This window comes from Silurus meridionalis, chromosome 3 (assembly GCF_014805685.1).
Source record: "Silurus meridionalis isolate SWU-2019-XX chromosome 3, ASM1480568v1, whole genome shotgun sequence".
NCBI lineage: Eukaryota > Metazoa > Chordata > Actinopteri > Siluriformes > Siluridae > Silurus > Silurus meridionalis.
Window position 1 is genome coordinate 7221276 of NC_060886.1, and position 144179 is coordinate 7365454.

At 37.8% G+C, this 144179-nt stretch overlaps 8 protein-coding genes across 9 annotated transcripts in view; 4 read left to right on the forward strand and 4 right to left on the reverse strand.

Annotated features, from left to right (window-relative positions):
* Positions 1 to 6331: 6331 nt before the first annotated feature.
* On the reverse strand, positions 6332 to 10613 carry LOC124382943 (C-X-C chemokine receptor type 1). Its single transcript, XM_046845300.1, has 2 exons — positions 10290 to 10613; positions 6332 to 8090 (listed from the first exon to the last, which is right to left on the reverse strand). The coding sequence occupies exons 1-2, from the start codon at positions 10294 to 10296 to the stop codon at positions 7009 to 7011; spliced, it is 1089 nt and encodes a 362-aa protein (XP_046701256.1). The 5' UTR covers positions 10297 to 10613; the 3' UTR covers positions 6332 to 7008.
* A 9814-nt stretch (positions 10614 to 20427) lies between these two features.
* arpc2 (actin related protein 2/3 complex, subunit 2) lies at positions 20428 to 40122 on the forward strand. Its single transcript, XM_046845324.1, has 10 exons — positions 20428 to 20652; positions 24921 to 24955; positions 26741 to 26853; positions 29942 to 29987; positions 30638 to 30824; positions 30976 to 31069; positions 32793 to 32919; positions 36553 to 36653; positions 37544 to 37644; positions 39719 to 40122. The coding sequence occupies exons 1-10, from the start codon at positions 20579 to 20581 to the stop codon at positions 39738 to 39740; spliced, it is 900 nt and encodes a 299-aa protein (XP_046701280.1). The 5' UTR covers positions 20428 to 20578; the 3' UTR covers positions 39741 to 40122.
* Positions 40123 to 40962: 840 nt separating this feature from the next.
* LOC124383279 (translation initiation factor IF-2-like) lies at positions 40963 to 41950 on the reverse strand. Its single transcript, XM_046845797.1, has 2 exons — positions 41717 to 41950; positions 40963 to 41635 (listed from the first exon to the last, which is right to left on the reverse strand). The coding sequence occupies exons 1-2, from the start codon at positions 41948 to 41950 to the stop codon at positions 41123 to 41125; spliced, it is 747 nt and encodes a 248-aa protein (XP_046701753.1). The 3' UTR covers positions 40963 to 41122.
* Positions 41951 to 41955: 5 nt separating this feature from the next.
* zgc:92380 (uncharacterized protein LOC445086 homolog) lies at positions 41956 to 60700 on the reverse strand. Its single transcript, XM_046845795.1, has 8 exons — positions 60236 to 60700; positions 56860 to 56942; positions 54490 to 54646; positions 52723 to 52887; positions 49250 to 49375; positions 46886 to 47277; positions 43300 to 43334; positions 41956 to 42146 (listed from the first exon to the last, which is right to left on the reverse strand). The coding sequence occupies exons 1-8, from the start codon at positions 60536 to 60538 to the stop codon at positions 41956 to 41958; spliced, it is 1452 nt and encodes a 483-aa protein (XP_046701751.1). The 5' UTR covers positions 60539 to 60700.
* Positions 60701 to 71493: 10793 nt separating this feature from the next.
* On the reverse strand, positions 71494 to 76635 carry gpbar1 (G protein-coupled bile acid receptor 1). Its single transcript, XM_046845331.1, has 2 exons — positions 76541 to 76635; positions 71494 to 72960 (listed from the first exon to the last, which is right to left on the reverse strand). Exon 2 carries the CDS (start codon positions 72919 to 72921, stop codon positions 71914 to 71916), a length of 1008 nt encoding a protein of 335 aa, XP_046701287.1. The 5' UTR covers positions 72922 to 72960; positions 76541 to 76635; the 3' UTR covers positions 71494 to 71913.
* Positions 76636 to 90939: 14304 nt separating this feature from the next.
* Positions 90940 to 95200, forward strand: ndufb3 (NADH:ubiquinone oxidoreductase subunit B3). The gene is made up of 3 exons (XM_046838967.1): positions 90940 to 91056; positions 93605 to 93734; positions 94917 to 95200. Exons 2-3 carry the CDS (start codon positions 93607 to 93609, stop codon positions 95059 to 95061), a joined length of 273 nt encoding a protein of 90 aa, XP_046694923.1. The 5' UTR covers positions 90940 to 91056; positions 93605 to 93606; the 3' UTR covers positions 95062 to 95200.
* Positions 95201 to 101403: 6203 nt separating this feature from the next.
* LOC124383190 (CASP8 and FADD-like apoptosis regulator) lies at positions 101404 to 122659 on the forward strand. Of its 2 annotated transcripts, none has more exons than XM_046845626.1 (10): positions 101404 to 101485; positions 111834 to 112130; positions 112430 to 112535; positions 114029 to 114164; positions 115675 to 115739; positions 115861 to 115921; positions 116551 to 116597; positions 117240 to 117321; positions 117547 to 118054; positions 120064 to 122659. In XM_046845626.1, exons 2-10 carry the CDS (start codon positions 111838 to 111840, stop codon positions 120191 to 120193), a joined length of 1428 nt encoding a protein of 475 aa, XP_046701582.1. In that variant the 5' UTR covers positions 101404 to 101485; positions 111834 to 111837; the 3' UTR covers positions 120194 to 122659. The 2 variants fall into 2 exon arrangements, with proteins under 2 accessions (XP_046701582.1, XP_046701583.1); XM_046845627.1 differs by lacking the exon at positions 101404 to 101485 and adding an exon at positions 111106 to 111126.
* A 317-nt stretch (positions 122660 to 122976) lies between these two features.
* Positions 122977 to 144179, forward strand: part of dip2a (disco-interacting protein 2 homolog A) — a 142764-nt gene continuing 121561 nt past the window's right edge. Inside the window, 1 exon segment of the mRNA XM_046841650.1 lies at positions 122977 to 124435. Within this exon segment, the coding sequence (XP_046697606.1) occupies positions 124327 to 124435 (109 nt within the window). The 5' untranslated portion in view covers positions 122977 to 124326.

Here is a 144179-nt window from a genome sequence, read left to right on the forward strand (position 1 = left end):
AGTCCTGTTATACATTTCCTTTAGAATATATTATCAGAAGCATAACATTTTTTTACTCTTTAAAGGATCTGAAACTAATGAAACATATTTAACTTTTATTTTTGACAAATTGTATTTAAATATGCTTTATATATATAAATATATAAAGTTCTAATGTTATTAGACCGTTATTGTTATTACTATTATTGTTAATTAAATTTTTATTTGAAAAATCACTCATTTCTGATTGGGTGGGCCACAATTCAAAGGGCCCACCCGTAGCTTCCCCACTGGTGGGAGATTGATCACGAATGAAAATAATATTCAATCAGTAGAAGGAATACGATGGTATGAAAGTCCTAAGAGGCCATGCATTATAATTTTTTTCTTTCTTGTCTTCTCGTGATCCCAACTTAATTTTCTCGTGATCTTGACTTAAATCTCTCGCCATAACGAAAGTTGTTTTTTCATGATCAGCATTTAATTTCTTGGTGTATTCGGCATAAGAGCAGCCTCCTTCTCAAGTGTCGGCACTTATGTGTAAGTTGTCAATCACTAACAAACATGGAACTATTTCAGTTTGAGTGAGGGCACATTCTTAAACGCTTTTGAAAACACTTAACGTGGCTTAATATGATAAGGGAGCATTTTTTTAAGAGACCAAACACTGTAAGCACATTAATAATAAAGGAAACCATATACAGACAAGCACATGAGTCTAGAATACAAACGATTAACGCATTTAATTACGTGTTAAACGTTTTCCTTCCATAAAGAACTGTTAAGGGAAAAAGCTTAATGTGAACAAACCTAACCAAACTGCTTGTTTGTACATAGTATGTGTTATTATTAATGTGTTTACTGAGTTTGGTCTTTAAAAAACTCTTTCTTATACAGTGAGGAAAATAAGTATTTGAACACCCTGCTATTTTGCAAGTTCTCCCACTTAGAAATCATGGAGGGGTCTGAAATTGTCATCGTAGGTTCATGTCCACTGTGAGAGACATAATCTAAAAAAAAAATCCAGAAATCACAATATATGATTTTTAAAATATTTATTTGTATGATACAGCTGCAAATAAGTATTTGAACACCTGTCTATCAGCTAGAATTCTGACCCTCAAAGACCTGTTAGTCTGCCTTTAAAATGTCCACCTCCACTACATTTATTATCCTAAATTAGATGCACCTGTTTGAGGTCGTTAGCTGCATAAAGACACCTGTCCACCCCATACAATCAGTAAGAATCGAACTACTAACATGGCCAAGACCAAAGAGCTGTCCAAAGACACTAGAGACAAAATTGTACACCTCCACAAGGCTGGAAAGGGCTACGGGGAAATTGCCAAGCAGCTTGGTAAAAAAAAGGTCCACTGTTGGAGCAATCATTAGAAAATGGAAGAAGCTAAACATGACTGTCAATCTCCCTCGGACTGGGGCTCCATGCAAGATCTCACCTCGTGGGGTCTCAATGATCCTAAGGAAGGTGAGAAATCAGCCCAGAACTACAGGAGGAGCTGGTCAATGACCTGAAAAGAGCTGGGACCACCGCTTCCAAGGTTACTGTTGGTAATACACTAAGACGTCATGGTTTGAAATCATGCATGGCACGGAAGGTTCCCCTGCTTAAACCAGCACATGTCCAGGCACGTCTTAAGTTTGCCAGTGACCATTTGGATGATCCAGAGGAGTCATGGGAGAAAGTCATGTGGTCAGATGAGACCAAAATAGAACTTTTGGGTCATAATTCCACTAAACGTGTTTGGAGGAAGAACAATGATGAGTACCATCCCAAGAACACCATCCCTACTGTGAAGCATGGGGGTGGTAGCATCATGCTTTGGGGTGTTTTTCTGCACATGGGGCAGGGCGACTGCACTGTATTAAGGAGAGGATGACCGGGGCCATGTATTGCGAGATTTTGGAGAACAACCTCCTTCCCTCAGTTAGAGCATTGAAGATGGGTCAAGGCTGGGTCTTCCAACATGACAATGACCAAGCACACAGCCAGGATAACCAAGGAGTGGCTCTGTAAGAAGCATATCAAGGTTCTGGCATGGCCTAGCCAGTCTCCAGACCTGAACCCAATAGAGAATCTTTGGAAGGAGCTTAAAATCCGTGTTTCTCAGCGACAGGCCAGAAACCTGACTGATCTAGAGAAGATCTGTGTGGAGGAGTGGGCCAAAATCCCTCCTGCAGTGTGTGCAAACCTGGTGAAAAACTACAGGAAACGTTTGACCTCTGTAATTGCAAACAAAGGCTACTGTACCAAATATTAACATTGACTTTCTCAGGTGTTCAAATACTTATTTGCAGCTGTATCATACAAATAAATAGTAAAAAAATTATACATTGTGATTTCTGGATTTTTTTTTAGATTATGTCTCTCACAGTGGACATGCACCTACGATGACAATTTCAGACCCTTCCATGATTTCTAAGTGGGAGAACTTGCAAAATAGCAGGGTGTTCAAATACTTATTTTCCTCACTGTAGCATTAAGCCACGTTAAGTTTTTTTCATGTTAAGTGGTTTTCATGTTAAATGTTTTTTTTGTTAAGCGTCTTTCATGTTAACCATTTTTTATGTTAACCGTTTTTTTATGTTAACCGTTTTTTAAGGTTAAGCGTTTTTCATGTTAATTGTTTTTCATTGGTTTTATGAAGTATTTTAATGCTTTGATATTTGGTGGGTTTTTGTTAAATGTGATCAAAAATCATAACAATTAAAAGAAACAAAGACTTAAACTACTTCAGTATTTGATACAAGAGTTTCACAGTTTGAGTTGACTTACTGAAATGAATTAACTTTTCCATGACATTCTAATTTATTGAGATGCATGTGTGTGTGTGTGTGTGTGTGTGTGTGTGTGTGTGTGTGTGTGTGTGTGAGTTAACTCCTGATTAATCGCAAATTAATTAAAATTATTCTTTTCAAATTTTAAATATTGATGCTTTATGCAAATGTATATTTGGTTTTAATAATAATAAATATAAATTTGCATAAAGCTTCAATATTTGTGCATGCCTAAGCTGATTACAGTATTTAAAATTTAAAAAGAATAATTTTAATTAATTTGCGATTGCCGGATGTGTTAATCGTGGCGGATCTTAGAGCTTCATTTGAGACTTAAATGTTTACTAATAAAAATTATTTTTTCGGTGGAGTTTATTATATTTTTTTTTATATCTGATTAATGCAAGGATGTCATGAATAAATGTGTGTTGCATTGAAGAAAAAAAAAATTCTCTAATATGATGCACCCATCACCATGTTTTACTATATAACACTGTATATATCAGTGTTGATCTTGTGTTTCTATCTTTCCTCTACTATACTTATTATACTTATTGTAGTAAAACATGGTGATGGGTGCATCAAATTAGAGAATTTTTTTTCTTCTATCAACAAGACAATGAAGCTGCACAACAACATTTGCCTAATTTTAGAAGTCCTGTTATACATTTCCTTTAGAATATATTATCAGAAGCATAACATTTTTTTACTCTTTAAAGTACTCTTTTACTCTGACCCTCAAAGACCTGTTAGTCTGCCTTTAAAATGTCCACCTCCACTACATTTATTATCCTAAATTAGATGCACCTGTTTGAGGTCGTTAGCTGCATAAAGACACCTGTCCACCCCATACAATCAGTAAGAATCGAACTACTAACATGGCCAAGACCAAAGAGCTGTCCAAAGACACTAGAGACAAAATTGTACACCTCCACAAGGCTGGAAAGGGCTACGGGGAAATTGCCAAGCAGCTTGGTAAAAAAAAGGTCCACTGTTGGAGCAATCATTAGAAAATGGAAGAAGCTAAACATGACTGTCAATCTCCCTCGGACTGGAGCTCCATGCAAGATCTCACCTCGTGGGGTCTCAATGATCCTAAGGAAGGTGAGAAATCAGCCCAGAACTACACGGGAGGAGCTGGTCAATGACCTGAAAAGAGCTGGGACCACCGTTTCCAAGGTTACTGTTGGTAATACACTAAGGCGTCATGGTTTGAAATCATGCATGGCACGGAAGGTTCCCCTGCTTAAACCAGCACATGTCCAGGCACGTCTTAAGTTTGCCAATGACCATTTGGATGATCCAGAGGAGTCATGGGAGAAAGTCATGTGGTCAGATGAGACCAAAATAGAACTTTTGGGTCATAATTCCACTAAAGCGTGTTTGGAGGAAGAAGAATGATGAGTACCATCCAAGAACACCATCCCTACTGTGAAGCATGGGGTGGTAGCATCATCTTTGGGGTGTTTTTCTGCACATGGGGCAGGGCGACTGCACTGTATTAAGGAGAGGATGACCGGGGCCATGTATTGCGAGATTTTGGAGAACAACCTCCTTCCCTCAGTTAGAGCATTGAAGATGGGTCAAGGCTGGGTCTTCCAACATGACAATGACCCGAAGCACACAGCCAGGATAACCAAGGAGTGGCTCTGTAAGAAGCATATCAAGGTTCTGGCATGGCCTAGCCAGTCTCAGACCTAAACCCAATAGAGAATCTTTGGAGGAGCTCAAACTCCGTGTTTCTCAGCGACAGGCCAGAAACCTGACTGATCTAGAGAAGATCTGTGTGGAGGTGGGCCAAAATCCCTCCTGCAGTGTGTGCAAACCTGGTGAAAAACTACAGGAAACGTTTGACCTCTGTAATTGCAAACAAAGGCTACTGTACCAAATATTAACATTGACTTTCTCAGGTGTTCAAATACTTATTTGCAGCTGTATCATACAAATAAATAGTAAAAAAATTATACATTGTGATTTCTGGATTTTTTTTTAGATTATGTCTCTCACAGTGGACATGCACCTACGATGACAATTTCAGACCCTTCCATGATTTCTAAGTGGGAGAACTTGCAAAATAGCAGGGTGTTCAAATACTTATTTTCCTCACTGTAGCATTAAGCCACGTTAAGTTTTTTTCATGTTAAGTGGTTTTCATGTTAAATGTTTTTTTTGTTAAGCGTCTTTCATGTTAACCATTTTTTATGTTAACCGTTTTTTTATGTTAACCGTTTTTCATGTTCAGTGTCTTTCATATTAAGTGTCTTTCATGTTAAGCGTTTTTTATGTTAACCGTTTTTTTATGTTAACCGTTTTTTAAGGTTAAGCGTTTTTCATGTTAATTGTTTTTCATGTGAACCATTTTTCATGTTTTTCATTTTACCCGTTTTTTATGTTAAGCGTTTTTCATTTGAATCATTTTTCATGTTAAGCGTTTTTCATGTTTACCGTTTTTCATGTTAAGCGTCTTTTGAATTAGGGGCCTGATCAAAGTAAAAGTGAATGCGATCATCCCTGGTGCTGCGATGATGTTGCCTGTAGAGCGTTCTTATGCCTTATACACAGAAAAATTAATTACCGATCACGAGGAAACGATGTTTATGTGGCGATCGTGAGGAAATTACGTTGTGATAACGAGAAAACATGTTTTGTTAAAAAAATATTGTATTATATATATAATGTATTAAAATGCATGGCCTCTTAGGACTTCTGTACGATGGTGACATATGATCTCTGACAGTACCCCAAAATCCTGACAAATAAGGTGAAAACCTAAAGTAGAAAAGATAAAGCAATGTAACAGAACACAAACAAACAAGGAAATCAGAAATTGAACATGAGGACCATGAACGATGACAACAAACAGGGAAGAATAACTTGTGACAATGTGCTGTATAAGTGGAGATTTATTTACATGTACTAATTACAGGGCAATGGGATTCCGATTTAGAGAAAATGTATCATATCATGTGAGGGTGAAGTGGCTAATGGGAACAGAAGTCTAGAGTGAAAAACCAGATAACAACGAGTTATAAAAAATTCATTTCAGATAAAAAAAAAAAAACAGTACTTTTTTACATCATGTGCTTTTAAAGTGAATACTGTGTGTCCCTTATAGGCTTAGTATTGCATTGTAATTGCTCATATTTGCCTTCATTACATGCTAAGAATGTATTCAGTGAGACAACTTATCCTCTCAGATATGAGAATAATAATAAAAAAAAATCTATATTTTAGCACAACAAAAAACAAGCAATTGAACCCTGGTGAAAAAAATAAGTAGCTGATGAGCGCCACAGGGACACAGTGACATCATGCGGGGAAATCAGAGAAAACACAAGGAAAGAAAAAACAAAACAAAAACAGAAGCCTAATTACTTTCCCACCAATTACTTTTAAATTATTTGACAGATGACTTTATACACAACGCCTCCTACAGGGGCACAGGAGTGGCAGCTTGGTGTGAGTGAGATTGAAACTCATGACCTTTTGGTCTAAAGGCCAATATAATACTAGGAATAACACTGACATCATGACAGGTGAAGTGAATAACTGATTATCTCTACATCATAGCACCTGTTAGTGCGTGTGATTTATTAGGCAGCAAGTGAACATTTTGTCCTCAAAGTTGACGTGTTCAAAGCCGGAAGAATGGGCAAGCGTAATGTCTAGACGACTGGGTCAGAGCATCTCCAAAACTGCAGCTCTTGTGGGATGTTTCTGGTCTGCAGTGGACAGTATCAAAAGTGCTCCAAGGAAGGAACAGCGGTGAACCGGTGACAGGGTCATGGACGGTCGAGGCTCATTGACGGCCCGTGTGGACGATACAACAGAAGAGCTCCTAAAGCTCAAACTGCTGAAGAAGTTCATGCTGTTAATGCTTGACAGGTCAGAACACAATATTAGGCAGGTGGTCATAATGTAATACCTGATTTGTGTATATAATATTTATAACTTCCATATTATGGTTACTCAAATTCATGGTTACTTAATTAATTTCAAATTTCACAACTAATGCCCACTTTGGAGTAACCAACAGTAAAAAAATTATTTAACACATTATCACAATCTGATTTGTTCACTTTTTGGAGATGTGCGTTTGCAGGGCTGTGATACCAAACTAGTCTTGAGACTTTATGATACGCACTTGTATACAGTACATTGGCATCCCTTTCCTAATAAATATCATTTTTAGGCATTCATGTCCATGCTGTGACATTCTACAAAACCTGTTACTCAAAGTAAGTGAGATGCACCCTCTGAAGTCTGCGAGGTGGACCTTGTGGACCTCGATGGCGTGCTACGCTCTATTGGCCGTGTCTTTTTTATCATGTGAAAGAACCTTTTCCTGAACTTCTCTCCCACGAAGGCGTACAACAAGGGGTTGATACAGCAGTGCAGCAGCGCCAGGCTCTGTGTGACAAACATGGCCAAGCTTACAGCGTGTTGAGCCTGACAGCCATTTTCCATCAGATTGGCTCTCAAAAGTGTATCAACCATGGTGGCCAAGTTGAAGGGCATCCAGCACAATAAGAACGCCACCATCACAGCTGCAATCACTTTCATGGCTCTCTGGCGCTGAAAACCTCGCGTACGCAGCAGCCTAGCCACCGTCAGGCCGTAGCACGTCAGCATGATGCATAGAGGTAGCAGGAAGCCCAGAAGGTGCCTCATTAGACGATTCGCTATCCTCCATTCGTCTGCGATGTCTGATTCATAACTTTCGGCGCAAATCTGCAAGTCGTTGCCTTTGATGTAATGAGCGTTGTTGTACACGGCAGGGAGGGAGAGTACGATACCAACTATCCAGACCACAACGCAAACTATCCAGGTACACATGAACCTTTGGACCTTCCGGGCCTCCATGGCTCGCACAATGACCATGTAGCGATCGACGCTAATGCAAACCAAAAAGAGGATGCTGGTGTAAAAGTTAGCTTCTTTAACTAAGCTGATTAGCTTGCACATGGCATCTCCGAAGACCCATCCAACGATGAGAGAGGTGGAGAAGAAGGGGAGCGTGAGGGCCATCAGCAGGTCCGCGATTATCAGGTGAAACAGGTAAATGTCAGATGGAGAAAGGAAGCGCAAGTTCCAGAGGATCACCAGGCCGACAGTGATGTTACCAGGAATGGCAAGGAGGAAGATGTGCACAAACAGAATGCACATAGCAATGTTCATGAAGAACGATAAAGTAAATATCTGGCAGGCAAGGGTTGCCTCATCTAGAATATAACTGTTGTTCAGACCATCCGTGTAGTTGAACATCACTTCGTAAAGGTCCGAGAAGTCCAGCACAACTTCTGGTTTGTTTGGATCTTAAAGGATAACAAGAGATTGGAGTTAGGAAATGTTTTATTTTGAGAACCACACAGATTTTAATGCCAAAGTTCCTTGATCTGACGTGGTTACCACGGTTACCTTTCAAGATATACCTTTCACAGCATCTTGATAATTTTGTACTGTTTTTGTTGCTACAATTATTTCAGTTAATATAAAGTTACTATCCCGTGTCACCCAGAAGACAATAGGTTTCATTTTTGAGTCTGGTTCCTGTCAAAGTTCCTTTCTCAAGTCATCTCAAGAAGCACCACTGTTCAATTAATCTGTATAACTCAAATTCTATACCTGGATTTCTGGCCAGTATCCGGCATTTTGCTGAGAAAACGATGATGATTTACATAAGAACGAGCCCAACATGGAGATTTTATTGGACTTAATCTTTGCTCAAAAAATAGACACAATTAGATGCAGTAACTCAGATTTTACCTTTGAGTTAATTAATTCCAGTGGTGGACAGTATCAAAGTAAATGTGATTCGTTAGGGTACTTAAGTAGCTTTTTCTATGTATCTGTACAATTACTCATAAGTGTTTCCATTTGGGGAGACTTTTAGTTCAACTTTACTACATTTCAAATTCAATTTCTTACTTTTTACTACTACATTTTGCAAATTCAGTCATTCCTTTTTATTTATGAGGATAAAAACTCACAGCAATCCACCAATCAGGCTCTGTTTTGAACTTGTTCTGATTGGCTGGTAGGTGGTATCTACTTACACCAATATACATTTCAGCATCAGTTCAACAGCAAGCAGAACATTTAGTGAGTAATCAATGATGAAGAAACTCGAACTCGAACACAACACACGTGGCCTCGTTTGCGTGATTTTTTCGGGCCCATGATAATTTTATCAGATGTCAATCAGTGTTTATCATTAATATCATTCTATTAATAGATCGTTGTAGAAGAGAATGTTGTAACATTGAAGTCTTTTTACATAAACTGAGTTAAGTAAAGATTCTTGTGATAAAAATGATAATAGGAACATTATAGCTATAATAAATCATAGTATTTTGGATAGTCACATAAATTTGAAGGCACATAATTTTGTACTTTTGCTCAAGTGAAAGTTTAAAGGGACACTTGTACTTTTACTGGAGTCGAATTTTATCGAGACTTTAACTCTACATGTTTTTTTTACTTTGTCCACCACTGTTTAAATGATTAAGTCTGTAAATATTAAACTTGTAAACGGTGTTTTTAAGAAAGAAAAGTCATTGTTCCATTTTATGTTGATGAGCTTGCTAAAAAAACATGTTGAATTTTACATCGTAAATCCTCCTCGAGATTTCAACTTTGTGTAAAAGAAGACAATACAACTTTCCTGTTTAAAACATTTCACTGCAGAATAATGAAACCAGCTGAATCTTGGGGTGCAATTATTTCTACTCCTGCAATGGTTTGCTATTTAAACCATTTAAAAGCGTAATAGTTTGCATTTCTGGCTCTTGTTTTATTTGTGACAGCTTTTTTAATTGTTCTTCCAACCTAATTATTATCCAGTTGTGGTTTGAAATCGGGGACAAAAATAAAAGAATGAACTAATATTACATGTCTTTAATAGGGGTTTGGGTGCCCTAGCATATATTCAACAAGCCTTTAGAAATATACAGTACTAGAGCAATAAGCATTGTTTTGCCGAATGATTTCGCTTTAGCTGGTGTTGGGTTGAAGTTCAGTGACCTTCATAGAATACTGTATGATTTAGCTCATTCATGTGCATGCTCTCATTATCATTTAAAAATATAAACTGGTATATATTTATCCATATAAAGTGGTATGTTAGGTATATAACATTTTTTAATGATGGAAAAAATCAATGTGCAAAAATGTGCTCTTTTCAAAATATATCCAATACAATATTATATAAAACTAATATTTATATATAAAGATTTAAACAGCTTCAGACTTTTTACACATCAATGTAAATATGACACACACACACACACACACACACACACACACACACATATATATATATATATATATATATATATATATATATATATATATATATATATAGATATAGATATAGATATCTATACACACATATATATAGATAGATAGATAGATAGATAGATAGATAGATGGATAGATAGATAGATAGATAGATAGATAGATAGATAGATAGATAGATAGACAGACAGACAGACATAAAAGTAACACTCTCTTACCAGTCATTTTGTTTCCTTTCTCAACAGCTCAGCCTGTGTAAGGTGAAGTATAGACGTACATGGGTGTTAAGCATTCACACAACCACTGGGAAATTATGCTATATCCTGTTTACCCAATCCCAAAATCTGCATTTGAAAAAGTACCAAACCTTCCCAGCTGTCTAAATAAATCGTTTTGTAAACAAGTAACATTTAATCCTTTCTCTTCCTTTGTTTAAAAATAAAGTTTTGCTGACACACAGTGTAGAAGTCATCTACAGGATGAAGATGAGGATGTTGGAGGAGGTTGCCTTTATGTGAGAACAAAAAAAGAAATGCAGAAGATCGTAGCTGTGGTGATGAGCACTGACTGGGGAAGTTTTCCAAACATTCATTCAGTCACAAGACTGACACTCGTGTCGAGCTTGGGGTGTCGATATGACCATAATACTGAAGAATACAAAACATGTCACATTCACAGCATGTGATTGATAAAATGAAACTGAGATGTGCGGACTGGATCCAAACAATGAGATTTCACTCTGTGTTTTATCGCTCTGTTTGAAACTACACCGTAAGGCATTCGTAAGCAGTGCGCATATATTTAATAAAGCAATGTTGGAGGGTTGTGGTCGGGGTTACATGAAATCCTGTGACAGAAAACTCATTATAAATGATGGTCAGTTGGGTTTACAGGAAAGGGAGATGAAAGAGGAAACATGTTGATTGGTTAAAGTTGTGTTTCTCTTTTAACATTTTTTTTATTGTTTATAATGTATTCATAGTGTTCTGAAGGTCTCGAATACTTGGACTTGAAGTGTTAGTGGTGTGTAAAATTTTTAAAAAAGCACCACAGCAAGAACAAGTTTCCTATTCAACAATTCTATTTTGAGTAAAGTGGTAACATATTTGCATTTATAACACCTTTATGAATCACTGTGTACATCTTTTTTCAGTGTCTTGTCAGTAAAAAACAGTGACGATATTTATTAGAGGGACAGCACATGTAGGACGTTTTGGACAAGGTGAAGAAGGCGAGATTGGGGTGGTTTGGACATGTGCAGAGGAGGGACATGGGGTATATAAGTAGGGGAATGCTGAGGATGGAGCCACCAGGAAGAAGGAAAAGAGAAAGACCAAGGAGGAGGTTTATGAATGTGGATGGCAGATGTAGAGGACAGGGGGGTATAGAGACGGATGATCTGCTGTGGCAACCCCTAATGGGAGAAGCTGAAAGAAAATGAAGAAGTTAAAAAAAAAGCATGAAATTTTCCCTTTACTCGAACTAAGAGACCCAAACCAGTTCCATCATAACAATGTCATGTGCACAAAGCAAACTCCATGAAGATATGGTTGGTATCTTCTGCTATAGAGCTTTGACCTCAACCCAACTGAACACCTTTGGGATGAATTGGAATGCTGACTGCACCCCAGGCATCCTGACCCTACAACTGTACCTGTCTATGTGGCTGAATGAGCACAAATCTCCACACTCCAGTTGTGAGGGGGAACCCTAGTAGTTAGAAAAAAAAAAAAAAGTTATTACAACCACAAATGGAACTAAATGTGGAATGCGACGTTCAAAAAAGCACATATGAATCTTATGTCAGGTGTCTACAAACTTTTGTCTATTTAGTGTATCTTGTAATCACAGTTATTGCAGTCTTTTTTTTACTGAAATACTACAATTGTATGGTACCTTTTTTTATCATTAAAAAAGAAAATATATAAAAATAAAGAAATAATTATTAATATTATCTACATGTATCATATAATATTTTTGGCATATCTCCCTCCCATAAAATAAAAAAATAAATAACATCAAAGAAAATGCTAATATTTAATCAATTATGAGTTCAAGAACTTCAACCAACAAAAACAAACTGATAAAAGAGGAAACTGAAAGGTTGGATTTTTTGTGTGTGTCAAGAAAAATATACTCTTATGTAACCTATACCGTAAGTTAGATAAAGTGCTTTTAAACGTGACGCTGTAAAACATCTTTCATAGCTAGACATAATATACTGCATACCAGCAAAAATAACATATAGTCCATCTATACACAATCTATACACAGAGAAGTTTTCCTGAAATTGACTTCCACCAGCTGACGAATGGCGTAGAACGTTTTCCCGTAAAATGGAAACTGTGTCAAAATGTTCACGTGTACAAAAACACAGGTTAAGAAAGTTTAAGCTTAAGGTTAAAAAAAACACTGTCACAGAGTTTGTAGCAAAAGGAAATTGAGAAACGTTTCTCTGACACTTTGTAATCCCCATACAATCAGTGGCACTGTTTTTTTGAGTCGTCGTTAAAAGAAGAAGAAATGACGCACAAAAAAACATTATACTAAATGATAGATTCTGAGAAATGAAGTGCAGTTAACAGATTGAATCGAGTTGTATGTCTATTCAATGTAATTAATTGTTTTTCTGGGAACATGGTATGACATGGTTTCTTCTTACAATGAGATTTTTGTTCTCTACATGCATATATTCAATTCAATTCAATATATTTTTATTTGTATTGCACTTTTAACAATGAACATTGTCTCAAAGCAGCTTTACACAGAAAATGTGGTGATTAAAAGTGAGAATGTTTTCTTTATAATTAAGTTTGTCCATGATGAGTGAGCCGGTGGCGACTGTGGGAGGAAAATCTCCCGGATGGCATAAGGAAGAAACCTTGAGAGGAACCAGACTCAAGAGGGAACCCATCCTCATCTGGGTTGCACCGAATGTCCATTTATAGCAGATATACGATGTTGCGGGGTGCAGTGATGATGATCAGAAGCGAAATGTAGTCCTGAGTCAGTGTAGTATATAGTGGCGTTGTCACATATACATTACATCACCATGAAATTCCTCACAAATCCCAGTTAGTGAGGGTCAGCAATGTTAAAGGGTTTGAACCACTGACCTTCTAATTAGTGAAGACTGATTGCTCAGCAGATGACAGTCCAGGTGACAGACCCCAGATTAATAAACTTGAAAACTGTGTAAAGTATAATAGGAAATTGATGCTTGTTAAGAGAAGTAGCTCCTCCAGTTCTTATACTAGAACCACAAGCAGATAGAAGTAAGCTTTCCAAATACACAGTTACTCTGGATGGTCACTCTCTCTGTTACATTATGTGCCATAGTAAAAGTGCTTGGTGTAATTATTGAATCCAGTCTCTCATTCAAAGCGCATGTATTATTAATATGACTGGAAGATTGACGTATATAATGTCAATGCACGAAGCAAAAAAAGTGCCTTAAAAAAAAAAAAACGAAACAGTGAGATCTCTTACTAGAGCCATAAAATTATGACCACTTTATCCACATTGGATTGACACCCAGTAAAATGATTATAAAATGCTACTATTGACATATAAAGCAGTGAATCCTCACACCACAGTACCTGAGAACTTTTTATTATCCACCATGCCTGCTTTAATCAGAGGATGCAGGCTCTTTGTTGTTACCTAGAATAATAAAGGCTACAACAGCAAGTCATGTCAAGTAGACTTTATTGTCATTCCAACCATATACAGTTCAGAACACAGTGAAACGAAGCAACATTTCATCGGTGATACATCAGACAACATAAGTTACCAAAAAGAACATGGAACCACACAGAACTCTAAACAAACGACACAAAGTGAAAAAAAAGACAGCATCAGACAAGGAGACAGTAAATGTGAAAAATTGTAAACACAGTGACACTGTGGCACCGACCAATCCGGTGCTGACGGTTATGCATGTGCATTGTCCATATAATAATAAATTTGGTTCGATGTTACCCTGAGGCAGGGCTTTTTTTTTTTTTTTTTCACAAACCACCATAGGTATTAAACAGCTTTTAATTTAGGTTTGGGATTTTCAGACACATAGTTTTAAATATATATATATATATATATAGATAGATAGATAGATAGATAGATAGATAGATAGATAGATAGATAGATAGATAGATAGATAGATAGATAGATAGATAGACTATATTGCCAAAAGTTTGCAGACACCTGGTCATAAGTTTAGTATGGTTTTTTTTAGCATTGCATTCCACTTTTAGTCAAATTTTTTTCTAATAATAACCCTTCACTCTCGTGGGAAGATGCTCCACTAGATTTTGGAGTGTGCTTCTGGCCATTTGTGTTCATCAGACATAAGGGTTTTAGTAAAGTCATGTACTGGTGTAGGTGAGGAGGTGATGAGGTGATGAGGCCTGGGGTCCAGTCAGCGTTATAATTCATCCCAAAGGTTTCGAATAGGGTTGAGATCAGAGCTTTATAGCAGGCCACTTAAGATCTTCCTTTCCAAACGATGTAAACCAGATCTTCACAGGAGTATTGCCATGCTGGAACAGGTTTGGGTTTCCAAGTTCAAGTGAATGCTAAACTTTATTATACTGCATCCACAGACATCCTATACAATTGTGGGCCTTCAGTTTTGTGGTAACAGTTTGGAGAAAAAACACATAGGGCAGGAAAGGTCAGGTGTCCCAATACTGTTGTTTCTGGCTCGCTCATTGGGAAATTGGGATTTTTTTTCTCATATTAACAAGACGTTTTCTTAGTAACAAGACACTTTATAATTAGATTTATTTTGGTAGTAGCGAGAGTCCTCTGCCAGAATAATGAGATTAGAACAGATATTTTTGGTATAAGTTTGTCACTTCTATAGAAGAAAAGTGGTTTAAATGAAATAGTATATTTTTGGCCAGCAGGGGGTGCATTGCGCTACTCTTGTGATGTGCACTCTGGTTAGTTCTGTATAATTATAGCAGGGAGTGAAGAGATAGAGATTTACAGTTGGGCTTCATTGCATATGGGCTGGGGTTTTTGGTGTAGGTGTAGGTAGGTGTGGATTTTATACTACTAGCTACTTTTGGTCCACAATCCATTCCCTGTTGCCATACTGCCCTTTATGTTTACAAACACATATTCATTTTGAATTAGCCTGTGATATCTTAATCTGGATATTTTTTTATCCTTCTTATCAATATGCATGTTGATAAGAAACCACATGTGCAGCTGATATACAATAGAGCAAATTTACTCTCTCATGACGCTTGCAGGTTTCATGAAATACACAGGAAACAAGGTGCGGCTTTTCTCTTATCATGACAGAAAATCCTCGTTCTAGTATGTTTTTTGCATTTTGACTGTTTTTGTTTTGTTTTTTTTTTTCAAAAAATGAGTCACTGTGTTTCCAAAGCAAAAGGTTTAATCACAGATCAGTGGAACAATAATGACCAAAACAGTAGAGAGAAATCTGGTTAAAGCATTTCCCTAGTCTCCCTTTTCTAGTTGAAAGCATTGACCCAAAGTTCAGGAGCACAGTGGTAAGATACAGTGTCTGATTGGTAGCCATGACCTATAACTGAAGCTAAAATGTCCCAAAAGTTTTTCTTTAATAGTATAATATGAGCATAAAGTTATTCATAGGAAACAGAATGAAACCTGTTTTGCCTCTAAAAACTAAAAAAATAAATACAGTCCCAAATCCCCCTCTGGACAGGTAGGAACATGTCTACTCTTTAAGGGAAAGGGGTGGAAAGGAATGCTGATAAAATCAATACCAGACAAAGGACAACAATAATCTCAAAATCGTGTTGAAATTCTCGCTGACAGCCAACTCTTACAATCTCATACAGACCTAATCCAACATCTGTACATTTTTACATTCGACATTTGATTTTAAAAGGCCATTTATACAATATTTTTTGCTTCTAATGGCTCATTCAATTAGCCAAAATGACTATTCAAGCTTTATTAGGTCACTGGTGGTGAATATAAGGCTCATTATGTTATCAGGAATAAGGAGGAGCTTCTTTCCGTAGGCAATTCGGTGGCAACCAGAAGAGCACCAAAGAGTACAGCATGACTGATATGCACATGAACTAATATGCACAGCTTTTCTCAACCTACACTTTTCTTTCTTTTTTTTAGACTTAGAGACTTTATTGTCATTGTAGTGCATTATGATATGCATATTATAACACATACTTAATATTTCAGAATTACACATCTTTTACGGATTTTTTTTTTTTTTTAGGAGTGTGAACTGTGTCTGCCTCGCTGGAATGTAAACTGCTGCTACAAACACAAAGACACAAATATATACAAGCCCGTATTATCACACAAACTTACCAGGGCTTAAGCCCCAGGGTCTGTGACTGCAAGGGTCCAAGTTCCAGAAGTAAGAGGCTTTTATTTATCACATATACACTACAGCACAGTGACGTTCTTTCTTCACAGACAGACAGACGGACGGACGGACGGACGGACAGACAGACAGATCGATAGATAGATAGATAGATAGATAGATAGATAGATAGATAGATAGATAGATAGATAGATAGATAGATAGATAGATAGATAGATAGATAGATAGATAGATAGCATCTACCAGAAGTACAAAAATGTACACTGTACACACTGACAAATGCAAATAATATGTACATTTATGCTCAACAAATATATACAGTATAAACATCTATCTATCTATCTATCTATCTATCTATCTATCTATCTATCTATCTATCTATCTATCTATCTATCTATCTATCTATCTACATGTTCTATACGTGACAATAAAAATGCCAAATATGTGCAATATATATGTAAGGTACAATATATGTAGAGAAATATGATATATAACATATACATTTACATGAGATATGTACATTGTATGTATAATGATAAAAAATGATACACAGTATATATACAGGTGGTATACAGATTTATCGAAATTTACAATTGTATACAATAGAATTATACAGAAATGATACGGAATATCAGCTTGATATTCTTAAGGCTGTATATTTACTGAAAGGACTTCTGAAGTCACTCTGTATAAGGGCATCTGCCAAAATCCATAAATGTAAAAGTAAAATTACTTTTAAGACCGATTGGTTTAAAACTATGCTGGAAGCACTGCCTTTCATATACAGTACCGTCAATAAAACGTGGCAATAAAATTAATTCTTTCCTTCCTTGTAATTTGCTGTAATGCTGTAAAAACAATTTATTAAATTATTTATAGGTCTAGCTGACTAATTTCCTATTTTTACCTTCTCCAGTTGAATACAGCTAGCTTAGCAGTTTGGGCCTGACATAGCAGACACATTTCAAATGTTGATACACACTTAATATTTCAGAAGACTTTTTAGTTAAAGTTATTATACAAAGAATTTGTGGCAAAACAAGTCCTTTCAGCTTATTCTGCAGTCAAGTGTATGGTTGTGACTAGATGTATGCATCGTTAACCTTATCTACTGACAGACGGCTGTACTTCCTCTATTTTACAAAACCTCCAGCTATAAAAGTCTTTAAAAGTTCCTCTCATAATGAGCTGCATTCAGGAAACTAATTTAGATAAATGTATTTGGTTAGATGAGGAGGAACCTATGCTGTAGCTATCAGTGGCGGGCGGTGGATTTCACACTTTTGCCTTTAGTGGTGTTCTACCTCAATTCATCATTATGTTGCCACGACTATGGAAACCATCAATATTATAGAGAAACACAGTACAAGAATGAATGGCATTACTAAAGCAAGAAACCCAATGAACACAATTCATCAAGTCTCCTTTCACTGCAGCTACACTGCACCACCTGCATACATCATCTCTAGAAGAAGCATCAGTATTAACCTCGTAATGTCATGCATTACGATTTTCCTGGATATTTAAAATTATAGCAAATGGCATTGTGTGTTTTTGTGCAAATTCTACAGGAAACAAAACGCAAAATTATAAATGGGTCATTAAAAAGCTTAACAGCTTAAGCAACATAAATCAATTTTCTTCTCCTCTGTCAGCCAGTGTGGAATGAAAAAACAGCTATTCAATCCTTCTTCTTCTTCTTTCGCCACAGCAGATCATCCGTCTCCATACCCCCCTGTCCTCTACATCTGCCTCTTTCAAACCATCTACCTGTATGTCTTCCCTCACCACATCCATTAACCTACTCCTTGGTCCTCATCTTTTCCACCTTCCTGGTGACTCCATCCTCAGCATTCTCCTACCGATGTACTCCATCTCAATTGCGCCTCCCTGAATTTGTCCCCAAACATCCTACATGCACGGTCCCTCTAATAACTAGTTTCTAATCCTGTCCATCATCGTCACCCCCAATGAAAACCTTAACATCTTTAGCTCTGCTACCTACAGCTCCACCTCCTGTTTTTTAGTCAATGCCACTGTCTCGAATCCATACAACATCGCAGGTATTACCACAGTCCTATAAACTTTCCCTTTCACTCTTGAAGATACCCCTTCCACTGCCCTCCCTCTCATTCACACACATGTACTCTGTCTTACTCCTACTGACTTTAATTCCCCTTTTCTCCAGCACGTACCTCCACCTCTCCAGGCTCTTCTCAACCTACTCCCTACTCTCACCACAAATCACAATATCATCCACAAACATCATAGTCTCTGGAGTCCCTCGTCTTTCACCACTGCAAACAGAAAAGGGCTTAGAGCCGATCCCTGATGCAATTCAACCTTCACCTTAAACCATTCTGTCGTTCCTACTTCACACTTTACTGCTATACACTTAACAGCTATTTCAGCAACGTCGCTCTGCATCGCTGCCGTCTTTCTTGTCCATCTCCATCTTACTTTCTTGTGAGTTTAGTGTGTTTGTTCTCTGCTCATCAATCGATTAGTGCAGTACTTTCAGGGGCGTGATTTCTTTTCCCGCTTGCATTATTATAATTTTTTTTTCTTAGTAACGAATATGATGTGTCGTTAAGTACAGTACTTCAAAAATTCTTAAGTGAAAGCGAAAATTACAGCCTGCACTTTGACCCCAACAGCACCCCTGTAGCAGAACAGGTTAAGGTCCTTGTTCAAGTGCACAAGAGTGGCAGCTTGGTGATACTGGGGATTGAAGCCTCGACCTTCCAGTCAGAATTACCCACTGAGCTACAACCTCCCCCGAACTTTAACTCCAATTAGCAAATCAGCTCTTGGACAGACTCATTGTCATGCTGGAACAGGTTTGAGAGGTGGAGGAGCATGCTGGAGAGAAAGGGGATTGAAAGTCAGTAGGAGTAAGACAGAGTACATGTGTGAATGAGAGGGAGGGCAGTGGAGTGGTGTGGTTGCAGGGAGAAGAGGTGGTGAAGGTGGAGGAGTTCAGGTACCTGGGGTCAACAGTGCAAAGTAATGGAGAGTGTGTTAGAAGTGAAGAAAGAGTGCAGGCAGGGTGGAGTGGGTGGAGAAGAGTGACAGGAGTGATTTGTGATAGAAGAGTATCTGCAAGAATGAAAGGGAAAGTTTATAGGACTGTGGTGAGACCTGAGATGTTGTATGGATTAGAGACAGTGGCATTGAGTAAAAGACAGGAGGTGGAGCTGGAGGTAGCAGAGCTGAAGATGTTGAGGTTTTCGTTGGGAGTGACGACGATGGACAGGATTAGAAATGAGTTTATTAGAGGGACAGCGCATGTAGGACGTTTTGGAGACAAGGTGAGGGAGGTGAGATTGAGATGGTTTGGACATGTGCAGAGGAGGCACATGAGTTATATTGGTAGAAGAATGCTAAGGATGGAGCCGCCAGGAAGGAGGAAAAGAGGAAGACCAAGGAGGAGGTTCATGGATGTGGTGGAGGAAGACATGCAGGTAGTTGGGTTAAAAGAGGCAGATGTAGAGGACAGGGGGGTATGGAGACGTATGATCGTCTGTGGTGATCCCTTACGGGAGCGGCCGAAAGGAGAAGAAGAAGAAGAAGAAGAAGAAGTTCCAGTAATGATAAAAGCACATAACGACATTACAGACAATTGTGTGCTTGCAGTTTTGTGGAAACAGATTGGGGAAGAACCACGTATTTGTAACTTTTCCAAATATAGAGTAAATGAACAGGTGGAGCATGGAAATGTTTGTGATTGTGACACAAGACGGAACAACAATTACACCGTTTTAGTGAAAAATGGCCAATATAGTTCATAAGTGAAAAAAAACTGCTTTTAAGCATTTTTATTGCCCATGTTCTGTGATGACTAGTATGAAATATCTGACTTTTTTTACTGTAATGAAATACCACTATGACAAATCAAAACATATAATTTAGTAGGCAGAATAAAATCGATATAGTGTCTGTTTTAAAAAAAATATCTATTGAATTTGATTCAGGCACAGCGATGGTCACCTACAGACTCTGGGTCCTGAATCTCAATGCGGAAGTGGGGACCGGAAGCGCGGCGCAGGGATTGTTGTAGCATCAGTAGGAGGCTTGTTGTAGTATATTTTTATTACTAAATACATTTTTTTATTATTATTATTCCAACCCGCACTTTAACACTCATCACCGGTCATTATGATCCTGTTGGAAATAAATAATCGCATCATCGAGGAGACGCTTACGCTCAAATTCGACAGCGCGGCCAACGGGTGAGTTTGCACGGGAGCTAATGCTAACGAGCTAGCATGTCTGTCAACGCGACAACGCCTTAATATGAAACAAGTGGTGGGGGGAAAAATATAAATATATATATTATATATAAAAGCGTTTTATAATATAGGATAGCACGGATGAATATTTCTGGACGGGTTTTTAGACACCTTGCTAAAGGAAGTCTACAATTCAATCAATAATCAATGAATCAATTAATGAGAGAAATTGGAGGAACTGGATGAAAAAACATGGTCCTGCAGGAATAATACGATCTGATCTGTGCATTGAGATTGAAGGTGATTTGTTTCTCCATTCGAGCTGTTCCAGATGATCCAGCTGTTCTGCAGGTTCCTTCAACTCATTTCTAATGAGTGAAGAATCTCACTCTGAATTAAATTTTTCTTGTTTTAGGTCAAATGGACCTCTTTTGCTGTGTTCAGTGTGAATAATTTTTCTCTTCATGCCTTAATTCTGTTAATGGAGACTCCACCAATCAGTCTGCAAGCACAGCTTTGGCCATATAAGGTGTTTTTTTTCTGCTTTGCATTGCTGACAGCTCCCCGCCCCTGACAGCTCACTGATTTACTGCAGCTTTTCACTTCCCTTTCTGACTTCCACACTGAAACCAGTGCTTATGAGGCTCAGGCGTTACGTTTACTCAAACCAAACTAAAACTGCCCATGTTTAAACCCTTCTTTGTTTTTTGTTTTTTTGCATTGATATCCTTATGAACACAAAATCAGAATGTAAACAAATGTACTGTGTTTTGCCAAAAGTCTGGATGCACTTCATGGGTTTTGTGAGATGTTCCCCCTTTTTTTTTCCTCTATGCAACAAACTAGGTCTTCTAACAGTGATTCGATTTGAGCAAACGAATGTATAGATGCTCCACTTTATTTGAATAGAATCAAAAAACAAAACACGAATGACAGCTTTATCCGGACAGTTCGTGTCTCCAAACCTTTTCTCAAACGCTCATCTACTTTGGCGTGCCTCTAGTGAAACCTGTGACTTCTTGGTGATTTCTTCCTGACCTCCTGATCCAGTTCATCCCAGAGCAGTTTAATAGGATTTAGGTGCGCAGACCGAGATTCCGCGATTAGATAACGTTCCACACGTCTGCTCGGACGTACGCTTTCGGATCGTTCTTTTGTTGTATGGTGAAGTTGGGTCCAGTTTGTACTGACACAACTGCATGGTGTTGGAGTATGGATTAGGAGCCTTGTTGGTTCAGTTTTCCTTTTAATTTCCGGAAAAAGTTTTCCAACATTCCCTGCTCCAAAACAGCCCCCGAACCATTAAGCTTCCACCTCCATGTTTGACTGTGGGGGTGAAGCAGTCTGATAGTATCTTCTCTACTGTTCTCCATCTTACATTAGTTCTTCTGTTAAAGACAAAAAAAAGTCCAATTTGGACTCATCTGTTCACAGAACTTTCTTTTAGTCTCTCACACACCCCCATCCTCTCTCTCTCTCTCTCTCTCTCTCTCTCACCCCCTCATCCTCTCTCTCTCTCTCTCTCTCTCTCACCCCATCCCCTCTCTCTCTCTCTCTCTCTCTCTCTCTCTCTCTCTCTCTTGTTCTCACCCCCATCCCCCTCTCTTTCTCTTTTGACCCCATCCTTCTCTCTCACTCACTTTCTCTCTCTCTCTCTCTCTCTCTCTCTCTCTCTCTCTCTCTCTCTCTCTCATATAGATATATATAGATATATATAGATATATATAGATATATATAATTACATACATACATACAGTGAAACCTCGACACTCACAACCTTGATAGATTGTGGCTTTTCATGTGGAACCGGACTGCGAGTAATTCGTGAAAAAATCTGATCGTTTCAAAACAGAGTTTGTGCTAATAAATTACAGAAAAATGTTTGAAAAACTATTTTATTGTATTGTTCATTTAAAGTAGTAAATAAACCTTTTATGACAAGTAATTACATTTTTGTTGAGTTTACAGCACATGTACAAATTCCCCTTGAAAAATGAACCATCAATAGGAGAGAGTCAAAACCTCACGATTTTTAGTTACTCGCGAGGGGTCGTAGAGCGTAACTGTACTGTATTAACAGTTTACTTCATTTAATAATTATATTTTTATTAATACTTTTGTTTATTTCTACATAAAACTCCACAAAAACAATTCCCTATACGTTTTTTGGTTTATGGTGCACTCCACAAGAGACCGTGAAAATTAGCCAAACTAATTAGTTATCTGGCAAATACAATTCCATGATAAACATCCTTCCTTCCTTCCTTCCTTCCTTCCTTCCTTCCTTCCTTCCTTCCTTCCTTCCTTCCTTCCTTCTTGTTTTAATAATTAATTCTGGAGCAACACATTCAAGAGTTCTGTTTGGCAGATGCTCCCAAAAAACCTACTGCAATTTTTGGTCGTTTTTTGTAAGGAGATTGATTTTTGTAATTTTTTTGTTTCACATTTATCAAAGGAGGTTCAGCTCTACATGCTTTGGGGTGCATTTCTATGCTCTTTCACTCTCTCTGGTTTCTCTGTAGCTGTATTTTTGGCCTTATTAACTTCAAAAGAAAAAAAAAAAAAGAGAAGTTAGTGAGGTTTTGACAGAAGTGTCAACCGGAACTAGAATTTGTTCTTGTCGATGAAACTATAAATAGTTAAAAGCAGTGGTGAGTCGTTTGTGGACCACCACACTACCCTAAGGAGGATTGTTCACAGTGAAACACAACCTGATCCTCTTAAATACCATCATCTGCCTCACTCAGGAGGTGACGATCATGGAAACCAAGACTGAGGCTGCAGAATCATTGGGAGATTGCATGTCTGAAGACATGTGCCTCACTAGGAAGACCTTGCTGAGGTCTAATGCTGGAAAGACTGGAAAAAAAACAACGCAGGAATGTCTGGAACTCCGTGAAGATGTTGCAACTTCAAACAAATAAGCCTCCAAGCACATACAGGGTGCAATCTAGTGTTGAAGGTTTCACACCTGTATTTGTGTGGCCTTCATTCCCCATTCTATAAATAATATGTAGGTTGAATTAACAGAGCATATAGGACAGCCGTTTATTAAATATCGCAATCCACACCACATCATGTTACAGTTGAAAAGAGGCCTGTTGCACTTGTGACCAGGACAGCAAGGTTTTGTGGTGTATCATGAGTCATGGTATCCAGGGTAACGTCTGCTTACCACAATGAAGGACGAACCTCCTGAGAAGAGAATAACTGTTGCTGAAAAAGCAAGTGGTTTGCATAGGGGATGTCCGGGGAGGTGGTAGTTTATTGGTTAAGGCATTGGACTTTGGAACCGAAGGTAGCGATTTTCAAATGCTGGGCCCCCGAGCAAGGCCCTTAACCCCTTAGCTGCCCCATTGTTTGAATTCTATAAATAAACGAGGTGGTATCAAAAGGTTTTGAGACTAGGTCTGTTTATTCAAGAAAGTACTTTATTTATTTACGTTTACACACCAAGTTCAAAATAGTCCCCTTGCACAACAATACAGTGCTCAAAGTGTTTCTACCTCTTCTGAAATGTGTCCTTTTCGAAGCGTGTTAAGAACCTTTTGGTGGATCTCCACAATGGTATTAAAACAGCGAGCTGAATCTTCATCTTCTGGAAGAGGACAAAGTCTTTGCCGGCAGTTAGATCATGTTGTATCCGGTGAGAAACTCGTGTGAGGCGAACTCGATGGCAGTGCACACGTAGTCAGAATAGCAGGCGTGGTAACGCACGTGGTCAGAACAGCTTCACAGCTTCCCATATACACAGGACGATGACCTCTGGCACACTGACTTATGAAGGTCGGCGCTTCCTGTGACTGTGCGTGCAGCTTTGTGCTGCCGTCTGTGGCGTGTTACAAAACTAATGCTAAATGTGAATGTATTAACCCAGATTGTATCCACTTGTATGCCACTGTCGTGGAACTGGGTTTACTGTAATGATTGTTCTTGTTCTTGACGTGACCCCAAGTACACGTGTTTCACCCATTCTTTCAAGATTGGTGAAGTTGCAATGGTTTAAGATCGCACAGAAAACGCAAAGGAACTGTTTCAGAGACGAAGCTCAGGAAAAAGCTTAAATAAGCACCTATCAAATAAGTCTATCTACTGGAGGTGTGTCGATCTAGCAAACTCATTAGAATATTAAGCCACCTTGACATGTGACGTGTATGTATGTGTGTGTATATATATATATATATATATATATATATATATATATATATATATATATATATATGGTTTTTTTTTTCTTCAACTTTTTTCCTTTTCTCTTTTGTGTTCAGGAACAAGCCGGAAGCAGTAGAAGTTACATTTGCCGGTAAGTTGAAGTTCAAGTGCAGGTGTGTGTGTGTGTGAGAAAACAGAAAAATGTGACGCACAGAGTAGATGTTACAATAATCAAGAACCCAGATTTCAAACTCAAGTGTTGTCACACCATTTCACATGGAGTATTAGAAATCTCCTGAAGAAGAATTGCTGTGTGTGTGTGTGTGTGTGTGTGTGTGTGTGTGTGTGTGTGTGTGTGTGTGTGTGTGTGTGTGTGTGTGTGTGTGTGTGTGTGTGTGTGTGTGTGTGTGTGTGCACCGCGCCTGCGGGCAGAGTATCTTATAGCCTAAGCAAGCCCAGGCTGATATTTTGGGTTTGCACTATCAATCCATAACGAATTTATAATTCTTTAACATGTTCAAAGCTGCAATCCTGAGCCCCGCCTCTAAACAAGTCCAGGATCGGTCTTGGGCGCAGACTCAAGTTGAAAACGTCCTTTAATGCATAACATAGTGTGATTTGTTATATATGTATACAGGGTTGCAAAAGTCCAGACTATAACCTTTCTATGGGAATTCTCGAGAATATACGTCAGTTAATGGGAATAAACTGCGAATTTGCACAATTGCAGGTTAGCCAATAAGATAACAGGGAACTTGGGGGGAAAAACTACCCTGCACATTTATCAACACATGCATGGCATTGAGTAAAAGACCAGAGGTGGAGCTGGAGGTAGCAGAGCTGAAGATGTTGAGGTTTTCGTTGGGAGTGACGACGATGGACAGGATCAGAAATGAGTTTATTAGAGGGACAGCACATGTAGGACGTTTTGAAGACAAAGTGAGGGAGGAGAGATTGAGATTATTTGGACATGTGCAGAGGAGGGACATGGGGTATATCGGTAGAAGAATACTGAGGATGGAGCCATCAGGAAGGAGGAAAAGAGGAAGACCAAGGAGGAGGTTTATGGATGTGGTGAAGGAAGACATGCAGGTAGTTGGTATGAAAGAGGCAGATGTAGAGGACAGGGGGGTATGGAGACGGATGATCTGCTGTGGTGACCCCTAATGGGAGAAGCCGAAAGAAGAAAAAGAAGTTGATGATTCATCAAAACATGCACACCTCACATTTACTACAGGGCGACAGGCCACACCCTGTACATAAAACAAAAATTGTCTTTCCATCTTCGTGTGTATTTATGCACTATAGCTGAGATTTGGGTGAACATCTGGAAATTGAGACTTCAGCTGATCTTAGAGAGCGTTCAGGACGCGGTTCTTCTTAGAATCGCAGTATTTGTAGTGGAAATTACTTTCTTACCTCATGTATTATAAGAAATAGACTTAACATGTATTAGTTCTGTTAATATTTGAATGAACCCCTTAATAAACAGCTCCCAGAAGTTGAGACTCATACATTTCAAAGAGCATTCTGGATCATGGTCCATTAATTAGGAACTAATGTACTGAGTAAACAGCATATTGTATATTTTGTTTGAAACCCTGTAGGACTCCCAATCCCCCAAACCCAGGCTCTTACTTGTCTGTGAGAATATTATTAAAATGACACTGGTCTGTGCCACACGAACAGTTCGAGACCCCTGTTTTAGCCTGTAAGGCTGCAAAGGTCATGTTCTGTAAGGAGCAGGTTGAACAAATGCAGCAGTAGAAACAATAATTCTGCCTAAAGAAACAGTAACAGCAGTAAGTAGTTTCAGTAACTGAAGCTTCAGACTTCAGATAAACGTATTTATTTGTATTATATCATAGCTGTTATTATATTATATTATAGCTATTCTTATATTGTTCGTCTAACACGTTTTGTTCATGTTTTGTAGACTTCGATGGCGTGCTATACCACATCTCAAACCCTAACGGTGACAAGACCAAGGTGATGATCAGCATCTCGCTGAAGTTCTACAAAGAGCTGCAGGAGCACGGGGCTGACGAGGTACGAGCTTCCCATTGGGTTGATTTGGAAAATCCAGTGCTGTTACATGGTATAGGGTTTAATTATAGGGGGTCCTGGTTTCTCATTCAATCCAACATCAACAAAAAGTGAGGTTTTTTCTGTTTTAAAAATAAACCATTGGATGGAAATGTTTCATGTCCACAACATTTAAAATTTGTTTCCTGTACAAATGTGTCTATAAGTTTACCTTATGTGTAACTATTAATAACAGTATAACACATGTACACACTATAAAGGCTTTTGGACACCTGACCATAATATTAGGGGCCTTTTGAACATCCCATTCCACATTAATCCCCGTTTTGCTGTTATAAATACCTCAATACCTCCACTCTTTTGGGAAGATGTTCCACTAGATGTTGGAGTGTGCTCTAGATTTTGTGTTCATTCAGCCACAAGGGTGTTAGTAAAGTCAGGTACTGATGTAGGTGAGGTGAGAAGGTCTGGGGTGCAGTCAGCGTTCACATTTATCCCAAAGGTGTTGGATAGGGTTGAGGTCAGAGCTCTATAGCAGGAGATCTTCCACTGTGATCCATATAAAGCAGATCTTCATTAAGCTGACTTTGTGCACAGGTTAAAGTGAAGGGAAAATGTACTGCTTCCACATCCAAAGACATGATATACAATTGGGTTCCTCCAACTTTTGGTAAAGGTTTGGGGAAGCACCACATATGGCTGGAAAAATCTGGCGTCCTAATATTTTTGTCAATTGTGCGTGTGCATATATATTGCAAATAGTCTGTATATATATATTTAAATATTTATTGGTCTATATTTATCCATGTGTCCCTGTTTTTTCTTTGTCGTCTCATCGTTCTCATGCATATATTCAAAGTTCCTATTTTGTTAAAAAAAAACACTAATCTACAAACGATTACCTCAAATGATTATCAGATGATCTCCAAGTAAATATTTTCAGTGCAGTCACATGTTAAAGCTCTAATTTCCATGCGCCCGGTGGACAGGACGATCACGTTCAGGATTGTAAAAGCATCGTGCGGTTTTTGCGACAGGAAGTGCATCTGACTCATCTCTGACTGAGGAAGTCACATGGTTTAGAAAGACGACCGAATCGCACGCAGTCGAAGGAAATCGGGTTCGCGTGAGCGAATTAAAATGAAACGAACAGAGAAAAGGGCGTTCGATGTTTTCTCCCCTCTCATGAAGGATGCTGCACGGTGCTCCCAGACAATGCAAACCAATATTCAAACCGCCATCCTGCATGCATCAAAACAAAACAAAAAAAAAAGATCGCAGGTGTGGCGCGTGCAAACTGAATGCAAATCCGGAGGAATTGCAGCGAAGGGGGCGCTCACGCACCATGTCTCGATGATGGATCGCCTGTTGAATGTGAAGGAAACTTCGAGAAACTACAAAATACAGCTGTGAAAAGTGATGTATGTTGGAAGATAATATTGGGGGTCCCAAGTTACTGATCAACTCAAAAACTTTGGACCGTAATTAAGTCAATTCAAGATGTTTTTTTTGTGATTTTAACCATTTATAGCTGATGCAGTACACAGTGTAATGAGACAACATTCCTCCAGAACCCTGGTGTTACATAAAAACAGCATAACGCAGCATAGAGCTACATAACGGAAAACAGAGCTAAGGACACAAAATGTATCATGTGCAAACAGCGCAGATAAAAGACAACACAGGACAGTGTGGGACAGATACACAAAACACATAATAGTAACATAATAATATAAACAGTCTTCTGCAATGGCTCAGTTTACATAAGGAGTTCTGCTGTTAATTGCCCATGTAATGAATGGACATTCAGTGCCACCCAGACGAGGACAGGTTCCCTTTTGAGTCTGGTTCCTCTCGCGGTTTCTTTCCCATACCATCTCAGAGTGTTTTTTTCTAGCCACAGTCACCACTGGCTCGCTCATTAGGTATAAACATGTGGGCACTAAATTAATAGGAACCAAATCAGAGTAAAGTGTCTAGCCAACGAGAGAAAAGTGCTGGTAAAGCCCCGCCCCCTGCAAAAGGTCCAAAATGCTTCGTTCATTAGACATTTCGAGTCGTACTTAGACCCGGACCTCAAACGTTATTTACAAACTAATAGATTAAGGCTTAATTATTTCCCACTGAATTACAAATACTGTGAAGGAGAACTGCATTCAGAACACTCTCCTAAATTCACTGAGCTTCCAGGAGCTGTCCATCCAAATCTCACAAGCCAATGACAGTAAAGTGCTTTTAAGCCCCCGCCCCCTTCAAGAGGTCTTTCTCCAGAACTTGCAGAACATAAACCTATTTGTGTTTGTATAATGATTTTAACAATGGACATTATACTAAAACACTTTTACAGAAATATATTATTCATTTAAAATTAAAAATGTCTAAGGTTTTCCCTGGTGAGCGAGTCAATGGTGACAGAGGCAAGGAAGAAAACCAACACACTGAATTGAACCCGTCCTCATTTGGGTGACACCGAATGTTCCATCATTGTTGAGCTTAACTGTTCAATGATGGACTTTTGGATGCAAAATTGTTCATGGCAACTGTAGCCACAAGCCGCTGTAGCCATCAGACTGTTTATATTAATTACAGCCCAAATCCATTCTTATGGATCCTGCAAAATGTTCATGTGTAATCATCGTCGGTCAGAAAACTGTGGAAAATCGTATACAAAAAAAATAGGGTTTTTTAATACAGTCAATACAGAACATATTTAATTGTTTTCATTTTTCGATGCCTTTTCTTCGTTCTCATTATATGTTTTGGTTACTTTTGCCGCTATCGTCAATTTATCGCATGCTCAATATGTTTATAACACGTTATAATGAAGACTTGGTAAGCGTAAGGCACTCGGGAACTACATAAAAATGTATTTTCCTTAAACTGTGTTGGGAAAACTTTATGACTGCAATACGACAAAGTGGTTGTTGCTGAAAAAGCAGCAAACAAGTTTTCACTGATATCTAGTGATTGATATCAAGTCTGCCCCATAATCAGTGTTTAAAAGCAGAGAATTACTAAAGGGAAAATAAATGTTACAGTTGAAATCTGCTGTGAAATATATTTAATGTAATATTGCTTTGCTTGGTTTCAGCTGCTCAAGAGGATCTATGGAAACTTCCTGGTGCCTGCAGAAGATGGTAAGCTGATCCTTTATGTGTGTACCTTCTTCAATGTTTTTATTTATTATTATTATTATTATTATTATTATTATTATTATTATTATTATTATTATATAGGCTACATTTAGTTTTGAGTTCACAGGTGTTGACACTGTGATCAGAGGAGAGGGTGATTAGTGGTAGTTAGCTGTTAGTGCTACTATAACTACAGTACAAATCCATATTAGAGCAAGAAACATTCAGTTAAGTACGGAGAAAAGACAGTCCATCATTACTTTAATAAAATGAAGGGCAGTCAGTTAGAAAAACCTTCAAATGCAGTCTCCAAAACCATCAAACTCTGTGATTAGACAGGCTTTAATAAGGACCGTCCCAGGAAAGTAAAACCAAGAGCTACCTCTGCTGCACAGGATAAGTTCATTAGAATTACCAACCGCAGATTTATACAAATGTTTCAAGTGGCAGACACATTTCAACATCCACTGTTCAGAGGAGACTGCGTGAGTCAGGCCTTCAAGGTCGAAGAAACCATTACTTCGGAAATAATGTTTGATTCGTTAAGGTTTTTGGTTTATAGTTTCCAACTCGCTGTGAAATTTTACTGCCATTTTGTGGAATGTGTTATTTATTTTCATACTTTTATTTTTTTTTTCCCCCTTTCTCTGTAGGCTACAATGTGTCTTTGCTCTTCGACCTGGATACACTGCCAGCTAAAAAACAGGAGATAATCCACCAGGCGGGCATGCTGAAGAGAAACTGCTTTGCATCCGTGTTTGAAAAGTACTTCAAGTTCCAGGAGGAAGGTCGCGAGGGCGAGCAGAGAGCCGTGGTCCATTACAGAGACGACGAGTCTATGTAGGTGACCCGGACACGTCTGGAGTCTTAGTAACCGCTGTGTAGTGTTTGTGGTGGAGATTAAATCAGACAGCATTTTTCCCCTTCCTTTTTTTTCCATCCTCGTCACAGTTCCGTCGCCTCAGCATTTCTCCATACTCTTTGTTTTCAGGTACTTGGAGGCAAAGAAAGATCGTGTTACTGTCGTTTTCAGCACCGTCTTCAAGGATGACGATGATGTCATCATTGGAAAAGTGTTCATGCAGGTGTGTGTCCTTGGAGATATTTTTTTTCTGCTACAGTGCTACAACTCTCTCACTGTAGCAAAACAAACCCTTTACACCAGGCACAATATGTACACAGAATTCGCTGTGGACGTGTCCCAAACCACTCTATACACTAGGCATAATATAGACAGAATTCACTGTGGAAGTGTCCCAAACCACTCTATACACTAGGCATAATATAGAGACAGAATTCACTGTGGAAGTGTCCCAATCCACTCTATACACTAGGCATAATATAGAGACAGAATTCACTGTGGACGTGTCCCAAACCACTCTATACATTAGGCATAATATAGAGACAGAATTCACTGTGGACATGTCCCAAACCACTCTATACATTAGGCATAATATAGACACAGAGTTCACTGTGGACATGTCCCAAACCACTCTATATACTAGGCATAATATGGCATGTGTGGCTAGATCCTGCATGTCTTCACATGTCTGCCCTTACCTTAGTGTAAATGCACAACTTTTCAAGTATGGAATGTCGTAAAACCTTCCAGATCCATGCATTCCTTTTCAGTGATGTTTGTTTGTGAGTGTGTGAGTGTGAAAGAGATCAGCACACTCATCTTTATAAAGAGTGACATGTTTGCTTTTTGGTAGACTGCTAAAGTAAAATGTCCCCAGGATCTCATCATCTCAGATTGAATCCTTCAGCTTCCAGAATATCAAAAAATATGTGAAAACATCTGTTAGATCATTTTAACATGTTTAGTGGGAGATGGTACCTCAGTGGTTAAGGTTTTGGTTTATTGATCGGAAGGTTAAAGCCCCAGCGTCACCAAGCTGCCACTCTTGGGCCCTTGAGCAAGGCCCTTAACCCTCTATGCTCCATGGGCACTGTACCATGGCTGACCCTGCACTCTGACCCCATCTTCCTAACATCACTGGGATGTGCGATAAACTGTGCTATAAAGTTATGGTCGACCGATATGGGCTTTTCTTTGTCCAATGCCGATATTTAGAAAAGAGGGCCTGCTACACGAATCCGTTAGTAACGATCGCCGCAGGTGGAAACGCCGCTTGCTTTAGATATTTATAGTTCTAGATCTTCCGATTTCTGTTTCTCTGCCGAATACACACTACTGCCACCTGCTGGTATGGGAGAATTATGTTCTTTCCCGCAAGCGCAGAGCGTACACGCACGGCTTAATAATCGGCCTTATTTGCAGCACATTCGCAGCACACCAACACTTGCATTTTATTGGTTCCTGGGATTTAAACCCACAACCTTTTCGATCTGAACTCTTAATCACTTCACACAGCATCGAATTGACTTGAGCATCGAAAGTCATGGAACTATGAGAAATTTCTGTGAATAACAAGAACGATTTCTATAGTTGCAGACAAACTGACGGAACCATCAATCCACACACACACACCAGAACTCATGCTCTCACCACGGCTTCTCATTCAAAATTTCACACATTTTTACGTCAGTCAAGTGGGTAGACGGTCTGATGGACTCCAGGAGGAGCGAAGGTTGGTCCGTGTGGTCCGATCCAACAGCCGAGCTCCTATAGCTCAAACTGTTGAAGAAGTTCATGATGTTATTGCTCGAAGGGTCTGAACTGTTTTGGCAGCAACGGGGGGGCCAAAACTATTAGGCAGGTGGCCATAATGTTATGCCTGATCGGTATATAGTGGAGTAAAAAATAAAAATCATGCACTAAAAATTTTTTTTCTCCCCTTGCAGGAGTTTAAAGAAGGCCGGCGTGCGAGTCACACGGCTCCTCAAGTGCTGTTCAGCCACCGAGAGCCTCCTCTGGAGCTGAAGGACACGGACGCTGCAGTGGGAGACAACATCGGCTACATCACCTTCGGTATGCGTTTTAACACACACGCTTTACGTTCTTTACTTTCATTACTTTCATGGGATTTGCCAGACGCCTGTGTCCTTATACAAAACGACTGACGAAGGATTAAAAAGTTAGTTTTGTAACACGCCAACAGATGGCAGCACAAGGCTACTCACACAGTCACAGGGAGCACCAACCATCATCCTGTAAACATGTGGAGCTGTGCAGCCGGAGCCATTTCATCACGGACAGCAAGTTTCAGCAAAATCCGTCGTGAAACCGAACAAATCTGCCACAGAGACCCGGGACCTGATTCTGCGTTTATCTCATTCGTACAAGGGCCTTAATCCGGGATTAATCCGAGTTGCAGCTTGGTGTGGCCAAGCCTTAACCACTAATCTACAATTTTACACGCTTACATTGTGTTTAACACCAAACAGGAGCAATAATGAGTTAAAACTTCGCCCATAAGCGTCTGACTCAGCCGACAAGAACTGTTTTGTCATCATGTCTGGAATGATCCCGGATGATTGGACTCCATTCTTCTATTCCCTTCGCTAGTGTTTTGATGATGATGGTGCTAATGATTAAGGCAGAGGCCCCATTCTTACCCATCATTCCAAAATCTTGTTCAGGGATAGGAGTCATTCCAGAAGAGACCACGCCCACCCGAATCGAAACCTTTCATCATAGCCTATGGTTTATTGCGGATAACCTCCAAGCTACATCATTTGTTTGATATATGGATCAAACAAACACCATCCTATTAATTTGTGCTTGATGTGTTTCCAAACCACATCATTATTCACCACAGAGGCCACATCAGATAGGGTTCTGCATTCAGAATGGGTGGCTTGGGTATTGTTATGGGACAGACTCCTGGATGTTGTCTCATGTCCTTGGTCCAAAATTAATCAACTTGGTCTCAATTTTTTTATATTTTTTTCATTGCGCCATTAAAAAAAAAAAATTCTACATTTTCTAGACGACTGAAAAAGCACAAAGTGCACTGACACACTAAACTCACTCAGTGGGGATTCGGGTTGCAAAGAGGTAGAAAATGTCTGGTCAATTTCCAGAAACTTTCCGGAAACTTTCTATAGGAGCTACAGCTGGGGAATTTTGGAAATATTTCAAGTTGGAAACTTATCAGGAATTGATGAGAATTAATTAGACATTTGGGGAAATTTATATAACCTGTATCATATACAAACATTTTGTTAGTCATAATCTCACATGCATATGTAAACTAATACAGATTTGTTAAAAGAAATTACATTTTTGACTGATTTAATTATTAAAATTTTTGTTGCACAATAGCTTAAACCACAGCATGAAGACGTTTTAAACGTCTGCAACATGAACAAACGTACACCCAACCCCCTCTCCCAAAAGGCCTTTCAGATCTAAACGATTGTAAAAGTGTTAAACAGGGCTGTATTAAAAAGTGGGATGCTTTACCTGCGCTAGGTGTGTGTGTACTCGGTCAACATCATTTCCCCTTCGAGGCGTCCCCGCGCCTGACGAAGCCCGCGGCTCGTGTGTTCAGATGTGACTCAGTGTTAGTTTTAGCAGGCTCGGCCTGAACACACTCCATTTATTGACTGTGTAAATATTGTGTGCAGGTCTTTTACCTTTAAGCAATACTCTAGCTTTCATCATGAGCTGCTCCCCACTCCAATGTGTATATTCAACTGGAATTTTCACGTCCAATAAAATTCTGATTTGCTCATTTCTTTCATTACATGTTATTAGCAGTTTTAGTTAAAAATGCAGAGAACCGTTTGTAACAGTTCTGAAAAGAATAAATGGGTAAAAGCGCAAGCTGACCCAAACAGTTTTAGGAGAGCAAACAACAGTTACAGAGGCTGCCATAAGTCTGGTTTTTCCAGACACATGGATGTTCGTTTCGTTTCTATGCAACAAATTTGTCCATACAAGAACTGGAAAGTGAATGAATGGAAGAAGATTCCATGGAGTCCAAATTCCAGAAAGTGAAAGGAAAACTGAACCAACATGGCTTCAATTTCATTTTTCAACAGCATGCAATTCCGTCTGGACTGCGGCTCATTCGAGCACACTCTATCTGGAGTCGAGCAAACTCTATCTGGAGTCGAGCAAACTCTATCTGGAGTCGAGCAAACTCTATCTGGAGTCGAGCAAACTCTATCTGGAGTCGAGCAAACTCTATCTGGAGTCGAGCAAACTCTATCTGAAGTGTTCTCCATCATAGAATGGCCTGCCCAGTCACTGCACATACAGTCAGGTCCATAAATATTGGGACATCGACACAATTCTAACATTTTTGGCTTTATACACCACCACAATGGATTTGAAATTAAATCCATTGGCTGGCTTTGTGCACTTTAATTTGAGGGCATTTACATCCAAATCCGGTGACTGGTGTAGCAATTACAACAGTTTGCAAATGTGCCTCCCACTTTTTAAGGGACCAAAAGTAATGGGCCAGAATATTAATCATGAATCAAACTTTCAATTTTTTAATACTTGGTTGCAAATCCTTTCTAGTCAATTACAGCCTGAAGTCTGGAATGCATAGACATCACCATCCCTGGTGATGCTCTGCCAGGCCTCTACTGCAACTGTCTTCAGTTTCTGCTTGTTCTTGGGGCATTTTCCCTTCAGTTGTGTTTTCAGCAAGTGAAATGCATGCTCAATCGGATCCAGGTCAGGTGATTGACTTGGCCATTGCATAACATTCCACTTTTTTCCCTTAAAAAACTCTTTTGTTGCTTTTGCAGTATGCATTGTCCATCTGCACTGTGAAGCGCCGTCCAATGAGTTCTGAAGCATTTGGCTGAATAAGAGCAGATAATATTGCCTGAAACCAGGAAAATAATTATTCGGTCATCCACCACAGTTGTTTTCCGTGGTCTTCCGGGTCTTTTGGTGTAGCTGAGCTCACCGGTGCATTAATTATTTTTAAGAATGTTCCAAACAGTTGTTTTGGCCACGCCTAATGTTTTTGCTATCTCTTTGATGGGTTTGTTTAGTTTTTTCAGTCTAATGATGGCTTGCTTAACTGTTAGTGATGACGCTTTGGGTCTCATCTTGGAGAGTTGACAGCAACAGATTCCAAATGCAAATAGCACACTTGAAATTAACTCTGGACCCTTTTATCTTCTAATTGTAATTGGTATAATGAGGCAATAACACACACCTAGCCATGGAAGAGCTGCGAAATTGCCCTCAAATTAAAGCTGACAGTCTGCAGTTAAAGGTCAATTTGTTCTTTTTATTTCAAATCCATTGTGGTGGTGTATAGAGCCAAAAATGTTAGAATTGTGTCGATGTCCCAATATTTATGGACCTGAGTGTAAATCCTTTTTTATGTTATTCATGCTAGAGGAGGATTTTTACCTCAGCAGTCATTTCTGTACTAAAGTTCTTATCCTTGTTTAACCTTTAATAGTTGTATTTAATGTTTAATGTTGTGGAAAGTCAGCGAAACTAGTTACCTTAGTAATTACTTACAATATAACTGCTATAAGCGGCGGCGTTACCAGTTTGGGCATCGTAATCGTGTCCCGTCTGGAAAGTCTGTCAGTGTGAGTTATGAGTTATGTTCTGTTGTGTGCTTTATTTCGCAATTACTGCAATTATTATTGAATATTTTTTTTGTTTTATTTCCCATAGTCCTGTTTCCTCGTCATACCAACACCAACGCCAGAGACAACACCATCAATCTTATCCACACCTTCCGTGATTACCTACACTATCACATCAAGTGCTCCAAGGTGCGTTTTTCCTTTTCACACATGCACGAATGATTGTTGTTTAAATAGACGAAGAGGTTAAGAAAACCAAATTGCTTGTGATCTTTTGTGTATGGACAAATGTTTGTGGACACCTGACCATAAGATTTGCTTTTTTGAACATCCCATTCCACATTTAGTCCCAATTTGCTGTTATAAAAACCTCCACTCTTTTTGGGAAGATGTTCCACTCGATTTTGAAGTGCGATTTGTGTGAGAGGCCTGGGGTTCAGTCAGAGTTCCAATTCTTCAAAAAGCAGATCTTCATGGACCTGGCTTTGTGCACAGGGGGCATTGCCATGCTGGAACAGGTCTGAGTCTCCTAGTTCAACTGAACGGCTCAATTCTAGGCTTAAAAAAAGGTCTTAAATTCGGTGTTGTAGGTCTTAAATATTTTAAACGGGTCCTAATTTTCCCATGTCCATATCACGGCAACAGAAAATCTCGAATCTGTTGCTCATTAAATCGCTCTCACGGCACTTCAGAACGTGTTTATTGTTGATCTTAACGCAGTGTTGTAGTTCTTTCCTCCGCAAGTTCAAATATAATTTGCCGTATTACGACTACAAATGAGACCAACACGCAACAGCCAATCAGTTTTGTGTTATTAGCGCGAGTCTCTCTGATTGTACACAGATGTAAAACAGATTTTATTGTTCAGCTATGGGGAAGTGCAAGTTTAGTGATACTTAGCTTGAAAAAAAAAACATTTAGGGCTCGGTTAAGACCACTCGCTTACAACGTATTTGTGTGTTTTTGATGTGATATAGGTTTTAAATTTCATTCTTAAAAAATGTAAATTTGACTTTGTGAAACCCACAGAAACCCCGGTTGCCAGTCTGACGTCTGTAATTGTGTTGTACCCACTTTAGGCTTATATCCACACTCGCATGAGAGCCAAGACCTCTGACTTCCTGAAGGTCCTGAACCGCGCTCGCCCCGACGCCGAAAAGAAAGAGATGAAGACGATCTCGTGAGTATCTGAGCAACAGGTCCTGCTTCTACCGTAGCGAAAGCAATATAAACAGAAACTAAAAGGTGGCTCAGATATCAGACTCAAACTTATTTGATATCTGATCCTGTACTGTTTTTTTTTTCTTTTTTCTACACTATTTATTTAAAACAGCTAATTTGTAAAATCGATTTCGATTCGAAAGAAGCGAACACAAGGAAACACGAAGATTAATCCGGCGAAAATACCTCGAAAATCGTAATTTTTTCCAGCTTACTAGTTTTTCAGTATAATGCTAAATGTTTTTAGTATCACCAGTGATCTCATGTCAGTTGTAGCTGACAGATGATGAGCGATGATTTCGACTATCAGCAGCTGCCAACTAAAACATGCACGACTTAGCAAGCAGGAATTTCGTAAACATTTCTCCACCTTGTTTTCTCACTGTATAACTCCGTACCCTCATTACGACGACCCGAATCTATGCAACAAAACAACAACAACAACAACAGCTTGGACACTTTGATTCCAGGCGGAATCATGACTCCGTGGTTAAGGCTATGGGCTAGAGATCTTTGTGTACATCAGTGTAAAATAGTTACAAATGGTACTAAATTATACATCTTATTAAACAAATATTTTGAGTAAAAAATTTCATGAATTGTTTGAAGCTTTAAATCTGAAAGATATGATCAGATGCTACATTGCAGCAGTTTTAATCCATGTGCTGAAAAATTAGAAGGTTCTGACTTCCTATAAACTCCAGCCAAAATGATTAAACCTGTAGTCTTCAGCATAAACATGTTCACTCTTTTACGTTTTCCTTCATCCGTTCTTTAGGATACATTTTTGCATCAGGTTTGCAGGCAGCCTAATGAGGAAGCAGTTGAGCTCTCATGGTCACAGAGTCCAGAGTAGCAGGAAGTTCCCTCGTTCGTAGATTTCCTCTAAATATTTAGGGCAAGGTTGTGTAGCTCAGGGATTGTTGTAGCTCAGTGGTTAATGCATCGGGCACTGTATCGAACTCTGGTTGGGAAGGTCATCGCTTCAAATCCCAGCACCCCCAAGCTGCTACTGCTGGGCCCTTTGAGCAAAGGATCTTAATCCTCAACTGCTCAGTTATAATCGCTCTGGATAAGGGCGTCTGCTAATTGCTGTAAATGTTTACATAAGCCAAACGTCTTGTTAACAAGTGCTTCAAGAAAAATAACACTTTGCTTAAGGAGGAGGCTTCAACAGGAATCCGTCAACTTACTGTCACCTGTTGTGTCAATTTTGCAAATCAGTTAATCATTTGGCAGTGGTTTAGTGCCCAAGTATCGTGCAGGTGGTTCAGAGCTCCGGTTTTCCAAAATAAACAGCAGGTTGTTGGTGGCATTTCAGAAACTGCTTATTTTTTCTATAGACTGTCGTGGGGAAAAAATAAAAAATAGCGGAAATGCCATGTAGCTGTTGTTACGCTGGTAAGAACTGGCAGGAAGTCTGTGGTAGCACAAATAACCACTTTATGTAACTTGTTTTATTTTTTTTCTTGGTCAGTGGTTGCATTTCAGTATGGCACTAATGCAACACTGTGATGAAAGGCGAAAACAAATTGCAACGATTTTGGGGTCGACCGATTAATTGGTTTTGTCGATAAATTGGCAACCACAGTTGACTGTTGGAGCTATTGGCTCTCAACAAAAATCCATACCAATAGTTTTTCCGGCTTCCGGTCCGCTTTACTTACGAGAGTGGCCTCTAGAGGCGAATCACTGACGGTGCGGTTTGTTTTTTACACACGAAACTGCACACTGCATGGAGAGTGCTATTATATTATTTAAGATTTATTAAACATTGTGTTAATGAATATATTTATTTCATTTCGCACGTTTTTATGATTCAGTCCTGGTTTTTATTTTTTTTTATTTTAAGGCTATCGGTTGATAAATCAGTGCCGATTTATCTGCAAAACCGATTAATCGGTCGACCTCTAGCCTTAACCACCACCCTCAGTTCAGTAGATAGCGAATACTTAGAAAGTCAGTTAGGCATTGGTTTCTGTGAACAGATCTTTTTATATATTGTTTATCTAATTCTGATTTCCTCTGTCCAGGGGCAAGACATTCTCTCGCTAAAGCGACACCGCGACCAAACATGCTTTACAGGACCAGCCAGTGCTACCCGAGTGCAAAGCGGAGGACGACCCCCCCCTTCCCCGGATTCGGACAGCGCTTGTAGACTCCTAGACGCTTGCAAAATCCTTCAAGGAACAAAATTTAAATTCCCTTCGAGTTTTCACACGGTTCGGCAAAACGTCGTAAACATTTTTATACAGACCTCCAGTAATTTGGACATTGGTACTTTTTTCTCTCCCCTTCCAGCTGAAATCTGTGTCCCATCTGAGAAATGTTTATGCAGTGTTGCTCCATGTCTGTTCTATTGTATTTGACTTTGTGCAAGAGATTACCTGTCTGCTTTCGAGCTAATAAAAAAACCTGTCTTAGAAAAAAAAAAAAAGACGTGTCGATGTGCTTCAATTAAACAGTTTTCGGTTCAACGGAAAACTAAGGTTTGTGCTTTTGAGCTTCACATTCCACATTTAGTCCCAATGTTCTGTAATAATTCGCTCCACTCTCCTGGGAAGATGTTCCACTAGATTAAGTGGAGATTTGTGCTCATTCAGACACAAGGGTGTTAGTAAAGTCAGGTACTGATGTAGGTGAGAAGGTGAGGAGGTCTGGGGTGCAGTCAGTGTTCACATTCAACCCAAAGGTGTTCAATAGGGTTGAGGTCAGAGCTGTGTTTCAGATCAGCTGTTATTAATCTGAATACAAATACAAGAAGGGCGTTCAAGTGAAACTTTTGTGTTTATGAAATAAAAGAGCAAGGAGTTGAAACTGCCTAGAGCTGACTGCTGTGGGCTTGAGGACCACCACGACCCGGATCATCACTGGCCATCTTTGTAACCTTCACACCATTCAAATGTCTTGCTGAGTGTCTCATCTCCGTACTGTGAAGTCTTCTGTAGATATCCGCAGGTTTACGCCTTCATTCACGAGAAACTTCGCCACATGCTGTTCTATACACACACTAACACTGTTGTCTGCCATCTTGATTAATGGTCTCTAGACTGGCCTGTGACATTTGCGCCACCTATCAGTAATAGAACGCACTAGCCACTTGCTACTGCATGTAGAAGCGCCATGCTAGCGTCCATTTTTATATCCGTACAATTAATATTCATGGTTTGACTTGAACAAACCTCATATTAGCTTTATTAGTAACTATTAGCTAGTGTTCTAAACCAATACTAAAATCTGTCTCTGTGATTACAAAACACACACCAAGCCTTACAGGTCAGAGGTCACACTGCTTTTATTGTTGAACAGAGAAAGAACAGGCAGACATGCATATTTTCGATTCAAGCTTGAAAACCAGAAAGAACAAGATTAAAGCCGTAATTTTAAACTGATCACTGAATTCACTGTGGATTTTGTGCAACACTGCAGCAGAAACATCACTCTTCCACCTTCTTTAAAGGCTCTGCCTCTGGGTTCTCAGGATCCTCCCCATCCTCTTTCTTCTCCTCTGCTGCATTATTGTTCTCCACAGCTGGCTTTAACGGCACCTTCTCTTCTGCCTGAGTGGTCTCCATATGAACCTTCTCCACCTGAGAGTCTACCTCAGGAATCTCTGTTTTTTCCACCTTCTCTGCCTGAGTGTTCACCACAGGACTCTCCATCTTTTCCACCTGAGAGTGTACCTCAGGAATCTCTGTTTTCTCCACCTTCTCTGCCTGAGTGTCCACCACAGGACTCTCCATCTTCTCCACCTGAGAGTGTACCTCAGGAATCTCTGTTTTCTCCACCTTCTCTGCCTGAGTGTCCACCACAGGACTCTCCATCTTCTCCACCTGAGAGTGTACCTCAGGAATCTCTGTTTTCTCCACCTTCTCTGCCTGAGTGTTCACCACAGGACTCTCCATCTTCTCCACCTGAGAGTGTACCTCAGGAATCTCTGTTTTCTCCACCTTCTCTGCCTGAGTGTTCACCACAGGACTCTCCATCTTCTCCACCTGAGAGTGTACCTCAGGAATCTCTGTTTTCTCCACCTTCTCTGCCTGAGTGGCCACAAGAGTACTCTCCATCTTCTCCACCCGAATTTCTACTACAGGACTCACTACCTCCTCCACCTCCTCCACCATAGTGTCCACCACAGAGATCTCAGTCTTCTCCACCTGAGTGTTCACCACGAGACTCACTGCCTTTTCAGCTTCCTCGACTTGAATGTGTAATACAGGGCTCACTTTTTCCTCCTCTTGTTTCACCTGTACTTCCACCTCCATGGAGCTTATGGTCTCCTCTTCACCATTTCCCCGAGGATGACCTGGTCTTCTTTAATTTCTCGTCCATCTTCTTCTTGATCATGCTGCTTGTTCATGGCAGTGTTGGCAGCGTTCAGTTCCAGGTCCTTCTCAGAAACTATCTGTTCTTCAACAATCTTGTTATTGAGTGTCGGGTCAGGATTCAGGATACGCGGCGCTGCAGGAGATCAAGTAGTACAGAGATCATTACAAAGTTTTAGATTTGCTTCAGCATGTTGTGTAAAGTAAGAAATGAAATTCCAATGTAATTTTTTAATTCCAATATACAGAATTACATATTTTACAATTTCTATCTGCCTTTTGTCTTTGTGTTGGCTTTTTTTTTTTGGTTTAGAAAAGTGTACCAAATTTACTTGAGGATATTTGAGATCATTCTTTTGCATACTATGAAAAAGAGATAGGACGTGCAAATATGTAACCAAAATATTGGTTAGGAAGAAAAGGCCAAGAAAAGAAAGCTTGTGAGACCAGAGATTAGACATAAATCAAAACATTAGTGAGGAGTAAAATGAGATTTGCAATGTGACAATAATGTCGGACCAGAATGAGGGATTTTGGACCAAATGTTGGACCAAATTTGAAAAAAAAAAAAACAGTAGACATGAATGTGCTGCCCATAAAAATCTAATTAAGTACTAAAAAAATTATGGGATGCTACAATTAACACCCAAAAGTTTATTATTTTTTTATGAAAAAATGTCCTGAAGTATTTTATTCCTTCATATAATATGGATGGTACGATTCAAAGATTCACATCGGCATAAAAGTTAACGGCATGATGCATCGATTTAAAAAAGTGTAAAATTTGGTATTTGTATCACGATGCATCAGCCATCCCCTCACATTAAAGATGAAATATTTAGAATGAATTCATTACTATAAACCTGTGAAATATATATTTATACACATGAATGTCTAAGAGCTGTAGCGATCCCTGAAGAAAAGATATCATTTTCCCATGTTTTTCCTTCTCTAACTCTTTCTCAGATTTCTATTCTTTTGATTCGCTAGTCTGGTAACTTGTTCTGAATGTGCAGCTCTCTGTTATGTTGTGATTTCTCAAGCCTTACGGTTCAGGGGAGAAACACACTCGGATCATCAGCTGCAATCACGGCTGATGTGACAGCGTTAAACAGACTGATGTGTAGATTTGGACAGCATGAGAAAACCGTGATTGTGACGGTTAAGCAAGGCGCCTAAGCACTGAGGTTTGTGAAGGTGTTCGTGTGAATGAGTGACAGGCAGAGGAGCAGGATGTCAGAAGAGATTTAAGAAGAATGGATGGATAAGTGGAATGTCTCAGCACTTACCTGCATTGAGAGCCTGCTCTAATGAAAACTCCACACTGAGAGAGAGAGAGAGAGAAAGGCTGTGTTAGTTCTGAGCTAGTTACACTAGTAAAGGAAATCCATTCATTCTATTCACAGCACAAGATTTACATTAAAATGTACATGGCAGACAGAACATTTATATTGTGCGGCAGAGAGGAACTTATCCAGAACAATTTACATTTCATCTTATTCATACAAATGAGCAGCTATGGGGCAAGGGCCTTGTTCAGGGGCCCAGGAACAGCAGCTTGGTATGGCTGGGGTTTGAACTCTCAACCTTCAGATCCAAAGTCCAACGCCTTAACCATTAAGCTACCACCTCCTATTCTCCCACTGTCTCTCTCTTTCTTTCTTTCTTTCTTTCTTTCTTTCTTTCTTTCTTTCTTTCTTTCTTTCTTTCTCTGAATAAGAATTATACTCATCTACAACTTAACTTGTCATATTTTAGAAAATACTCCACCATACTTATTATACTGACACCTGACCATATGTTTTTTATGCACATTACTGTTCACATTTAGTCCCCTTTGGCCGTTATAATAGCCTCCATTCTTCTGGGAAGATGTTCCACTAGATTTTGGCGAGTACCTGTCGAGCTACATTTAGTCACAAGGGTGTTAGTAAAGTCAGGTAGTGATGTAGGTGAGGTGAGGAGGCCTGGGGTGCAGTCAGTGTTCACATTCATGCCAAAGGTGTTCAAATAGGGTTGAGTGTTCTAGCAGGCCACTCAAGAGCCTTCACTCCACTCTCAACTCTTCATGAAGCTGGCTTTGTGCACAGGTGATTGATTTGGGTCTCCTGGTTCAAGCAGTGGGATGTAACGAAGTGCAAATATTTGTGTATATATATATATATATATATATATATATGTATAAATATATATTTTTACACACATTTCTGTACTTTCTACTTCTTATATTTGCATCCATTAATTTATTTTTAATCTATATGGTGACATGATCAATATTTTTCCTTCTAATTGTGGCCCGTTTTCAGCCCATCCACCTATTTCTTGTCATTGTGTGGCTTTTTCAACCTTTTTCAATCATTTCCTGGCACCAAAGATGTAAACTAGTTTATGAAGATAACAACAAGTGTGACAGAAGGCAACAAACAGTATAGCTAACGTTCATGAGACAGAGGGAGTCAGTGATGTAAACATGACAGAGAACGAGACTTTCCTGATCACATGATCATCATCATCTTTTCTCCGATTGTGTTCTATATGGTGGATCTTCAGCCTGGATACATTCATTAGAGAACAACATTTGAAATTATTTTGTATTAATATATTAATATGATGTGAGGTCCAGGTACCAGCCTGACACTTAAACAGGTAGTAGTAATGACCACTTTTTACTTAAGTATAAGTCAGAGTCAACATTTTTTTATTTTAACTTAAGTGAAAAAGTGTAGTCAGTACTTTAACTTTTACCAGAATATTTTAAAACATGATTATCTGTACTTCTGCTTGATTGAAGGATGTGTGTGTACCTTTTCCATCTCTGAGTTCAAGTGAAGGGAAAGTGAAATACTACTGCATCCAAAGACCTGTACAATTGTGAGCTTCCAGCATTGTTATAAGAACTACTGTACAGTTCAGGTCACAAGTCAGGTATCCCAATACATTTACATATGGTGTCAAAATAAATGTAGCACAGTAGGAGGAAAAATTGCAAAACAATGTAGGATTTTTGATTTAGCAAAAAAAAACTGCAATAAAGTGAATATGAAATCGATTTTCCAAAAGATATTTTTTATATAACAGTCTTTTGGGAGTAAACTTGTTGATGCCTTTAAGACATGGACACGTCACAGTGTTGTTGTATTAATTTGACAGCCTGTCAAGGTGTATTATCATGATTTCATGAGTCCTATCATTACACAACCTCGACATTGTCTAAGAACCTTCTCCTTCTCCAAGGTGTGATTCTGTCTCCAGCATACTAAATAGATCAACACCCACAAGCAGTCAGGTCTCTCCTGGACAAGCAGCTTACCTTTAACATGAAAATCTTTTATCCCAATTCATAGTTTTAAAATGATTTTTAATAGCAGTAGTGAAGCTGAACATGCTTTCTAAAAGAAAAAAGGGCAGAGCTTTATAAGTGAAAGCTGTTACATCCAGATTAGACTACTGCAACACTTAACTGTCTGGGTGTCCAGAATGCAGTAGTGTCTGATTTCGGAATCAGTCTACACTGCTCCTTATCAAAACTTGCATTGATTATAAAATACTACTACTGGCGTATAAAGCACTTGACGGTCTCACACTGCAGTATCTGAGTGGACTTCTGTACCATTATGATCCCCAAAGCCTACTTAGATCAAAAGGTGCAGGCTATTTGTTGGTACCTCAAATAATGAAGACTACAGCAAGGGGCAGATCTTTCTCTTATAAAGCCCCACAGTTATGGAACCTTTCAATCAGTGTTCGGGACTCGGACAATCTCAGTGTTCAAGTCAAAGTTGAAAACGTATTTATTTAGTCTTTTATCAGTAGATTTTTCTTAGGTAAAGAAGCAGATCTGAAAGGGATCATGGATATAGAGTGTTCTGTGAACTGGGATATTTGTATGCTGTCGTCCCCTCACATGTGGTGGTCATCTTTTATCTCAGAGAACCCTAATATCGGTGTTATCTTCTGGTTCTCCCTTTTAGTTCTGCTGCCATGTCTTGCCAGAGTCCTCAATTACACATTGTCCTTAACTTTCATACAACAATAAGGACATATAATAATCCATATCCTTTTCTTCCTGTCATGACTCTTCACTCTTTCTCTCTCTCTCTCTTTCTCTCTCTCTCTCTCTGGTTCATCTCAAGGTTTCTTACGAATGCCATCTCAAGGTGTTTTTCCTTGCCACAAAATTATAATTATAAAGAACATTCTAATTCATTCTTTATCTCTGCATAATCTGTGTAAAGCTGCTTTGAGACAATGTCCATTGTTAAAAGCGCTATACAAATAAATATGAATTTAATTAAATTGAATTGATAATAATAATAATATTATTATTATTAATAATAATAATAAGAAGAATAATAAGAATAAGAATAGCCAAATGTTGGCTTTGACCTATAGTATCTCACAGACGTGAATACACCCCAAACATTTCAGCAACCATTTAAGTAAATCTTCTAAAGAGACAATACTATAGAAATGAAACCTGGATATATTTTAGAGTAGTCAATGTTCAGCTTGTATATCAGTACAGATTTACTGTCCTCTGAAAATAACTCAACATACAACCATTATTGTCAAAGTAGTTGGCAACAAAAGTGAGTACACCCCAAGTGATAACAGCTGTACGTCATTGTAACCATGCAAAGTGTCTAGCTTTGCACCGGCAAGCACCACTCACATTTTCTTCAGGAAATGTCATGCTAATAATTTGCATGTTCAGGCCATATGGTTTGAAAAAGTATAGTGCTATACCTATGGCAACTTTTTATACACAGTATATCCTAATATCCGGACTATTACGATTAGGAGTAGGAAGACTAAACTCGTCATAAATATATCCTATTCATCGCAAGATTTGTAAAGTCTTTTGCACTCAATTACCTTTCGTCAAATCCACCGTTGCCTCCAACGTTACCATCTTCAAATGTTCCTTTATCGTTCACATCACCATCTTCTGGTGGAACAACATCCTTGATGTCGAGCTCTTCTCGTGCTCCCATGCCTCTAAAATCGCCATCTTCATCTAATTCGGAATCGCCCATGTAGTTGGAGGGCAGCCCTATGCCCTCCAGAAGGCCATGATAGGTGGCGATCTCTTCCTCCAATTTACTCTTGATGTTAAGCAGAGCCTGGTACTCTGCCCCCTGCCTCATCACCTGGGCGTGGACATCTGCGAGCTCCACCTCAAGCTGCTGGATAACTCTGTTGTGACTGTTTACATTTTGAGAGTAGCGTCCCAACGTCTCATTCAGAGTGTCCTCCAGAGAGTGTTTCTGTAAAGAGACGTGTCTAGTTAGACGACAATGTGCATGCACAACTATTTCAGCATTAAATATGACCGGCGTAGTTCATTTTCAACAGTTTTTCTATCTGCCGTCTTCTGCACACACAGTATGTTCACAGGTGCGTATGATTGGCTACTGCTGCTGTGATTGACATTATGCCCCTCCCATCCAATTTTTCTTTTAAAAATCTGCAGAAATTATGTGATGGATTACAGACCACTGATCATCAATATACAAAAAAACACTTGTGCATTTATGCAGATTATCTATTAGCACTTGTTTGGTTTGGCACAAATTTATAAAATTGTACGTACATACTGTACATGTCACCAACGTTTTTTGAATTATCTGCAAATTTGTTTTATTTAACACACCCCCATGCATTCAAACTTTTTCCAGTTAAGTCAAACAAGGAAGTGAAACATGAGTACAAGTAAAATTCTTTCTGTCTTTCATGGGCGAGTGCCCAGTTAGCGATAACACTGTTGTTAATGGAGTTGATGGTATGTAACTAAGGCCATCTTTCATATAATACATTTATGCATATTTACTGCATATATGTTTAAATCTATCAAGTATATTTTTGATAACAGTTTCAGTATTCAATACTACAGGTAAATTAATATAATATAAACAGAACAGTCTGTTATTCAACACAAATTTATCCATTAATTAGAAATAATGCATATATATATATTATGATATGTTAATTTAAAAGCATTTCGTCTTGTAAAGATGTCTATTCTTATCAAATTATTTTAAGCGGTTGAAAAAGCACATCTCTCCCTCTCTCTTTCTTTCTCTCTCTCACAGTGTTTGCAGTCTCCCAGGTCACAAACCTGCTGTACAAGTCCCACAAGTCCCCTGTGTTTAATCACTAGCATGGTAATATGACCATCAATAAAAAGCCACTGGAGCTAAAACAATGTTTCATGGCAGAATCTGGCTTGGTGCAAAGAAATAAAAAATATATTTAATTACCTGAAATTTCAAAAGCAAAAATGTACAAGTACAAACTAAAGCCTATATTAAATTAGAATATGTTTTTCTTCCTCAATGTTAGAACATGAGCAACATCTGATGCATGAAAGACACAAATAAAGCTGCCTTATTTATAATCGGATACAATGTGAATCCGGTATTTGTGCCAAAATTTCGGTTTAAGAATGTTTTTTAAGCCTTAAAGTGCAGGAGGCCACTCCTTCTTTTCTGGGCCAGATTGAACAGAGACCACGCCTCTAATATACAGCTATACCTGGATATAGGGAAAGTAAGGGGAATGACTGTATAAAATCTATACTTTGATTTCACTTTGTATTTCTGTTCAGTTTTAATAAAAAATGCGTTTTTTAAGCTTTGAAGTGCAGGAGGCCACGCCTTCTTTTCTGGGATGGCTTGAACAGAGGCCACGCCTCCTTATATACAGATATACATGGATATACAGAGACCATTAAAATCATTTGACTAAATCTATACCTTTAATTTTAATTTGTATTTCAGTTCAGTTTTAACTAATAAAAAAAGTTTTTTAAGCTTTGAACAGCAGGAGGCCACGCCTTCTTTTCTGGAAAGGATTGAACAGAGGCCACGCCTCCTCATACACAGATATACTTGGAATGGATTTATGGACATCAAGGGAATTACTGTACAAAATCTATACTTTGTTTAATTTAATTTTACATTTTATTTTTAATAAAATAATGTTTAAGCTTTGAAGTGCAGAAGGCCACACCTCCTTATGTACAGATATACCTGGATATACAGAAAGTAAGGAAAAAAGTGTACAAAATCTATACATTTTAATTATAAGAGTGTTTTAAGTTTTGAAGTGCAGGGGGCCACGCCTCCTTATATACAGATATATCTGGATATACAGAGACCATTAGAATGACTGTATGAAATGTATACTTCATAATAATGCTATGCAGTGATGATAAGTGTATGTGTGTTTCTGTTATACCATGCTGTGCATGCCCTGAAGTTCAATCTCCAGCCCTTGTTTCTGTCTGCGCAGCTCGTTCAGCTCGCTCTTTCCCTGCTGGAGAGCATCGGTGTTCCTGCTCACCTCCGCTGAGATGTTTTCAAACTGTCCATACACAAAGAAACATTCAGATAAAGAAAAACAACATGGAAAATAGGCGTGCAGTAGATCAGGCTTGCTTTGTGCACTGTTTGTAGAGGAGGATTGGTCACTATCACTCTCCATGATCTAAAAATACACATAAACCTTTAAAAATATATATTTAATTACGTGCAAACGCACAAAACAAACACTAAATGAAGAAAGAAACTAAGAGTAAAACCTGACATAGAGACATCTTGTCTATATACAAGGGTTGATAATTCAGCAACATGACAGGTTAAAGAAATACAAATACCTTTTAAATATCAAGCTGACTCGTACATACAAATTTTAATGCACCCTTCATTTGAAATGTTCCTGTTACAAAACAAAGTTCCTGTAAAACAGTCTCAGACCAGTGCAGTTGCAGGAAAAATGCAGTTTGCAATGAAATCCAAATCAGCAATCAGACAAACGTGGAGAAAAAAGGGCACAGATCAGGAGATATGCAAACTGGCAGAACTAGGCAAGGCAGGATCAAAGATGAAAACCAAAAATCCATGCTATCTAAAGAATAGAACAGAAAGATGCTTTATACTTGTCACACATTACAGCACAGTGAAATTCTTCCTTTGCATATCCCAGTGATGTTAGAAGCAGAGGTCAGAGTGCAAAGTCAGCCATGATAAAGTGCCCCTGGTGCACTGAGGGTTAAGGGCCTTGCTCAGGGGGCCCCCGAAAGTGGCCCAGTAACCCAGAGCCTTAACAACTGAGCTGCCACTTCCCCTAAGGATTGTTAGTAACAGAATGTTTACTTCGCAAAGATTTTCTGAATGAGCTTCTTTAAATATTCTGCAGTGAATGTGAATGAGTGATTGAGCGAAGGGGCGCATATTCACTGGCTGGCTGAATGAGAGCAGAAGAGTGTGTGAGAGTCATCAGAGATCGAAACTGTAGCAACTGTAGATAATTGGAACTGAGAGTCTTTTTACTTTATTTGTGGCAAGTAATCAGGCAGGGCCATCTCTATCCTTTTTGGGTACAATAGCGGAGATTCCTATTGTCACCCCCCACAATGGCTCCACCTCCAACACTGTTCAAATAAACCTTCCCTAAAAAAGTTATAATAATCATAATGAAACTTTAGCAGAAAAACAGGAAAGTAATTTAAATGGGCAGTGGTGAGGGCAGTTTCAGTGGATAGCCCCCCTCCCACCCTGTCCCCAACTGGTTGCACCATTTTCTATACCACTTATCATACGCAAGCTGGGTGACACTCTGTTTGGGAAGCCAACCACTCACAGGACACAAATTGTTTCATAGAATATGGGCAATTTGGAAATCGGTCAATAAGACATGTCATTGAACTGAGGGAGGAAACTGGAGAACCTGTAGGAAACCCCATTGAGAGGAGAGAACATGCAAACCTTGTATGTGCAGGGTGGAGGCAGGATTCATGCACAAGGTGCAAGGGAAACATGCTAAACCACTATGGAGGCCTTTCACAAGAAATGCTAAGCTCAGTGGTTATTAATTTTAAAGTGTAAATAATAACATTTTGATAAAATGAAAAGATAATAATGAAAAACTAGTATTTATTCATATATATATATATATATATATATATATATATATATATATATATATATATATATATAGACAGACAGACAGACAGACAGACAGACAGACAGACAGACAGACAGATAGATAGATAGATAGATAGATAGATAGATAGATAGATAGATAGATAGATAAATATTACAGATAAACTGTAAATTTCCATCACGCTGTCAAGACTCAACAATGTCACTGCAACTCCGATTCCAAAGCATCACGACATGCAAACATGGCCACCACACCACGGACTACACCTCCAACAGTGTCCAAATTTCACAGTCTACTGATCAAGTACACACGATCATCTCAATCACACACACTATTGTTCACTTGACTTCCCAAGCCTTAGATCTTCGACTGCCTTTTGATATCGACTCTTTTTTGGTTTCACTGTATTTTGATAATAGCCCAGTTTATCCTGTTTGTGCATTGCTGGAGGTCTGCTGCTCTGTGACTACGACTATCTTGTGTTCTGGATTTGTCTGCATTGGTGTAATAATAAAACCTGAACCTGTATTTGGATTGGTACTGTTTTCTAAAGGCAACACCTGCCTACTACAAGCTACTTGAGCTATTACAAAGCACTGAAACCAGACGCTCCTTTTGTACAGAAGACCTCATCATATCACTAATTATACACTAAGAGGCTTGTTTTATCTGTTAAACAAAGAATGTTTATATAGAGTCCAACATACATGTCCATAAATGAGCTGATATTATAAAAATTAACTATAGCGTATTATAAGCAAGCATTAATATGCACCATGTACGATATGTCCTCATTTGTAAATACAGTACAGATTCTACTCTGTGAATTTCATAGGTTTTGTTATGTCTGCTTGAATACATTGTGTATATTGGGTATACAGGTTTTCCCTGACTGATAACTTGAAAATATCGTAAATTGAGACATGGCCTAGTTTACCTAAAGGTTTTAAAAATGGTGATCAGCACAGGGTAGTATTCTGTAATGTATTAATCATTTAACAAATTACAGTAAATAATTTAGCAAATCAGAGCATTTTACACAAACAGAAATAACAAAACAGAGACAACTAAACTCTGTGTGTACATCCTGACAGCGTTCCGACGTGTTGGACGAAAATTCAAATGTCACGTAAAAATGTAAATATCTGTACAATATTTTCGTACAGCTTTTGTCATCGTAAGAACGAAAAGTTGAACCAACGTATATTGGGGACTAATTGTATTTGGTTTCTTATTATTTAAAAAGTGCATTTTACATGTACCTTACAGCAGAGAGAAACTCTTTCTTTGCATATCCCTGTGATGTTAGAAAACCATAATACACCGCCCCTGACTCACAGAGGATTGAGGGCCTTGCTCAAGGGCCCAAAAGTGGCAGCTTGGCGATAGCAGGGCTTAAACCCCTGAACTTCCAATGAGTAACCCAGAGCCTTAACCACTATGCTATTAAAATTTTCTATCGGCTTCTCCCATTAGGTGTTGCCACAGCGGATCATCCACATGTTTGATTTGGCACGTGTTTACGCTGTATGCCCTTCCTAACGCAACCCTCCCCATTTATCCAGGCTTGGGACTGGCACTGAGAGTGGATCAAACGTCTGACCTTGGTGTTATTAACACAACACTCTAACCAAACATTTACCCAGCTAGAATGACCATAATTATGAATAGAAATGATCCATTGAAATGATCATTCAGAACAGATCATCTGTATATACTACATATAAAAAGAGCAATGAGATACTAATAGATAAAAGTTGTCTAACCTTGTTTTGGTACCAGGCCTCCGTCTCCTCCCGGTTCTTTTGCACCGCTTTGTCATATTGCTTCCGGATGTTGTCGATTGTCTCACTGAGGTCTTGGCCCTTCGCTGCCTCCATCTGCACGTCCACGCTGGAGTTCTTGATCTGCCCTTTTATGCTAGCAACATCCTAAATAAGAGTAGAAATACAGCGTACATATAAACATCCATCAAGTTCTCAGGCAGATACATGACTCATTAAAACGAACCCATTAGATAAATAGATCAAAGTGTGACTTCAAAATGGGATTAAAGCAGCAATAAGCAATTTCATTTTCAGGTCAATGAATTGCTTTTACTTTTCTGTCAAAGCACACATTAATAAAGGATGAAGGCATGTACAAACACAAATTCGTAGCATCAAAGCAGGTTATATGACTCATTAAACGGCCTGATATTCAACATAATGTAAATGTACAGAAGCCTTGCCAGGGAGTCACCTTCTGGGACAATTTGTCAGCTGCTTATTGAATAAAAACGAGATAAACTGGAATATAAAGAGACCTTTGGAGAGTTGTGTTATACCCCTAGGAAAGGCCAGGGGAGTGTTGATTCCTGAACCTTTTCACTATTTGTACTACTAATAACATTAAAATCAGAACCAGTTCCTGGATTGTTGAATCCCATAATATCTAAAACTGAACAGGGATCAAATATAATTATTATATTATTTTATTACATTTTGCTTGTATAGCATTTTCTTGCAATGTAAATTGTCTCAAGGCAGCTTTATAGAAATAAATAGACTACAAACACAGATTGTAGAGTCGGTCCATATAAGTTCATCCCTAATGAGTGAGACAGTGGTGACATTGGCACGAAAAAAACTTTTTGAGATGGTATGGCGGAAGAAACCTTGAGAAGAACCAGACACAAAAGGGAATCCGTCCTCATTTGGGAGGCACTGAATGTCCATTCATTACATTTCCATGTACAAATACCATGAGGTTAACATGAGGTTATCAGCCACTGTAGCAGACTTTTTATATTAACTACAGACCTCAGGGTCTGGCTGTAATTATCACTTTACTACACACACTTTACTATAAATGGTTATTAAATATGAGGCAGTGTAGAACATACCCGGTTGTGAAGCAGGTGTATAGCAAATATTCTGTGCCAGGATTATGGGTTATGTCTACAATTACCCATCACTTCATCTGATGTTCCATCTGTTCTAGATTATATCTAAATTGTGAGTTTTGTACATGTCATTGTCAAGCTTTTGGCGACTTATAATTACAACTGAGCAGTTGAGGGTTAAGGCCTTTGCGCACGTGCCCAGCAGTGACAGCTTGGTTTGGTGGTGCTTCTGGTGCTGACCTTCTAGACCAAATCCAGTACCTCAACCAGTAAAACTACTTCCCCAGTGTTTATGGTTATGTTTCTTGCACCATGGTTTTGTTTGTTTGTTTGTTTGTTTTTCTCCTTTTAATTAAAATCTGCACTCATATCCACTGTCATACTGTATAACTCGCGATTAATTTAACTTGAGATAAAGTCTTAATTTCTACTTTACATTTTGGGTCTTTAAAAATCATTCAGAATTTTTTTTTTACTTTGAGGAATCATTTGGCAGATACCCTTCATTCAGAGAAACTTACAATGATCTCATTTATACAGGTGAGGATTAATGGGCCCTGCCTTTAGGGGCGAGCAGTGGCTGCTTGGTGGCTCTGGGATTTAAACTCACAAACTGAGCTTTGTGTGCTGTAGACAGTTATGCGAGTACCTCTTCATGATTCTTTTTCAGGTAGATGAGCTCCTCGGTCAGAATTTCGATGTGACTCTCCAGCTGCATGCTGCTTATGTGCGTGTCATCGATCATCTTTCGGAGCTTTGTGATGTCCTCTTCAACTGCACCGCGAACAGCAAACTCTGCTTCAAACCTGCATTTCCCCATGGGACACACACACACACACACACACACACACACACACACACACACACACACACACACACACACACACATATTCACGTTCACATACGCAAACATACAGGTTCATGCTTCATGTTTTCAGTAATCCATGTGTACACAGTGCTGAGTTTGCTCAACTTCGTAGGCAGGTATAATTACGTGCTTTTCCAGACGCACGCTATAAGGGTAGGCTTTGCTTAAGTCACTCTGTCTGCACAAGTCCTTAATTTACACTCCAATCCAGCAGAGAAGGGATTCATTTCTGTCTGAATGAGCACTTTTCTTCCATGTATCAAGGCGGACAAACACACAAACAAGATATTTAGCTCAGACGTGACGCAGAAGTGTGGGCGAAACATGTTTTGCGTAATATTTAGTTTTTTTAAGTCATTGCTAATTTTACTTAAATAAGCAGGCTATGCTTGAGTAAGCCAAGACACAAGAAGGCTTTTGATCAACTCAGATTCCAGGCTTTTACTCTCTATGAGCTGAGTCTTATTGAAAATCACTCTTGTAGACTATTTTTGCTTTCTTTGCCGCATAGTTTTTTCCACTGGGTTTAAGGAAGTATTGCTGGGTAATAGAACTTTACAATATCAATACTGTGATAGATTATGGTGCCATATACTTATGCTATACTATACTATACTATACTATACTATACTATACTATACTATACTATACTATACTATACTATACAACCCTACACTACACTGCACTACACTTATTCTATACTATATTATACTATACTATACTACACTAATTCTATACTATACTATACTATACTATACTATACAACCCTACACTACACTGCACTACACTTATTCTATACCATACTATACTATACTACACTTATACTATACTATACTATACTACACCTACACTATACTATACTTATACTATACTACACTACACTTATTCTATACTATACTATACTACACTATACTACACTACACTATACTACATTACACGTATACTATAATATACTATACAATACTATGCTACACTTATACTATACTATACTAAACTATACTACACTTATACTATACTATACTATACTACACCTATACTATACTATACTTATACTATACTATACTACTATACTATACTACACTTATACTATACTATACTATATTACACTTATACTATAATATACTATACAATACTATGCTACACTTATACTATACTACACTATACTATATTACACTTATACTATAATATACTATACAATACTATGCTACACTTATACTATACTAAACTATACTATGCTACACTATAATATATTACATTTATACTATAATATACTATACAATACTATACTACACTTATACTATGCTATATTACACTTATACTATACTATTATATACTATACTATACTATACTATACTATTTATAATAATACTACTATACAAATAAAGCAAGGGTGAGATTAAATGATTAAATTCTGAATAAATTGGTTTGATAAGGCAATGTAAGCTTTGTGAAAAACTGAATGAATATGATGCTTGGACTCTTGTACACCCTCATCATTGCTGCAGAGGTAATGGCTGGATCTCATTTTTTTTTGCAGTTTTATCAATAGCAACATCAATATCTTTTACACAGATATGTGAAATAGGTTACCTATACTATGGAACATGCAAATAAGAGGCCTACAAACAGTATAGTGGTGATATTTACACAAATAATCCCAGGTACATGTTTATTCCCTGCACTCAGTTCAGTTTAAATGGGATTGTGCAATCTGAGGTGAGGCAGAGCGTCTGCACTTCATTATGCCATGCTGGGAATTACAGCCAAACTCGATTCGAGCAATTTTGATAATAAAAACAATGATAATTATTAAGAACTAGCATTTATAACACAGATCAGAGAGAAAAAAACTTAGTTTATATATGTATATAAGGAAAAATTTCACAATTATAGCAGATTTTTTTTGTTGAAATATGTTCATAATGCTTCTACTTTCCAAACATTCTCTATATTACATATGCTTATATATTATATCTATATCTATATGTATATATATCACAATATATGATATTTTTATCTTATCGCCCACTACCAATATAAGCCCATGTTCCTCATCAATTTCTTATTCAGACTGCTCGTTAAGATTCGAACCCCTTGTGACAACAAAAGCACTTAATTACACAAATTAAGAAAGAAAAGTTAGATTCTTACTTGACTTTAAAGTCATCAGCAGCCAGTTTGCCGTTATCGAGCTGTAGCAGGATGCGAGCGTTATCCATTATCATTTCTTTTATCTGGAGAGTGAAATGAAAACATGTACACCATATATCACAATAATACAGACAAAACAGTGTTGTGTAGAAAAGAACTATATATATATATATATATATATATATATATATATATATATATATATATATATATATATATATATATATATATATATATGACTGTTTAAAAGTAAATGTTTCAATGATAAATTGATAAAAAAAACTGCGAATTGCTGTGGTGTGAGATGTATGTACTTCTTCGGCTCATGTAGGTAAGTAATTAATATACGTTTTTAGGGGTGCAATTACCAAATGTAGTGTGTACATTATTGTTATTCTACCTTTTCTTCTTTTACTTCTGCTTCATTTCTTTTCTCTGGCTAGGTATTCTATGGGAGCCCCCTAGAACTGTCTTATAAAATGTTGTGAAATTTGGCATATTAATTGGGGATGGTTCAAGGAAATGTATGACTATATTTGGGCTTAATGCTCTCAATTCTCAGTTCATTTGAAAGTATGTTTATAGTCATAACCTTTGAACCATATTTCCAAAATTAAAATCCAGCAAGTCATCTCAGCAGGCTTGGAGTGAGATCAGTTTAATGCTAAGTTTAAGATAAGTTTCTTCAGGGCAATGAACGGTATGTAACCACAAATTCTTGACTTTTTCCCTCTCATATCAATTATTTACTAAAATGTTCCTGGAATTCCCTAGAGTATTGTTAATGTAAGCATACCAACAACTACAATTCAAGTGTATTTTCTTTTGCCATCAATTTAATTTTTACTAGGAACTAGAAGACTCAAAGCCCCTGTGCACAAAGCCGGATCCATGAAGATATATAGATATGCATTTGGAGTTTGGAGTGAAAGATCTCCTGCTATAAAGCTTTGACCTCAAACCCTATTGAACAGATATGGAACACTGACTGCACCCCAGACCTTCTTGCCTCACTTACATCAGTACTTGACTTTACTAACACTCTTGTAGTTGAATGAGCACAAATCTCCACAATCACACTCCGGAATCTAGTGGAACATCTTCTAAGAAGTGAACTGGTGACTAATTGTGGAATGGGATGTTCAGAAAGTACATAAAAAATCTTAAAGTGAGGTGTTTGTCTATTTAGTGTTTCAGAATTGATTTCAATAAAACTTGTTCCTGTATTTAAACTATCATGTAAAACACAGCCCCAGGTCTCCTTGACACATTTGCATGAGGATTAGGTTCTCGTTTAGGTGTGGCCAGCTAGCATGCCGGTAACGCTCTTGTGCTGTGTTCTTCTAATACAATAAAAATAAAACCTAAGGGGTTTTAGATTGACACTAAAGGGAAAACGTTTACTAGAAGTTCTGATTTTATAAAATCACTTTGGTACTGCCGACACCAGAAGTGAGTGAGTGTACAAGACATAATACAGTCATAACTGTAAAGTCTACAGCTGTTTTTCTGTCAAGGCTTCATTAAGAGACAAGAGAAAAAAAGTCAGAAGTGTGAAGTAATGAAGTACAAATCCTTCGGTAATAAATTCAGCCCATCAACCTGTTTCTTGTCATTGCACGACTTTTTCGATCTACCACTGGTGTATCATTGCCTGCCTCTCACACACCACAGACGTCTGAAGTCTGAGGTTAACGTGGATGAGACAGAGGGAGTCAGTGATGTAAACATGACTGAGAACAGAGACATCCCTGATCATCATCTTTTCTCTGATTGTGTTCTATATGGTGGATGTTCAGTCTGGATACATTCATTAGAGAACAACATTTTAAATACTTTTGTATTAATATATTAATATGACGTGAGGTCCAGTTACCAGCGTGACACTAAAACAGGAAGTAGTAATGACCACTTTTTACTTAAGTACATATCAGAGTCCAAACTACAACTACACACACACACACACACACACACACACACACACACACACACACACACACACATCTAACATAATTTCTTGGGTTTGTAATGAACCCCTACACTGTATACATACTGTACATCCAGAACAAATGTATAGGTGTCAGTTGAATACTGTACAATGCAATTCAACACTATTTTTCCCAATTCTACATTTTAAGTGTGGTTTTAAGGGTTAATTCACTGTTTCTGTTAATATACAGTAACCAAAGCAACCCGTCCCTGCTCCGATTCTAATGATATCTGCCTTCACTTTCATTTCGGCTAGTTCCTTGTGGCTACATGACCTTGAAATGTTGGGATTGTGGATGTGTTCACTAAAAAAAATAAGCAAATAATCCCTATTTTAAAAGGTGTGCAAATGCTTCAGGTTATTTCCAGATTATTTTCATTATTTGATCTTATTGTTCAGTAAAGACAGATTACTCAGTAACTACAGAAACACTAAGAGAAAAGGAATGTGAGGAATGTAAGGCTTTCCAACACTTCCTGTGAGTTTACAGAGTTTATATACCTCGACAAAACACTGTTTAGACCAGAAAATTATTATTTGAATTTCTCTGAAAATATCAATTATGAAAATCGATGAAATCAGCTGTTATTTTGTGTGTACATGTTCTTTGTCTTTGGTTAATGCACTCATTTAAATATCATTCAATTGTACTAAAAGGCACTATTCCTGGTTGTTTGGGTGCCACTGAGAAATGTACATATTTTGTAACTTTAATATTGTCTGAAAACAGAAAAAGCACATACAGTAACTATGATTAGTTTATTTAGTTAGGGTTTAAATATACTGTATAATGTAGGCAGAAGAGACATACAGGATTAAAGGTGCAATAGTTGATGAAGGCCATTCAATTTTTTTTTTGCGTTTTAAAAAATGCCAGATTTCTTTGATTTTTAAGAATTTTATTACAATACAGCAAATCAGTTGCAACAAATTGTCTATCTTGTATTTTATAAAAAAAAATATGACTTTTGGGTTTTTTTTTTGCAATTGCAACAAATTTTCCATCTTGTATTTGGAGATATTCTGACTTGCACATCTTAGATTATAAATCATGGGAGTGTTTTTTTTTTTTTTTTTCACAATTCCAACAAATGTACATCTTGAATTTTATAGAAATATGAATATGCACATTCTAGATATCATTTTAGAAATTCCTTTTTTTTTTGCCATTGCAACACATGTCCATGTCCTTATATTTTATAGATATTATATGTACATTAAATGTATGTATGTATGTATCTGTAATATTTGCATTATATCATATGTACAGAATTAGTCTTGAAATGCTTTTATGCAATTGCAACACGTGCATCTTGTATTTTAGATCAATTATGACTTGCACACCCTTTGTGTGTGTGTGTGTGTGTGTGACTCTATCTTCCTCACCTGGTCTTTCAGGGTGGAGATGGTCCTCTCATAGCCGCTCCAGTCTCTCTGTCCGGCGGCGCGCTTCTCCGTTAAAACCTCCTTAATCTGCGCCTCCAGTCTACTGTTGGCTTCCTCCAGCAGTCTCACCTGGCACAGGTAATCCGCCAGGCGCTCGTTCAGCCCGCGCATCGTCTCCTTCTCCTCTCCGGGATGCATTGCGTCTCCGGTGCCGTTAAAAGGCGCACTGAACCGCAACGGGCTGCGCGCATGACCCAGACGCGCCTCCGCGCTCAGAGAGGATGCTCGGACTTCGCGTGACATATTCACGGATGCTGCTGATGATAATATCAATAATAATAATAATAACTGTAATAAGAAATGATGGAGGTGAGGAGGGATGCGTGTTGCGCGCGTGTGCGGAGCTCTGGACGTGCGCTTTTGACGCAAGGCTGCATGAGCTGGCCAGACGACTTACCTGAGCGATGGGGGTATTTATACGCACACTCCCACCTGTGATGCTTTGCGTGTCGTGGGGCGGTGGCTGGTCTACTCTTCAGCGCATGGCATTATGGGTGAACACACATCAACCCTAAAAAGAAACACTTTCTGTTGCAGAAAAAGGATCATAAGTATATTGCATGAATGGTTAAACACTTTAATATGAAACAAGCGTTTATTTAAGGGTTGTGGAAGTATTTTTTCTGTCTGAGGACAGATCTATATACTAAGTTTGATCTGTCTTTTTTAATCTTTACAGTCCAATGCAGTATTTGGTTGTTACCTTAAATGTGCAATGTTTTATCCTGCCACTAGAGGGAGATATTAAACCACTCATTAGTGTAGTGTCCAACCTTAAAACATATCCCCCTTATTCTTCTTTCATCACTCATTTATTTATTCATTTTCTGGAAATTTATTCTCTGGCATTATTTTGGGATGTAGGATGAAACTGGAGAACCCTGAGCAGAACCTACATGGACCATGGTGGAATATGGGAACATCCACACAAAACTTTAAGCTCAGGGTCGAATGTGGGATTCTGGAGCCACGTTGTGAGAAACTGCGCCAGTTTTTTTTCTCTCACAATTACTGTATAGATCTTCTTCATATTTATTTTTTAGCTTCTTCTTCATAGACATATACTTCATATTTTCTAATACTTTAAGATTATCGTTTATTTATTCATTCATTCAATCATTCATTCTCCTTCCTCTTTTTCTGATTGAGGTTGCACTGAACAGTCCTAAAAGGTTTATTTTGGCTTCTCTATCGCCAGCCACGAATTCCAGCTCCCCATGATAGATCTGCAGACATTACCAAGACAATTGGAAGATACAATCTCCTTAGCCCCAGTGTCTTTATCCTCTGGAATGTGTCATACAACACTACAACTGGCCAGGGGCAATAGTAGTAGAAGTCACAATAGTAGTGGTAGTAATTGTGTGCTCAGCCTCGTTCTTCAAAGCATCTGGTTCTGCTCACCCCAAGTCTGTGTATATCAGGAAGAAGTAACGCCTATGGCCTGTGATGTTACACCGTATACATTGCGTACACATTCGTATCATAAACCATTCAGGGTTAAAGCCTATAGATACACATTTTCATAAAACACACAGAGTCTGGGGTTACATGATGAAACAGATGGATCTGAGGCAGCGTACATCCGCAGAAGATCTATGGCTAGTTCTCTCAAGTGTTTGGAACGACCTACCTGCTGAGTTCCTTCAGAAACTATGAAAGTGTACCTTGAAGATGCTCTTTTCTAGGCAAAGGGTGATCACACCAAATATTGATTTGAATTTGATTTCCCTGCTGTCCTTTTACTTTTTATTTTGATAATTGATAAAAAATAAACCTTTATCACTTTCAGCATTCTTACATCCTTTACAGCATTTTTAACAAGTGCCTAAACGTATAATACAAATATAATATGTTGCATGCAAGAGGATCAAGTCTGCATTCTTAAAATCGACTTGTTTCCTTTTTCCTGTGAAACGAATGGTATCTAAACACGTTCACACTTTAACACTTCACCACAGCTCAGTTACACCACAGGCCACATAAACGTCACAAACGCAAACACACACCAGCACCAAGCATATGGTTTGAGACACTAATCAGACCAACAACAAATATAAAGTCATCAATACCATCAAATCAATGGCATTATTGACCACTAGGTATTGAGGTGCAGTATGGAATGTAGAGGTCGGCTTACTCATGTCCAGTGTTAACAAATTCCATTCCAGAGGTCCAGAGGTCCTTGTATGGTTAAAACACACATTTATCAACTCCAGTTTCCACTCTTTACCCAGAAAAAACTCGTAAGTTGTATCCGTACACAATAATTTGTATTGTGGCACCTAGCAGCTAGTAACATGCAGCTAGAATTAGTAGTAGTATAGTATTAGTAGTAGTAATAGTATTGTGTTGCTCCAGGAAAATTGGACAAGGTGGGAAAACACTAAGAGAAAAAAAAATAGTTTCCTCGCAAGAACCATTGATGATGATCTCCTTGATGAAGACCTCACTTGTACACTCTATGGAAAATCAGCTAAACTCAAACTCATCCCCTCATTTTGTAGGAAACGTCTCAACCAGGGGACATGTAGATGCACAGCTAGGCCCTGAGCTTGGCCTATCAGTCCAAAGATCAAGCAGCGATTTCACACTCAGCAATACCGTTGGCCTCAAGCAGAAGGAATCCCGCTTGTGACTGGAGAATAGTGGTTGACATTCTGAAAATAACTAATACACCCCTCAGACTAGACTTAATGGTATGGTCCTGCAGTGTACAAGCTGTCATCATCTCTGAACTCGCATTGCCCTGGGAAGATTCCGTTTTGATGAGGTACACTTGAGGAAAATTTCCAGATAAGCAAAAGTTTTCTCAGATGCCAGGGAGATACTGGAAGGTGAAACGTTCAGATTCTCCCTGTGGATTTTGAAAATTATTTATAGTTACAATTGGACTACTGATTCTTTGGCACTGCATTGCAAATCCATAAAGTCATGAAAAGCTGATGAACAAAAGCTGAGAGCAGCTACTTGTTGAGGGTGAAAAAAGGAACGCCATTTGATTGGGCTCTAAAATGGGTAGTCAGATATAGAAAGGGTGCTCCTGGGACAAGTAGAATGCTGAGCCCTCTGGAGAGGCAGTGAGCTTACTGTGATCAAAAAAACTCTAAGAATCCCTGTGTAGCGTCAGCCACCAATGTCTGCAAATAGTTGAAAAGCTGTGAAACACATAAAGGACAATGAATTTATTTTTGTATGGTTGAAGTTGATAAATTCAATAAAACAGGCTACATAATGGACATCCTGAACGGTCACCCAGATCAGGCTGGGTCCCCTTTAGAGTCTGGTTCCTCTAAACTTTCTTTTAAATACTGTCTAAGGTGGTAGTGTAGGGAGTAGACTTCAGATCTGAGGGTTGTAGGTTCAAATCTCTGTCACACCAAGCTTCTGGGCCCCTGAGAAAGGCCCTTAACCCTATAGCTACTCAGTTGTATGAATATGATAAATGTAAGTTGCTCTGGATCAGATCGGTAAAATATTACTCCAGAAAAGTGTCACTTTAAACTTTCACAAAGTACAAAAGTATTTGCCTTCATATGTACTTAAGTATCCAAAGTACGATGAATTATTATAGCTATTATGTTCTATTATCATTTTTATCACAAGACTCTTTACTTAAACAACTCAGTTTATGTGTAAAGACTCGAATGCCACTCTTAATACACCAAACTATTAATAAAATGAGATTAATAAGTCAAACACTGATTAATATCTATTACAATTATCATGAGCCCAAAAACCTTCTTTTAAGTAAAATTCTTTTTTTTTCAACTTAAAAAAATTAATCGCACAAATCAGGCCACAGGTGTTGTGGCGAGTTTAAGTCAGGAAATTCTTCCATCATTTATTATTCTCTAAATGTTCTGCTTGCTGTTAAACTGAATGTTGGTGATCAGTAGATAAACCAAGCGCCAATCAAAACAAGTTTGAAACAGAGCGTGTGCTCGACCCTGATTGGTGGATTGCTGCGTAATTGAACAGTTAAGTTTTTATTCACTTAGAAATGAAAATGTTTTCGCAAAATGTAGTTTAGTAAAAATTGAGAGATTTGACTTTAAAATGTAGTAAAGTCTCCCCAAATGGAAATAATTCAGTAAAGTACAGATACATGAAAAAGATACTTAAGTACAGTAACTATCTACATTTACTTTGTTACAGTCCACCACCTCTCTGGATAAGAGCACCTGCTAAACGCCTTCAATATAAATGCCTCAGAAAGTTTATCCTCATCATAATCTTCTCTGGTTTGCCCATTAGAGAAAAATGTATAGAAATGTATGAATTTAAATTTGACATGCACAGTCTATTCTTAAAAGTGATGTAAATAAAATAAAATTGAATTGAATTGAAATGCATTGAATTGAATGGTTTTGGATTTGAACATGTTTCTCTGACATTTGGCATCATCTTTTCAGAAAAATATCAATATTCAAGTATGGAAATCGATTGACACATTTAGTCCAATGTGCTTGAATTGTATATTATATATAATTATAACGTGACCAGTTATTACCCTGCTAGTTTTCTGATAGATTAGGAATTAAAATAAAAGGTGCTTTTACATGTCATGCATTACAGCACAACAAAATTCTTTCTTCACAAATCCCAGCTTGGTTGGAAGCTGGGGTCAGACATGATACAGCAGCCATGGAACAAAGAGAGTTAAGGGAATTGCTCAATGGCCCAACAATGTTAGTTTTGCAGTGCTGGTACTTGAACCTCCAACCTTCTCCGAGTCTTAACCACTGAGCTACCGCTTCCCACTTCCACACTTACGTACCATGAGAATAATGCTTTTGATAGTGAGCTTCAGCTAATGTTTCTTTCACATTTGTTGTTTCCTCGGTGAGAGAGATACTAATAATATGTTTATACTTTTCTAAATTAAGAGAAGAATTTCACCATCTCTTTATGCCATACAGTGTCTACACACACCTCTTTTTTGTAGGTTTTCTTGTGTGTCATTTGAGTTCATTGTGCTTATTTGCACCTCATAACTGTTTTGTTTTTTTATGCATGTTGTAGCTCCTAGTTTGTTTTGTCGTTGCTCTGTTTTCCATGTGTAGACGTTGCTTACATATTCCTGAATTTATTGCTGTTGCGCTGCCTGTGTCCTTAACCATCCTGTCTGTTCAGAGAACAATTCCTGGAAAGTCCTTCATAAATTTTACTTAGCGGTCGCATCCTACTACCTCTGGCTGTCATAAATTACAATGTGTTTTATGTAGCGTGAGCTATATTTGAATCCGCAGATGTAATAAATGGTAATGTTCTTCAGTAAATCCAAATTATTTTGTTGCTTAGATAATGTCTCTGTTTTGTTTCGTTTTTTTTATTCTGTACCTGCCTGGCACGGAAATAGCCACAAAAAAAGTGGGAAAATCAGACATGATGTATAAGATTAGACTGGTTTGTCCTTAACCAGAGCCAGAACAGGAAATGTGAGCAGTATGGTGGCCATCTGTATGTCCTTATCTGCCCTATGGAAAAACAACCTCTCAAGTGGCTGAAAAATAAATGGAAAAATTGTATTAATCTCACTTAGACCGTTTAGTTGCAAGCTTCTCTTCCTTGGCATGGAGGATTAAAGAAGTAGAAAGGACAAATCGTTGTCTTCTTATTTTTTAAATTTTTTCTGCAATGATATGTTTTGTATTGTGTCCAGGGTTGTGTTGGACTAATAGATGTACAGTAATGTTAAAAATTCTTTGTCATATATTTGAGTTACAATGTTTTGTCCCCTTTAAGTCAGACCACACCAACATTTCTTTCTCCCTATGGTAACTAGCATCCTCATGCTAATAAAGAAATAAAATTAAACTAGTATTATTTAAATATGTTACTCAGTCTTATCGATTCCTCAGTGATCTTCATGCAATTCAGATCAGTCAAGAATTTTTCTGCAGACTGTAAGCCCTATGTTTTTTCCTTTGAATTTGAGTCCCAGGATGACTAAGTTGTCTGTGTTTAAACTAAAGCTATTAGCAGTGAGAGCTGTTCTCTAATGGAAGCCTACAAAAATAAATTGTCCTTATCTCAATGTATAAACACACACACATTTATTTGAACGCAATGAAACACACTTGTATGTAGATATTACCACACACAAGCTTCCCAGCTCCATCCAAAAGCCCCTTAATGAACGATTCTCCATTGTTTCCAACATGAAGATACACATTTCAGTGCTCAGAAAAGCTACATCAAGCACTAGCTTTCACAATATTCACCAGGAAACACCACCAATATCTTTATTCATATTCTCAATGAAACACCACCTACACTAACAGTTTCCAGTATTTTCTATCAAAAACCTCCATTCGCCACCAATCACCAACATTCACAAGCAGTTTTTATCATTTAACAGTAACTTTCTCTATCAAACGCTCGCTAGCACCAACTGCGCCACCTACCTGTCTGTATCATACACCAAAAAAAATGAACATTTACAAACAATTCTCAAACAATAAGCAATTAAAGATCCGTAAATGTACCAATTCAATACTATTTTATTTGTAAAGCACTTTTAACAATACACATTTGTCCTTAAGAAACCTTGAGAGGAGCCAGACACAAAAGGGACCCCATCCTCATCTGGGTGACACCGAATGTCACTTCATTATAGTTCCATCGTTGTTGAGTTTATTGATTTTTCACTGGTGGAGACTCCAATGCAAAAACTGTTCATGGCAATCGAAGCCATACGCCATTGTAGCCATTGTTTACTTTTAATAACAGTCCAAATCTTCATGGTTCTTGAGTTTAACCCTCCACAGTAACCTCATGGATCTTTAGGCTGTTCATGTGGAACCATTCTCAATAGCAACGAGTGGTGCCCAGTTATAGAGAGGAAGGAGGAGAGGAAACAAGTCTGAGAGAAAAACATAGCTTATTATGTAGACTTTTTGTTTTCTCAGGTAAACAGGTGTGTTGTGTAAGTGCATTAGAGGAAATATGTTATGTACTGATAAATGTAAGCATAAGCAGAAAAGAGATAATGGAAACTGATGATCCTGTAATGTCAGATCATCAAATCAGCCAAATTGGTTAATCCCTAACTTTAGTGCCAATCTTTACAAAATCATCTTGAGAAACCTTGCTTGTCTCAGCAACACCAATCAATAAAAAAATAGTAGCAAAAGTCCATTTAAATTAGCCGGGTTTTTTTTAGCTCTTTGATGCCATTTTATGATTTTTCCTGTGTAGAAAATTGTGGTGAAAACACATCAGAATAAGAATCAGGTTTATTGGCCAAGTGTGTTGACACACACACAAGGAATTCGGTTCCAGCTGTTTGTGACTCTCAAAGTACAGACATTAATAAAACTATACATTCATCACATACAGTCTGTTAAATAACTCAGTTGATGTGAGTGTGTGATGGATGGAATTTTACAATTTTCTTTGGAGTCTGGTTCCTTTTCAAGGTTTTTTCTTGGTTTGTGGGTTTGCGAATTAGTAACCACTTTACTGACAAGTAAAAGTGAGGATTCATTACTCATATCCAAACTCAAGAAATCCTAACGATCCAGACACATTCCTCAATAGTTATTTCCCCACACTTATTTTTATCCACTACAAATAACAATTTTCAAGTTTCTCACAGTATGCGCAGTGTTTAACGCTCAACATTTATTTCATTACACACACAAACTGCTGCATATCATTATTATTCTATCTGGAACTATAAGTCATCAGTTTTTAAGAATTATAAAGTGCATTTTATATGTAATGGTTAATTTTGTACGGTTTCTTAATACCATATGATGGAACAGTGTGATATTGTGTGTCATGGGGCAAGAAAAAGGAAAAATATTTACATTGAGTAATGTAAAGGGAATCTCTGCGTGTGTCATAATGTCTAGGTGTGTGTATTTTTGTAAGTCAGACTGTGTGTGTGTGGGAGGTTGGGTGGGTGGGGGGCGGTTTTCTTAAACCTCATGATCTAATCTCACCTTAACAGGAAAAGTCGCTACTGAAATGTTTCATCAGGCCAAAAAAATACAAACAATGTCTTCATGTTCAAATACAAATGAGAAGCTCAAAAGTCGGAGTTGGAATGTTTAATAGTAGATACAGAAGAGCTGTATTTGGTCATTTGGCATACTCATGCTATTAAAAAGCAGAAAACATTAGGGCACTATCATTTGTCAAAGTGAAATTTGTTTACATTAAAAGCATCATCTCTCTTTCTGTTCTGTTCCTGGCTTTTCATCTGGGTTCACAAACAAAACAAGATTCACACAAACTATCGCTGCGTCTGACGTTCGCAGATTTCATCAGAAGTGTTTCTGAGAAAAGCCGTTCTCATGATCAGGGGAAGTTGAAACTAAGCAGTGTGTGTCTGAAACGTACAATTTCCCACACATGTCTCACCCACAGTTCCTTTTACACAGATTTTTACACAAATTGAAGTTTCCATGACATGCAATGATTAGTGAAACTTGTATCACATATTCTACATGCACAGTGAAGTCATGTATACTGGGTTTCATATGGCCAAAGGCAATGGTTCTGTGCTGGTGACAATACAATTGTAAAAAGTTTAAGTAACCTTTACTAGTACAGTATTTTTAGTTAAAAAAGATCAGCAAAAATCACTTACTTAATGACTTGAAAAGGTTTATTTTTTATTTAAAATCATGATCAATTCAGATCATTACATTTTATTTGTATAGAACTTAAAAAATCGACATTGTCCCAAAACTTTACAGAATTTTATAGTATGTATTTTAAATTCATATATTTGCCTCGATGTTTATCAGCAATATGCAAGCCAATGATGAGGAAAAACAGCCAGAGACAATATAATAAATACATCTTGAGAGGAACCTGATTCAAATTGGATCACATACAAGTATCCATTCATTTATCTGTTTAATGTTCTGGACACAGTGTGACATCTTCTATAACCACAGACAGTTCAGCAGAATGTTCCTGATGGTTAAAGAGGTGGTCAATTTGGACAACACGAAACAGCACAGAGGATGGCTGCCTTAGCAAATCATTTTGAATGATTCAGTTGTGGTATACATACTTTGTTCGCTGAATAAACTTCGGAGAAAGACAATTGGCCATGTGACTCCTGTCACAATTAATTACAGTTTTTCTCGGTTGCTTTGGAGCGTTTCTCAGATCAGGAATAAAATTCTCCAAACTACTTGTTCAACCTCCACATCATTTAGTCATTTGTGCTCATCATAAGAACAATTTTTGTTGCTTTGATCAAATTGTAAATGCTTTTGTACATTAATTTAATGGATTGTGTACCAGTGTCTGCTGTTTCCTACATTATCAGTTGTTTATGTTCATGTTGATCAAAATATATTATACTGGTTTCACCTGAATAGTTTTAACTTTCAAAACATCTCAGCATCAGTTCATTGTATACGTCATTGAAGGCAAAATGATTAAACCAGTTATTGTAAATGTGACATGAATTGATGAATTGGGCAGATGAATCTTGAATGTCACTAATAAATGAAAGTGTATGGCAGCAGATCAACCAAAAATCAACTCTTACTTTTCTTCTTTTGGCTTCTCCCATTAGGAATCGCCACAGCGGATCATCCGTCTCCATACCCCCCCTGTCCACTACATCCTCCTCCTTGGTCTTCCTCTTTTCCTCCTTCCTGGTGGTTCCATCCTCAGCATTCTCCTACAGATATACCCCATGTCCCTCCTCTTCACATGTCCTCAACAAATCTCAATCTCAACTCCCTTACCTTGTCTCCAAAACGTCCTACATGCGCTGTCCCTCTAATAAACTCATTTCTAATCCTGTCCATCCTCATCACTCCCAATGAAAAATCTCATCAACCAATGATCAACTAGTTCTCTAAAACAGGTCAAAGGTGAATCTTGTGAACCTTTATTTGGAGAGTAAATACAGACAGGGCAAAACAAATAATTATAAATTCTGAAAATGGATGAACAACTAAGAAATGAACACTTGTATTTGATGCAATCAGATAAATGAATTTGTGCTGCGGAAATTCATAGATGCCAAACAGAAAGTCAAATTTTGTACTTTTTTAGTCACTATGACCAAAACCAAAGTTTATATCAAGAAATCCAGAAACTGTGCAGCGTCAAACTGAAACATTACTAAACATTTTGATGATTCTGTTTGTGAACAATGACAAAGGGACTTTTCATTCTGATGGGAATGACATGTAAATTGACACAAATATTTACTTTTGAGAGATGAACTTAGAATTTGGAGAAAGGTACAGGCTTTTGCAAAAAATGCAATGTTTTGTGCTGTTTGTACACATTGTTTTAAGAAATGCACTTACTGGTTTGCAAATATTAAGGATAATTCAAGACATGCTCCAATGCAACTGAGAAAAACTGTAAATGAATGTACCAAAGCTTTTGCAATTTGTTCAAAGAATCAGAATCAGGTATATTGGCCAAGTGTGTTGACACACACACACACAAGGAATTTGGTTTCAGCTGTTGGTAACTCTCAAAAGTACATACATAAATAACACGATAAAAAAGAAGCAGCAAGAAATTGTTTTAATGACGTGCACAAGTGACTAAATGATTTTGAGGTTGAACAAGTTTTAAGAATTTGATTTCTGATCTGTGAAACGCTCCAAAGCAACTGGAAAACAGTTTATTTTGTTGTGTAATGCGGTGTCACGGTTAATATTGTTTTTAGTGTTTTCCACATGATTGTATGAGTTTTCAAGAAACTTGTGGGAAATCAGTGAGTGCCATATTCCAACATACACTATATTTCCAAAAGTATTGGGTCACCTGGTCATAAATACGATATATGGTTTTTTAGCATCACAGTCCACATTTAGTCCCAATTTGCTCTTATGATTCCCTCCACTCTTCTGGGAAGATGTCCCGCTAGATTTTAAGGTGTGTTCATGGATATTTGTCTTGATCAGCCACAAGGGTTATACGAAATGCAGGTACTGATGTAGGTGAGGAGGCCTCGGTTGGAGTCAGCGCTCATATTTATCCCAAAGGTGTTCAGTAGGGATAAGATTATAGATCTATAGCAGGCTACTCAAGATCTTCCTCTCCAAAGCATGTAAACCATATCTTTAAGAAGCTCACTTTGTGCACAGGGGCATTGCCATGCTGGAACAGGTTTGGGTTTCCAAGTTCAAGTAAATGCAAAATTTTATTATAGCATTTAAATAAAGACAACTGTACAACTGAGTGCCTCCAGCTTTGTGGAATAACTACATATAGCAGGAAAGTTGAGGTGTCCCAATACTTTTGGAGAAATAGTGTATATGTCAACCATGTGTCAATAAAGGTTTTATGGTTTAAAAAAAATGTTATGGTAATAACGGTACACTAAGTTCTAGGTAGTATCAAGTTAATTAAATAAATAATTAAACGCTAATGCTAATCATTAAACCTATTAGATCATGAATGGAGACCATTAAGGTCAAATCCTATTAGGAAGTAAAAAGTTTTCAACAAAGGGAAAATTGAAACAGTACTGGAATGCAGAAAAAAAACAAAAAAAAAAGTGATCACACTAGCTACTTCATAAACTTTCAAGGAAATCAAACAGTTCTAGCTGCCAAAATCCACCTCCTACACATTCACAAGGGCAGGGTCCTATTCCTGCCAGACGAAGAAACCTTTCAGGGAGGATCTCTCAGGTCCTGTATTCTAGAGCAGCGAGTCCTGAATTTCATCAGTAGTTTGCGTGCAGGTTGAGTGTACTGCCTGTTAGCTAGGCTGAGGATGATGGGTATAATGGCCATGCTGCCGATTCCCGTGCATGAGAGGATGATATTGAGGGAGGGGTTTCTCTCACTGTTTTCTCTGAGCAACATGACAGAAATATGCAGGTAGATGATGTAGGGCATCCAGCAGACCAGGAAGATGAGCGAGACAGCAGTGACGCACTTTGCGTAGCGTAGATTTAGGCGATGTTCCTGCTCCGAGGCCGTGCTGCGCTCTACCGAACGGCTAAGCTTACAAATGTCACGCAGTTGCTTTCTAGTAATCCAGAGAACTCGGCCAGTCATAGCCAGGATGGAGAAGATGGCAGGCAGGAGTATACCGTAGACTTCCAAGTAGATAAATGTATCTGGAAAAATCTGTTTGTAGGAGCAATAATTTTCCTTATCAGGTGAGCTTTCTGAAAAGTTATGTCCACTTTCTGTTAATTCGCTCTGGTTATGTGGTTTCTCTGTCCATTTGTTCCATCCAAAGGCGGGTAAACTAGCATAGAGAAGAGGAGGAATCCATACAGTTAAAAGTGCAGCAGGGAAGCAGCGGTGTACCCAAAACTGGCTGTAGTGCAGCGGATGGACGATGCACAGATACCGCTCATAGTGCACCATCACCAGGTTGAAGAGGAAAGACAGGAAGAGGAAATTGGGAAAGATGTGTACAAGCAGGCAGGTCCCAAAGTGAAGCGTTTGATTTAGCCCCATGCGAGGGATGAAGGGTAGAGCAAGGCCTGTGCAGAGATCTGCCACCAGCAGGCTCAGGAAAAGGTAGTTGGGGGTGTCATAGAGTTGCTTGTTGCAGGCTATGCTCACGATGATGAGCAGGTTGGTGAGGATGATGATGGAGGACAATGGCAGGGTGATGTACATAATAAGCTTCTCCTGATCAATTTGGTCCACGGAGTTCATCATGGTGCTCAGGGCATCACACACTCACTCACTCCATTTATCCTGAGAAAGTCAGAGGTAGAAGAACGTTAACAAAGTGAATAAAATGTTACTACTTCTATATGAGTTTGTCATTTCAATAAATTGTTAAAATTGTAACAAACATGTACGGTTATGCAAAAATCGAACAATATGCTGCCTCTCATTGTTAAAAGGTATCAATTTAAATAAGGAATTTCCTGAGGACCGTCTTCAAGAAGTAAAGGAATTGATGAAAATGCTAATTTCTCTAGGACACTCAAGCCTAAGTAAAATACCCGACAGCTTTCAATAAGTTAGAAACTTAGAACAGTTTGTAATAATTAAAAGACATATATTTGGCTAAATTACATAAATAAAATTGCCAAATCAGGCAAACTCTTAGCTAAAAATAATACATATTAAAAGTTTTAAAAGTAAAAGGTAAGTGATGTGCATAACCAGGTTACTATGTGCGTTTTTTCTGTTAAAAAACTGACTTGTTTTTCACTTGAATTTCATTGAATGCTATGTCACAATCAAGATATTTTAGGATTTGACATGATATGATCTTGGTGTCATTTCTAATGGTGCAATAAGCTGCAATTTTAGCAGATGGTATGTAGAGTTTAGTAACCCACTATATTTTCTGTAAAAATATTGTACATACCACAGTAGGCAAGCCATGGTTGATTTTAGCACACAACTCATGTCTCATGTATAAGATTAACAAAAGTTAATCAGTCAGAAAGGAAACAGTCCTTCTGTCCTTTCTCTCTAATCTCTCTAAATCTTATGTAGTTACATATAAACTGATAACAATAATGTGATTACCAGTAATAATGTATATCGACCTGTCACATGTACAGACACAAGTGTACACAGTCAAATTCTATTTTCCACACTTTTTACATTTCTGGCATAAAATCCCGACCCAAGAAAACCATACGTTCAGTATTAATGTGATTAAACTGTAATCTGTAGGTGGACAGTTTCTATGTAGAAATATACACACACTTTACATTGATGTCCAGTCGAATTGTTGTCCAGTCAAACTAGAAAACCTACTAACCCAAGCCAAAACTGAATCTAATATACACGTGTTTACACAAGACATACTCCTGTAATCCATCTGTAAGAGTTTTTACTGTAGATCCTGTGGAACTACTGTTTAGTGTATACATTGAGACTCTTACAATGTGGCCCCAAAATAAAAATTTTATATATAAGCTTATTTTCAACAGTTCACAGATCCCAGAGGTGAATTTGTATGAAATAATTTTCTTTTTATAACATTGTGTGTCATTGTGGTAGCTCCAGTGGTTAAGGCGCTGGATTACTGATTGGAAGGTCGGGGGTTCAGTATCGCCAAGCTGCCACTCTTGGGACCTTGAGCAAGGCCCTTAACCCTCTGTGCTCCAGGGGCGCTGTATCATGGCCAACCCTGCGCTCTGACCCCAGCTTTCAAGCAAGGGTAAGCTGGGATATACAAAGAACAAAATTTCACTGTGCTGTAATGTATACGTGACAAATAAAGGCTATTCTGTGTCAAATTTTATTTTATTATTTATAATATTGTATTATTACATCTTGTCCTGCAAAGTAAAAGATGGTTACTGGGCTGTACAAATGGCTTTTCAAGTACTACCATTAACCAACATCCTACACTTCAATTGGTCCAGAACTGCCCGTTTAATTACCAGAACCTCCTAAATCAATCATATGTCCACTGTTCTTTATCATCTACAATGGCTTCCTGTCAAATATCAAATACAAGATTCTGCTTCTCACTTTTCAAAGCTCTTTATAATCTTGCACCCTCATTTCTCTGTCTTGCTTCATACCTACACCCCAACGTGCACTCTCAGATCTTCCTCATCTGTTTCCCTCACTGTACCTTCTGTCTGTTTAGTCACTATGGGTTTAGGGCATTTAACTGGGCTGCTCCTTTTCTTACTCTTGGAATTCTCTTCCACAATCAGTACTAGAAAGTGACTGTCTGACCACTTTTAAATTATGCCTCAAAAGTGTTTAGATGAACTTTATCTGATTAATTTTAACAGTTAAATAGCTGTTGTTTGTTTGCTTTTATGATTTTACTCTACTTGCGGTGTCCTTGAGTGTTTTATAAGGCGCATTTAAATAAAATCTATTATTATTATTGTTACTATTAGATTAGATTAGATTCCACTTTATTGTCATTGTGCATAGTACAGAGCCTAAATTGTTATTATATGGAGTATATTATGTTACATAGTAATATATTAAGTGCAGGTATGCAGTAGTGAGTAGGTGAATAGAAACCACTGGAAAGCACAGTGCGCAATTATTGATGGTCATTGTGTAAAGAAATACTGTAAAAATGCCCAGTGAGCTTCAGGTGACTTTAGAACAAATTGTGCGAAGAAGCAATTTGAGAATGAGGTACAAACAAAGTAGCATAGTAGTGCAAATGACACGCATGTAAACAGCATTAATAATGTACAGTACAGTTTTTTAAACATAGATCAAAATGTACAGTTCAGTGTCTGTGCTCAGTAAATATGCATTATATATATATATATATATATATATATATATATATATATATATATATATATATATATATATATATATATATTTATTTATTTATATATTAAGACACCAAGACTGTAAGGCGAGACTGGTTCAGACAGACTGGTACAGCAACCAAAACTTGATTTGATTTGATTTAAAGACACAACATAGATTAATATAATCAAAAACCACCTATCAGCACACCTTTTTTAATTAAATTTTATCTGCTAGTTGCTCAGTTACACACGTCCACGCATTTTGATTAATTAAAGGAAATGCGTGATTGATTAGACATTTTAATCAGACTCACAGATGAGCAACTTTAATGTCAAAAGGATGTATCTTTGTGTTCGTGTTTGCATTTGACCCCGGCGTGAATGATTAAAGGCACAGGCAGTCATTTCATTTTCTATGTAACAAATTTACTGGATACATTATAAAATGCAGATTCATGCTGAAATGCAGATTTTGCTACTGAAAAGACATGAACTGACATACTTTTATTGGTTCTTACTACAAATTTGTTTCTGTTCAATATTTGTTCATGTCAAGTTTCAAACTTGAGTTTTACATTCACACCATTCAGCAATACACAAATATTTCACATTTCTTTAGATTTCAATTTAATTTTTTTGCAAAATTTTATGAACATGCCTGCATTATCTGCATTAAGCAGTTCTTTTACAGCTGAAACTATTATATTAAAAAATACAAAAACGTTTACTGTGTTTTGTGTTTCATGTTTTTGGCAGTAAATTGCATCTTTAAAATGCATTCTACGTCTAATTTAAAGTATTCAGGTCCATTCTGTTTAATAAACACACAAGTAGGGTCTTGTAATAATAACACATAATTCAGAATAAGTAGCGTACTGTATAATTCAAGATGTTAATACATTTTATTTGAAGTAACAAACTAATTGATTTGAGCAGCATCTGTTTTCACATTTGTTTTATTTATGTATTTATATATTTTAAGTCTTTATGAATTTGCTTAATACTTTATACCTTACTCTAGCACCTTGCATTACGGCATTAGAGACAACAATGAAGAAAAAAGAAACCCTTACCCTTAATTTGTCTGTTGAGTACCATGTGTCCCTTTGTCTTCCTCATCTCATCCCATGTCTGCACAGTTATTCTGCAGGACTGAGAACTGAGAGCTGAAAAGCTCAACTCAGCATCATATAACAGAGTTAAATGACTATTAAAGGAACAGTACACCTATTTCCGGTGTCTCAGTAAAGGAAGTGAAAGTTGTAGAAATGTCTGCTGTAAACAGGATGCACATATTTATAACCAGCTTCTACAACTATGCAGAGGGCAAGAGAGAGAGAGAGAGAGAGAGAGAGAGAGAGAGAGAAAGAAGAAGGGAGTTTTGTATAGAGTATATGGAGGCACAGATGTGGCGATTAAGAATGCATGTTATTTCTCACGACTTGTGGTGTATTTGACCTGAGCGGTTGATGTGTGTAAATGTTTTCCACATTACAAAACCACAAAAATTTCATTTCCTTTCAAAATGAATTGGTATTCATTTAAATGTGAGATGCTGTAACCATCGCTTAAACAATACAATAACAATAACTCGTCACCTCCTGGACAATATCTGGATTTAAAAGAAGTACAAAGTCGTTTCTTGTTTTTAAGATACATGTATGTTCCTTCTGTTTATATGCAACAAACTTGGTAAAAGACCTGATCTGTGGACAGATGAGACCAAATTTGACTACATTTTTAACAGAAGAACTTCTGTGAGATGGACAACAGTAGAGAAGATATTAGCAGACTGCATGACCACCACAGTAAAACATGAAGGTGGAAGCTTAATAAGTTGGGGTTGTTTTGGAGCAGGGAAAAATCGGAGACTTATTAAGAAAGTAAAAGGAAAACTGAACTAAAATGGCTCCCATTCCATACTTCTGCAGCAGTTGGCAGGAGTGTTATCATGGACTAGCCTTCCCGGTCACCACACCTAAATCGTATTGAACTGCTCTGGGATGAACTGATCCTCAAACACAGCTTACACAGTGCTTATATACATACACACACTGTAGAAATATTTATATATATTATATTATATATACAGTAGTGTAGATTGCTCTGTTTTGCTAAATTATGTTCTGTAAAGTGTTAAACTATTAACAAATAACAGTATATTTCCCCATTATATATAACATATATATACTAACCCCTGAAAACTCCGGGGTAGGCTGGGCCATGTCTCAACTTACGATCTCTGTATGACACATCTCCATCGTAAGTCAGGGACTACCTGTATGTAGCTCTATCTGGTTCCTAGATACACAAATGATTTCTTTGTCACTGCCTGATGAATAATTAAAGAGCTCTTTTTGTACAAACCTTTTGTACTAAGAAGGCGAGTGCTAAATTACCATCTGTAACTCAATATTGACGTCTATGGAATCAGTGTGGATATCAAAATTAAATATTTCTGTGGATAATTATTAATTCTTTCACAATTCTATACACAATTTTACACATTTGTACTAAAAAAAGTATATACATATACATATATAAATTTTTTCCCAATATGCTGTTGTAACATCCTCCACCCTTCTGGGAAGAAGTTGAAGAAGTTTCACTGGATTTAGGATGGTTCTTGTAGAGATTTGTGCCACAAGGGCATTAGTAAATTTGGATACTTCAGTAGGGTGTAAGTCTCTACAGCAGCCCACACAAAATCTTCCACTTCAACCCATGTAAAGCATATCCTCATTTAGCTCACCTTTCACAGGGGTATTGTCGTGTTAGAACAGGTTTGGGTCTCCTAATTCAAGTGAAGGAAAAATGAATGTCACAACATATGACTAGAAAGTTCAGTGCAGAAATATGATCTGCTGTGAGCAGTAAAGACTTTTCATTATAGCTGTTGCAGTCTATCTGTAAAATACTACAAATTATTTAATTAATTTGTGTTTTATTATCATGTCGATTAAATTTGTGGAATCAAGAAGCTCCCTGTTCCTGGGTCCTAATCAGCCTATTATTTATCTTAAATGTTATCCAAATTTAAAACTAGTGTCACAAATCTGAGTATGTTGAAATAAGTATTCCAAAGTTACCCCTAAAAGTGCCCACTGATCCTCACTGGAAACTTTAGACCGCCTACAGTTTCCAGTGGGGATCGATGGGCATTTTTTCAAACAATTACATTGCATTTAAGAGAGAAGTAAATAAACTGTGGGAAAAATTTATAAAAAATTTAATTTACTGATATGCTATAATTCATATAAGTAATAATTAATTAATTAATTAATTAAACCGCTACATTTGTGTGGAGCTGCAATTGTCATGAACAGTTTTTATTCCATCAGTAAACATCTTATAACCTCAACAAGGATGGAACTGTAATGAATGGAATTTTGGTGTCACCCAGATGAGGATGGGTTTCCGTTTGAGTCAGCCTCTAAAGGTTTCTTCTTTATGGCATCTGAGGAGGTTTTTCCTTCAAAGCTGCTTTGGGACAATATCCATTGTTAAAAAATAATGGATTGGGAATAATGAAGTAAAGCTAAAGTGCAATAAGGAGATTTTGTAGCTGGAAAATTATTTTCTCTTCCGTTACATGACATTTTACTGTGTACTGTGTATCTGTGAGTACCGTATCTGTGAGTTCACTGGAAAAGATTATTTAACTGGGAATAATAAATATCAGAATTCTTAAATAAAAGAATCATACTAAGTGCTACAGATGGTAAAAGTTAGAAATTATGCTAAATATGGTACATTCTGAGAGTGTTATTTGTCCTTTGAATCATTTAGTCAAATTTTACCTTAGAATTTACAATATAGTACAGTATATACAGTATATCAGCCAATTTTACCAAACATACACACACCTACAAAAAAAAAACATCTCTTAGCTCAACCTTGGATACTGTTTGTCATTTGACTCACACCTCTACCTTTTCATATTAAAGCCTGACTGACCAGGTTTCTCAGGGACAGATGGAATGGAGGTGTTTTTGTCATGCAGGACAAACATATCTATCAGCCTGGGTGTCACAGGCACACTGTAGGACATTGTATGGTTCTCATCAGCCTAGTGGTTTAACACTGATACATTTTAATAGATCTAATTAAAATGCAAAATGTACATTTTATGGCTTGCGCATACACCTGTACGCTGTAGGACATGCAGTGAAATGCATTTTACAGCCATCTGATGATGTAAAAACAGAATTTACTCACATATAATGCAGAGCAGAAACACTGTAAAAATATAATATAAATCTATAAAAGCTAGATGACAGAAAAATTATGGACTATATATATAAAATAAAATGCAGATATGTGCATTTGTGTATAATCCAGTGCTGTGCAACATCTTGCTGAGGGAGTTGCTGTGAATAAGCTCTAGTAAGTAGTTATAAATACTGAGTGATTCAGGTATATGTGATGTAGGTGGTGTTCAACAAATCCAAGGATTAGACTTAGATGTTGTCTTTATTAAGGGCTCAAATGGAACGAAAAGAAGCTCCTCATCATTCTCTTTTTGTTGGCCATAATGGAAAGGAAGTGCTTTCCTGCTTGCAACAGAGAGAAGAGACTTTTTTAGGATCTCTGACGTCCTTGACTAGCTTTCTGGCCTTGGTCTAGCTCAGTGATCTCTGATCTTACCTTTAGTCCTGGCACGCAGCCTTTCAGTAACCATGGACTATCTACTGTCCTTCTCCTCATACATTGCTAATTTGGTACACTCATGTCAATTTCCATTACAACATCAAGAAAATTGTTGTCCATTTTCACCCACACAGGCCACTCAGATGCTTGTTCAGTCCCTTTTCAGTTCTATATTGAACTCCTGCAACTTGCTCCTGGAAGGTCTTTTGAGGGACATTCAACTTCTGCAACTGATGACTGGTTTTTAACCTTTTTTCATTTTTCTGACTCCATGCCATTGCAATATTTCCCCACAAAACATATAAAACACTAATGCAAACCTATAAAGTCAAAAGCAGATTACTGTAGACCAGGAACATTCCACAAGAGCTGCGGTTTTGGAGATGTTCTGACCCAGTCGTCTAGACGTCACATTTTGGTCCTCGTCAAACTCCCTCAAATCCTTACGCTCCCTCCTTTTCTGTTTCTAACACAACAATTTCGGGGACAAGATGTTCACTTGCTGCATAATAAACCCACCCACTAACAGATGCCATGATGAAGAGATAATCAGTGATATTCACTTTAACGGTCATAATTTTACAATGTCATAATGTAATGCCTGATTGATGTAAATAAATTGCAGTTATAACTATATTCTGCAGAGTTTCATGCTTATGCTATTATTAGTTTGTGTCTTAATGAACCAGTTTAAAATGCATTTAGTGATTAAAAGCTTACTTTTTGTAAGTTGCTTTGGATAAAGGCTTCTGCCAAATGCCATGAATGTTCCCAAATCAGGCTGTGACGCATCCCCTTGATGCTGCAGGTGTACAAAATTCCTGACAGGACATTTAAGTGGAAAAGAATCCTATATTTCTTCTTCACCAGAGTGTTTATGTAACAGAAACGTCCTGCATGATGTAGATGCCAATGCACTGTAAACTGTCTACTTTCTCCACTGGCGCACATTAGACACGTGCCTATTTAGACAATATGTGCAGGAAATTGTACTGAAATTGGCTTTAATGACACATGAATAAGATGTCCAGAGCTTCAGATAATATGATTTCAGGGACCTGGGCTGAGCTGTGCTGGGTTGGTTGGAGTATTTTAGAAGTCCCCTGGGATTTTCACACATAATTGTTTGTAAAATAGACAGAAGGGTATGAGAAAATCAATAAAGTTTTCAGCAGGCAGCCGGTCTGCAAACAGCAGATCTACAACTTGTAGATAAAGAGATAAGTGAAGAAACAGCTGGAGCGGTTTGAGCTGACAGTAGGGTTGCCAACCTTTTCTTAAATACGGAATCGTCCTGTATTTAACACATAAGAGCAGCATTCCGTTTAAAAATATTGTAATCTGCTGTTCCTAATAAACTGGACAGCGAGTGTCTTGCAAGGTCTTGCAAGCTGTGGAAATGTTGTTTAATCTCAAAAAATGTATTATATATATATATATATATATATATATATATATATATATACAGTGAGGAAAATAAGTATTTGAACACCCTGCTACTTTGCAAGTTCTCCCACTTAGAAATCATGGAGGGGTCTGAAATTGTCATCGTAGGTGCATGTCCACTGTGAGAGACATAATCTTAAAAAAAAAATCCAGAAATCACAATGTATGATTTTTAAACTATTTATTTGTATGATACAGCTGCAAATAAGTATTTGAACACCTGTCTATCAGCTAGAATTCTAAACCTCTAAGACCTGTTAGTCTGCCTTTAAAATGTCCACCTCCACTACATTTATTATCCTAAATTAGATGCACCTGTTTGAGGTCATTAGCTGCATAAAGACACCTGTCCACCCCATACAATCAGTAAGAATCCAACTACTAACATGGCCAAGACCAAAGAGCTGTCCAAAGACAATAGAGACAAAATTGTACACCTCCACAAGGCTGGAAAGGGCTACGGGGAAATCGCCAAGCAGCTTAGTGAAAAAGGGTCCACTGTTGGAGCAATCATTAGTAAATGGAAGAAGCTAAACATGACTGTCAATCTCCCTCGGACTGGGGCTCCATGCAAGATCTCACCCGCGTGGGGTGTCAATGATCCTAAGGAAGGTGAGAAATCAGCCCAGAACTACACGGGAGGAGCTGGTCAATGACCTGAAAAGAGCTGGGACCACCGTTTCCAAGGTTACTGTTGGTAATAAACTAAGACGTCATGGTTTGAAATCATGCATGGCACGGAAGGTTCCCCTGCTTAAACCAGCACATGTCCAGGCACGTCTTAAGTTTGCCAATGACCATTTGGATGATCCAGAGGAGTCATGGGAGAAAGTCATGTGGTCAGATGAGACCAAAATAGAACTTTTGGGTCATAATTCCACTAAACGTGTTTGGAGGAAGAAGAATGATGAGTACCATCCCAAGAACACCATCCCTACTGTGAAGCATGGGGGTGGTAACATCATGCTTTGAGGGTGTTTTTCTGTACATGGGACAGGGCGACTGCACTGTATTAAGGAGAGATTTTGGGGAACAACCTCCTTCCCTCAGTTAGAGCATTGAAGATGGGTCGAGGCTGGGTCTTCTAACATGACAATGACCCGAAGCACACAGCCATGATAACCAAGGAGTGGCTCTGTAAGAAGCATATCAAGGTTTTGGCGTGGCCTAGCCAGTCTCCAGACCTAAACCCAATAGAGAATCTTTGGAGAAACAAACCTGGTGAAAAACTACAGTCTCTCACAGTGGACATGCACCTACGATGACAATTTCAGACCCCTCCATAATTTCTAAGTGGGAGAACTTGCAAAATAGCAGGGTGTTCAAAATCATTATTTTCCTCACTGTATATATATATATATATATATATATATATATATATATATATATATATATATAAATATATATATATATATATACAGTGCCTTGCAAAAGTATTGACCCCCCCTTGGCGTTTTTCCTATTTTGTTGTCTTACAACCTGGAATTAAAATGGATCTTTTGAGGGTTTGTATCATTTGATTTACACAACATGCCTACCACTTTGAAGATGCAAAATATTTTTTATTGTGAAACAAACAAGAAATAAGTCAAAAAAACAGATAACTATTCACCCCCCCCCATAGTCAATACTTTGTAGAGCCACCTTTTGCAGCAATTACAGCTGCAAGTCTCTTGGTGTATGTATCAATAAGCTTGGCACATCTAGCCACTGGGATTTTTGCCCATTCTTCAAGGCAAAACTGCTCCAGCTCCTTCAAGTTGTATGGGTTCCGCTGGTGTACGTGGTGTAAGTCATACCACAGATTCTTAATTGAATTGAGGTCTGGGCTTTGACTAGGCCATTCCAAGACATTTAAATGTTTCCCCTTAACCACTAGAGTGTTGCTTTAGCAGTATGCTTAGGGTCATTGTCCTGCTGGAAGGTGAACCTCCGTCCCAGTCTCAAATCTCTGGAAGACTGAAACAGGTTTCCCTCAAGAATTTCCCTGTATTTAGCGCCATCCATCATTCCTTCAATTCTGACCAGTTTCCCAGTCCCTGCTGATGAAAAACATCCCCACAGCATGATGCTGACACCTCCATGCTTCACTGTGGGTGACACATGGTGTTCTCGGGGTGATGAGAGGTGTTGGGTTTGCGCCAGACATAGTGTTTTCCTTGATGGGCAAAAAGCTCAATTTTAGTCTCATCTGACCAGAGTACCTTCTTCCATATGTTTAGGGAGTCTCCCACATGCCTTTTGGCGAACACCAAACGTGTTTGCTTATTTTTTTCTTTAAGCAATGGCTTTTTTCTGGCCACTCTTCCGTAAAGCCCAGCTCTGTGGAGTGTACGGCTTGAAGTGGTCCTATGGACAGATACTCCAATCTCCGCTGTGGAGCTTTGCAGCTCCTTCAGGGTTATCTTTGGTCTCTTTGTTGCCTCTCTGATAAATGCCCTCCTTGCCTGGTCCATGAGTTTTGGTGGGCGGCCCTCTCTTGCCAGGTTTGTTGTGGTGCCATAGTCTTTCCATTTTTTAATAATGGCTTTAATGGTGCTCTGTGGGATGTTCAAAGTTTTGGATATTTTTTTATAACCCAACCCTGATCTGTACTTCTCCACAACTTTGTCCCTGACCTGTTTGGCGAGCTCCTTGGTCTTCATGGTGCCGCTTGCTTGGTTGGTGCCCCTTGCTTAGTGGTGTTGCAGACTCTGGGGCCTTTCAGAACAAGTGTATATATATACTGAGATCATGTGACACTTAGATTGCACACAGGTGGACTTTATTTAAGTAATTACGTGACTTCTGAAGGTAATTGGTTGCACCAGATCTTATTTAGAGGCTTAATAGCAAAGGGGGTGAATACATATGCACGCACCACTTTTCCGTTATTTATTTTTTAGAATTTTTTGAAACAAGTTATTTTTTTCATTTCACTTCACCAATTTGGACTATTTTGTGTATGTCCATTACATGAAATCCAAATAAAAATAAATTTTAATTCCAAGTTGTAAGGCAACAAAATAGGAAAAACGCCAAGGGGGGGGTCAATACTTTTGCAAGGCACTATATATACAGTACAGACCAAAAGTTTGGGGGCACCTTCTCATTCAAAGAGTTTTCTTTATTTTCATGACTATGGAAATTGTAGATTCACACTGAAGGCATCAAAACTATGAATTAACACATGTGGAATTATATATGGAATTATATACATAACAAAAAAAGTGTGAAACAACTGAAAAATGTCATATTCTAGGTTCTTCAAAGTAGCCACATTTTGCTTTGATTACTGCTTTGCACACTCTTGGCATTCTCTTGATGAGCTTCAAGAGGTAGTCACCTGAAATGGTCTTCCAACAGTCTTGAAGGAGTTCCCCGAGAGATGCTTGGCACTCGTTGGCCCTTTTGCCTTCACTCTGCGGTCCAGCTCACCCCTAAACCATCTCGATTGGGTTCAGGTCCGGTGACTGTGGAGGCCAGGTCATCTGGCGCAGCACCCCATCACTCTCCTTCTTGGTCAAATAGCCCTTGATGCCTTCAGTGTGACTCTACAATTTTCATAGTCATGAAAATAAAGAAATCTTGAATGAGAAGGTGTGTCCAAACTTTTGGTCTGTATTGTATATATATCACACCCACAGTCAAACAAAAAGGTGGATGCTAAATGGTTTTTGGGTTGTTTTGGAGCAGGGAATTTGGAGACCTTTTCCAGAAAGTGAAAAGAAACCAACTAAACCAACATGGCTCCCATTCCATAGTTCAACAACAAGCAATTCCATCTGGACTGCAGCTAATCAGAACCCACTTCACCAGACAATGACCCAAAGCAAACATCCAAACTCTGGAAGCATTATTTAGAGAGCTAACAATCAGCTTCACTGTTATCATGGAATGGCCTGCCCAGTCACCACTCCCAAATCATACTGAACTGCTCTGGGATAAACTGGATCATAAGGTCAAAAAGAAATATCTAGTGAAGAACACCTTTGGCAAGTCTTATAAGAGGCAGTGGCGGGCCATGCATTTAGTACCTGGGCTATCAGTGGGGACTTGCCCGACTTAATCAACCTCTTAATACCACCACTATCACGTTGCAATTATAGAAACCATCAATACAATACAGGACATTACTGTAACAGTTTCCCTTTGACCAACCAATCAGGGGATGGAAAAATGTTGACGCTATTCTGGGCCAGCTAGCTGCCCTGTGAGGCAAATTTGAAATCTGATTGGTTAAAGAAACAGATATACTTATTATAGAGAATAAGGTAAAAAGGCCTGCAGTACTGACTTTGAAGGCTCTGGGCAGATTAGATTGACATGGCAGCACATAGAGGCTGAAATCTGATTGGACAAAAAAATCTAACATCCACATACACGTACTGGAAGCAGTGCAGCCAAGAGAAATGAAACAAAATAAAGAGAATAAACTGTTGGGAATAAATTAATACAATTTCATGGAACAAATATTAGAATTTAGGTTGAAAATGTAGGTCAGTGCATATGATAGAGTTTCAGTTGAATGTTTGGAGAAATGAACAGTCCGGATGCTGAGAGAGTGTAAAGCTGTTATTTATGCTAAGGGAGGATTTATTAAATGAAAATTTAAATAAAGTCTGTACATTTATATATCTGTTTGATCAAATGAAATATTCATACCATTAAATTACCTATTTTGTTGCAAAGGAGCCAAAGGAACATGCAAGTTTCTGTTGACTTTATACATGCACTGTATAGTATATGTGCTTTAAGATGTTGAAACTCTATATCCAATACTGATCCACAGTTGTTTATCAGCGCCTAATAAACAGTGTGATCTACATGGAGGAAATGTGTTGGCTTGTAAACACAACAGTAAGCTTCACACTGCCATAAGTCTGTCAGTTCGGAAAACACTTATAGCCTCGCCTTTGAAAAACTATAAACCACGTTATGTTGGTTGAGGTAAGCACTGCAGAGATTAGCCAGCGGGAAACGCTTTGTTAGCCTTAGCAACCGAGCGGCTTTGCTTTATCTCGGTGATGAAAATGATTGGCCATGTCTATAAAAAAATAAAGACAAGCCAAAAAAGGAAGGTCATGCTGACAGCATGTGGACGGATGACTGTGTGGCAGTGAATACAGTCAAAAAGAAAAAAAAAGAAATCAAACATACTCTAGCACTTAAAGACTCAAGAAGTTTCAAGTTTAGTAGGTCTGATTATGATTAGATATGACTCTATACACAAGTATACATGGGGCAGAGTAGAAGCATGTAAACCAAAACATGATCAAAAATACATTTTGATGTGTACGGTAAAGTGGAATAAACATTCATAGATCCATGTATCCACAAATAATGTCTTTGGAGTTTAAATTCTATAGTAAAAAATATTCGTACATAAAGAAATATACGTTTTAAAACATTGACAGTAAGATTTACTTTATTTTTATTTTTTTTTGCAGGATTGTGGTTGAGGATTGTCCCAATTCCCCAATATCCAAGGATCTCACTGACAAACTCACAATCTCAGAATCCTTTATAACATCTTTTGCAGCAACATTTGCAAACTGAGAAGCAGAACTAAGTGACTTTCACCTAATAATATATTCTGACTTTGTCAGTATTCATGTCTCTTATTAGAGGCCACTGATATTACAGACATATTGCTGTACTGCTTATAGATCGATAGATAGATAGATAGATAGATAGATAGATAGATAGATAGATAGATAGATAGATAGATAGATAGATAGATAGAACTTTACTGTCATTGCATTGTACAGATACACAGCAACGAAATGCAGTTTAGCATTTGCCAGCAGTGTAAAAAGCAATCATGCAAATAAATATGTAGCATATACTGTATATATATATATATATATACACACACACTTGTGATCAAAATTAGAGAACAATTTATAAACAATTAAACAATTCTGAAATAATGTCTATTTCCATGTCTATACCATGCTACCAGAACACCTTTTCCACAAAATAACTAAGGCATTTAAAAAAAACATTATTTTGCAGAAGACACACTGATCAAAATTAGAGAACAACAATGACTGTAGCATGAAAAAAGATTACAACACAATTTTCTGAAGGTTACAACAGTCAGCAATTAGTAGGAAGTGTACAGGCCTCTGCTCTGAATGACTTCAGCACATCTGCTGAAATTGTCCTGCATGAACACTGCGGGCTGATTAGGTGACGAACGCAGGGAAGGAACCATATGTTGTTGAAGAAGGTTCTGATAAACATTTGCATTCACTCTGCCATGTAGCTGTATAAGAGGCCCAACTCCTGCTGCAGAAAACATGCCCCAAACCATGACACTTCCTCCTCCACTTTTCACTGACTTCTTTACACACTTTGGGTTCAGTCTTTCTCCAGTTTGTCGCCGAACATAATGTTTCCCATCGGACCCAAATAAATTAAACTTGCTTTCATCACTGAAGTGAACTTTGGACCAGTTCTCCTCTGTCCACACAGAACATGCTCCTCAGCAAAGCTTAGTCCAGCCTTTTAATTATTTTTTCTAATGAGAGGTTTGGTCACTGCAGAGTGGGCTTTCAGTCCAAATGCTCTTAAACGTCGAGACACTGTATGATGAGACAGATCCTTACCCTGTTCAGCGCTAAACTGGTGAGCAATTCCAGCTGCAGTGTGGAAACGATTGCCCATTGAGATCCTCCGCAGTATCCTGTCCTCTCTTGTATTTGTCTTCCATGGACGATCGGCCTTCTTGGCGGACTTGAATGAGTTTGTGATGTTGTAAAGATTCAATATTCTTGAAATCACAGATTCGGAACGACGAACTTGTCTTGCTATGGCTGATAGGGTCATCCCTTTGGCCTTCATCTGGACAACCTGCTGCCGGAGGCTTTCAATCACTTTAGAACGGCCCACCATCTTGCAGAATCAGTGAAACTGGAAGTTAGGCTGCCAGTTAAATAGGGGTTTACAGATAATCAAGGAAATTAGCACCAGGTACCAGATTAACACCAATGGAAATGCCTTAGTTATTTTGTGGAAAAGGTGTTCTGGTAGCATGGTATAGACAGGACAAAAACTCCTTCAACTGTTGAGCAGTGAAGATGACATTATTTCAGAATTGTTCAATTGTTTATAAATTGTTCTCTAATTTTGATCACCAGTGTATATATGTATGTGTGTGTGTGTGTGTGTGTGTGTGTGTGTGTGTGTGTGTGTGTGTAAAAATATGTACAGTTAATAATTATAAAGGCAATAGCAGTGCAGAGACGTGTGGACATTGTTGAATAGAATAGAATAGAATAGAATAGAATAGAATAGAATAGAATAGAATAGAGTACTTGATTAGCTGTATTAAGTCAAGTCAAGTCAAGTTTATTTCTATAGCGCTTTTCACAACAGACATTGTCTCAAAGCAGCTTTACAGAAATCAACAGTCAAGGTGAACGGTGTGTATTTATCCCTGATGAGCAGCTGATGAGACTGTGGCAAGGAAAAACTTTCTCAGATGTTATGAGGAAATGTTTCGAGAGGTGAAATGTAACGGATTGCATTCATTCATGTTACTGTAATCAAGTAGTTTGTGGGTGTACTTCTACTTTCTTGAATAGTTTTTAAAATCTGTAATTAAACTTTTACTCAAGTATCTTTTGTTTACAGTATTGTACTTAACTACATTTTATTCGCCCAGGAAACTACTGCATTGATTGATGATTGATCGGCGAACAAGCACGCTAAACTCACAAGAAAGAAAGATGTATAAGGACAGGACAGTCTCCAGTGATGCAGACCTTGCTGAAAGTGAAATGTGTTTTCTTATCATGTGTTTCTATGATGTATTTTTGTGATACACAGGCAAATTAGTAATACAACAATGCCTGGACCATGTCAATCAGATGTTAAAGATGGATGAGGTCTGCCAAAATTGTTTTATCTAATTGCAATATAAACCTAGGTAGTCAAAGATATTGGTGGTGGATAAGATGTGGAAATAGGTTATAGGAAAAGAAAAAGATGCTCGTTAAAAAACATGTCACAGAAGTTGGTATATAATGATTGTGCATTTACTGTGTTTTTGGTGCTTTCATTAAACTGCCTACCAGGATCTGAGTCAAGTCAAGAAGCTTTTATTGTCATTTCAACCATATATAGCTGATGCAGTACACAGTGAAATGAGACAAAGTTTCTGCAGAACCTTGGCGCTACATAAAAACAGCATAGAGCTACAAATAGAACACAGAGATAAGGACTAAAGTGTCCTTACCACATAAAGTGCAACCGAGTGCAAACAGACAACCCAAGACGAGTGTGGGACAGATAAATAAAACACAACAGCGTCGACCAGTAAACCTACTGTAAATGATCTTATACAGTACAATGTGCAAAAGAGAACTTTAAACAAGAGTGTACTTGTAAACATAAACAGAATTTTGTGCAAAAACAGCACGTAAACAGTATAATATGATTATAATATAATATGGTGCTTAAGACGTGGATGTGTGTGAATTTTTGTTTTGAGTTCAGGATGTGCAGTTCAGTAACACTTGTGTTTTTGCTCAGTATTTTGATTATTTCGATCACATTTGTTCATTTTGATATTAATTGGCCTTGAGAAATCCTGCCAACTTTTATTTCAATATATTATATTTATAAATCAGCGTTTACTTTCAACCCCTGAATCATCTTGGATCTTTTGGGGCCTTTATACGAAAAAGTTTTGGCACCTCTGTTTTCAATTAATAATTTTTGTATTAGTTAGTGTAATATAATTAGGCTTTTATTATACACACCGGAAATATAAACGTGTGCACATTTTTATAGATGTGAATCGTGCATATGGTGCATTTTTATTTTGTTCTCCTAAACATATCACACATTTTAAATATTTAATTTATTATTATTATTTTTGTATGCTGTTCTTCAAGCAACAACCAGAAATCACGTGACTACCGAATGACTTCCGCAATGGATGCTACTCTACTTCAAAATAAAAGTAGGAAAACGCTCACGGCAATGTTATTTATTATTTACTAATTGATTTTTTTGTTGACTAAATGGTTTTCATTTTGATAGGAAAATTATCTTTCGGCTAATTTTTTTTTTTTTTTTTTAGCAAAGATTTATGTGAGTATAGATCCAGCTCTGTTTGAGGATGATGTATAATTGTTATTTAAAAGCTAAAAATCTATTTTTTCTAGGCATAATGTAATATAATATAATTTACTATAATTTAAAATAAACTAATACAATATAGTATAATATAATATATCATATAGTATAATACGCTATACTATTATATAAAATAATATAATATAATACGGTGTAAAATAATATTACAAGTAAAATGATATAATAAAATATATCATGAAATTAGTTTTTTTAAAATATATATTAAGAAGTACATTCAATTAAAATACAAAATTATAATAATATTTTCAAAAACCGGAAACGTTTTATTTGTACCGGAAGTTGATTCGGCGTTTCCGTTTCGGTTGCTGCTCGCTAGCTTGTTGTTGGAGGTCATAGAGAGCAGGTTTGTATGACTGTAGTCATGACAGCGTTTATAATACTCATAAATATCACTTAGATATTATAGTCATCTTGTTTGTGTGCGTTGTTTTGTTATTTAGGATTCTATAACTATATATATGTATTGTTTGGTCAGTTAGCTGAAGTGCTATGCTAACGGTAAGTGTATTAGATGTGTTTCGGGAGGTTTTGTATTTGTTGAGTATAAGAAGAGAAAGGAGGAGGAAGAAGAAGAGAGGAGAAGAAGGAGAGATAATCCTGCTTTGGGCAAGTAGAAAAACCTCAGGAGAAGATCATTTCAGGGTCAGGGTTGATGCATCATTCCTAGTCAGGACACATGCATGGTTTTTAATAGATGGACACCTGCATTTCACACCCAGGGGTTTTACCTGAACCATATCCACTTCTTAATACCATCATGAGGAGGCCACGGCTGCAGAAAGAAAGCATCAATATCTCAGGAATCTTAGTGAGAACACAATTCAACACAAGTCTCCTTTCACTGCAGCCACAGCTGCACACATCATCTCTAGCAGAAATATCCATATCAACCTCATTAAATGATCTTGTGGATTTGCCAAATGTGATGATTCTACAGGAACGTATAAATGGTTCATAGGAAACTTTTGTTTGTCCTTTTCCTCACGATGTCCAGCTTTTCTTGAAAAGTCCCTCTTTTAAATATTGATTTCTTCTTCTCGATCAGCTAGTGTGGAATAAAACAGCTATTAAATCCACATCAATATATTATACCTCGTCTCAGATGCGCTCTCCTAGCGTTCGATGGAAGGCCGTGAAAATGCAGATGTTATCGGGCGCCTGCTGGATGGCCCCAGTGCCATCATCTCGAAATCTGATTGGTTAAAGCAGCAACTGTACTGATTCCGAAGGGCAGATTCCTTTGAGCTCGCAACACGTCATGTGACGGCTGAAATCTGATTAGATGGAAACTCTTCAAACTCCTGAACATGAACATGCACTACAGGAAGCCAACTGAGAGATTGGACTATTTGGGAATAATTTAACACATGTTCATGAAAAAAAAATATAAAAACATAAGTCAGTCTAGTCTTCTAATATCTTCCCTCATTTATGGCATTCAGCAGATGCCATTTCTTTCTAGAGCGAGACTCTGCTGTTTTTTGTCTTCGAGCCAAAAATTTCTAATTTGGACTCATTTTGTAAACAACATTCTTCCAGACATTGACTTTCCAGTTCTTGTTCGGTTTTGCCTTTGATGTAGTTTGTTGTTTAGAACATGCATGCGCTCAAAACCCTCTCAGGAAATGAGTCTCAGTTCAGTGCTGATGATTATTAACCAAGAAGTACTAAAACTATGAGCTTTTATAGTGTACAAGCGTTTTTTTCTTTGATCAACTGCCTGTGACCCGAAACCAAAGCGTTGATCATCAATAAATCGAATGTTTTTTCTTTTTTTTCTTTTTGCATTTACAACAATTGTTTTTAGCAGACTACTTTTTTCCTTCTCTGATTGATTAATCAGATAAAATATAAAGCGAAATTTTCTTTCATTAGTTGTTTTGCTTATTATAAGTATATAAAACCACAATTTGTGAAATGCAGAAGCCACACACACAACTTTAATATTGATATTGATTTTATAAAGCTTAAAGTTGCTGCTTGTTGGGAAGAGCATGAACTCCTTGAACTAATTGACTCATGCCGGGTCAAAAACAGCATTGGAGTATATGCATGGCGAAGCAATTTGTGTAAATCAACACTTTTGTTTTTAACGATAATTGCAGATTGCGATCATGCAAAAATATGTGTCGGTAAACAAATGCCTGGAAACCGACTGTCCTGAAGTTAGCAAACAGATTACACAATAGCACTTGATTAAACTCTACCATTTTCTCATGGTGAGGATTATACAGTTTTTACTCACCGTGTTGATGTTTTCTTATGTGCTCGTGCATCACTGTGGTACCACATCCCACACAATCTCCACTTTGCATACCCTGCAAGTTGCAGTCTTCTTTGTTGCGTTTAATATAAAATGCTCCCATGCTTGTATGACTTGGGACGCTTTTGACCTGCTGCTGGTTGACCCTGTACTTATTTATTTATTATTACAATAAATAAAAATTCCAGTCCAGTGAAGGTGGAAGCTTAATGGTTTGGGGTGATTTAGAGCAGAGAAGGTTGGAAACTTATTTCTGGGTGAAAGGAAAACTGACTCCCATTCCGCACTTCAACACCATGCAGTTCTTCATGCTAAGAGAGAATTTTTCAATGGAAATTAAGTCCTTTTCATTTATATATTAAAGCTGTTAAATGGAATTAATGCATGTGTGTCGCAAAAGCAACCAAAGTCCAGATATTTCCACACTTCTGACAGGAACAGTATCTTGAAGGTGCTTTCCGAGTCGTATATTCGTTGTTGTATCAAGATGATACTGTTTACTTGGTTGCCAGACGGATGTTTATCTATAAGAAATTTCAGGTTCCTTCCTAAACCCTGAACTTTCAATTTGACTACTATAATCAGAAAGAATCGTTTTTTTGATGGTATGTTTTTACACAACCAACAGCCATGGGTGGGGATCACGGCCACAGCAAGCTGCCCATGCCAGACTACAAGGCTTGGAAATGTGAGGGGACTCCCCTGGAGCTGACTCAGCAAAGGCTCGCTCGGAGAGGACTCAGGGACCCTTGGGCGAGGTGAGATGATATAAACATTCAGGATTTTCTTAGGTTCCATTTGTTATTGTTTATCATCAGTTATTGCCTTTTAAATCCACCCACGTACTGAAGCATATCTAAGAGTGAGATTAGGGTGATTACTAGAAATGCAGCTGATCCGTGATCCGTACGTATCCCGACTCGGTGTTCGGCAGTCACGTGAACCACAGCTTAATTGCTGTTTTTTTTTTTTTTGGTTTAATAATTTTTTTTAACGATCACAGTATTAAAAACAGTTTTTCCCCCCTCTTCTTGTCGGTATTGCTTTTTATGTAATTTCCTAACTACACAGAGCACGTGTTCACGTGAACGGGACGTGTTAATCAGTCATCAACAAAGGCTAGCGAAGGAGCAGAAGAGTTTAAAAAGTCTCCCAGCATTTCCTTGCTGTAGCTTTTCCTGTAATTAATGGAAAGTAAATTTGATCGGTGTCCTCTCACTTTTTTTTTTTTCCTGATCCGGAAAATTGGTGACTCAAAAACTGTAATGTGTTTTGAACCGTGAGTTTCGTGATCCGTTGCACTAGTAAACCACACCCCCACAGATCACATCCGACCTATTAATCAATGTATCACTCAGAAACATTGTCGAATGTGTCATGAATTTTCTCGCAACATCTACAGGTCTTATGTGGCCACAATATTCCATTTACTAGCAAATCAGGTTTTTTAAAGGTCTGTGGTCAGACAAGTGAGTCAATCAAAGCAAAGCCTTTTTGCAAAAAGACCTTATTGATTTCTTTCACCCACATCAAAAAAAACTCCGCTTCATTCATATGCAAGTCTTCAGTGTTTAACTGTACAGCCTGCCATCAAAAGCTATGACCTAAAAAACAAAAATATGAATAAATACTGTAAAAGTAATCAATTCAAATTAAAACAAAAAAAAAGGAGAACTTACAATGTCATCAAAAATCAAAGCAATGAGATTAAAGAATTGAATTACAAAACATTTACATTCATTAAGGCAGGAAGCTGTTGTACCATGAGTAATTTTGAAAAAAATGTGTACAGTGCGAAACACATTTGTAAACACGAGAGTTTCAGTTTGTCCAGATTCCCCCCCTCAGTCTGCGATACTGAGCCCTTTTTGTGTGTGTGTGTGTGTGTGTGTGTGTGTGTGTGTGTGTGTGTGTGTGTGTGTGTGTGTGTGTGTGTTCAGGAACGAAGCGTGGAGGTACTCCTTCGGTCCCCCGGTCAGTTTCCGCGAAGTCCTCATGCGTGGATTTAGAACGGGATTGGTCGCCTTCGCAGTGGCCCTGGCTGTCGAGTACACGTTCTTCCCTCCGAAGAAGTCGGAGCACTGAGCGCAGAGGGAGAACTCACCTGCCCTGAAGAGACTCTTGCATTCACCGCAGGTTAATAAAACACCTGTAATGAATGATTCCTCTTGTATTTAGGACACCGCGTGACCTGCTGAATGAGAAATAAACCCATATTACGCCAGTGCCGTGTTGTAAATCTTTTAGAAGTCAGAATCAAGGTTGTGAAATTCCAGGAATTTTCAAGACTGGAAACTTTCCATGGGAATTAAAAGGTATGAATGGGAATAAACTGGGAATTTACATTTACAAAATTGCAGGTTAGCCAATAACACTTAAATGCAAAAATGGGAAGTAATGAAGTACAAAAAGTGTCCAAATCCAGTCTTATGTGACAATTTTAATGTTTAAATGTATTATAGTACAATAACAACTACAGCAACACAATGAATGCCTGCATTCTGTCTCTTTCTTCTTTCCATATTGTTTCACCGACTTGGTAATTTTTTCCTATAAAAGTCTAAAACTGACTCTAGAATGATGCTGCTTATTTTTAGCTTCCAGCTCGTCTGGCTTCCTCCTGGTTACTTTATAGGAGGAAAAAACTCCCTGAAGTGCATTTGCAGTTTTTCTTTTTGTTTGATCCTAGGCATTTTGGGATAATTTTTAAACTTAGAAACAGCTCATTTATAACCTTCTCTATTTCGTCACACATCCCTCATGAGCCGTGTTTAGCGATGTACTCAATAATCAATTTCAATAATACTAAGTTACAACTACACGTTATATAGTTTTTGTTATGTAGTTAGTCTATTCACCGTACCAATACTTCTAGTGCAAAATGAATAAACCGCCGCAATCTTACACACAAATGGTTTTAAGTGTAACACTGTCACAATACGTTACACAAAACCTCACTATGTTAAAACAGTGTCACAGTCCGTTAGACAAAACCACACTACTTCGGGTTTTAAACCGTTTTAAACATTACAGAGCCGCTGTGCATCGCGCTCTTTACATTATCACCAGTTTCAATTACTTTATAAAATTTATAATATTCCTATAAAAAGTTTCAATTATTTTAGAAACTTAAAAACTTAAGCACTTTTCTTCAGTTACTTTAGAAACAATACTCAGCCACACTACTTTGGGCTGATTCAGTTCTGTCAGAATCTTACACAGAAATGTACAGAACAGGCTTAAGAACTCCTCCTGCTTATACCGAATAAACTATACTGAATGAACTAAAATAAAAGCATAGAAGAAAGAAGCTCTTACCTTTCACTTTTTTCCCCTGTAAATCCCTCCTGGCTGGCTCGCCAATGTAAGAAAAAATGATGAGGACGATGATCGTAATAAAGTAGTTGTTTATAACAGTATAGCAGTGACAAAATACATGAAGCACTTTGGGGTCATCGTAGTCAGAAAGAACCCAGAACAAACCCTGCCCAGATATTTAATATCGTTGTTCCCTTTGAAGTGTAAATAGGATTTAGCATTTAAATGTAATTAACTGTAGGAAATGAGTAAAGGAACACATGGCTGGGTGACACCACTATCGAGCCAAAGGCCAGCAGGTGGGAGTCACTGATGGTTTACACCTTTGCTGGTGCCGCGCCACAAACTCTCTTTACTACACTTTATCTTTCAGACAACTTTTTACTTTCCCCCTTATAAAATTTTTTTTACACAAATATCTGTACTTTCTACTTCTTACATTTTTAAACCAGACTCCGTTACATTAGTTATATTCTATTTGGTGATATGATGGGCACTCAACACCAGCTCCATCACCGAGAAAGCCCAGCATGTTCCCAGAATGTTCTACAGAGGGACCATCAAGAGCATCTTGAGCAGCTGCATCACTGCCTGGTTTGGGATCTGCACCACCTCAGATCGCAAGACCCTACAGAGGATAGCGAGGACCGCTGAGAAGACCATTGGAGTCTCTCTACCCTCTATTATGGACATTTACACCACACACTGCATCCGCAAAGCCAACAGCACTGTGGACGACCCCACACACCCCTCACACACACTCTTCTCTCTCCGACCATTAGGGGAGCAGTTCAGGCCTCACATCCATACTGTGTAACAGTTTCTTCCCTCAAGCCATCAGGCTTCTCAACCCACAGAACTGAACTGAAACTCACACACACACACACAACTGTGTGACTTTTCTGTACAACCCGGACTCAAACAGACACTTGTACTCACTTCACACATTTATGTCTTCATCACCACTCATATTGCATCACTTCATTACTAAGAACTGTTTTACATGCTGTGTTTTTGCACATCTTTTTTTGACTGGTGCTATTGCTTTTTTACACGAACCTCTTCTACTCCGTTCTCTCCGCACACTGCACTGTGTTCTATACAGTAGGTTTACTGGTGACGCTATTTTGTGTTTTGTGTATTTGTCCTACACTTGTGTTGTCTTACACTATCTTGTGTTGTCTTACACTGTCCTGTATTGTCTTGCACTGTTTTCACCAGGTCTGTGGGTCAGTTGGTACCGGGCCGCACAGAAAGAATACATAACTTACATTATTTCCGTTTTGTTGATTATGTGATTCTGAACTATGTTTTATTTTGGAAAATTACCTGATTCTCTCTGGCACATCTGTCTATGACTCACTCTAAATTCATATCAAGATGCTTGTCTCGGTCACATGTCTTTCCCACTTCCGCTTCTTAAAGACGCTGCTCCGCCTGCTAACACGTAATATATTACCGCTACATTGAAACCCCCATGCTAGCAATATAAACAAAAAACAACACAGTGGATTCACGTTTATTATTATATTTAGAAAAAAACAGTTATGCCGATCGTATCATTTTATTTTGTTGTATTTATCCGCCACACCTTAAAGGCCGGTCCGTGAAAATATTTTCAAACCAAACTTTAACTTGAGTGAAAAAGTATAGTCAGTAATTCAACCTTTACCAGAGTATTTTAAAACACACAAAATGTAAAAAAATTGAAAATCCTGGTGAGTATTCATGTAAATTACATAAATATTACATACATTTGTTTAAAAATTCCTTGTGCTGTAGGTAAGCTATTGTGCAACAAAATTACACCAACAATTAAAAAAAAAGTTTTTATTTGTTTGTATATGATACAGTTTTTATAAATTTCCCAAAATTTATAATCTAATTAATTCACAGAAATTCCTGGTAAGTTTCCAACTTGGAATATTTCCAATCTTCCCCAGATGAAGTTCCCATGGAAAGTTTCTGGCCTTTTGCAACCCTACTCAGAATCCAGCCAGAGTGTGGACATGTAGGAGATTTATTAAGATGTCATTGTGAAATGAACTTCTGTCGTTAGGGGGCGCCACAGCAGATCACGCTGTCCTCTACATCTGCCTCTTTCAAACCAACCACCTGCATGTCTTCCCTCAACACATCCATAAACCTCCTCCTTGGCGTTTCTCTTTTTCTCCTTCCTGGCTGCTCCATCCTCAGCATTCTTCTATGGATATACCCTATGTCCGTCCTCTACACATGTCCAAACCATCTCTCTCTTTGCTTGTGCAATCCTGATGGCTGGGTTTAAGATGACCACCTCTGTCTTTGCCAAATCCTCCACGCTTGATTCAGGCACATCGATTTCCTATGATTCTGCATTAGGTGAGTTACATTTTCACTGTATATGTAATGATTATATGAATAATTAAATCATGTTATATGTATAATAGTAATATAATATGGACATTATTGTGTTTAATTATGCCTGTACTCACACCATTTTCTTGCGTGAAAATCGTCCGTGGTGCTTAAAAGGTTGTGGACCGCTGCCTTAAATAGTTGATGACTGAAACTGCTATTTTGAGTTCATGTCCATTCTTCCCGGCATGACCTTAATGCACACCAGAGTTCTCCAGAACACCACGTTACCAAAAATTCTGCTTTAATAGGCGTCATCACACATGGTTTATTATCGAAACTTTCAGTAGGCTGCTAGTTACTGTTTTAACGAATGTAGAATGGAGAGGGTGTACTTACTTTTGGGTTTTTTTTGGGGGATTTTTTTTCTTTTCGAGAATTTCAGAGTTGCTGAAGAACTCAATTATTATTATAAACTGCAATTAGAAACAGAAATCTGAAAATTCTTTCTTTGGTATTCTCACTTGAGTGTATTGTTACAATTATACGTCATCGTAATCATATTGATTAGGGTAAGATACATAAACATAAACAAATAAACAAGGAAAATGTGCTACAGGTGTATGATTTAGGATTGAATCCCCCCCCCACCGCCAAACACCTTTACTGTGTTTAACATACCCCAACTTCACACGTCACAGGGGGAAGTGGTCGAATAACTGTTTAGCCAAAACATTTAAGGAACTGGGGAATTACCCCCCCCCACACACACACACACACTCTCACACACACACACACACACACACACTTTCTTTTTTCCTTTTTTTTGAACAACTTTATTAAGATTTCTTTTGTATACATTTTTTTTTTTGTGTGTATTTGTTCCACAGCATGGAATCTGGTATTTTAAATCTATTTAATGACTTATAGCAGATTTTACCACAGCATTTCAGAATTTTTATTCTGTGTTTCAGAAGGTGTGAGTTTATTTTCTGGCATTATCCTTCAAATATTCTACTTATGGTCTTATATATACGCCATCTATAGTAATAATCATTCAACAGAACTGTATTTAAACAAATCCAGTATCTGTGTTGAGCTATTCATTAACCATTTAAAGGAGAAGTATCCAGTGTCAAACTGGAACCCACTGTTAGAAACCAGTACAATTCCCAGGGTCTTTTATGGGTGGGTGGGGGGCTTTTGGCGAAGACAAACTTGTGTTCTTAGTGTGGGGATTTCTTTTTTTTTTTGTTTGTTATTCATTTTAAGAAGTAAAAAAGACGAGGGTGTGGTGAGGGAATTTCTGTTTATACACCTACAAATGGTTCAAATTGGAAAAGAACTGCTGTAGTACATGAGTAATATAAACACTTCCTATAACAGTTATTTATTTATCCATTTACATACTTTTTGCAGTACTTGTATTAAAGCTAGTATTAAAAGAAGCTATTGGACAGTGTGTTTTGCATCCTGTATAAAGGCATGGATTCATTGATTCAGTGTCTGTAACTGCCCTTTACACTGTGTCATTTATGTACTGTACCAACTGTAAATGGTTCCAATGACAATAAAAGTTTGACTTGACTGTATATAGTGGATACAGTACACTGAAATGACACAAGGTTCCTACAGGAACAAGGTGCTGCATAATGGAGCACTAAAGTACACAGAGTTACACAAGGCAATACAGAACATACCAAGATGTGAGTCAATACTGGACTCCAGAGAATTTACTTTGAGTCATTCACTGAAATCTGTTAGAATCTGCTTGATCTTCGCACTGATCCTCTAACTCTGGACGATGTCTCTTCAATTTTGAGACACTCAAAAATTTGATTGGTTTTCCATGAACAGCCTAAAGATCCATGACGATATTGAATTGATTATTTAATATAAACAATTGTATAAACAGTTTAAATGAACAGGTCTGCATTTAAGGACCCGTCACTGTGTAGTAAATCTCAACAATGATGAAACTGTAATGAACTATTCTAATATAAATCTATTGTAATGATCTAATGACATTCAGTCAGGGCTTGAATTAAGTCAAGTCTTATTAGGGGGGGGTTCCTCAGGATGTAATTCATATATTTAAAAAATAATAAAATAATAGTGGGGACCCCCCTAAGTCTCTTTTTTACTTGTCATGGGGGGTCCCTAATGCCTTATGGGGGTCCCCACAAAGGATGGGTTCCCTTTAGTGTCTGGTTCCTCTAAAGGTTTCTTCCTCTTGCCAGTGTTTTCACCACTGGCACACTCCTTATGGATAAACATACGATTATAACGATTATAACGAATACATTTTTAAATACAGCTTTATACCTGCTTTATCTCTTTAAAGAAAGAGACAATTGTTACACACACTCTACATATAAGAATGAAATGATATTAAAGAGTTTGTTGCATGTAAAATAGGACTGTTCTCAGAAACAATAAAGGACCAAGTGTTCCCCTTTTTTTCCTTTTTTAATAATTAACAGTATAGTATTATGTCATTCTGTATGTAAAGAACTTTCCTTTTTGATGGGTTTTCCTATAGTCGCCTACTGTGTAATACGTGTTTTCCACTTATCTGGCAACACAGAGGTTCTGTAATACAACATTATTAGGGTTTATTATAATATATTATATATTATATATTATGACACTACTATATTAAAGTCATGCTAGACCTGATAGTAGTTTATGAATGGATTACTCGTCATTATTTCCGTGTTTTTCCTCTCCATTACTGGAACAACACCATATATGTGTAACTTCCGGGGAGAGGGGGGTCAGTTCCTCTTTGACTTTCTCTTTCTTTATTTCGTCATGGAGAACTTATAGTTATATCCTCACAGAGCACCTGAAGGTAAGACATGCATTTATGGCGCTTCAGGGTTTATAATAATTAACAATAATTATAATTATTATTATTATATGTTAAGAAGTAGGTTACTTCAAAGATCTGCGTGTTGCTTGTTTTTTTTTTTTTTTCATCTTCCTAATCCGTCTTTGGCTCTTTGTAATATTTTAGTCTTTATTTGATATAAGAATATACTCGTGACATTTTTGTACTTCACCTGATATGTTTACGTGAAACATGAATAGAAGTGTAAGATTCATTTTAGATGAAAACACGCACTGAGGTGTAGTATATTATTTATATAGTACATCCTCTATATATATATATATATATATATATATATATATATATATATATATATATATATATATATATATATATATATATGTCTACTATATATATATATATATCCTTTATACACTGCAGTAAACCAGCCGCACTTTACTTTGTGTTGCGCGTCTAATCGAGCACTTACGGTATGGGTGGTGAGGGAGGTCAAAGATGTAAAGGCGTTATAAAAAAAAAAAAAAAAAAGACATAAACAAATAAAAACATTTACTGCATTTTCAATCATGGTGCACATTTAAACATTTTTCTTTATAGGTTTGCTCATTCTTTCAAATAAGTCTTATTTATAGTCTCCCTGTCTATTACTTTATTAAATTTCAACTCATTTTACTGTACAGTTTTTGAGAAAAGTGAAGACAAAATCACTCCAAACACCAGTGCATTTTCAATCATGTTCCACATTTAAACACTCATAAAACATTTTTCCTTTATAGGTCTTTCAGATTATTCTTATTTAAAGTGTCTCTGTCTATTACTCTGTTTTTAGAGTGAATTCTGAACATGATTGAAAATGCAGTGAGATTTAGAGTGATTTTGTCTTCACTTTTCTCAAAAACTCTACAGTAAAATGAGTTGAAATTCAAGACTTTAATAGACAGGGACACTGTAAATAAGAATAATTTAAAAGAATAAGCAGACCTATAAAGAAAAATGTTTAATGAGTGTATGAATTCTGAACATGATTTAAAATGCAGTGATGTTTGGAGTTATTTTGCCTTCACTTTTCTTAAAAACTGAAGTAAAATGACTTGAAATTCAAGACTATAATAGACAGAGACACTTTAAATACGAATAATTTAAGAGATTAAGCAAACATATAAAGAAAAATGTTTAATGAGTGTATGAATATGGAATATGATTGAAAATGCACTGAAATTTAGAGTGATTTTGCCTTCACCTTTCTCAAAAACTCTACAGTAAAATGAGTTGAAATTCAAGACTATAATAAACAGGGAGACGCTAAATAAGAATTATTTAAAAGCTTGAACAAACCTATAAAGAAAAATGTTTTATAAGTGTTTGAATATGAAACATGATTGAAAATGCACTGGTGTTTGGAGTGATTTTGCCTTTACTTTTCTTAAAAACTGTGAAGTAAAATGAGTTGAAATTCAAGAATTTAATAGACAGGGACACTGTAAATAAGAATAATTTAAAAGATTAAGCAAACTTATAAAGAAAATTGTTTAATGAGTGTATGAATATGAAACATGATTGAAAATGCACTGGTGTTTGGAGTGATTTTGCTTTCACTTTTCTCAAAAACTCTACAGTAAAATGAGTTGAAATTCAAGACTATAATAGACAGAGACACTTTAAATACGAATAATTTAAGAGATTAAGCAAACATATAAAGAAAAATGTTTAATGAGTGTATGAATATGGAACATGGTTGAAAATGCACTAAGGTGTGAATTGAATTTGTGTTTACTTTTCTCAAAAACTCTACAGTAAAATAAGTTGAAATTCAAGACTATAATAAACAGGGAGTCTCTAAATAGGAAGTATTTAAAAGCTTGAACAAACCTATAAAGAAAAATGTTTTATAAGTGTTTGAATATGGAACATGATTGAAAATGCAGTGATGTTTGGAGTGATTTTGCTTTCACTTTTCTCAAAAACTTTACAGTAAAATTAGTTGAAATTCAAGACTATAATAGACAGAGACACTTTTCAAATAAGAATCATTTAAAAGACTAAGCAAACCTATAAAGAAAAAATGTTTAATGAGTGTATGAATTCTAAACATGATTAAAAATGCAGTGATGTTTGGAGTGATTTTGCCTTTATTTTTCTTAAAAACTGTGAAGTAAAATGACTTGAAATTCAAGACTTTAATAAACAGGGAGACTCTAAATAAGAATTATTTAAAAGATTGAACAAACCTATAAAGAAACTTTTTTTTATAAGTGTTTGAATATGAAACATGATTAAAAATGCACTGAGATTTATAGTGAATTTGTCTTCACTTTTCTCAAAAACTCTACAGTAAAATGAGTTGAAATTTTATAGAGTAATAAACACGGACACTCTAAATAATAACTATTTAAAAGATTAAGCAAACCTTAAAAAAACGTTTGAATATGGTGATTCAAATGCACTGATTTTTGTTTCTTAACAATTGTACAGTAGAATGAGCTGAAAATGAATTCAGTGATAGTCAGGGTCATTTATTAGCAAACATTTAAAGGAAAGTAAAATAAAAGAGATTTTGCTTTTACATTTTACTGTATAGTCTCAAACAGCATACAGTAAAGATGTTTAAATATGGGCCTTGATTTTATATATATATATATATATATATATATATATATATATATATATATATATATATATATATATATATATATATTTTACACCACAAACAAGAAATTGTATTATTTGTGCTTTGATTAAAAAAAATGTATTGCTATTTTATGTAATTTTGTTTTTTTATAATGGAAATGCCTTTCTGAAGCATCTTTACATCTATTTTGGCCACGCCCACCACCCATACTGTAAGTGTACGATTAGACGCGCAACACAAAGAAAAGTGCGGCTGGCTTTACCGTGTATTTTCAAGCTGCAGCTGATATATCAGATATTTATTTTTAATACATTTTTGTAACAATAGAAAACATACTTTTACATTTCTACTTGAGTGAAAGTATAAAAGTTGTCTTTTTTAATGGACAGTATAGTATAAAGTCCAGAACCTTTGTACTTTTACTTCAGTAGAAATGTAAAAGTAGTCATAGTTCTGCTTTTACTGAAGTACAGGAATAATACCAAATTACAGTGTAAAACTCTACAAAAAGCACTGGCTGGAAGAGTAATTACTGGTTATTTAAACGAACCAAGTAATATTTAAACTAAAACTATTATGGAAAAGAAGTGTATAATTTACCCATATAGTAAAATCTATATACCGTAATGATGCTATTAGCATCTGGATTATTGCAGCACTTATAGTTGAAGTATAGTTGTACATGAATTGTGTTGTATTTAAATGTATAGAGTATTTACCTCCGTTTTCATCAATGAAAATGACATTATAACTGTATGGTGGAGTTTTTTTACATTCACATTTTGATGAATGATCCATGCAAAGTTTGTTGTAGAAACAGGTTTTTTTTTTTTTATGTGTACTGAAATGCAGAAGATACTGCTGACACAGCAAGCATCTGTTTACACAACTTTAAAAAAATAAATATTAGGTCACCATTATCTCAGGTCATTTTGTTCTAATCATTTTGTCCTTGAAAACCAAGCCCCTTTTCTTTGTTTCATTTTCTTGTAGTTTTCCCCAAATTAAGTTTGGACATTGCGAGAGGTAGTCTCATACTGTAATGTAATCACAGCTGTGAAACAGATTGATCATTATTTCACAATCTTCAAGGGTTTCTTCACCTGCCAAGGTTACATTGTTGTCAAATCAGCCTTTTCCACCCACTCGAATTCCATTGTGCTGAGTCATTCATTCATTCATTCATTTATTCATTCATTCATTCAGCATTCGTTCACACAGTTGTTTTGTCTGGTTAGGGGCATGTTTGGATTTAGAGTTTTGTTCTGGGTACAATGGAAAGAAACTGGAGAACCCAGTGGAAACCATACTATATATATATATATATATATATATATATATATATATATATATATATATATATATATATATATATACTATAAGTATGTATAAGAGAGAAAAAGAGAGAAAGTAGTTAAATTCATTACATAATTAAAAGTCAATTTCAGGGAATTTATTTGGAAAACTGTACATTAATATTCTTCTGTTTTTACTCATGGATACCAAACATATTACCCAGAATATTAACCTATAAACATCTACTTAACAATGTACACAAATGCCAATGCATTATCACATATATTCAGGGGAAAACTATCACCACATCAAACTGTCGTCATATTTTTTATCTGTTTGTTTTATAGAAAATGATGGAAATGTTCATATTGTATAAACGCAGGTGTTTTCAATTTCAAATGTAATACAAATAACTAGAATCAGTTCTGGACCTGATACTGGCATGTTGATTATCTCACACTGTGATATGTGGTATATTTATGGAGCCACCCAGATGAGGATGGGTTCCCTCTTGAGTCTGGATCCCCCCTCAAGGTTTCTTTCCTATGCCACCTCGGGGGAGTTTTTCCTTGCCACAATCGCCACCGGCTTGCTCATTAGGGACAAACTTACTTATAAAGAACATCTTATTCATTCTTTATCACCACATTATCTGTGTAAAGCTGCTTTGAGACAATGTTCATTGTTAAAAGTCTATACTAAGGGCTGGATGATGTCATCTGATTCTGTCAAGTTTATTTCTATAGCACTTTTTTACAACAGACATTGTCTCAAATTATCTTTACTGAGTTTAAGAGTTAAGGTGAACGATGTGTATTTACCCCTGATACACATCCCCTCGCAACCATGGCAACCGTGGCAAAGAAAAACTCCTTTAGATGTTATGAGGAAGAAACATTGAGAGGAACCAGAGTCAAAAGGGGAACCCATTTGTGTGATATTAAGAGTGTGATTATAAATCTTTAAACAATACAGAACACTGGAGAGAGAGAACTAACATGAGCACTGGAATGTAAGATTATGAGTAATGTTCTTTCTACAGTCTTATACAGTCATTTGAGGTTATGGAACCAGGAGCTACTGAGCAACTCATAAAATAGCTCAACATTTGAGATCATAACAGATCCAACACCAGCTTCTTCATGCCAGAGCCTTTAAACACTCAAAGAGGCCCAGTGTTTCCAAACTGTACATGAGGTGGAATCCAATTGGCGCTGGTACGTCTATAGATGGTTCGGGATGTTTGCAGGGTCGGCATCTACTTCTTTAAAGGTCCACAATTTTCATGAGGTGGGACGTGACTGGATCTGGCGCAACCTCAGGATGCCTTGAGTAAAACAAATTTAGAGAGAAAAAGAAAATTTGACAGTTGTAAAATCAAGTATAAGATTTTAACAGCAAATTAACTACGTTCAGTTAAACATTGAATGGGAAGTTGTAGCTCAGTGGGGAGTGTTGAAGTTCAGTCGGAAGTTCATAAGTCCAAATTCCAGCATTATCAAGCTGTGGGGCCCTGAGTAAGGCCCTTTGCCCTCAACTGATAGATAGATAGATAGATAGATAGATAGATAGATAGATAGATAGATAGATAGATAGATAGATAGATAGATACTTACCTACTTACCTACTTACCTTCTTATATATATATATATATATATATATATATATATATATATATATATATATATATATATATAAAACATACAGGTTATAAAATAAACATTAAGTAAATAGAATATTAAATAGATTTTTTTTTTTATTTTGTTTCCTGCGCTACTGCTGTACACACGTAGTTTGTTTGCAACAGTGGTTTACAAAAGTACCTGTACTTCTGTAATCTGATCCGAATATCAAAAGTAAAAGTATTTCTTATACGCATCTACTTGAGAAAGAGGGTCTTTGCTCTTTTGAAAGTAAAAGTATTGAGGCATGAATGAGACCTTGACATTTTTTTGATTAGATGCAGTTCAATTGCATATTTATTTTGGCTCACATTATAAGGCAACTTCTCACGCTATCATTTTTCATTTCTCGTCAAAAAAAAATCACCAGTATCTGTGCAGGGGATCAGGTATCATCACCAGGATTCAGTTACTCATTACTTTTATCTCAGTATCATTTGAGTAAAGGGAAAAGCCTGCATGACCATTACCTGTAATTAGGGAATTTAGCAGTCAAGCATGGGTTTGAAAATGACCCATTAGGATGGTGTTATGTCAAACCACGAATCACGAACCATGAGGATGGAGTTGTGTTGATACTGAATTCTGGATTCTGATTGGTCAGAAGGTAAACTATATTGCCAAAAGTTTGCAGACACCTAGTCATAAGTTTGGCATGTGCTTTTGAGCATCACATTCTACTTTTAATCCTAATTTTTCTCTTATAATTCCCTCCACTCTTCTGGGAAGATGTTCCACTAGATTTTGGAGTGTGATTGTGGACATTTGTGTTCATTCAGCCACAAGGGTGTTTGTAAAATCAGGTACTGATGCAGGTGAGGAGGCCTGGGGTGTTCTAATTCATCCCAAAGGTGTTCAGTAGGGTTGAGATCAGAACTCTGTAGCAGGCCACTCAAGATCTTCTTCCCCAAACCATGTAAAACATATCTATACTGGCTTTGTGCACAGGGGCATTGTCATTCTGGAACTCTAGTCCAAGTGAAGGGAAAACTGTCATGCTACTGCACCCAAAGACTTTGTGGACCTCCAACTTTGTGATAACAGTTTGTGGAAGAACGACATAAAGCTGGAAAAGTCAGGTGTCCATTACTTTTGTCCGTGTAGTAAATGTTGGACTGTTTTGGGCACAATATTGCTTTATTCCTGAGGTTGGATTAACCCGTGGGCCAATGTGCATTTTAATATATTAGCACAAAACAACAAATTGGCTGGAGATGGGTTTTTTTTTTGGTTTGTCAAAAATGGATTACAAATTGTACACATAGTGGATTTATCTACAACGAGATGTTTAACAGTTTCAGAAGAAGCATCCGGTATCTTCTTAGATTTCTGACGAGATTATTGAGACTTGTTGCTGGGTAACATGATAAGCTTTATTTTTGTCATAGTATCTGCAGGGAAGGAGAAAAATGTTAGCAACTATATACAGTATAATACACTATAAGTGTGAACAGGAACTAAGATGTTTCTTGGAAGTTGCACAATTCTAACTAAGTATATACAGACTTACAAGTACAGTGTTGTGTAAAAATTGGTAACTGGCAAATTGGTGTGGAGTAAGAAGAGTACACCATTTCTTTTTTACTTTGTAATGAACTACATCGAACAACTTCTCTTAACTGCACAGGCTAAAATGTTTTTTCTTTTTGCAGGACTGTATCTCTTCTTCATCTTTTTCTTCTTTTTTTGGCTGCTCCCATTAGGATCATCTGTCTCCATACTACTCTGTCCTCTACATCTGCCTCTTTTAACCCAACTACCTGCACAAACCTCCTCCTTGTTCTTCCTCTTTTTCTCCTTCCTGGTGTCTCCATCCTCAGCATTCTCCTACCGATATACCCCATGAAAATCTTCAGCTCTGCTACATCCAGCTTTGCCTCCTGTCTTTTAGTCAATGCCACCATCTCAAAACCATACAACATCACAGCTCTCACCACAGTCACAGAAACTTTAACTTTCACTCTTGCAGATACCCTTCTATCACAAATCACTCCTGCTATCACTCTTCTCCACTCATTCCACCCTGTCTCGAACACACTCTCCATTACTTTGCACTGTTGCACACCAGGTACCTGAACTCCTCCACCCTTACCACCTCTTCTCCCTGCAACCGCACCCCTCCACTGCCCTCCCTCTCATTCACACACATGTACTCTGTCTTACTCCTACTGACGTTTATTCCCCTTCTCTCCAGCACGTACCTCCACCTCTCCAGGCTCTTCTCAACCTGCTCCCTACTCTCACCACAAATCACAATATCATCCGCAAACATCATAGTCCACGGAGACTCCTGTCTGACCTTGTCCATCAACCTGTCCATCACCACCTTGATCACCGATCCTTGATGCAGTTCAACCTTCACCTTGAACCAGTCTGTCGTTCCTACTGCACACTTCACTGCTGTCACACTGTCCTCATACATGTCCTGCACCACCTTCACATACTTCTCTGACACACCAGACTTCCTCATACAATACCACAATTCCTCTTTTGGCACTCTGTCTTTCTCTAAATCCACAAACACACAATGCAACTCCTTCTGACCTTCTCTATAATTCTCCAACATTCTCAAAGTAAATAATGTGTCTTTGGTGCTCTTCCTCGGCATGAAACCATAGTGTTGCTCACAGATGGTCACCTCTTCTCTCAGCCTGGCTTCCAATACTCTTTCTCATAACTTCATGATGTGATTGATCAACTTTATTCCCCTGTAGTTACTGCAGGTCTGCACATCTCCCTTATGCTTAAAAACTGGTACCAACACACTCCTTCTCCATTCCTCAGGCATCCTCTCACCTTAAAGAATCTTGTTAAACAATCTGGTTAAAAACTCCACTGCCATCTCTCCTAAACATCTCCATGCTTCTACTAGTATGTCATCTAGTCCTATCGACTTTCCAATCCTTATCCTCTTAATCGCTTGTCTCACTTCCTCCTTACTAATCCTATCCACTTCCTGCTTTACCATCTCCACACCATCCAACCTTCACTCTAATTTTCCTCATTTATCAGCTGCTCAAAATACTCCCTCCACCTTCTCAACACACTCTCCTCACTAGTCAACACATCTCCATCTCCATCCTTTATTGCTCTAACTTGCAGTACATCCTTCCCAGCTCGGTCTCTCTGCCTGGCCAATCGGTACAAATCCTTTTCTCCTTCCTTAGTGTTCAGCTTCTCATACAGCTCCTCATATGCCTTTTCCTTGGCTTTCACCACATCCCTCTTTACCTGCTTCTGCATCTTCTTGTACTCCTGCCTACTTTTCTCATCTCTCTGTCAATCCCAATTTTGTTTCACCAACCTCTTTCTCCTTATGCTCTCCTGCACTTCCTCATTTCACCACCATGTCTCTTTTTCTTTCTTTCTATTTCCAGATGTCACACCAAGTATCTTTCTATCTGTCTCCCTCATCACTTCTGCAGTAGTTGCCCAATCATCCAGCACCTCTTCACCACCACCGAGTTCCTGTCTGAACTCTTCCCTGAACCTCACACTACACTCTTCCTTCTTCAGTTTCCACCATCTTATTCCTCTTTCAGTCCTCCCTTTCCTTCTCTTCTTCACCTCCAAAACCATCCTACCACCATCCAATGCCTTACAGTCTCCAATCTCCTTCAGGTTGCATCTTCTGCATAGAACATAGTCCACCTGCATGCACCTTCCACACACAACATATCTACCTTTCTCCTCTCCATCACATCAGCTATCTCTCTCCCTTTACCAGTTATAGTACCAACATTTAAAGTACCAACATGAACCTCCACTCTCCTGCACTGCTCCATGGCTGCTCATCAGGGATAAATACACATCGTTCACCTTAACTGTTAAATTCTGTAAAGCTGATTTTAGACAATGTCTATTGTGAAAAGCGCTATAGAAATACACTTGACTTGACTTTTCCTGTCGTCTCTGTAGACGTCTTCCTCCTCTCCTTCTCTTCCTTCGGCCAACAGTAGCCCAATTTCCGCCGGTACCCTGTTGGCTAACGATACCTGTGGCGGTCGTTGGTAATCCGGGCCTCGACCGATCCGGTATGAAATTCTGATTCGTGATCTGCATATTTGATTTGACATGTTTTTACGCTGGATGCCCTTCCTAACACAACCCTAATCATTTATCCGGGCTTGGGACCGGCACTAAGAGTGCACTGGCTTGTGCCTCCCTAATGGCCCTGATTTGTTTTTATATGCTGGTATTCAGGAATTCCTTTGAAATGAACTAGATGTTGGTGACTAAACGGAAATCTGTGGTTTTGCTGTAGCAGTCAGTTATGTATAAAAGAAAGAGTTTCCATTTAAGTGTCATTAGAATACAGATGTGGCCATTAAGAACGCTATCTGTATATAGGAGTACCTTAAAGCCTTAATGATTATTTGACTGCTAGGTAATTACTAAGCTTTTCTATATCTAATTCTTCACTATAAGCATGACCTGTCATTAATATTTGAGCAGTTAAAAGGTTTCTGCCTTCAATTGAAATCCAAGGAATTTTTTCATAACTGGATTTTGATGTATTGTAAATTAAAGAAGATTGAAGATATTGTCGATTATATTGTAGATTGAAGTCGATGAGTTGTTTCTGTAGACCTTCTTCTGAAAGACTTCATGCTGGAGTTGGAGAATAAAGATTAGGACTTGGATTTATCTCCAAGTGAATTTGGTGTATTAAGGGATGATAGTACTCGTTCTTCTTGGAGTAAGACAGCATAAATCATTTTCCTTGACTTTCTGTTTTCAGAATTATGTCCTTATCGACGGATCTCTTACGCACCATCCACCGAATAGCTGAAGAGCTGAATCCAGAGGAGTGCAAGCGTTTGACGTATCTGTGTAGAGAGTTTCACACGGAGCGAAGCAGCGCCAGCGTCAAGGAAATGTTGCAGTCTTGCATTGTCCGTATGAACACCAATCAAATCTTTCTAATGGAGCTGATGCTGAGGATGAAGCGCTATGATTTGCTTTCAGAGCTGTTGGGCATCAGTAAGTCTGAGGCTGAGAGGCTTTTGGAAAACAGCCACAAGATCTCAGATTACAGGTAGTTCAAATGTCCATCATCAAACTTATTTTTAAGTGCAAGTCTGTAAATGATTACAAATTTATTAGAAACAATACAACTAATAGTTATGATATTTGAATCATCTGATGGTGAATATATTCTTGGGTGTTTATTAGAGAAATTGTTATTTATAAATAATAAATCAACTGCTGTTGACGACTGTGTAAAATATATTTTATCTTAAATATATTTTATCGCAAATAATGATGTTAAATGTATATAAATGCTCCTACAATGTTTAAGCAGCTCTCTAAGACAGCTGTTTTTCTCCTTTTTAGAGTGCTAATGGCCGATTTGAGTGAGGACGTTGGATCAGACGATTTGGAGTCGCTGGTTTTCCTGCTCCGAGGAACTCTGCCCAAAGAGAAAGTGGAGAAGTTTGAGGTATATACCATAGACTTATCGTGTCCTCTTGTATTTATGTCACGGCCTTGTTTTGGAAATATCACCCGAAATTACCCTGCCAGTAAAGGTTACGTTCTTTTTTTTGTTTGGTTTTCATTCTAATGAAGCTAAAAACAGAACTAAAGCTATTCTGTGTAAAACACATGATGACTGGGTCTGGATTCCTGCTGGGGATTTTTAACATCTGCCTGAGTGGGATTGCGACCTTTCAGTCCCCCGGTAGTGACGTATCAGGTTTTTGCTTTGTAAACCACATCAAAGCATATAAATAAAATCCAAAATCCATGTAAGTGGAAAGAAAACTCTTTTCTTTCTCAGCAAAATAATGTACAGAAACGTATGCTATTGACCGCACAGGATCTGTGATGAATGACGGTTCGTGCTCAGATGGCCTAGATTTTAATCTAGACCATGCACTGCACTGCATCTCTCTTTTAAATAATGTTCTTGGTGCTACATATCCTTACCATGATATGCAGCATACTAATAATACCTAGAATACCTGATAATAACCCTAATGTACCTGAGAACAGGTGCACCACCTGTGCACCAACAGGTGCATTACATTCTATGTAATGGAAAGGGGGCGGGGCCAACTTGGGTGTGTATTTAAAAATAGCTGAAATTTGAGTGAGGATACAAATTACAAAGGAAAATGCCTCCGGTGTATATATTTAGTTTGAAAACACGTCTGGAAACGTGTTTGGGGAACACACTACCCAGTATTTGGGATATATTTAATTATCAGACGTGGACAAGTTCAAAGTAAATGTAATGCGTTACTGTTGTTAAGTAGCTTTTGCGACTTTAATTTACTGAAGTATTTCCATTCGGGCAGACTTTAACTTTAGCTTTGTTATATTTCTACTTTTACTCAATTACATTTTGCGAAATCAGTCACTCCTTTTTATTTTTACGAATGTTTGAAAACTAGTCCATCACCCAGCAAACCTCCAATCAGGTTAGAGCTTGTTTTGATTGGCTCTGGGCTGGTATCCACTTATCACCAACAAACAGTTCAACATCAGTTCAACAGCAAGCAGAACATTTAGAGAGGAATCAATGCCGAACTCGCCAAAACACCTGTGACCTTATTTGCGTGATTATTTTTAAGAAGTTTTGGCCTCGTAATAATTCTAATAGATATCAATCAGTGTTTGACTCATTAATATCATTCTATTAAAAGATTGTGTGCTAAAACTGAGTGGATTAAGCAAATAATCTTGCTCAAAAAAATGATAATAGGAACATTATAGCCATAATAACTCATAGTACTTTGTGTACTTGAGTACATTTAAAGGCAAATTCTTTGTACTTTGAATCTAGCGAAAGTTCATATCAAAAGTCATATTTTACTGATTGTATCTACGTTAACTCAACTACATGGTTTGTGTACTTGGTCCACCACTGAGGATTATAGTGTATTATTCTGGTAACTAATGACCGCTACAATCACGCAACCTTCTCAATAGTGCTTTCTGGATGTGGTGGTGGAACTGGAGAAGATGAATCAGATCTCCAGCACCAGGGTGGACATGATGGAGAAATACCTGAGAACTATCCAACGTGTCGACCTGGCCAAGAGACTCAACCAGTACCAGAGCAGAGGTGGGAAATCCCACAGCACTACTTCATGGATTTACTGTAATAGTCAGAATCGACCACCACGTGCACAGTCTGCAGTTTTATTACGCTACATGGAAAAAGACAGCTCCTATGCTTAGCGTTCTCATTTCCCTTTGCCTAGTATTTGTTCCTATATTTAGGTTTCATGTGAAACTGCGTGGGTTTTTCAGCTTTTTAGTTTTTTTACAATTAGGTTTGTTTCCTATTGCATCAAGATGTAATCATGTGCTTGATCAGTTCGAAATGTACAGCACTCATTGGCCACTTTAATGCGAACAGCCAAAGACCAGGTGTTGGGTTTTTTTTTCGAGTTTTTTAATTCTCTAGTATATATTATCATACCATACCATACCCAGTTTATTGTTTTTGGCTGACAAGCATGGAACGTGATAGCTTCTTCTCCTGTAAAAGACATTGTCCTTATTGAGATGCTTTTCTACTCTGAAACTTGTTTATTTGAATGCCACCTGGCAGCCCGAACCAGTCGAGCAATTCACCTACTTTACTGTGTTCCATAACCAGGCGTTTTTTACGTCCACAAAACTGCTGCTTACTAGACGACTTTATTTTTTCTGCACCATTTTGTGTAAAAATTTGAAAGAAATTCTGTGAGAAAATACCAGAACACATGTAGTTTCTGAAATACTCGAACTAGCAAGTATGCCACCCACATTAGATTTTTGTCAAGATTTGTATTTGGAATGTAGTTTTAGTTTTGATTTAAGAAAGTTCCACTTTCAGAATAAATATGATTTGTTTTTCATCTTTACCTGAAGTAGGCTTGTTTTAACTTATAATCAGAGAAGCCTGGGTTTTTTTTGTTTTTATTGGCAGAGGAATACACTGATATTAGCATTCTGGATTTTGGTATATCTATAAGGGGTAATGACTGCAGACTTGTAAATGTTTTTATTGGGGCATAATTAGGCATCAATCATCCAGAGCAGTTTGACAAATTATAGAGAAGTGCTACACAGATTAAATATTAAACGTCATGTATTAATTTGCACAGACAGTTCTGGGAAAGTCCACAGCATACCTTTTCTTACTTATAGTACCCAAATAATAGTTTTCATTTTGATTTTCCTACAACCCCCACATCAGGGATGTTTTAAAAAAAAAAGCTGCAAAATCTTGGAAAGTTTGGTATAAAAATTAAATAAAAAAATTCCCCCTTTGCAGTCTACGACACATAATTGCATTAATAAACACATTTACACTAACATCAGACTGCAAGGTAAAGGTAGCTGTACAGGGTGGAAAAATATGTAGACTGGGGGAAGGGTTTATGATGATCTGGCAACCTTTATCAGTTAACTGGCTTTAGTAACTCCATTGACAACAATGTTTGTGTTACCATTAACCATTTCTCACTTCCTCTTTGTTTCTGGGTTTATTCACAACTTCTAGCTCACACTTATTTCCATGCTAACAGGAAAGAAGTCTGAGAGAAAAAGGAAGAATTATATTTTATTATTGTTATTTTTTACAGCCAAAACACAAAGACCTTCCGCAGTGAAGACGAAAGACGACAGACGGCCTTGTAAAGCCACACCGGTCAGTAAAAAAAACATCCCTGAGCTCATACTACCCCTCAATGCTTTTCTATGATTTGATCAACGTCCATACACATGGTGTTAATCCATACAGCACACCCTTTCCTCTCTCTGTCTTTCAGCTGCACACCTCAGCTGCATTCACGCCCACATCCTCCTGCACCAGGAAGTTCACGCCCTGCGGTGAGTTTGGACAAGAGTGCAGAAAATAAATATAAAGACACCATAGTAGTGTACTGTTTGTTGCGTTATTTTTAAACGGTTGGATCGTTTCATTTTGATAAACGAATGCATTTATAATATTGTAGTATTTAGTTGTTTAATTAATAAATAGTACTGTGTACTTTATTTGCAGTATTCTTTTGATGCAGTACTACTTATGAAATATTTACTGCAATTATATTTCTATGTAATTATACACATATATAAGTGGTAGCTCAGTGGGTAAAGTTCGATGCTACTGATCATAGGGTCGGCGGTTCAAGCTCTGGTTTCACCAACCTGGCACTCTTGGGGCCCTTAAGCAAGGCCCTTAACGCTCTGTGCTTCAGGTATTCTGTAGCATGACTCTCCCTGAGCTCTGACCAAACACAGAATTTCACTGTGGTGTAAAGTACATGTGTAATGCACCTTTCTGTTACCTTTAAATATTGTCTGCATATGTTTTTAAGTAAGCATATACAGTATAAAGGCATGCATTATTAATTTCTTAAATTTAGGCTTTTTATTTACACATTTACGAGCACATTTTAGTTACAACTTCATCGTGTTTTGTATTTCGTTTTTTTTCAAAGTTCAATCCTGTTTTTCAGGTAACACTCCAGTACCCCAGGTAGTCTCACCCCACAGACCCTGTGAGGTAAGTTGCATCTATCTATCTATCTATCTATCTATCTATCTATCTATCTATCTATCTATCTATCTATCTATCTATCTATCTATCGATAAAACATACACTATTTTGCCAAAAGTTTGCAGACACCTGATCATAAGTACGGTATGTGCTTTTTGAGCATCGCATTCCCAATTTTCTGTTATAATTCCCTCCACTCTTCTGGGATGCTGCTCCACTAGATTTTGGAGTGTGATTAAGGAGATTTGTGCTCATTTAGACACAAGGGTGTTAGTAAAGTCAGGTAGTGATGTAGGTGAGAAGGTGAGGAGGTCTGGGGTGCAGTCAGCGTTTACATTCATCCCAAAGATGTTTAATAGGGTTGAGGTCAGAGCTCTATAGCAGGAGATCTTCCACTCCAACTCATGCAGAACATATCTCCATGGAGCTGGCTTTGTGCACAGGGGTATGTTCATGCTGGAACAGGTTTGGGTCTCCTAGTGACCCCTTTCTCTTAGCGAAACGAGGGTGTCAAAATACTTTTGGCTGTGTATATAAAATAAGGAGATCAATAAAACCACTCCTTGTAATTATGGATGCCAATCTTATAACCAATACATTTGTACCTACAATGCACTGCACTCACTCTAACTCTTTCTGTGTAATCAGCAATGGGAGGAGGAAGTGTACCGAATGCGAAGCGATCCTAGAGGGGTGTGTGTGATCATAGACTGCGTGGGTAATGAAGGAGGTGAGAAATTACGATTTCTATTGCATTACCATACAGAATATTGGATTATAAACATGATACAGTCTATACTGGGATTAGTTTTATAGTTTTTGGTTTGCTTTTTAAAAAAAAAAAAAAACTTAATTGCAAAAGGGTATGTCTCTACAAGGTGAGGGACGTAATATGAATGTAAGACCTACTGCTGGGTCTTAAGAATTAAACACTGACTCAATTCCCTCCTTACAGTCCAACTGGAGCGCTTGTTTTCGAGCCTTCACTTCCGCGTGAGCCTTTACATGCTGCTGAGCGTCGAAGACGTCCGTTCCTGCCTGCAGAAAGTCGCCAAGCAGGCTGACCATTGCAGTATGGACGCCTTCGTCTGCTGCATCATCAGCCGTTCAAACTCGTCCCGACTTCTCGCTACCGACTCATCCGGCCTGGGACTTGACCTGAACATAGTCCGTCAATTCTTCACACATGACTGGTGCCCAGGACTGACAGAAAAACCCAAACTCTTTTTTATCCAAGGCTACGAAGTCTCTCAGTCAGCAGAGCGCAACGGCTTGCAGGATTACGAGGAAGGAGAACTGGAGACGGACAGCCCCGTCCATTATTACAGAGAGAGGGATGTACCGAAAGACGCAGACGTCTTTTGGAGTCACTGCTGGACCAATGAGAAGCAGCTTGAGGACAACAACCATCATTCCGTTTATTTAAAGTCCCTGAAAAAGGCCTTAGTTGACGGACAGAAAGGGTGAGCATGTAACGCCTTGTGCCAACTCCTTAAAATGCATTTTAAACTTTAAATACGGAGAAATTATGTGTGACTAGAATGTAACAGGGCTTTAGAAAAGGATAGAGTAGGTCCTTATACTCTTTATTTGTAAATATTAAGACTAAAGCATAATTATATTTATATATAATTTATTTATTATAACCTCACAGAATGTATTTGTTGTTGACGTTGATATGGAGTACCATGTTAGCTCTGATTTCTATTGCACAGCTATGGTTTTTGGATGTGCGTGGCAGTTTTGCTAGAAAGGGTTCTTTCTCCCTCCTATTTTACCTAATTTGGACTTGGTCAGTTCCTCTGAGAGACAGAGCAAGAGCTGGAATGCCTTCCACTTCCATTTCAGAGCACGGACAACAGTACACTCTTGATCTCTGCGTATTGTCAGGATTCAAACTCGCCATCCATCCATTGGAGGATCGGCCATAAACTTTTCCATTCCCCCATTTGGGAGACAAGCGATAGATTTCTCCCAGCATAAAGATGTGAAGAGTTTTATCTTCTTTTCCACACAGAAACGAGAAAACTGAGCACTAGGAACTTGTTCTTAAGTGTTTACACAGTACTTGGCGGTATTGAAGGTTAGGCGTATTACTGCGTATTCATATTGTGTTAATCAGCTATAAACATCAGGAACAAATACACCAGGCGGGGTCATGGAAATAGTGTAAGACATGCAAAACATCTGGTGAAATACCAAGTTCAAACGCTAGATAGCAGATCATTCAAGAAGTGAAAGTATTTGAGAACAGGATGCACTCTGACCATATAAGGATATATGAGCTTATAAGGAAAGTGGAAAGAGGAATGAGGACAGATTTTAATTCTCACCAGAGAATTAGAGCGGATATGACAGTAGTGTAGTAGTAGTATATGTAAATATTAATAGGTCCATGACTGCAATATTGATCCAAAGCAGTATGGAAATTGGAGCACAATTAGGTATCAGGTATCATGTGTGGATCCACATATTAAACAATGTGGATCAAGAATTCGAACAATATGCTTACAAGCTTATATAATAAATAAATGTTTTTGTGAGTTTTTACTAAATTATACAAATCTATTCATAACAATCATAATATAATAAATTAAATCGTTTCTCATCGTTGCCTAGACAACGATACAATACATTGATACATATGAAGCAGTTACTGATCTGATGCGATACGGTTTCACCCCCATTACGATGCAGTGGGTAATCTCTTAGTTTCAGACAGACTGCAAATTATATCTTTATTTAAATGACTTCTGACGCATGGCCCTTTCACAAACAGACCTTTTAAGTGCAAAAAGATTACAGATCTTTTCCTGTTCTGTCTCCAGGAAGATGCAGCTCTACCTCTGCCATGTTAATCCACTGTGACTCTGTATTGTGATACGTCACATTCACGTAGCCGAGCGAAACAGTTTAGCGAGGAGAAATAAAACTACATAGAAAATATTGCTCACACATTATTGGTCACTGTAAATAATAAAAGTATAGCGCATCTCCTAATAATTATGTATAGAAATTTTTGTTTACCGATGCAAATTTTTTGTAAAAACAATGATACGAATGCCAGCTTGTATCCAATGCACACTTTTTTTAAATCGATGCATCACATCGGTAACCTTTATGTGTTGAATGACACAATGAAATGACTTTTTACGTTTTAGACGCACGATCCGTAATGTTTAAATACGTAAAGGTATTGCGAATTAGGTCCAAATGTGACCTAATGTCGCTGTTTGTCACCACATTTTGGTAGACTCTCCTCAACCAGTGTGGCTCATCACCGATGGTTTAATGGGCTGCCATGAACAACCTAGAAAAAGTAGCAGAAGAATAATAAGAAGACATTGAATACCAGAAGGGTCCTGTGCCCATTGGTACTCGGGTCCTAAATAAGAATAACACACCGGACTAACTGTAATATTACTAAAGCATGTTATCCACTCCTAATGGTATTACATCTGTCCTGTTGCAGGAGGATTCATCTGGTGGACCTTCACACGATGGTGAATCGAGACGTGTACGCTTATAACAGAAGCCATCCAGGATCGGCGTATCACATCAACCTCAAACACACGCTACGGAAAAATGTTTATGTCTCATGAGATAAATCGTCGTATTGATTTAACGAGCCTCTGCAGAAGTATTTTGTTTTTGACCAGTTTGAACTGTGCTGAATGCAGATCGGGTTAATTGTATCATTTAATTAGACTAGTCAATTAAGCTAGCAGTACAATCGTAATTGTATCTATATACGCGTGGCAGAATCTGGAAAAATGTTCGATTCTCTATTTTTTTTAATTTTGTTACAATATTTTATTCGAAAGTCACATTTTGTATAGTCTTTCATATTCTGCACAACAAATCCTTAAAGACGCAATAATAATCATTCACATCAGTCATCCTGTTCAAAAGATTGCACACTTTATTGTTTTGTTTTTTTTTAATTAAGAGGTAATAGTCGTTTAAAAGTCCCTCAGTTGCCTTTCATGGATCGTAAATTACTATAGGTACTAATAGAAAGAATCCCAAATTATTGGAAAAACTAAATAACAACTCGTGCTCGTGGCTCGGATATTGTTCACACACCTAGTGGACATTTGTTCCCCCACCTCGGGTGTCAGGAACAGAGAAGAGTTTCCAAGCATGTCTTCCTTATACCCAAGCATCAGTGTTTTAAATCTTGTGAACCAGTGGAGGGAGCGTAGCAGCGGGTGGGGGAGAACTTAGACGTTGTGTAGCCGGATAAGAATCAGTTGCAGAGCTCAGAGGTCTATCAGAGGGAGATCACAAGATGCTGAAAAACAAATTAACGTGTCAAGTTTAATGATTTTGGCCAAGCTGTCACAAAACCTTAAAGCCATGTTCATGCAGGTAGCACTACACAGTTACCTACCACGAGGTGTGTGTAAACTTTTGAACTGGTAAAATTTTTTTTAAGGCGTAAAATATTTAGTTTTGACTACCATATTCACTTCAATTCTTTTTATTTGTATAGCACTTAACAATGGATATTGCATTTGCTATCGATATACAGTAATATAAACATGTACTATGCGAAATAGCTTATTTATGGCGGGACAAAAACAATTATTATACAGAATCTGTGAGGCGAATGAAATCTTAGGACTTTATCTGTAGCTACTAATCGTGAAAGCCCACATGATGGCGGCGTTGCCATTACTTTAGTCCGAAAACCCTCCGAGGTCTGAGTCAGTCCTGAACATTTCAAACAGCTGTAGCTTGTGAATTATGTATAGCCTATATACATGAATTTGTCTGATATGTTTTTGTTATTTATTTATTTATTATTGTTCATAACATTTTTTTAAATAAAAAGTTTTGTCATTAAAATTATTAATATTTTTTTTTAATAATGTTACCAAACGTGATTAATATATAAAAAAAAAATCTTTACAACTTCTTCTAACATAATATATAATAATATATATTATATACATAATATATATGTATGCGTCTATGACATCTGGCTGATGCATTTATCCAGAGAGAAGAAGAAAATAGAGTAAAATAAATAGTAGTTTTCGAAAATATATTTATATTGAATTTTTAATAGGAAAAGTGCTCATTTCAGTATGTGTAGACGAGGTAGATCGTTTAAAGACAGCTACTGATTAGATGAAGTTTGTTCCACCAACTCAGTGAAGGAACAGAGAAAGGTTTTAACGGGGATCTGAATCCTGAGAGATGGTGGGACCAATCTAGCAGTGGTTGGATAAGAGGGAGTGTGGTACAGTGCAGTGTGAGGTTGAGGTGTGTTGATCGATATTTGGCTTTGTAGGTCATTTTTAGAAAATAGATCATATAATTATTTTTTATTTCTGGAAATGTATATCCATACTGTACATAGAATTTCAGTCAATATAACAGAAAATGTATTTAATTTTTTATTATTATTTTTTTCATCTTAAGATGCAGCTCATACACAGTTTACTCAATGCTTTTTTATGCGTGTATTTTATCCAGCTATCAGTAACACCACATCGTAATCTACAAGATTTTATTAATTATAAATGATCAGCTCAGGATCACTTTTAGGGTCTATAATGCACACGCTCTGTTTGTTGTATTTGTGCTTTATTGTGTGTAATGTGAACGATTTCTCCAACACGGCTAATACCGTGTGATGACATGCTAAAAATATATGTACTTATACTTTGCTGAAAAATTGTTAGAAATTCACTACAGTTTTCTAAACCTTTTCCTCTGAAAGAATGAAGACCAGTTCATACAAGTGAAATATTGTAAAAAATGAAGGCAATGCAAGTCAATGTAATATTACACGTGATATAATACAAACTCTTATACACACACTAAAAGGAAATGTACTATATAAATTGCATTTTAATATCTATTGTATTTCACAGCAACCTTTAAGGTTTTGCAGTGTGTGTTTCAGTCACCTGCCACCACCGTCACTGTGTGACAGCATGAATCTACACTCTGAGGTTGAAAAATATGTGCAGCTCGGGTTTTAATAATACTGTGTAATACATGTGTATAAATTATATATTTGCTTCTGGAAAAAAATAAACATTTTGACGAAAATATTCGGATGTGGTCTAATCTACTATTATTATATATTATTATAGATTTTAGTATTAGAAATGAGTTTATTAGAGGGACAGTGCATGTAGGATGTTTTGGTGACAAGGTGAGGGAGGTGAGATTGAGATGGTTTGGACATGTGCAGAGGAGGGACATGGGGTATATCAGTAGGAGAATGCTGAGGATGGAGCCACCAGGAAGGAGGAAAAGAGGAAGACCAAGGAAAAGGTTTATGTATGTGGTGAAAGAAGACATGCAGGTAGATGGGTTAAAAAAGGCAGATGTAGAGGACGGGGGTTATTAATAACACAAATCTATCTATCTATAATCAATTCTCTCTTTCACCTGTGTGTACGGACAAAAGGAGGTGATAATAGAAGACAGAATGAGAATGTATTTGAAAACAGAAGGAGGTGTTAATAAAGGACAGAAAATGCAGTGCTGGAGGACAGAAGGAGGAGGAACTGAAGGAGAAGGAACTGACAGAAGGAGGACTTCCTGGAAGACAGAAGGAGGAGGAAATAGTGGACGTTCTGGAGGAGAGAAGGAGGTTTTAAAAGAGGACAGAAGGAGGAGGTTTTGAAGGACAGAAGGAGGTGTTAATAGAGGACAGAAGAAGGTGTTAATGGAGGACAGAATTAAGTACTGGCAGACACATGAAGTTGTTAATGGAGGACAGAAGGAGGAGGTACTGAAGTATAGAAGGAGGTGTTAATAGAAGACAGAAGGAGGAGGTACTGAAGGACAGAAGGAGGTGTTAGTGGAAGACAGAATGAGGTGTTAATAGAGGACAGAAGGAGGAGGTCCTGAAGGACAGAAGAATGTGTTAATGGAGGACAGAAGGAGGAGGTACTGAAGGACAGAAGGATGTGTTAATGGAGGACAGACGGAGGTGTTAAAGGAGGAGGTCCTGAAGGACAGAAGGAGGTGTTAGTGGAGGACAGAAGGAGGTGTTAATAGAGGACAGAAGGAGGAGGTCCTGAAGGACAGAAGAAGGTGTTAATGGAGGACAGAAGGAGGAGGTCCTGAAGGACAGCAGGAGGTGTTAGTGGAGGACAGAAGGAGGTGTTAAAGGAGGAGGTCCTGAAGGACAGAAGGAGGTGTTAGTGGAGGACAGAAGGAGGTGTTAATGGCGGACAGAAGGTATTATATGGAGAAGATTAGAGATCAGTGATTGATGCATGATATTGTGTGTTGTGGAAGACGGAGGTGTAAAGTGTTGTTGTTGTGGATCAGTGCAGGAAAGTGTCGGTAGTGGGAGCCAACACGCTGCTCTCAGGTGGCCGACCGGCGGCGGCGGCGGGCCGGGAACGCGCGCGGATGCCGTCGGAGCGCGCGCCGTGCCCGCGCTGCGCCCAGTCCGTCCCGGAGCTGCAGTGGCTGCCGCTTCCCCGGTGCTGTAACTGTACCTCCGAATGGCGGCGTGCTGAGAGAAGCCTCGGAATAATAACCCGGAGCGGTCTGACGCTGAGGACGGGCCTCCGAGCTCCGGTGCAGGGTGGAGCGTAAAACCCACGCATGCGATTCCTGCCGTGTGCGATAAACGCCGCGCGCCCGGCCCGCACGCGCTCTCCGTGATTTGCACCTCCGATCGGGACTAAATAGGTACCACAAATAAAAAATCCCGGACACGCACCGGACCGGGACTGGACCGGGACTGGACCCCGCCATGGCCGAGCGCAACTCGAGCGGCTTGATGATGATGATGATGGTGGAGCCGAGCCTGCCGGCGGAGGTGCGCGAGAAGCTGGCCGAGCTTGAGCTCGAGCTCTCTGAAGGTAAAGTTGCTGCTTCATTACCTTTTTTCTCTTTTCACACACACACACACACACACACACACACACACACACACACACACACACGCAATGCATTTCTTAATTTCACCCCATGCTGCATGTCAGGCCAGATGCTGAAGGTCAGCAGATTTTTTCCATCAGCCCACATCCATAAACCATTACGCTGCTATAGTGATGAAACTTCACGTTTTCTGGTTTGACATGATAGACATGAACGTCATGATCTCCTTCCATCCCTCTCATTCCTTCCTTCCTTCCTTCCTTCCTTCCTTCCTTCCTTCCTTCCTTCCTTCTCATTCTCTCTCTGGGTGTTTGATTTAAAAGCACATGGAGATCTTTAAGATCAGATTGTCCAATGCAGGTAAGTTATCTGATTCACTCGTAGCAGAAAACCCTCCATGCATTTCCTTCTGGTGAGAATGTGCTTCCACCTCTCTCATTTTCTTTCTTTCTTTCTTTCTTTCTTTCTTTCTTTCTTTCTTTCTTTCTTTCTTTGTAAAAACACACACATTTCTAGCTCAAGCATGCCAACCTACTGTTTAGATGTTCTGCTGGAGAACCTGGATGGTTTACGTTGCAAATCGTATTTCTGCACGTCTTGATCTTCAAAAAAAAAGGGCTTCAAAAAGCTCAATCTTGTCTAAGATCCACAAGAGGTGGGAAGCTCCTGAGATCTAGCGTGCGATGGCGTGGACAAGCTCCTGAGAAGGTTCCTATAGCTACGTTCTGAATGCGTTCCCACTGCTATGCAAATGTACCAACTTGAGCAACCACATTGAGATTTGCATGTTCGCTTTGCCGCCTCTGGTCGGACCAGATCTTCGGCTTAGCATAGCAGCAGAGTTTCCTCCTGTCCCTGAGGTTAAGAAGGTTCAATCGCAGCGAGCCGGTTCCTATGTTTGGAGATTGGTGTGAATTTTATGGATCATGGTTCTCAGGTGTTTCTCTTGTTGTTGACAGATTTGTTTTTGTTCCATGATTGTTTGGGTGGCATGGTAGTGGTGCATGGTGGTTGCTCATGGTGGTTCTTCATGGTGGTAGTTTTGCTCCCTCACCGTCTCAGGTTTAACCATGAGCTCGGGTTACTGTTTACGCAGATGTTCACACACTCTCAATGTTCTGCGTGGGTTTCCTCTGGGTTCTCGGCTTCCCCACCACATCCTCAAATATGCTTTAGGTGGATTCATTATCTAATACAAAATTGCCCACAGGTGTGAATCTGTATATAAATGTGTGTGTGTGTGTGTGTGTGTGTGTGTGTGTGTGTGTGTGTGGTGCTCTTTGATGGACTGGCATCCCATCCACTATATTCCAAAAGTTTGTGCATAATAACCTCTACTTTTTTGATCCCATAGGGAAATTTTCAGTTTGACGTTGCTCACAGTAAGATCAAAGTAAAGATCAAAGTATTATATTATTAAGTTCTATACTATATTAAGTATAGACGCTGTGCAATCGATGCATTTTATTGAAATACTGTACAAAATGTGTAGCAGCAGTGAAACAGGTCTGGGGGGAGGAGGAAGAGGAGGAGGCCTGGGGTTCAGGCAGCGTTTCAATTCATCCCTAAGGTGTTCATTGTGGCTGAATAGTTCTAGAGCAGGCCACTGATGATCTTCCAATGTATCCCATGTAATGAATATCTTCATGAAGCTGGCTTTGTGCATGGGGGAATCGCATTGTCAGGCAGAAACTCTAGTCCGAATGAAGGGAAACCCGAATGCTCCCACAGCCGAAGACACTACCCATGATGTTATGCGACCAATCAGAATCGAGCTTTCAATTAGGTGATAGTATGAAAAGAATTAATCAATATCATCTGACCTATCAGAATCAAGCATTTAACCCTTCTGTAGTATGAGAAGAAAAAGTCTATGTTGTCTGACCAATCAGATTCAAGCATTTAACTACACTGTAAAATGGAGAGAAATAAATTACACCGTCTGACCAATCAGAATTGAGCATTCAACTGTTCTGTAGTATGAGGAGAATTAATCTATGTTGTCTAACCAATCAGATTCAAGCATTTAACTACACTATAAAATAGAGAAATAAATTATACCGCCTGACCAATCAGAATTGAGCATTCAACTGTTCTGTAGTATGAGGAGAATTAATCTATGTTGTCTGACCAATCAGATTCAAGCATTTATCTATACAGTAAAATGGAGAGAAATAAATTACACTGTCTGACCAATCAGGATTGAGCATTCAACTGTTCTGTAGTATGAGGTGAATTTTTCTACACCATCTGATGAATCAGATTCGAGCATTAAACTACGCATTAGTAGGAGGAGAATTATTTAACACCATCTGTCCAATCAGATTCAAGCATTTAACCACACTGTAATGTGAGGAGATTTAATCAGCATTATCTAATCAATCAGAATCAAGCATTTATCTATGTTGTAAGAGGAGGAATATTAAATAACACCATCTGACCAATCAGATTTCAGCATTCAACCATGCTGTAGTATAAGGAGAATTAAATATCACCGTCTGACCAATCAGATTTAAGCATTCAGCCAAACTGTATTCTCTGCCTCAATCTTTGTGGTAACAGTTTGCGTGAGGTGTCCAATATTTGTCCCCGTGTAGTAAATTTGGCAATGTTGGGCAGTTTCTGGTGTGTTGGACGGCTTTATTCCTGAGATTTGTACAGCCTGTGGGCCAGTGTGCATTTTATTAGATTACGTCTACCTTTATGGGCTGGCTGTTTTTCTTCTTTTGGAAGTGTGTAGAACATTTCATTATATTATTTTGACCTACTTTTTTTTAATATTGCTTCTTTGATTTAGCTATATTCTCCGAGATAGCTTCTGAGGATAATCAGATTTTTGTTGTTGTTTTTTAGGGTTAGTCAACAACATTCTGCGCTCAACTCAAAAAAACAACAACTCAAACTGAGCTATTCTCTTCTTAGCGCCATGTTCTTGGATGAACTAAATTACACTTTAAATAACTAAATTCTTAAACAAACGTCCTTCATTTTCCATTAAACTGCACTGACCTTTTCAGATGATTTTTTTGACTATATCAGGTTGAATTTTAGTATTTGAGTCTCCACTACAAGCATAGATTTACATTTGCAGCATTTAGCAGATGCCCCTATCCAGAGCGAGGTACAAAAAGTGCTTTGAGTCTCTAGCAATGAATAAATCTACACTGGTACGCAAGATTACAAACTTAATATAAATACAACTCTTGATTTTTACAAAGCAAACTTGGAAAGTGCCAATTTAAGTGTTTCAGGAAGAGGTAGGTCTTCAACCTTCGCTTAAAGATAACTAGGGGCCGCGCTGTTCGGACATCTAGGTGAAATTCGTTCCACCACCTCGGTGCCAGAACAGAGAAACGCCTTGAAGTGTACTTACCTCTTGTTCTAAGGGGAAGGTGGTACCAGTCGAGCAGTGTTGGAGGATCTCAGACAACGTGGTGGATACATTTACATTTATGGCATTTGACAGATGCCCTCATGCAGATTGACTTATGTTTATCTCATTCAAACAACTGAGCAGTTATGGGGCTAAGGGGATTGCCTAGGGGCCCAGGAGTGGCAGCTTGGTGTAGCTGCAATTTGAACTCATGACCTTTAGATTCAAAGTCCAACTGCCTTAACCACTAAGCTACTGCACCACCTCCAAACCTTTAAACACATTAGATCTCACTCCTGGCGTGAAATGTTTATCATTACGCAGTAACGGGATTTCATCCGCTTCCTCTGTAGGAAATACGTCAAAGAGAAATGTCTCATGATGTTTTAGTACAAAGAACGCAAGAGGCTTTCACATAAACGTTGTCAAAAATACATTACAATACAGTGATTTTTTTCTTCTCTGCATATCTCAGGCAATGTTAGAAAGCTGGGGTTAGAGCACAGTGTCAACCATAGTACAGCCTTGCTCAAGGGGCCAAGAGTGGCAGCTTGGCGATACAGGCTCCTGAACCCCTTGACTTTCCAATCAGTAACCCAGATCATTAACCACTGAGCTACAAGTATCTCAATATTGTAGTTATGGGGCTGCTGTGTGGAGAACATGAAGATCAGGCCATGCACAATCTGCTACACCAGTTTGTTCTTGAGGGTGAGGTTGTGTTGTGTTTATCTCATAAACGCTATGAAAATTGTTTGCAAATTTGTCAACGGTAACTTGGATAGGATAAACGATCCACTGTGGTTTGTTTTTCCTCTCAGATACCTGTCACGCTGAATTATTCAACTTATGATGATGGGAGGATGTGTGAGCTGGATGAATGTCCTGATCAAGGAGGAGATAAGAAAGAGATAAAAAGGGGCTTCTACCTTCTGCAGCTTGTTAGGAAGCTGGGGTCAGAGTGCAGGGTCAACCATGATACAGCCCCCTGAAGCAGGCAGGGTTAAGGGCCTTGCTCAAGAGCCCACAGTGGCAATGTGGCCATATTGGGGCTTAAACCCCTGATCAGTAACCAAGGTGATTAGGACGGGGTAATATGACGGTCTAATAATAATAATAATAATTATAATCATGTATTTCTTCATCACTCAGTGCTGGAACGTGACTAGGCTTTAAGTGTATGTTTAACACACTACACCACTGGGAACCTGGAAAGGAACACGGCAATAGGATGTTGTAAAGTGGGCTATAACAAACTTCTTTCCGTCAAGTAATGAAGAACAGCTGCATTCCACAAATACCGTTGTCATGTGCCACGCTGAGGCCACGCTCGCACAGTGTTTATGAAGGCATTCGATCATCCAGTTCTGTCAGGAGCGAGTACAGGAAACTCATAGAGGTTTCTCCATTCATCTGAGGAGCTTCATCAGGTCTACTGCATTCATTAGTTTAAAGCTAAAACCCGTAAAGGTGATTTTTGTAATAGTTCAATTCTTTTAAATGTTTGATACTAACACACTAATAAAGATTTGGGTATTGGGGCATCATAGTTACCAATCTGACATGTTTTTCTATAAATTCACCTTTTTTTGAGTACATTCTTCTCAGATTGAATTGGGAAGCCATGCATTCACACTAACAAGAAAACTAATTAGTTACATTTAATGTGTCCTGTTGACATTTTCGTAAAGTAAACAATGATGATTGATTATTTTCTTATAATCCAATTCTTTTTATTTGTCTTATACTGCAGCATTTTTTCAATAACAATTATTGTCATTTATTGAAGAACAGAATGGCATACATTCAATTTATTTGTGGCAGAGCTCTTCAGCCATGAGGTCAAGACCCAGTACCAGGTCTCGGATGAGTTGATGCCAGGCTCCAAGAAGCTTTTGTGAAAATTGTCTATATTGACCTATCAGAATCAAGCATTTAACTATACTGTAAAATGGAGAGGAAATATATTACACCGTCTGACCAATCAGAATTGAGCATTCAACTGTTCTGTAGTATGAGGAGAATTATTCTACACCATCTGATGAATCAGATTCGAGCATTAAACTACGCATTAGTAGGAGAATTATTTAACACCGTCTGTCCGATCAGATTCAAGCATTTAGCTATGTTGTAAAAGGAGAATTAAAAAACATTTAACTTACAAATCAGATTTCAGCATTCAACCATGCTGTAGTATATGAGAAGAATAATCTACGACATCTGACCAATAAGATACAAGAATTCAGACAAACTGTAGTATGAGGAGAATTAATTTACACATCTGACCAATCAGATCCGAACATTCAACTATGCTGTAGTATGAAGGAAATTAATGTACACTGTCTGACCTGAACTGCAGTATAAGGAGAATTATTCTACATTGTTGACCAATCAGATTTAAGGATTCTGCAGCGGTAACAAAACAAGCATGTTATAATTACAATCTTTAACATAGATCATTTTTGGTTGATGGTGTCAGATTGTGTAAGACATTATTCTACATGTTGCTGGTTTGTATAACAGTGTATAACAGTGTATAACAGTTTATAACAGGAGTATAACAGTGAGAAACAGAAAGATCGCTGTGTGTACTTCCTCATTGCGTATGATTAGCTGCGACCCACATTGAGTATGATTAGCTGCGGGACTGGAGCAGAAGAAGACCTAATTTCTTCCAGCTTTAGCATGTCTTACTGTTACTGTCTATTCTATTGAGAGACACATTGAGACAGAAATAGCAGCAGAATACATCACCCAGTACTGACATTTGCAGCGGTACTGATCTTTTGTTTTTCTCGAATACAGCAACTCATTTGGTAGTAACCCATTTAAAATGGAGAAGTTTGCAGGAGACTGTGAGGAGAAGTTCTGCCTGTCTTCCAAATACAGTCAGCTCCAGAATGATTTGTGTGTTATGAAAAAAGGTTTTTTTTTTCTTGGTTTTGATCAAATTAAGTACAATAAAAACATTTTCTTTCGGCTTCTCCGCATGTTTGAAATTAAGTACAATAATATGCATAAAAGAAACTTGCTGTTAGGGACACACATATGTATCTAACACTGTTTCTTTTTTTTTTTTAAATACTGTCTGTCTGTCTGTCTGTCTGTCTGTCTGTCTGTCTGTCCATCTATCCATCCATCCATCCATCCATCCATCCATCCATCCCTCTATCTATCTATCTATCTATCTATCTATCTATCTATCTATCTATCTATCTATCTATCTATCTATCTATCTATCTATCTATCTGTTAAGGGGGCTAAGGGTCTTGCTCAGGGCCCCACAGCTTGATGGTGCTGGGATTTGAACTTATAAATTTCCGACTGAACTTCAACACTTCCCACTGAACAACCACTTCCCATTAATATCTATTTATCCATCCATCCATCCATCCATCCATCCATCCATCCATCCATCCATCCATCCGACCGACCGACCAACCAACCATCCAACTAACTAAAGTACAATGTCATAGGGTGAAATGGAGAAGGGGATGGAAATCCTTTATAAACTCTTCTCTGTATTTGTTTAAATTGCTGCCCGAGATAACATGTCAAGCATCTTAGCACACCATAAGCTCTCAAAAGCTCTACAGGAACTAATTTATTGATAGATAAATACAACTTTATTGTCATTGCATAGTACAGTTACATAGCAACAAAATACAGTTTAGCATCTACCAGAAGTGCAAAATGTAGCAATTGTGCAAATTGACAAGTGCAGATAAATATGTAAACCTACAAGTAAATAGTTATAAGTCGATGGCAGTAAAAAATGTGCAGACACTGTTTTAAAGCTACCACAAGTAGAAGGTTGACACTGAAATTTCTATTTGTAATCTATGTATTTCTGTCAAGCTGTTATGGGACAATGTCAGTTTTTTAAAGTGCCATACAAATAACATTGGATTAAAATATTTAGAATGTAACTTGCAACTGATGAACATTTATTTAAGGTAAAAAAGAAATACTGTTTTTAATAAACCCTCATGTGTCAGGATTTGTGGCATGTGCTTGCAACCGGCCATATATCCGCTCTTAAACTGCCTTCGGTGCATTATTTTTAGTTCCACTGACAAGGAGGTCTGGGAAAGGACATGTCGAGTAGCCCATTTCCACTTTTTCAATAATCAATGGCGTTTACTTAAATCAGTACCCTGGCTATTTCTAGGTAATGAAAACAATTGCATTAGAGATCAAGTCTAACTTATTCATAATAAAAAAACACAAAAGTGCAGCTAGTTCCATAGATTTTTTTAATGAATGCAGAATGATGTGATAAGTGTAACATTCCCACTTTATTTCTTTTTTACTTTACTTACTCCAGCATTGAAATTTGTCTTTTACCCCGTGTACGGTATAACTATTAGCAAAATCAGTCGCGTTAACTAGCAAACTAGCTACAGAAAGACCCTTGTTATTATTAACTACCATATAACAACTAGTTTGTTTGGATAATAGGGGCGTTTTTTATCCTCTATGTTAAGTTTAGGTAACTTATTATACGTTATTGATATAATACAAGTAAAACCAGTAGATGAGTCAGATAGCAAACTGGCTATGTGTATTATAATCATATAATCAAAACAAGCTAGCATATTAGCTATCGGTTTCTGCTTCCTAGGTTTGCTTGACATGGAGCGTCATTAAAAGTAGTGAAAACTGATTAGATGTTGGTGTTCAGTGTCAGATTTTATCACTTTTATTTGTTGCATGAGGAAAAATCCTGTGAGGAGAAGTGGGGACTAGCATTACTCCGAACCTTAACAATTTTCTCTGGCTGTGTGTGTGTGTGTGTGTGTGTGTGTGTTCTTTTGTTCAACTACATTACAAATTTGGTTCTGGTAATTTGTACCCCAAAAAAGTCTCTTGTAGGTGTCAAGACTTTTAATCGCTTTGTCTCAATTCAGATTCCACATCACTGGTAAGCGGCTTTGGATGAGCGTGTTTGTCCTATGAATAAGTGTAAATGTCACAAGCTGTGCTTTTCTATTTATAAAGTGTCTGTATAGAATCCCTTACACATTAAGTACCTCCAGCCAGATGTTCTTGCATTCTTAAAATTACTGTATTTTTTGTTTAATTAGCTTTAAACTTGTTTCTCAGTATCTATGCTTTTCAGGTGAGTGTTAGGGGGTTGTAAGTGTATTCTTGTGCTTTTGTACCAACTAGTGCTCTGTTGAACATTCTGGGAGCAAGAAGGTTCCCCATCGCCATTATTACATCTTTATTGTATCTTTTTAAGTTTTTAGCGGACTTTTGGTGTACATTTGTTTCTCTATTATGCTTTTTGAACCATCTGGGAACAGCTGGTGTCCTCTTTCTGTTTATAGACACGTCATTTCTTGCGTCTCGCTCTTCTGATTGGCCAGCTGATTCTGTGGCGTTTTTTTTTTCCATGTAGGTGTCAGCGGGTAACATTTAGTTTTCAATGTTCAATTCATTTTCATTTGTATTGCGCTTTTAACAATGGACATTTTCTCAAAGCAGCTTTACACTGATAAAGAGATTAGAAAATTGTATAAAAGAAAGTCGGAGTGTAGTAAAGTAAGTAATAATTGCACGTGTATCCCTAATAAGTAAACCAGTGGTGACTGTGCCAAGGAAAAACTCTCTGAGGTGGTATAAAGCGTAAACCTTGAGAGCAACCAGACTCAAAACAGAACCTATCCTCATCCAGATGGCACTGAATGTCTTTTCATTCCAGGTACATTGTTGCTGAGGTGTTCTGATCAGTGATTGGTTCTTAAATGCAGAACTGTTCATGCAAACTGTGATCCTGAGCCAATGTCGTAGATTGTTGATTTCTGTTCAAATTCATCCTCATAGTTTTTGAGTTGCTCAGTAACTTCATGGACCTTTAGGCTGTTGATGTTGAACCATCCCCAGTCTACAATAATATCTACAGCAATATCACACTTTCTGTACACTTGTTTTGTTCTGTCATGTGATAAAGTGAATTTCTTATACAAATGCGGATATTTATTCACAACTCAAACGTAAAAACGCAAGCAAAAATTATATAAAAACATGTCAAGACACTGGAATACAAAGAAATAACCAGAAGCCTGAGGAATGAACCGTGAGCATGGTGGAGAAGCGAAAAAACGCTGATTGTGGTGCGAGATAAGCTTTAGCATAAACATAAAAAATTATAGCTATATAATTGTCCGTGATTGTGGTTCAGAGGTCATGTGAGGTGGTGCAGCGATTACTAGGAAACGTATTCCCCAAACTTATTTTTTTCTGTTTCTTCTGACCTTTTTCATGTAAGTACATCAATTTAATGTTGTTGTATTTATTTCATTTACATTCGCGACATTTAGCAGACGCACTCGTCCAGAGCGACGTACAAAAGTGCTTTGAGTCTCTATCAATAGATGAATCTACACTGGTACGCTAGATTACAAACTTAAAATAAATCAGACTCTGTTGAAAGTACTTGTTTTGCAATTTAGAAAAGAAAATATCACAGCCAGACAAAGCCATTCCCCAATGTCAGCTAGGTGGAACCTATACCCAGAGGTGTTCATTAGCGTTCCTCAGTGGCATTTCCCACTTCCCTGCATGTAATAAGTATTTTCTCTCTCAGCAGCACACTGCAATATCCACCTGAACTACTGCTTATTAGCATCTGCACTGGTATCCTTGGAACCCTGCAGCATTATTATGGGATGCCACTGGGTTGGTGTTACGGCTTCACTTTGTGTCGGAATTCTGGATGTTGTTTAAAGTGGGGATAATACCTGACCTCGGCACAGGCGTGATTAACGGGAGCGTTTACAATGACAGGGCTCTGGGGTTTGTTCTGTAATTTACGCCTGTGTGCTAAGCTTTCAGGGAACCGTGTTCACTCATTTTTAATGAGAACAAAGAAGAAGGGTCGATGTATATTCATTAAAGGTTGTTGTATGTATTTGGAAATCGGAGTGTTTTCCCGTAAGAGGTTACATTTAGAGCCAATGCAAGAAGCTACGAATTAAAAAGAAAAAAAGCCTGATTCAGCAACTTTCCATCTCTGGTGAATACAGGAATTAATAACATTCATTCAAGATTATAATCGTTTATTAATAGTTTATAAAAAAATGTGTTTTCTGAATGTCACAACTCTACTTAATGAGCATATTGCTGAGTAGTCACGTCCCATTGATGTTCCATGAAACCCACAGCGTTATACAACCTTATTTACAATAAAACAGGAAGTCAGAGCAGGACATATTTAGTGAATCTTCCTTTTGTTTTATAAGAGATATTGTTTGGTTACTTGATAGTTAGTACTATGGACACAAGCCCAAGCAATAACGATGAGTCTGATTTATTTGTAAAGGTTTTTTATACCTCCTTCAACAAAAGGTGAATGAATTCAAAAGCTATTATAGTTGGGAAATAGTAATGAACACATGCATTTGGACAGAAAAATACATATTTATGGCCAGCGCTTTGGTGATGCACTATGAATGCTCAATCTTGCTGAGGCGAATGTACATTTGTAGATCACCTTAACGCTAAGAAATTCATACTAAAAGCCGCAAAACCTCATGGGGATTTTGTATTGTGGCATGGGATTCTTCATGAGTCACGCATCTAAGGTCGGTGTGCATGCTGAAATAAGTGCAGTAAAAGAAAGAAGGCAAACACGGACATTATAACATAAGACTTACCATTGCAAGAAATTCCACAAAACAACCAATTATTGACAGTGATTTAACAGTTTATTTTCCTCACTCGAGCGTACTCATGCTTTCTTTGAAAACAGAAGACTGATTTAAATCATACTGTACATTCTGGCTTGAAATTGAACTCGTTTTGAAAAATGTACAGGACGTTACTGCAATACCTGCTTTTTAGACAAAAGTTTATGGACTTCTTCTTCTTCCTTCGGCTCCTCCCATTAGGGGTGGCCACAGGGGATCATCCGTCTCCATACCCCCCTGTCCTCTACATCTGTCTCTTTCAAACCAACTACCTGCATGTCTTTCCTCACCACATCCATAAACCTCCTCCTTCGAAAGTTTAAAATGTGCTTTTTAACATCAAATTCCACATTCAGTCTTCATTTAATAATAATTACACTCGTTCATTCAACCACATGGATGTTAGAAAAGTCAGAAGTCAGAGCTCTGTAGAAGGTCAGTCAAGATTTTCCTCACCAACCAACGCAAACCATATCTTTATGAAGCTGGCTTTGTGCATTGTCATGCTGGAACAGGTTTGCGTCTCCTAGTTCAAGTGAAGAGGAAAATTAAATGATAGCACTTCCAAAGAAATCCTATGTAATTTCATGCCTCCAACTCTCTGTTAACAGTTTTGGCAAGAACCACATATAGCTGGAAAAGTCAGGTGTCCCAATATTTCTATTCATATATTATTTTGCTGTTATCAAGGCACAAATTCATCTAGCATGGCTAGCAAGTGAATCGAAATGAAATCATTCAAGATTAGGTTTAGGTTTAGTAGTAATTCACAAGATTTTAGTCACTAAACTGAACCTTAAACAGGCAGCTACGACTCTCCTATTTTATCAGTCATATCTGTGGTATAAAAAGGGTTTTTTATGACTTGCTTTTTGAATTATTCATCCACAGCTTTTCATCCCTGATCACACGATTTCCCCGATTGTAGGTATACAAATAACTCACAATGCTTCCGAAGCCACTTCCCACTATTGTCTTATTTTCTTTCTGTCATGGTGATTATTTATTGAGGACTCTCAGTGCCTCTGGTTCTTCAAACCCTGTCTCTCAGCTTTATTGTTATTGATGCCAAGATGCTGGCGGAAGAGATGAGCTCTTAGGACTAAATGCTGATGCTTCACAGTACACATGTCAGTTTTTTCGATGAAAAAGCAAAAAAAAAGAAATATGTCCTAAAAAAAGGGAACAGTGTATATTCAATAGGAATTTCGTATCATTTTAATGGAACTGTAATGAAAAAAATTGGTAAGTATTAAAACTAATTATTAACACAAAACTAACTAATCATCAACACTTTTTCACACAGGGCCATGTAGTTTTGGATTTTGTTTTCCCTTAATAATAAAAACCTTCATTTATAAACTGCATGTTGTGTTTACTTGTGTTATCTTTTACTAATATTTAAATTAGTTTGATGATCTGAAACATTAAAGTGTCACAAACATGCAAATAAATAAGAGATCAGGACAGGGGGCAAACATTTTTTGACACCACTGTGTGTATATATATATTTATTACTCCCGTCTCTGACCAGCACCGGCTTGATGCCGATCACCAAGCTCAAAACATCTTGAGAGATTTCTCCAGATTTTTTAGATCTATCTATTTCACTCCTAGCTGTCATGATGTGCAGACAGCAAAAATAAAACCATATACAGAAGCTTCAAGCCCTGGAATAAGTTCCATTTCTGAGTTTCTGATCTGAGCAGGAATATTGATCAATAAAACGCGTAGACTTGGTGCTCTTGCGGTAATATGTGAGGTTGTTATTGCTCTGTGCAGTAGTTGAAGCATGCTGTGGAGAGATTTCAGAGACTGCTCCAGGCCATGAAGCCTCAGTGTGTTCATTACCAGAGCTGTGAATGATGGGTGTGTGTGTGTGTGTGTGTGTGTGTAAAACGTGTGTTATAGCTAGATGAAAGAAAGTGTCTGGTTTAAACCCTGAAAAGATAAATAATTCCTCTCACAGTGTCTCTGAACTCGGGGGGAAGAACTGCTCGTTAAAAAAATCTTTTCGCCATCGTCAGAATGTTAGACTTGATTCGAAGTTCGATGATTTTCTCTAATGCCTTTTCTAATCAAATGTGTCTCAAAGCAGCTTCATGAAGAGGTTAAACAAAAAAGGAAAAATATATAAAATATATGTGATATGATATTGCTACATTGAGTGTATGTATATATATATATATATATATATATATATATATATATATGTATATATACACACACACACACACTCAGTAAATTAGAATATCATTAAAAAGTAGATTTATTTTAGTAATTCAATATTAAAAAAAAAAACCAGTACATTATATAGATTCATCACACACAGACTGATTTTTTTTCCAAATGTTTATTTCTTTTAATTGTGATGATTATGGCTTACAGCTAATGTTATTTCAGTATCTCAGAAAATGAGAATATTGTGAAAAAGTTCAATATTGGAGGTTCGTGGTGTCACACTTTAATCAGCTAATTAAATCCAAACACCTGCAAAGGTTTTCTGAGCCTGTAAATTGTGTCTCAGTCTGGATCAGGCTCCACAATCATAGGGGATGATTGCTGACTTTTGACAGTTGTCCAGAAGACCATCATTGACACCCTGCATATGGAGGGTAAAACACAAACACTTAAAACATATCAGTCTGTGTGTGATGAATCTATGTAATAAAAAATATTTACTTTTAGTATTAAATTACCAAAATAAATCAACTTTTTAATGATATAATTTATTGAGATGCACCTGTGTGTGTATATTTACATCGCAGGGTTACGTTCTAAGACCGCTGCGAGTTCCGAAAATCCATGAATTTTTGACGCACTTAAATACAACAATGTGTTTTTTAAAATGTTTATGAAATTTGTTAGTGAAAACTTTAAAATGGTATTCCTAACATTCCTGAACATTCGGTCACGCTGTGGATTCCTGCCAATTTTAAAATAATCGACAACTTGCTGTTTGTTAGGTTCCAAATGAGAACTGCAAATTTTCCACGCGTTTCGAACCGCATATTATCGGGGGTTGACTGTTTATTTTTCCAGCCATATGTGATTTTTTCCCAAACTGTTACTACAAAGTTGAAGGCACACAATTGTTACAGAAGCTGGAATTATATGTTAAAGCTGTTTAGCATCTTGGTGTGACCATGATAAGCTCAACGTAGAATAAAAGCAACACATTAAGTAGCTTTGTTCATTTTTTCAATGTATTCCAAACATTTACATATTTATTTGTAATATTAAAAATGTTTATCTAAAAATTGGGAAATATGAGTGGGGAAATGACTAAAAGTTGCAGTTTATGCTTGAAGCCATTGACCTGGATTCGGTTCAGCTGTTGAGAGATGAGCACAGGAAGATGAATGACCAAAGCTAGCTCCTGCTGAGAGCTGCTCTCTCTCTCTTTCCTTTTCTCCCCTCCTGTTTTTTCCCTCCTATTTTCTCTCCTGGTGAAGATTTATTTTTTCATCTTTCTCCTACTCTATTTTTTTTTGCTATCTTGTTTCACTCTTTCTCGAGACCATAGCCTATCTTGCTATGATCAGGCCTTAAATCACACGAGAACACTTTGTGTGGTTTCTGTTCATGCCTGCAGATTAAAAAAAGTGAAAGTGTAATGTCATTGTGAAAGTCTAAGACTTTTGTGATGTACATTGTGTTCAGAGTAACTTCATTATGCGACTTAGCATCACATTTGGATTTTTATTGGAAAAGAAATAAGTAAAAAAAATAATATATTGGGTTTTTTATATTTGAGAAATAAAAACTGTCCTCAGTAATAGATTTTAAATTTCGGACCCCACTGAATTCTTTGCTTGCTTTTTTCATGCATGTAATTATATTACCATCTGTTTGTTTGGCTTTTCCGCTTTCTCTCCAGAGTCATGTTTCTCAACTGGCTTCCATAAGCATTTGTCTCTGAAGTTAACACTTTACAGCTTGGACGGATTAAAGCGAAGATGATTTGTCCAAGAACTCGGTCTGGAGTCTGTGTATACTTCAAACATGAGATTCCCAATAGCATTGACTGTTTCTGGGATTTCTCATTATGAAAAGAAAAGATGTTTGAACTTGAATAGCAGTTTCTATGCTTTCTATGAATAGCTTTCTCAAACAGTAATTTGGAATTGCTAGAAGGAAAACAAAAGCCACCAAGTGTATGAGGTGTCATGTAGAAATGTTTCCTTACATTTTTATCACTCATTCCAGCTTTCAACTACTGCTAAAGATATTAACCCAAGGATATCAGGAATATATTTATTATATCTCCTACAAACAAAAAAACTTCATTAAAACTTCATTAAAATTCATTAAAACTCCATTAACCAGCAGCCACCATAATGACCAAGAATCTCCAAAAAATACTAACAATATCCATTCAACACCACAGATTTCCAGCAAAACACAAGCAATCTCAGTTTCCACCAATTTCAATCAATTTTCTTCAAAACCTAATAATTTTCATAAAACCTCATCAAGTCAAGTTTATTTCTATAGCGCTTTTCACAACAGACATTGTCTCAATTCATCTTTACAGAATAAAAGAGCTAAGGTGAACGATGTGTATTTACCACCGATGAGCGGCTATGCCGACTGTGGCAAGGAAAAACTCCCTTAGATGTTATCAGGAAGAAACCTCGAGAGGAACCAGACTCAAGAGGGGAACCCATCCTCATTTGTGTGATATCAAGAGTGTGATTATAGTCTTTCAACAATACAGAACATTGGAGAGTGCGAACTAACATGAGCACTGGAATGTGAGATTATGAGTAATGTTCTTTCTACAGTCTTATACAGTCTGATTATGGAACCAGGAGCTACTGAGCAACTCACAAAATAGCTTAACATTTTCGATCATAACAGATCCAACACCAGCTTCTCCATGCCAGAGCCTTTAAACACTCAAAGAGGTCCAGTGTCCAAAATCCACATGAAGTGGGATGTTTGCGGGGTCGGCATTTACTTTTTTAAAGGTCCACAATCTTCATGAGGTGGGACGTGACTGGAGCTGTCACAACCTCAGGATGCCTCGGGATGGGTAGAGAGAAATAGACTCCAGTTTCAACAGGAGAATTTACCAAAAGGTCCATTAATCTCCATCAGACATCGTAAGTTACTACTGGACACCAACCTTCAGAAACATATTTGATTGAAGACCAACAAATAGAAGTGGCTTTCTTTGAATTGTCGCTAAAATATTAGGAGGTCTGGGGTTCAGTCAGTGTTTCCAACGGTTTTTAATAGAGTTGAGGTCAGAACTCTATATAAGAAGATCGTCCACTTAACCCCATGTAAAGCAGATCTTCAGGACCTGGTTTGTGCACAGAGATATTGTCATGCTGGAACAGGTTTTGGTCTCCTGGTATAATTGAAGGGAAAATTCTATGCTACTGCATCCAACCACATTTTATACAATTGTGTACCTCTAACTTTGTGGGAACAGTTTTGCGACAGCGTAGATGCTTGAAATCGCATCAGAGCTCGATTGAGGAAGTGAATTGGGAACTCACAAGAACAAAACAGATTCCTTTTTGCTCATTTGCAGCCGGTTGTTGTTTGGGAAGCGGAAAAAGCACAAACAGCCGCACACTCGACGCTAAATGCATGCTCGTTCATTTTTTAATTTTTGTAGGGTGTTTATGAAACAATAACTCGTACTTTACCAGATGAGGAGTTTTCGGAAAGCTGATTTGGAAACTAGAAGAAGAGTGGCTGTGCTGGACCTGTGTGCTTTGGTTACCCCTTTAGGTCCTTTTGTTTGTTTTCTATCTCTTTTAGTTTGTTGCATTAGAGTCACGTGATTGAACAAAAAAAAATGTCAGGTTATCAGGTTCAAGGCTCTTTGTTCAACTTATCCGAACGTTATGAAAGACGTTGACATGCAGGAAGGACAGGGTGACTTTGCTTCCTTTGGTTTATGCGCAGAATGAAAAAACCGTCTCATGTAGTTAGTATAGAATCCAACTACAGTTCAGCTACTGAAATAATTCAGCATGTCGTACTTTTTCTCTGTACGGTAGTGTCTAAGCTCAATCAAACTGTTTTACAGCATTGCTTATGCTTCTTCCATTAAGATGCAGGTTATCCATGCAAATTCAGAATGCAGTACCCTATAGCAGATAGCACCACATACTTGAATATGGTTTCTTCTTGACATTTCACATGTGATTGGCAGCACACTGCACATGAACTGGTTCTTCATGCACGGATTCATGACTAATGGGATTTATGAATAATGGGATTGTTATAAAAACTCGCTGGTTGTGGGCTGGGAGTGAGAGCGACGCATTGTTTCGTTGTGTGAGTGTGTGAGTGTGAGTGTGTGTGTGTGTGTGTGAGAGAGAGAGAGAGAGAGAGAGAGAGAGAGAGAGAGAGAGAGAGACTATGGAATGTGCCATTACCAGAAGGTACCAGACTTTCACTATGGAAGGGGCGGAGTCATGAGTGGGTGATTTCTTAGTAAAGGGAAAGGACTGTGTCAGGCTGATTGTGTGTAACTGTTCTTGCGATGAGTTCATGGGGTTTTCTTGCTTTATATGATTATTCATTAAATTTTTACATTGTTTTTGCGTCAATCTGGCAATTTAGAAATACCAAGAACGGAGGACGCTAACTGATTAAATTCTATGATAAAGATTTGTAGTAGTGTTTAACCAGTATGTGATGATGTCATACAAATATTGCTGCCTATTGTAAAAGGCACAAGGCAATCGTCAGCAGATTGCAAGTTCAAATCCCAAAGATGTCATTGATGGAGAAATGGCAATAACGGTAACTAACCAATTGTGTGCTCATGTATGCGACAAGGGTTTTCCTCTAATTGTGTTGTTCAGCACATGTGCAGCAGTGCAAAAAGCTGATTTCGGCCGCTTTGACGTGTCTCTAATGTGGTTTCAGCCTTCACCCTTCCTGTTAGTACAGCAGTTATCATGTGATAGGTGATTGCTGGCTGGAGGGTAGGAATCAGTAACCCCTCCCAAACAATGAATAAATACAGCAACAACAACACAAGCCATGCATGCATTCCATTATTCAGCAAAGAGTATTTCATGTAATAAATATATGAAGAAAAGACAAATGAGATTAATTATATGTACAAGGAAGAGATATTTGACGTATCAAAAACCAGGATATTTATGTGGTGTAAATATCACACATTCCACATTTAATCTGATTTTGTCGTCTTGGTTAGATTTGTGTAAAAAATGAATGAGCATGCTGTGAATATTCACACCAGTGATGCGGGCTGGTCTCCTCATGTTTTAGCTTTGGCATATGAGCACACTGGCATGGTATACAATTTGACCAAATGGTAAACACACACATCAGATGGCCACCAAATGTAGCAACAGCTTCTGATGTTTTTAACAGTCGAGCGCAGAAACCTGGCAGACACTCAATTTTGGTCCAGAACACTGGTTTAGTGGAAACCATGGCAAGCCTTGGGAATTCACCTACAGTACAACAAATGAGAAAAATTCACAGTGATTCAGTTTACAGAAAGGTGTTAAAGAATCTAAAGCAACAAAGAACAAAACACTGATTATGTTCTTTATTGTACATCAGAAATAACATACAACTTATAAACCTAAAATGATTTCCCATCAAATCACCAATAAGTCACAAATCAGACATGAACACTCACCATAAACAGCAAGACGATTCACCAAAAAACAACACATCATCATGAAATCTCAGGATTTTACCAAGATTTTCCATCAGACACTGTACAACACTAAGGCACCTCATGAGGATTTGATATAATTTTCACAAAACACCAACATTCTCCATTAACTCTTCTGTAAAAGAAAACAATTCTTGGTACTTCTCACCAGGGGGTCCCCACACATGCTGGACTCCATTTGAGCCAAACAAGTTTATTTTAATCTCATCAGACCACAGGACAAGAGCAAGAGCTTCAGAAGAGGCTTTCTTCTGGGTCTGAGGACCTGGAGAACCTTCCACTTCTGCAACCTCTATAGCAATGCTTCAGCACTCATTTATGTCTTTGGTATTGTCCCTTAGAAGATATACTAAAATGGGTGCTAAAATGTGAGGTTTTTACCTCACCATTTTGTGAGATACTGTATACGGTTTTTAAAACGTCTTCGATTTCACGTCTCGGATTTTATTATGGACAGCAAGTTAGGACAAAGAGCAAATGTGAAATTCTGGGCAAATCTGCCACAGAGACATTTGACATGATTTAGCAAGTTTATGGAATTGCTGCAATGGGTCATTCGGGGTGTTTTAAGTGGCACGTGTGCTTCAAGAGCTGAAGAAAATCACTGGAAGAATACGAGAGATCAGTAAGGCCTTCAACGAGCTCAACCCCCGAAAATGGAAGAACCCACCCTACTCACCAGATGTGGCTCCTGCAAACCTCTTCCCTCTTCCCAAAGATGAAGATTTAGCTCAAAGGTTGCCGTTTTGACACCATTGCAAAGATCCAGTGCGAATCGCAGAAGGTGCTTGACACGCTTCGGAAAGAAGACTTCCAGTACCACACCAACATTACACTTCAAACACCAATATTTCTTATGAAACACAAACACACATCATCAATTACCAAGATTGTCCACCAGGCATTGTAGTAAAACAAAATTATATGTTAAAAACTGAGAAATTTTAGGAAACACCCATAAAACAGCACACATC

Bases quoted from the DNA above. Each gene is read 5' to 3' on its own strand.
- arpc2 (XM_046845324.1), top strand. From the start codon at position 20,579: ATGATCCTGTTGGAAATAAATAATCGCATCATCGAGGAGACGCTTACG. The intron at 24,956-26,740 runs GTAAGTTGAAGT...CATGTTTTGTAG, and splicing joins AGTAGAAGTTACATTTGCCG to ACTTCGATGGCGTGCTATAC. The intron at 29,988-30,637 runs GTAAGCTGATCC...CTTTCTCTGTAG, and splicing joins CCTGGTGCCTGCAGAAGATG to GCTACAATGTGTCTTTGCTC.
- LOC124383190 (XM_046845626.1), top strand. From the start codon at position 111,838: ATGTCCTTATCGACGGATCTCTTACGCACCATCCACCGAATAGCTGAA. The intron at 116,598-117,239 runs GTAAGTTGCATC...CTGTGTAATCAG, and splicing joins CACCCCACAGACCCTGTGAG to CAATGGGAGGAGGAAGTGTA. The intron at 118,055-120,063 runs GTGAGCATGTAA...GTCCTGTTGCAG, and splicing joins TTAGTTGACGGACAGAAAGG to GAGGATTCATCTGGTGGACC.
- gpbar1 (XM_046845331.1), bottom strand. From the start codon at position 72,921: ATGATGAACTCCGTGGACCAAATTGATCAGGAGAAGCTTATTATGTAC.
- zgc:92380 (XM_046845795.1), bottom strand. From the start codon at position 60,538: ATGTCACGCGAAGTCCGAGCATCCTCTCTGAGCGCGGAGGCGCGTCTG. The intron at 56,943-60,235 runs GTGAGGAAGATA...TTCACTCTCCAG, and splicing joins TCTCCACCCTGAAAGACCAG to ATAAAAGAAATGATAATGGA. The intron at 52,888-54,489 runs GTACTCGCATAA...ACTCTTATTTAG, and splicing joins TGAAAAAGAATCATGAAGAG to GATGTTGCTAGCATAAAAGG.
- LOC124383279 (XM_046845797.1), bottom strand. From the start codon at position 41,950: ATGGAGGTGGAAGTACAGGTGAAACAAGAGGAGGAAAAAGTGAGCCCT. The intron at 41,636-41,716 runs GTGGAGAAAACA...CAGGCAGAGAAG, and splicing joins TGGCCACTCAGGCAGAGAAG to GTGGAGAAAACAGAGATTCC.
- ndufb3 (XM_046838967.1), top strand. From the start codon at position 93,607: ATGGGTGGGGATCACGGCCACAGCAAGCTGCCCATGCCAGACTACAAG. The intron at 93,735-94,916 runs GTGAGATGATAT...GTGTGTGTTCAG, and splicing joins CTCAGGGACCCTTGGGCGAG to GAACGAAGCGTGGAGGTACT.